The sequence below is a fragment of the Megalops cyprinoides genome, chromosome 1, assembly GCF_013368585.1.
Source record: "Megalops cyprinoides isolate fMegCyp1 chromosome 1, fMegCyp1.pri, whole genome shotgun sequence".
Classification (NCBI taxonomy): Eukaryota; Metazoa; Chordata; class Actinopteri; order Elopiformes; family Megalopidae; genus Megalops; species Megalops cyprinoides.
This window is the reverse complement of record NC_050583.1, coordinates 52325677-52469855: the sequence shown is the minus strand read 5'-3', so window position 1 is coordinate 52469855 and position 144179 is coordinate 52325677. Positions and strand designations below refer to the sequence as shown.

The following is a 144179-nucleotide window of genomic DNA, read 5'->3' as shown; positions in this document are numbered from 1 at the left end:
TTGACAATTCCTGGAAAGGAAATGGCTTTGTTCCCACGTTACCAACTGTGGGCACATCATCCTTTATCCATGGCTTTTGTCATAACATTCAGTGTTGTAGTTTTTTTTATGCTGCAGGAGAGACTGTGCTGAGGAGGATGGATGCGTCTGTGATGCCAGGCTCTGCCGTGGGTTAGGCCAGCTTGCATGTGTGTCACACAAATCGTACTGTCTAATTTTGACCCAGGGGCATGTTCTCCTGGGTTCAAAGGCATTGTAACGGGAAGAAATCTGCAATCAGTTCATTGTGTCTCACTGCAACAAAGTGACTTCTTTATGTTACGATGGCTTGCGGGCGTTGACCGAATCCGGGGGTTGTTTTAGTATGATATGCTGTTGAACTAACCTCAGAAGGTGCTTATTTATTTATGTTGAACAGTGATTTCTTTTAAGGTGACTTGGCAGGTTTATTGAGTCAGTATATTTGTACTGACAGACACAGTGGTGGTGGCAAAAGATCCACAAGGGTCTTTTGTTTACTGGTTTTCAGAGGCCGTCTCAGAATCTCTCATCTTCTCACATAGAAGCAGCAGTGTAGCATAGCTGTAAGGAGCAGGGCTTATAAACAAAAGGTTGCTGGTTTGATTCCTTGCTGGGGCACTGCTGCTGTACCCTTGGGCAAGGTACTCAACCCAGAATTGCCTCAGGAAATATCCAGCTGTATAAATGGATAACGTAAAAAAATGTAACCTATGTGAGCTGCTCCAGATAAGAGCGTCTGCTAAATGACAATAATGTAAGGTAGTGTATATAGATGGTATTACACTACCTCTCAAAAATGCACAGACATGGAAAAAGGCCTGCATTTTGCTGAAGGTTTTTTTTTGAGAGATAAACGTACCCTGTCACTGCACCTCCGAAGACGCATGAGAACAAAGGCGGGATTCTGTGAAACCCACTCCTCTTCATTTCTCTGTGCGCTCTACCAGAACAAGCATCTGAGCAACAAGCACCATCTAATTATCGTCAGCACCGAGTGGATGTGGGAGGCATTTTATGAAAATGACAGCACACGTATGACGTGTTGCTCTACGGCCAGCTGTCTTAATGAAAAAGTGTCCTAAAATGGCCCTCTCATCGGCATAGAAGAGAGAATGGCGAGCTGACCTCACAATGTAGATCACGTTCAAGTTGCTACATATTGTATCTGTTTGTACTTTTTTGATGAAAAATGAATTTAAGTGTTTCACATTTGTACATTAAATGTCAAAGGCAACTGGTGAGTGACAAACAGAAGGGGTAACTAACTGTTTTTGATTGACTGGTTACTTGTTAGTAATATTGTCAATTTAAATTAGGAGAATCCATTAGCATCCAATTCCTTGTTACTCACTTGCATCTGACAGTTGCATCTCAGTTGCATCCTCATTAAATGCACTTTTTGCCCATTACATGAAATCATCTCATTTATAATCAAGAAACAACTCATTTTAAGTTGAGACCAATAACTATGTGAGCCGAATTATTTAATGTGACCCAACAGTATAATTTTGTCATAAGACGATTTCTTTTGCAAATGCAAAAAGGTAGCGCCACAGCATTAAGCACAGTGAAGCGCAAATGGATCAGTCACCCTTACCCATAGTAGTAATTCTGTTCTTGACAAAAACAGTCAGATCAGGTTTGGTATGAATACCAGTTTAAAGGCAACTTCTCTACCTTTTTTGCTTTCAGGAAAGCATTTTTGAAATATCTTGGCCATTGCTATGTTCAGTTTTCTTTCCATTCTGGTCCATTCTTTTCCATGATCAAAGACCTCATCCTTGAGCTGCCCTGAAAGTGACAAAGAGTAGAGGTGCAGCTATCAGCTTAGCTTTAGCATCTACAAAAAACCAATTGGATTTAATAGCGGTAACTATTGCGGAGGATCCCTGAAGTTTGCCAAGACACTGATAAATAACACTCTGCATCAGACACCTGTGAGCTGTCAGTACCCCCAGTCTCACAAACAGGAAGTGATGACAGATGGCAGGGGAAGTGACTGCCGTCCCCCCCAGGGGGAAAAGATTTTGTGCCCTGCTGCAGCTGAAACCAGCATGGACCCTTTGAAGAAAGACGGAAGTTTTGCGGCATTTTTGGTGTCTCTAAGATCCTTTACACAACCACTTAAGTGGCTACTAGTGCTGTTATTCTACCGTGACAGGAAGTCATTTAGCTATGCATCTTGTTTACACTCTGGTATAGAATGTAACTTGCTTTAAATCACTGCTCTCTGTGAGGGCTGTGTAACAAGCAATTTGTTTTAAAACAAAGTGCTTCAGTTTCTTCATATGGGTACTTCACATGTTACTTTTCTATTTAACAGGAAACCAAATTTGTGATTGCACCAGACAGTCAGTTGGCCCAATAAGAAGACAAAAACTAAGAATGAATTGAAAAAAGGCAGAGAGGCTCATCAAGTCTTACGAGGTAATCTAGATGCCCCATCAGTGTTCACTGGTGCACAGTGCACACTCATCATGCACACTCAATCCCCACCTCCCAACACATGCTACTTGATTTATTTGCTGTTTATTTTATATCACAACGCGTTTTGGATCCTGTGATCTAGTGACTAGTATCGTAGTATATTTGGCTTCCTTGTCTAGTCAGATTACACTTGTGGTAGGGCTTGAATGGTGTTGTGCTCACACTCACTGGTTTGGGAGTGTTGTTAGCCTGGTCTGACACTGTTACTCATTCAACTTGAATGGCTGCACTTCTGTTCTTTTGTGCTGGAGGTCACTCTGGATAAGAGTGTCTGCTAATTGAATGTAATGTAATGTAATGTAACGCTCAAGGCAGCTCAGTATGTGCTCAGTAGGAACAGAGGGATGAACTAAAGACAGGGTCAATGCAGGCAGGGGGCTCCACTGTATGAGCAGGACCCCACATGGGCTCAGGGTAAAACTCTGGTTATCTCTACTTTCACCCACTCCGCTGAAGGGCCAGAGGGTCCTCTATGCACACTGAGAGCAATGCCAGTGAATGTGAGGCCTGGGGATGCCACCACACCCCACTCCAGGGCCTTAATGAGGCTGTCTCTCCCCCATTGTGTGGGACGCATACCAGTCGCGAGGGGGGGTCGTGAGGGGGGGGGGGGGCTATGTGGCTCCCCAAACCTGCAGACAGATCGCTGCATCAAACGGGGACCTTCAGAGGGCTGATGGGCTCTGATAGAAATCTCCCGCTCAGCTCCCGCTGTAAGCTGAAGATGATCTACGGCTGAAGGGACTAAATGATACCCTTTCAAAAGGACAGGCATCCCCCTGCAAACCCTCCTATTGTGCTCTCTGCTAATCCTGCCCTGCACTTCAAGGCTCGAGCACAGTTCCAAGGCAGCTGCTACCAATTTAGGTTGGGGGGGGGGGGGTAAAAAAAAGAGACCCTGCTCTCAAGTGACTTACCTTCTTCTTTAAATGCCAAGATGCCTGAGTAATACAACCATACTGTGTGTAGCTGTTCAGCACCCCATAACATCCTGTTCTCCAAGGAGTTCAGACACCGGGCTTAACAATCACTAATGATCAGACACTTTTTGTATTAATTGCAGTAATCAGTGTTATATTCTGGTCTTAAAGTGTTTGCTCCTTCAGTTTCTATTAAAAATCTCCAAAGGACTCTTTCTTGGCCCACATTCCATTCCAAGATCTGTTCGAAGCTAGATAAATTCAGACTTTTTATCACCTTTTGTACATTGATTCAGAAATTAACTATAACAGCATATGTAAACCAATGAAAAATAAAGCAAGCAGCAGATTTAATCCATAACCTATCCGCTAGCTCTCAACAGACATTAAAGTCCCAGAAGAATCAGAAGCCAGTGAACTAATGTGGGTGCACATTGGGGCATGGCAGGGGAAGTCACATTGCCATCTGGCAGGGCTTTAAACTGTAAAACCACAACAGTGTCTCTGTGTCAACCCCAAACAGAGGACATGCACTGAGTCTGGAACAACATGTGTACCCTGTTTTCGGTGGCTGACGCTTCGGACGCCGCATGCTAACATGCTGCCCTGCTGCGCCTGACTCCTGTTTAATTAACTGTCAGGCTAGTGCTGGTGAAAAAAACAAAAAACAGGACTCCACTGTGGTATCACGTTGCTCATCTACAGTAGATCCCCCATGTCAGTCCACCCCTCTGTGCTATCTGACTGCATTCCACTTTCGTTGCATCACGCAGAGCTGGAGGAAGTGCGCTTTACTGACCTGACGATGACACGACACCAGAGCATCGCACACAAAGGTGTGAATTGTGCTGAAAGTTGGACACTTCTCTGGCTGACAGTGGCTGACATGGCTGGCCATAATTACATTACATTACATTATTGCCATTTAGCAGGCACTGTTATCCAGAGCGACTTACACAGGTTAGAATTTTTTACGTTATCCATTTATACAGCTGTGCATTTATTGAGTCAATTTTGGATTAAGTACCTTGCCCAAGGGTACAACAGCAGTGCCCCAGCAGGGAATCGAACAACCTTTTGGTAACAATTCCTGCTCCTTACCACTGCGTTACACTGCCGCTCCTACATAATGCACAAGTTTGTGCAAGGCATTTCATAGAAAATTTAAAAAAAACCCTATGATTCACATAGGTGAGTGTGTGCATGCTATGTGTACGCACAATAGTGAACTCAGTAATGGAACTGAAGCCAAGTGCTTGCAGAGTGACCTTTCGTCGTGAAAGTGTGTGACGGAATCATTCACAAGCACAGGGATAATGTCGATTTTCATGGAGACAGGAGGGATGAATGAACATCCACTCTGATTAGTGGAGGAAGGACCATACCCAGCTGTTTGCAAAGTGGAAGTAATTTCTAGAATGCAGTTAGTGTATCTGAAGACCTATTTTTTTCCCTGTAAAGGACTAAAGAACAGAAAGGTCAAAAGGGCTTGTGGCAGGCAACAGGTTAAATGCCTGGACAGCTAGCCTGCATTCTTGAACAATGCATTTCCACAATAGCCACTTTAATTTCTTTCCTTTTGACATTAAACTATTCGGAGCTATCTTTTGACAGCAGGGTGAACAGACAGGACTTTGTGTGGTCTGTTTACTCACAGTGATATAATACCCTTACTTACCTGTAGGCCTAATGTGTTTGTTTCCCAGCTGTGACGCAGAGACCACACACCACCAGTGAAATCCTTTAAATATGGAGGTGAATTTAACAGATCCACACTGTCTGGGAATGCCCTGTCAGCAAAGGAACCTTGAGATCTTGAATGGGTAGAAAAAAAAAATCAGACAGACATAAACGTGTCACATAGGTTCTCAGGTTCTCAGGTTTGTGTGAAACAACAACAAAAAAAACTAAATCCATACATAGGCTAAGAGTAAAGTTACCTGCTCTGGGCTTCAGAGGTCAGCTGTGTATTTTTCCTCTTTTTTTAAGTGACAACATTTTTTTGTTAATATCGCAGACTAAAGGAAATAAAGAATAAAGGAAAAATGAGTAAGCTCCTTAATTTTGTCATTCTTTCTTACGGATGAAGTGTGCTGTGATTAGATTGAACATTGAACATGTGTTGAGGTCAGACTGAATAGGGGTCCATCCTTAAGCACATTGTCATAAACTAAGGGCAAAGTGTGTCTGAGGTGAGAGAAAAAGATCATGGTTTCAGCGTGCAGCAAGAATGCGAGTGCGCGGCACTCTTTTCCCGCATGCCATCGCTGGCAAAGTTGGCTGGAGGGGGCCTGCGTGAAGAGGCCTTGTCGTTATTCTAACCCCTGCTGCTCCCAGTGCGCCCAGGCTTTTAAAAGATTTGTCAGCAGGATCAGCGACGCTAACCCCGCTTTTCTCCGGGATCTCTGGGACCTCCGGGGGTTATGTCCCCCCACAGAGGGCAGCGGTGCAGCCTTTTGGCTCCTTTACACAGCCTTACTCAATATAAATAAGCATGTAATCCAGTTGAACCTGTACGTGTAAAATTTTATGACCATCAAACTGACCCTCATATGGTTTGAGGCGTGTATAAAGTTATAAACGGGAAATTTACTTCATCCATTGTCATTTGGTAAATTTTTTGAAAACAGAAAAAAAATCAAGCTCTCATAGATGACACCTTGTCTTTAGGGAAAAGTGTTTGAACAAATCTTCACTCAGCTGAATGCAATCTAATCTGAAAAAGCCAGATTCTTGAAAGCTCACATTTTTGTTGCTCATTCAACTCTGTTAAGAAAACAATCAAATTACAATTGATCTACAAAAGGTCTTAACTGACTGCTGATAATGGTAAAGAGCTACTGTTTTGCATAAACATCAAACACCTTACTAATATCTTTAATAAAATATCATTTAATTTACACAGTTTTGACTATGGTCAGCTGGTTTTCCTTGGAGAGAATTGCACTAATATTGACAAATGATGTGGTTATTTGAAGGGGTGTATTGCTGAAGTGTGTTCTTTCAAAAGGCATCAAATCACTGTTCTGTTTCAATGAATTTCTCTAATCGATTCTACCTCCTTTTCAGGTGTGAATAGCCATGATGAAACATCAGTCTATTTAAGAAGGAATCAAACAACATGTTTGGCAACCATTACTGGAGCCCAATGGAAAATATGAATGAAATGAAGAGGAGTCAAGCCTCAGCTAGTGTCAGTTTTGACTGGGCTAGCAAAGACCTTCTAGGTTGCATTTGCAATTGTTAGTGCCCCTCCCTCAATGGATTCTCTAATTATCCCTTTCATTACCTGGCCCTTTCTAGTGTCTTAATAGAATTCAGAGGGAGGTGTCACCGTCTTATCATTATGTAAATGATGCCTGTGCCCAGCAGTTAAAACACAATAGGGAGTAAAACTGAAGCCATCAGGCCAGTCAGCACGTCTGCTGGGGAAAAGCCACTGAGGGACCTGTTTGTCTCCCGGCTAATGGGGCAGAACGTGTCCACAGGCCCCTGGCCCCCAATGACAGAGGAGGGGACTACAGGAGCCAGTGACACTCCTGAGGGCTTGACACAATCTACATACAGGCGGCCCCAGACCCCCAGAACATCCCATTTAAATATGACAAGACATGAATGAGCGAAGTGAAGTTACTGCTGCCCGCTTGCCACAGGGCCAGATTCAATTGAACTGTTATAGTTAAGCACAAGGAATGAATCTGAGTTACATTTTTCCCTATTCATTTTCAGTTACAGTATTAACTGAAATTGAATGGGAAATATTAATGTAAAACTGTAAAAAACAAATGCACAATACAGATGTTTGACTCAAAGGGCCCCACAGTGGTAAGGCTGAATCTAGGCCTTTGAGACATGCTTTTAAGAAACCTAGAAAATCTAAAGACGCAGCTTTTCTGCGCTCACCTGATCACCTGAATCACTACCATCTAAAGCCATGTCCTAAACTCTGAACTATGAAACTATGAAATTTGGTCATTCAAATCAAATCGAATCGAATCAAATCAAATCTAATCAAATCAGCACTTTGGTGATTGTGGCTCCCTGTACGGCTTTTGTTTGTGTTGTACTCTGCCTCACTTGTAAGTTGCTTTGGGTAAAAGCATCTGCCAAATGAATAAATGTCATGTAAATGTAATGTTTCATGTTCTCATTTGGGACTGGTAGGACAGCTTCGCTGCTTCTGGTGGCACGTTCCATGCATCAAATGGAGTTAACAGAGCTGTAATGGTGCATGGCTCGTGGCTATGAGATTCCATCTCAGACCTGTCTCAAGGCAGCTTGAGGGGACGCTAGGACATTTATCACCTCCTTGGTGACAGTTCCAGGTCCCGCTTTTTCTTTCAGAAACGGTGATTTCAGTCGTGGAGGGAAAAACACAGCAGCGTTTGGGCCAGTGATTGTTTTCCATTCTTTTGAAAGGCAAGGCACACTGCCTGCTGTGTACATGTCAACAGTGGCAACTGCGTGTGGTGGCCCTGCTGTGGTTTTCTGCAGTATGGAGGGACCAGGCCAGAGACCTCGGCTCTCCCTATACCATCCGCCAGTGGCCCACAGCAAATGACTGGTCAGAACTGACTCCATGGCACAACACAACTAACTAGTAATGAAATCACATACCACAACTGACTAGCGCTGACTCCGCAACACAGTGGAACAGCACTGACAACACCACACAACTGACCAGCACTGTCTTGCGCAATACAATTTATCAGGACTGATCCATACAAGGCGTATGATCAATACTGACGCTATACAACTTAACTGACCAGTACTGCAAACAACAACACAACTGACTAGTGCTGACTTCACAACAAAACACAGCTGCTTCGTACAGACCCACACAAAGTAACTGATCAGTGCTGAGTGACACAATGTGTCAATGTGTAACCCATACTGAAATCACAAGTCATTGCTTGTCAGCTGTCAAGCAATGACTCTCACAATACAACTAATCAGCACTGACCACACTCAACACATCTTGACTTGTGCTGACATCACAACACTGCACAGTACTGACTCTCCCAGCTGAAACTTACTGTAGCTGAGTCTCACAGACGAACTGACCAATACTGACATCACAATACAGACAACACAACTGAACAATGCTGATATCACAATGCAACACAGGTGTACAAAATGCTGCACAACACAACACAACTGCCAAGTATGTGCATGTGCCAAGTATGTATTAACTACAAAGCATTTTCATTCATACTTGCACATTATTTTTTACATACTGATCCTCCCAAAGGTAGCCCACTTGAGAGGTCAGCATAATGCAGCCAATGACAAAATATGAATGAGATAGTCACTAGTACATTTAATGCTTCTAATGAGCCTAAGCTTTTAATGACTCAGAATGGAGGCTTATGAGTCAGTCACAGGAGTCCTACGAGACACAAAGAGGCACCTGTAAGTTATATGAGACACCATCAATCAATTCCTATATCCAATAAAATATAATGATGATAAATCAGAGCATTCTGTCCATTTAATGGGTCATAATGATATCAGAACTGACAGTGTAATAGCCCAATCTCTTGCGGCTCTCTCATTACAGCATGGAGGTTCTTATGAGCAACGCTGTAGTTAGCTCTGCCAGTGTAATCATGTGGACAACAGATTATTGCCTGCTCTCTGCAAGCTGCAGGGCCACTTAATGAGAAGGGCAGTGGGCCGCTATCTACAGTTAATGGCATGCCCCTCCTCCTCCGACACACAAGGGGGGGCATCTTCTAAGTTTAAGCCATTAATTCACAACCATGAGACTGCTGGGAATTATGTGTAGGTATATTAACTCACTGGACCAAGAGTGAGGATTTAGCAGTAATACAATGAACAGCACTATATCCAAAACAGGTAAAGTCTTGAAAACTTTTTTCGAAAAAACTCACAGTGCATCTTCCCCAAATGCATTTTTCATGTGTTCATAAAAAACGTCTTTGTGAATATGTATTTGAACAGAACAAGTATGTGTCCTTTTATAATGGATAATAAAACAAAGATCAGACACGTGTACACCATTATTCGTCAACTACTGTATACTGAAGAACGATTACAAATTCCCTACACATTTGGTAAAAGGTACAGGGGTGGAGGAACAGTAAGTGGCTTCCAAAATAATGCTGCGATTGTAGTGACATAAATCTGGTTTTGGCGCAAGAGGAGAACGATCAGGTTTTTTTAATGTTGATTCTGAGTGGAAGCCAAACTCATGCCAGACCGGTAAGTCTATATGAAAGCTGCTGTGGCTGTTAGCTTATTGTGTGAGGTAAGAGAACCTGCCAAGGCACACAATGCATCACTTATCAGGACGCCTCTGGCAAAGGCCGTATCATATAACCAGAAATTTTCTTACAAAGACATTGACGCGCTGAATCAAACCGAATGGCCATTTAGCAGTTAGAACAAGAAATTTTTTAAAAGCTGATGAAATATGAACTGGAGAAAAGAAGAACTGCTCTTCCCAACGAGTAATAAATATTTATCCGCACTGACAGCTCTCTGCAGTGGCAGAAAGCTTGTCTTTATCTTGTTTGTGAGGTTGAAAATTATTCAATAAGGAAAGGCTAATGTATAACTGATTTCAGAAGTGTTTCTGGTCCATAGCAGCTAAAGACCATCAGAGAAAATTCAGGTGAGATGTTCTGTCAAGGTAATATACTACTTCGCAGTGATTTTCAGGAAGCATGGCAAGCAATATAGCAAATTAAAAGCACGAGGTGAGACGGGTTTTGTGATTGATACTGGATTTGTAAGCATTTTCATGTGATTGTGTATACGTCAATACACAACACAACAGACCAGCAGTGGGCAGATCAAAACATTCATGTAAATGTTTAGATTAGGCTTCATCTGTCTTTACAGAGGCAGATATTCAGGGGAATAAATATAAGGCATATTTTACATCACATTATTGTCATTTAGGAGACACTTTTATCCCAAGTGACTGACACACATTACAGTTTGTACATGCTATGCACTTACACAGCTGAAAATCTACTGAGGCAATTGTGGGTTAAGTACCTTGCCCAAGGTTACAGCAACAGTGCCCCAGTGGGGAACTGAACCCGCAACCTTTCAGTTACAAGCCCTGCTCTTTACCATTATGTTATACTGCCAACCCTTGCCAAGCTATTAGCAACAAAAGTGCTACACGTGTTAGCTAATTGATTTGCTATGACCTCAACCATTTCAATAGCTGGGGCTTAATGAATCAATTGTGGTTCACGTGTTCCTAAACTGCCTGTCTGTTTGTAAAAGTTGATCTGTGACCGAATGCTGTGTCTCATGGTCTGGCCCTCATTAAAAAAAAAAAAAAACTTGCACAGTTTTGCAGACATAGTCGTTCTCCTATTTTAGATCATTGACTTTTTCCCCCAGAAAATTACAATTCCAATTAGACATGAATGTCGAATGAGAATACAGATAACTTTGAAATTATCGGACAATGGCCGTTAGTGCCACGAAGGTAAAGTAAAGTGTTCTCTATGATATATCCTCAAGATAATTCCCACAGCATGTCGCAGTGTACAAAAGCAAAACACTGCCGCATAGAGATTTGTTTTGCCTGTCCTGCTTTGCACTTTTGAGCTATGAAGGAAAATAGGACCCATTGGTCAGGTGTAAAGCCGTGCGCGGTGTTTACAGTCAACACGGCGCGACGTTCACATGTGGGATATCAGGTGCGTATACTCTCCTGCCTATGTACACAGCGGTTGTCTGCTGCAGGTGCTGCGCGCACAATCCCTGAGACGCAGGCGAAAGAAAGAGGGCATCCACGGCCATCACCGAGTTTATTCATAACTTGGAAGAAGCAACAAGATAGTAAAATTCTGTCGACTGTCAAGACTTTTTTGATATTTCCCCCCTCAATCAATAGGCTACTGTTTATTTTTATTAGTTAAAACTAAATTAGCATTTTTTTGCCCCATTGTATTTAAGATGATGTACAATGATGTTTTTGACAACTTGATGTTGTTTTTAAAATGTTGACGGAGAAGGCTCTCATGTTTTATCATATCTGAGTCTTTGTGGTTTACTTAAAATCACTTACAGTAATTGTATCTCACCTGAAATCTGAGTGTCTTCGAATGACAGTTCAATCTGACAGTAGCGCTGAGGGCCACTTGATCTGAAGTGTAACGTGACAAGCGCCATCGACACAAACACTCCAAGTCTGGACACAACTTATTCCGGGACCTCTGCTAGAAAAGCGCCGGCTTGAACAGTAGGCTACATGATAGCCGACCCTCTGAGGCCGGCCCGGGCACTGAAAGCTTTGAACTCATTATTTTGACGTTGGATGGCAACGAAAGCCTTGCTCTCAGCATGCAGCGTTTAAGCACGGTGAAGGAGCATTCCGAGGCTAAGTGCATGTGTCACACTTAAAGGATTAGAGAGCGTATGAAAAGCGCAAGAAATAATGTTTGGAGTCACCCACTGAAACGTTTTACTCGCGTAACAAACTCAGCAGTGAACCGTAAACTGATTTATGGGCTGAAATTAGTGACTTTATTTTCCAGGCGCTATGCCGGTTCCCGTGTTTTTCGTCGCAAAAATATTTTAGGGAATAGGCCAGCTCATCTCTCTGAAAATGGGAGGGGGGTGTGGGGGTTGGGGACGCAACACGTTTCAAAACCTGCACACCAGTTCAGGCCATTGATGTAGACTGGACCATTCAACCAGCCTGGTCCACTGTTGGATGTGGCCCATTGTTTGCCGTAGCCTTGTGTTATTTGAGTTCAGTCTATTGAGACCTCTTTGTAGGCCAAAGAGGAGAACTTCCACATGTTGGCCATGATGAAATATCTGACCTCTTCGTGGAACAGAAGCCCATATGCATCATTAAATATTTCAGTATGGACTGCACGTAATTATGTGGATATATCATATTATTTGGTTTGTTAATATGCACGATTTTGAACAGTACTGATGAACTGGGGTACAAAATGCAGTTAGATGAAAAAATCAGGGATATCTAAAAATGTTGATCCGGCAACATAAAATATGTTTAAGACGAAATGCTATGTAAATTTTCAAACACACTACCATGCAAACAGTTTCATATCCTTGGACAAACTTCAAATAACCCAGTATTTAAAAGGTAAATCAACAATTCTTTAAAGCTTTTGCTTGGAAGAAAGATGTCCTAGGTAACTAACAGTTCACTTGGTGTCCAGCTGACTACATATATGAGAGAGAAGAAAGACAGAGAGCACCTGTAAGAAAAGGTGGATAAATTATGAAACCACCTCCATCTCTGTGGAATAACTCAATAATTCAGTTTAAATCTTCATCGTTAAGTGCTGGCCTACCCTTCACTTTGAGAGGCAGTGAAGTGTGTTGATATAAATCAGGTCGCGGATTTCAGCACAGACGGTTCCCATACCTCTCCGATTTTACTGTGTTTCTGAACAATGTCTCCCTGTATGACACCAGACCGGCCGGGGAGGTTTTCGGTTTCTGTGGAATGAAAGAGGTAAACGAGGACACCTGCTGGACATTTGTTGCTACATAAGGAGGAGCAAGTTTCCAAACCGAACTTTTCTATCGCTTGCGATGTCCCTGTGAGCGATTCGGACAACGGAATGGCAGATGTCACGGTGACTTTAATAATTAATGTCATTCTGGATCACAGGACCATACGATAAAAAATTAATTATAGCATAATGGGGGACTTGTTTTGCAGCTGTCACTAAATATGGGACAATTACGACAAAACAGGACAACATAAAATTTAATATACACAATCCGTAGGGCTACTTACACGTTATTTAATGGTCGACTACATCGTATACATTTGAACCATGTGGCATATTTTCTTTTAAAAAAGCAGTTGCAGGATAAATTTAAATTTAATTTTAATCTCAATTTTAATTCTTAGCTCTGAATTCCTATTCTGCTCATTGAACCAACAACTACAAATTGTTTATAAATTGCAATAATGCTTAGTTTTATGTTGCCCCGCAAATTCTGAAAACTCCTTATTTGTCATCTTACTAAATGTTTGGCATTATTGTGCATATCCATCTTCTAGAAAACTGAGGCTGGAAATCACACTCGGATTTATTAATTTACACAGCCAATTCATTCCATCATTTTATTTCTTCATGCCATGCTGATCACTGACAACTGCTCAGCTGTGAGTTATGTGTGAAATCAAATATAAAACAAATAAAGACAATGTGGAAGGAAACAGGGACAGGGACAGGGTACACACACACACACACACACACACACACACACACACACACACACACACACACACACACACACACACACACGCACACACACACACAATCCTCAGGCCAGAAATTCCTCCATGACTTAAAGTGTTTCCTCTGCATTTCTGCTAAATATGTTCCACTGCCATCCACAGTGGCCTCTTACGTGTCTCTACTAAAGGTCATTCTGGGTGGCTGGTGGATGGCACACACAGAGGGTAGGCATTCTCAAAACGAAACTGATATAATTATACAGAAATATAAAATTTACAAAGAATGTTTTAATGACCACACTCTCTTTGCATGGTAAACCATCGGAACTGCCATTGTAAATGGTACTCCAGCTTAACAACTGGGAAATAAATTTAACCAATAAAATAATATTACACAATAAATGTCTGAAATGATAAAGCAAGGTGGTTTTGTATCTTAGTGGATGACCATTCTTTTTGTTCTCCGTATGGTGACACATTTTTGGTCTATAAATAAAAATTGCATGCACAGAAATAACAACAAAAAACAAAATACCAATGAATACTGAAATATTAAGACTAGTAATAATAAGATTAATAAGAATTTTTTAATATCTTCTATTCAGAAGCTGTGGTTCATTCAGATTTAGATATAACTGGTCATGTCAGCCAGGACATGTGCAATTCTGTTCATTTTTATTCATGCCTTTATTTGTTTTTTTGGCTTTATTTTTATTTTTTTGTGAAAAGCCTCTTTACTTATCAAAGTGAGCATGTTCACAGAACCACTGAATAGACCCAAAGTGAATAAATGAACTGAGAAAAATATCATCAATAAAAAAGAAAACAGGCTAAAATTCTGAAAAACACAACAACAACAACTACAACAAATGGCAATGAGTAACCTAAATGGAAGTATAAATGTGATCCTCGATCATATTCAGACATAAATCACTATAAGTTTGAATGGCATGTTTTAAATGTTTACATGCGGGCGCTGTTTTGTGGAATGTGGACTGGGGCTCCCGTATTTTTCCACACAGGTTGTGTTACTGTGTTCATATATCATCCTGACACAGGTGCCCTCTCCCTCCTGCCCTGCTTTCCAGGGGACAACATTGCTGGCATTCTGTGCCTGTGAAAGCGTACTGGTTTCCTACAAGTCAGGCTACGTGTGACTTCAGCAGTTTATCTGCGGTAATTGGAGGACTTGAGGCAATATTTTTTTCTTATGAGTGACACAGCACTACAGTTGGGTATGCTTTTTAAGTCATACGTTTGTACTGGTCAATATAATACATGCGCACATACAGTTTGTGTGGTTATGTATGTGGGAAAAAATCATATTTTTATAGTACTTTGAAAGGGTTCATAGGCTCTGTCTTACACACAGAGCACATACATTATGCAAATGCTATATCCCCTTAATGTCCTTGCTATAGTATGTCTCCTGCACCCCCTCCTCATACACCCAGACACACAGACAAACACACTCAGACACAAACACAAACACACACAGACATTCAGACACACACACACACACACACACACACACACATACACACGTAATGTTCCATGGCAGGGCATTGGGTGTATAACCCAGAGCACACACAATGATAAATCCCTGACCCGGGCTCTCTCCCCTTGGCAGAACTGGCTTTTCCCACAGTAATGGAGGGGGAGCAGGAATGTTAAGGAAGTGAGCTTCCTCCAGGCAAATTGCTCCTGCAGAGGCTGAGAGACGAGCAGGTGACAGCCGGGGCCGGGGCAGGGTATCGCCTGGGGAGCTCTGTGCTCACCGACGTGTTGACTTGGGCGGATGGCGGAGTGCATTAGGCCCGGCTCCTCGCTACCGATTTGTTAAAGTGATCACTCCCCGTCCTCTTTACACCCCCCCACCACTGTTGAAATGTAGCCACGCACGGGGCCTTTAGGTGATGAGCTGATGAGGATGGGCTGACACCTGGGAGGTCTCCTTTCCTGCCTCTCTGGCGCCCTCTAATGTCAGTCACAAGACTGACAGGGTCCAAAATGCAAAGAGGAGCAGAATACCAGCATCCAATTGCAGAGGAAAAGGACATATCCATCAGAACAGCTAGCAGGCATCCAGTACATAAACAGCCTCAGTCCTTGACAAATGTGGAGTGTGGTATGATTTGACCAGTACTGGAGTACGTCACTGTTGCCAGCCCTTTAAGACAGGACAACAGTAACAACAAAAAATTAAGCAAACATATTCTTTATTATATAACATCCATTTGCACTATGCTCTCACGTGCTGGTACTCTTTCCCTGACACTGATGTTGACCTCCCACCCCCCATCCCAGAAGTCAAACAGAGAGCTCACAGATGAATAGAGGGGTAGTGTGGGGGACTGCTTCCCTGAGCGCATATGCTGACTTCCAGCAAGTGCAATGAGAACAGACACAACCTGAAGGAGGCTGTTTCATTTTTTTGACTTAATATGCCTTAATGCTTAGCATAGTTTCAATGCTTTGTATGAAATCCAATATGTATGGGAATGGAAAAAAATGTGTGACTTATTGTAAAAAAAAAAACCCAGAAAGTGTATGCTTTAAATACCATGTATAAACTATAAAGATGCAGTAGATACAGGTGATTTTTGTGTGTAAATATGTGAACCGGACCTTTTTCATTTCTGTGGGTCACAGTGTCCTCACAAACCTGTGCAGCTCAACAGAGGAACTTATGTTCTCTGTGACAGCTCAATGGGAATGCCCTGGGAAAATCGTAACTTACACCTTGAGCCGCACCAGACAGTGACTGACAGCTCCATGACAACACAGAACAAATCCTTTAATCCCCCGGTCCTGTTCAATAGCAGGTACTTGATGCCTGTTTGTCCGACACCTCTCCCAGCTGGCATTCAGCGGAGCTTAATAGACACTTATTGCTGTCGGAACCTGCCAAACTTCACAAGTTAAGATGACACCCGCTGCAGACTGATTTTACGGGGAATGAGGTCTGAGTGTATCAATGCGATGTAGTGCACCAATGTTAGATATCCTCCTTCATTCTTCTTTTTCTTCTACTTCCTCATGTATTTTACACTGGTGAATAATTGGTTTGATTATGTAATCTTTATAGAATATCATCGATTTGTGTTTTTCTTTTTCCTGTAAATTGTGGTGAATTGAAATCATTATTTTTTTCCTGGCTCTAACACTTTTTCAAAACTTTCAAAACTAACACACACTCACATGCACTTGTCCACACACACACACACACACACACACACACACACACACACACACACACACACACACACACACACACACACACAGAGACACAGACACCAGAGGAGCTCTTTTCCACCTGGGGGTACATGGTATATGTTTTCCCTCCTTGCCGGTAAACCTCCCCTCTCCAGCACTACTGATATATGCATTAATATAGAATTGCACTTTTCCTATACATTCCCCAGAGGTCACGGATATTCTTTAATTCTGTGTAATATAGAGCCATTTAATGTAAAAAGAATCAAATGCCAATCATTTAGTGTCATTTCTGCTTGTAAATATATTTTAATATCAATATGTTCTTCAGATTCCCCTGAAACATTCTTTCTCTGGGAGTAAATGATGATAGATGTGTTTTTATTGTGAAGACTTTTTGACTCTTTCAGAATCCTTTAATTTCTCTCATCCATGCAGTAAGAAGTCCACATTACTAAATACTGCCACCTATTGGGGAGATAATATTACAACTGACACAGATAAGAGACTATGCAAAGCACAACTTTCCTGTGCCCCAGCATGCAATATGCAAAAAGTATAAAATATATAAAAAATATACCTATAAAAAATAGGTATATATACAATTTCATAGAAAATATGCAGTTAAAGTAAAACAACAAAACCATGTAATTTCCCCATAGAAATTGTGTTTTAATAGTAGTATAAATGCAAATATTCAAAAAAGTTGCTTAAAGTTCTCTGTAAAACAAACAGAACTGGGTGATTTCTTTTCTGACAATTTTTGGATGAGAACCAAATTAAAATATCAGTATAGAACTTTGTTAGCCATTACTCAAGGTCTGCAATTCATCATATTGGAAAGGCAGCTTGCTCTGAAGATTTTCTGATTACAGTGACATGTGACTCAGCAATAGCACTCAAGGCGCCTGCTGTCAATCTGACAACATCATCAATGCAGATTTCAGGTCCCTGTGCATTATGGGAAAATGCACACTCAGCCTATAGGTGACTGTTCTGATAGGGTTCATTATAGACGTGTCTGAGTAATTTTTAGTATCTCACTCTTTTGGCAACACTCGAGATTGTTGGTGTTTCAGCTTGAGAACCTAATCTTAGAAGTGTCCCTCCCTAAAACCTTAGCTTCAAAGATCTTTAAATTTAGAAGAAATCCCCCCAGTGCTTAAACCTGTTTATTTTCCACGCTGAACATAAAAAAAAAATCCTCACATCTTTTTTTCCCCCATCAGGGTCAAAGGAACATGCCATTAATGAGGAACGACGTCGACGAGCTCGTCGTCATTCCTCACCTGTCGAACGCGGGAGGAAGACGGATGGGCCCCCGCCAATCATGTCTGCGTTAATCAAAACGCCTGTCAAACCTGACACTGGTTCAGGGAAAGTTCCCCCCCCTCCCCCCCATCTATTCGTCGCACCAGCTGCCCGTCACATCTAAACATAATCCGCACACACAGCTATTGATTCTTTACTGGAGAGAGGCCTGGCATGGAGTGACATTGTCACAAGTCTCCCCACCCCCCCGGAAATTCTGCCACTGGAGGTCCGGGCCCAGCGTGTGCCCCCCCACCCCCCACCCCCCCAACAATGGAAGCAGGAGAGCAGGGAGTAAAGTGGAGATATGCCTGCAGGTGGTTTGCAGAAGATCTTATCTCATGTTGATGGGGGAGTGACACTATAATGGAGCGGGGGGTGGAAGGGGTGCAATTACTCGTGTGGCCTCCCGCCGCCCCCCCCCCCCCCCCCCCCCCCCCGACAAATTAAGATTAATGGTTGAGATAAGTCAGGGCCCAGCCTGCCTGCCTGCCTCCTCTCTATCAGGTGGGAAGGCGTGAGTCTGAGAAAAGACATGTCACTTCCTTGAGTTGAAATTTACTTGCTGCCTCAGGACCGATTCCCTGCAAAAAATGTCCTGTAAATGGAATTCAGTGCGGCGGATGATGATGAACAAAAACTGAGGGAGGTGAACACAGCCGTTTTAAGCGAAGTTCTTGAAGGAAGATGGGGGAGTCAAAAATGGGTGCTTGAAAATTCAATCCTCCCCTAGTGCAATCGATCTGACTAGGAGAGCTTGTCTGATTGTCTGAAATCCTGAAACTCCCAGCACGGCGTATACCTGTGCCGGCTGAGGATGTGGGAGACATCATTCTTCATCTGTTGGCTCATGTCCAGAACAAACCGAGGTCCTGAAGTGCTTCCTCTGCTGGTAATCTGAGAAGGAGATTACACATGAAATTGTGCACAGTGGATCTGGGGCTTTGATGCTCTGTTAAAATCCAATGTTTGGGATTCAGTTGATCCTTGAGGCAGTTAGTACTGTGAGGGCAACATTTTCCTTTGTTTCATCATTTACAGTATGTGTTCCAGTTTTCACAAAAGGTAACATGAAAAACAATATTGGCTGTAGACAAGTACTGTAGTTGGTATGTTGCACACCATAATAATCATTAACGACTCATCTGAATACACAATCGAAACAGTTGAGGTACGTGTTGCACACCATAAAATACAGCTAATGGTAAAGGAAGCTTCTAGACAGTATGGCTGTGATTTGCAAATGGTTCACTGATTTGTGGTACAGCATTTATTTGCCCATGGATTAGAGTGTTGTTAAAAGTGTTGTATCTCCAAACACTTTTTTATAGCACTGTTTATCAGGTGGGAGGAGGAACTCATGACCATGTCACATGCAAAAAAAATTGAGTAATTGAGGAAGTTGCAGTTGAATCACTTACAGTAAGTTATTGTTTGTTTACACAATTTCCATGAGGAAAATAACTTAGTCATTCCCAAGGTTATCACATTCAAACCCATGTGCCTCTTCCCTCACAAGCTGACCAAGTACAGCAATAAACCTCCCCAAAAACACTTCATCCTCAGTCAAAGCATGGCCATGAAAGACTGATTGATCATATTTTTCCCCATCTCTTATAAGCTCCCACAGGGAGGTCATATTGTTCATTTCTTTGCGCTCTTCCCTTTCTGTTTGCCTTTTACGTGCCACATCTTGATCATTGGACGGTGCCAGTCTGGTGTGACACTTGTCGATGTAAGGATGAAATTTAATAAGGAATATCAACGTGGTCTGATACGAATTTCCTTTTCCTTTCTCATCCTTCTTCTTCTTCTTCTTCTTCTTCTTCTTCTTCTGTTTCCTCCTCCTCTTTATCTTAATAGTAGGTAGTGGTAAGTGCAATTTTTATAGTCATGGATGGGACCGGTTTGTCTAGGTTTGGTGATTGTAAATTCTCCACCCAAATCTGCACTTGGAACTTGAAGACTAATTATTGATGGCATTTATATGACACCTTTCTGTCATTTCAAGGTGCTTTACGGTGAAGCAGGGTGACTCACTTAACCACAACGAATGTGTAGCCATTTTGCATCAGAGCACTCGCCAAACATCAGCTGAGCTGAATCTTAACACAGCAGAGTTTGTGCATCACATATGCCACAAAATTCAAAGAGGGGTGAGTAAACCCCACTCCTTTCAAATCCTAGGTGCGCGACGTGAGTACACCCCTGTGGGGCAGGTTCCGGGCCGCTTCCTCATTCCGTCCAAACAGATGCTGTCTGAGGCAGCACGGCACAGAATTACGCCTGCGAGCCCCCTCCCTAGCTTGTCAGTGTGTAAGGAAGTTGTCACTCAAGAGCCAGGGGTGATCTGTCGTCCTCTCCCAGTGCAGGTTTCAGCGCGGCGAACAGGAGCTGAAATGGGGGGGTAATTGGAGCAGGGTTAAGAAGCTCCTGTGAATGGCCCTCCTCTGACTGACTGCAGGCTCTGACATACTCCCTCACAGTGGGAGGTCTGGGGCGTTGGGCACGCGAAGGCCTCCCCAGCTGCTGAGCGCTGTTTTTGGCACCAGTGGCAGGATAATTCCTTTGTGGTCGCACTGAACAGGTACATTAGAGACATATTTTACCAAATTGCCCTCCGAGGAACTTAGGCCAAAGGGAACTGGCCCCACAAGGTGGAAGAAAAGGCATAGTGAAACAGGAACCTCCAAAGGCCCGAGGACAGTATTTAAAAACAAATCATCAATAACGGTTACAAAAACCGGCTTTCATTCATGGAAGCTGTGCTGAATGAGTGGTAATAGGGAGGAAACAGGCCCTGCCATGGGCCAGCTTGGCTGTAGTCAAGGGCATCACTCCCATCATTCCCAAGGGTCAAAGGCCTTGTCCTAAGGACATGGCAAGCAGAGGAATGCGTCACTCAAGATGTGCTACAGGCCACAGTGGGGTGACAGAGGTGACAGGGTGTGTACACAGATACTCCTGACAAGATTTTTAACAAAGAGTTAAACAAAATAAACCACCTTCCGCCCCCGCAGAGTACAGAGAATCATGGGAACTGGCAAGACAGGAACTGAAGTATGAATCTGTCAATAGACTTGTGACTTCCCATTGAGATGATTCATAAATCAACCTGAACCTGACTTTGTTCCCACAGCAGAATGGATAGCCTTTGTTCAAAAAGGAGTAATATTTTATACAAGACATTGTGAGGGATGACATATCGGAGAATACTTAATTACACCTGTTATAAGCCCACACCTTAGCTTGTCTTGTCTTAGCTTGTCTTAGCTGTTCCGCTAAACTGTGCTTAGATGGGCAGCATCAAAACACATTCACTCGTGAACATGGAATGGTGCGCAAATATTGGTCAAAATGAAAAAGAAAAGCTTGAATAAATGATAACCAAGAGCTGAAGTAAATGGCATATCAAAGAGAACAAAAATTCCCACATGTTCGATTATGACTCATGCTGTTTCAATGCGGGTATATTTCGAGGAATCATCTGTCTATTTCTCTCCATCTCTCTCTTTCTCCTCTTGGTGCGGCTGCCTAAGCTTTAATCTGATCCTGTTCCTGAGAGGTATGTGTGATGATGGTGGAGCTGGGACGTGGGGTGGGGGTGGTAGTTTGGACACTCCCTCACTGGTTTCCCCCCGTCCAGAAGGGCCGTCCTCTTCCCTCCCGCTGTGCCTGTCCCCCTTGCCCTGCAGTCGAAGGTGTCCATTTCACAGGGAAGCCCGTAATACGGGCCCCCGGGTGGATAAGGTGTCACAGGTACAGAGGTCCTGCACAGGGGGGTGCCGGGCGCTCGACCCTGCCTAATCCTGGCCTTCTCTGTGGCGCGGGAGCTGGGGCTGAGAGAGGAAGAGATTAGCAGCACTTTCATTCAGGCTCTGTTGACAAACCAGATGAGAGAGGAAGACTCGGGCTGGGTTTCAGCTGGGCCACGATAGGCTCTCTCCTCTGTACAGGAAGCGGTTTTCATGGTTTAGCCATTGCTCACACGGAGAACAGTGAAATGAACTTGCCCAAGTGAGGGACAATGGAATGCTTTCCCAGCCAGCCAAGTGCCCTGCTTTGACAATCCTTGGCCTCGACCTTTAGGACACTTAAACAAATGGATTTTTGGTTGTAATTTTTTACACCATTACATTACTGGCATTTAGTAGACGTTCTTGTCCAGAGCGACTAACACAGGTTACAATTTTTTTTTACATGTCACCCATTTATACAGCTGGGTATTTACTCAGGTAATTCTGAGTTAAGTACCTTGCCCAGGGGTACAACAGCAGTGCCCCAGCTGGGAATCAAATCGGTAACCTTTCGGTTATGAGTCCTGCTCCTTTACCACTATGCTACACTACCGCCCCACCAGTGTTGGCTATTGAGTTTGTTTGATTTTTGTTTATTTCGCATTTATGGCTGTTTGATATACACATGAAATACAGTAATACCTTTATACAATGCACATTTGAGCATTAAGTACAATCTCTGTTTTATGACTGACGTGTGTGTTTTTTTTTGTCCCTCTCCCCCTAGCATAAGCCTCAATGCCATCTGGGCATTAGGGAGCTCGTGTTGACCTTGCACAAACAGACAACATCAATGGTGAAAGAACCAAAATCTCTTAGAGGTCTTTAAGTAAACGGGCAAATGAGCTTTCCTTTACTCAACCCGGGGAGGCAATTTAAGGCGGCTAATTATCTTCTGCTGAAGGCCTTTGAAGTCGTTGCAGCCGCCCATCCGCGTTCCAGAAGGCGCTGGCATATCCGATGCGTTTTTGCACGGGGGGGGTTCTGGGAGTGAGGGGGGAGCGGTGTGTGAAGTGGCTCGGTCGCAGGGATAAAAGGGTAGCCCCTAGAGGAGCCTTTGGGCTCATTGTGAGCTGGATTAATGAGGGACTTAGAAAGCCGAGCGTTAAACAATACCCTTTCTCAAACGCATTTTGCGATTCCCTCATGCCTTCCTTTTGAATAGATGCAAGGCACACGTATGATTCTTCATAATGGTAGACTTTATAATATTTTGTGGCTTCACACAGCAACAAATCTAGGATTCAGCGGTACATGTAGAGGTAAAGAGTTAATTGTCTACATCTAGTGGCAGAAGAAAATAAGTGCTCAATTCAGGCCCATTCAATCGGGCCTGTCAAGCTGAGGGAGAGCCCTGCCAAAAAAAAATTCAACTAAACTGAGCCCAGCCCAGTCCAGCCCACTTGAGCCCAGACCAGCCCAGCCCAGTTCAGATCAGCCCAGTCCAGACCAGCTCAGCCCAGCCCAGTCTAATTAAGCTCAGTTAGCCTTACTCTCACATCTATGCAGGCGAAAGTGAGTCCTCCTGACTGTGCTGTCAGCATGGTGGAGAACCTCACACTGCTCCTAAAAACATCCACAAAATGAGTGCTGCTTTGCGTCTCGCACTCAGACGGCCCGCAGGAACAGCCTCACAGCATGAAACAAAAACGAGCTCTCAGACGCCGGCAAACAATCCCACCCGCGCTGCAAGGGCCGGCGAAGCAGCACAGCACCGCGCAGGGTAATCTCCCAGCAGGCTGCAGTATCGATCCACTCTCAGCAGCCTTTTCCCAGGAGGCCCCCACACACGAGACAGAGCTTCGCTGGCCGTCAGCACTTCCTGCTGTGGAGACTGGCCGGCCATTACTCCCACAGAGGAAGAGGTGATCAGCCATGACACCCATTACCTCTTTCAAAGTCTGAGTCATGAGAGAGTGACATTAGCAAATTGGACTGAGAGGACCATCTATCCATGTTTTTACATTACATTACATTATTGTCATTCAGCGGGTGCTCTTATCCAAAGAGTCTTACATAGGTTACATTTTCTTCCATTTACACAGCTGGACATTTACTGAGGCAATTGTCTGTGAAGTAATTTGAATCATGCATTCTCAGACACTTGCTCTCTAGAGCACAATGTTTCTTTCCCGGGGGTGGGTGGGTTGGGGGCGGTGTGGGGAGGGAGTAAGGAAGGGTAGCAGATTTGCCCAGTTGTAATCCTACATTTTCCTTCCGCAACCTCACTGTTGAAGAGGTGGACATGTTCACCCACACTCTCTGTCCCCAGTCTTTCTTGATGTGTTTGATGCTGAAAGAAAGAGGGACTCCTTTGATGGGTGCCGAGGGGGCGTTTGGGCAAAAGAGTGCAGGGAATCACATGTAAAACAAACACAACTCCCCCTTTCCCACCTCCCCTTCCCTTCCCTTCTTCCCCCAAGTGATGAAACATAGGGATTTGAAAGAAGACACTTCCTCCTGATCCCGCTTCTCTTTGCTGAGGCCACAATATGAAGGACAGGGCATATGTTTGGGGATCCATTGAAAAAGAGCAACAGAAAATGCTAATATGTCGGGCAGAAGTGTGGCGTAGTGGTAAGAAGCAGAACTCGTAACCAAACGTTGCATGCTCGATTCCCCACTGGGGCACTGCTGCTGTACCCTTGAGCAAGGTACTTAACCCACAATTGCCTCAGTAAACATCTAACTATGAATGGGTAACATGGAAATTTTTAATCTGTGTAAGTCTTTCTGGATAAGAGAATCTGCCTAATGACAATAATGTAATGTAATGTAATGTAGTATGTGGACCTCGGAGCTCTGTGGTGGTGACTACTGGCTGTAACAGTTAAGTATTAATAAATAAATAAGCACTTCTCTTTTATTTTGGGGGGAGGGATTGCTCTCTTGTGAATCTTCTGTGGGTTAGCGCTCTTTTGGTAAAAACCCCACTACCAAATCCCAAGGGAACTTAATATGTTTACGATGAAGTACACTGTAATATGTACATTACAGATTACATAACCTTTTTTTTCATTTAGCAAATGCTCTTATCCAAAGTGACTTACACACATTAGAGCTTTTACATGCTATCCATTTATACAGCTGGATATTTACTGCGGGTTAAGTTCCCCAGAGGGGAATTGAACCAGGTTTATCTACCATAAATTGCTGCACCCTCTCAGATCCGGAGCATCAGTCATGAGAAAAGGCTGGCGTTGCTCACTTCCTGGTCCTGACCCTGGTCTTCAACTTCCTGTAGTGTTCTTTCCCTTCCTGTCAGAATGTTTAATAACCTTTGCACTGAGACATCCCATATGAAAAGGATATATATTGTAATGTATTTAGAAACATGTTGTTCAGCATAATAATAAACTGTATTTTTAAATATATTGCTGCATACCAAAATGGAACTAATTCACATAATTTTCATATTGTAGATGTATTGATTGAATAAAATAATATTATTTTATATATTCTCTGAAAAAATATAATGTATATAATAAATATATAAATATATAATACATTTTATTTATTTTGTATGGGATGCATTCCTAAATGTAAATTAAAATGTGGCATGCAAAAATCAAATGCTTTTGCTGGTATAAATTATCATCATTGATATAAAACTGAAAAAATTAACCATAATAATAATAATAATAATAATAATAATAATAATTTGTTCTTTGCCTGAACCTCTCGTGTTATATATAAATCAGACTAAGATTTGCCAGCAGAGGGCAGGAGAGATTCAGTTAGTTAATAATTCATCATAAACGATCTCTGTATTGCTCTCACCTCAGGGTGTAATTTATCTTTACTCTGAAATAAAAAGGAGATAGAGATTGCCAAACCACAACATAATGTAGCTGAGGTTTATACTTCCTCTGAAAAAATGCTAATCTTCACTGCAAAATAATATCAGTCTTTTCTTGGAAACGTTGCCCACAATTCATAATTGATGGCAGAACGATGAAAAGATATAGACCCATACTTCACAGTTTTGATGGATGTGAAGAGATAGATGCTGTCCAAAGTGCAAATACCAGAAAAAGTGACCTCTGAACTGTACCCTGCAAATGGTCTAAAAATAGAAAGAACACTGAGCAAGACAGTACGGTGTTATTTGTGTTGCCTCGTGTTGTACAGTATGCTTTTTGGACATTTCTCCTTTTAACGTGTGTGTATATTTCATAAAAACACAGACACATTCATATTCAAGGGGCAAACAGTGAAAGGAAATATCAGGCTGTATATTGTGTTTCATTTTTATAAATGCATTTACTATTGATACATCCCATAGCTCCTTTTTGGTCACTCCCACAACATACTGATAACACACTATAAAAAGGACTAATAAAAAGACTAATAATATTACAAGAGATATACATTATTTAAGATAAACTGTGTAGCAACAATGGTAAAGCCACAGAGGGCTTACTGTATTTCTCAAACGGCTGATAACTACTTAACTATTTAACTAATTGTGGCTTCCTTTCCTTTTCATTATCCTTTAGTGTGATAATGAAAATGGAAATATATCAGCGGAACATGATCACTGTTTCATTACATGTGCCCTGCAAACTATATTGGCAAAGGACAATTTTATTCAACAAAAGATGTGAAAATCTCTGAGAAGCCATGTTCAGCTGAGTGCAATAATGAAGGTGGAGCACAAACCTGTTGTAATACAAGGTGTCTGAAACCAAACCAATAACTGAAGTCAATAACAATAATCAACAACAAACAACGGCCATTGAAATCATAATGAAAATCAAATCCACATAGCAGCCGACGGACTGATACTGTTTGGATAGGAAACAGGGGTCTGTCACCATCTAGTGGGAACATCAGGAACTGCACACTGATCAGCACTCACCCCTCGCTCAAGAGTTCACGGGGGAGATGAAGTGCATGATAGTACTTTGGTGTCACGTGCACAGTACCCCTATGAGTGCCCCAATTACCAATCCTCAAGCAAATACAAGTCTGACTATAATTTATGAACTTCAATAAATATGTTCAGATTTAATAAAAGCACAAAACAAATCCTTTGAATATTAGCATCACTCTGACATGTTTTCTTCTGTACATTCTTACTACATAATTTTCATTATGTACAATTTCTGTACATTCTGATCTATTACAGCCACAGAGAATACAATGATACAGAACAATATTGCTTTTTTATACAAACAAGGAGGATTATAGGGAAACCTGTCTAAAACTCCTTGGTGCAAATTCAATTATAGTTTCAAAAGTTTGAGTGACTTGTGTGTATATTTCCTTTTTGCTAAAAGTTACCAGGCACAAAGAATGATGGCTTCTAAAAAATCCATTTACCCTAACATAACCAAGAGGAGAGCAGCACAAAGAAAGGCCAGACTTTGTGCACATTTTTCTTTCTTTCTTGCTGTCTGTATTTTTTAAAAGTATAATAAAACTTATCCATACCCTCCTTCATTTGTTGAAGTGAATAGTTACCTTGAAGTTAACTTTTTAACTGAGATTTTCCAGCATTTCTGCTTTTTAATAGAGAATTCTCCAGCATTTCAACTTTCCTCAGTGTCATGGCTGGGGCTGTGGGGAAAGAAGGGGAGTGCCTCTCCGCGCTGGGGTGTTTTTGAACACGCGGACATAGACGGTTAGTACATCATGATTTCCTTGGGTGCGTCCTCTGTGGGCCGCTGCTGCTCCTTCCTCTGGGTGTAGGCCATGTGCTCGTACAGGTAGACGGACAGTATGGCCAACAGGCTGGTCACCAGGTAGGGGATCAGCATGTAGAAACCCACCTGCATCGTCACGTTCTCGTTCTGCAGCTCCACAGCCACGTTCTCCTGCACCAGTTCCTGAGGCACACCTACCACGAGCATGTTCACCAGGAACAGAATGAGGGCCAAGAAGCTGAGCACTGCTGCAGAAAGAACAAACGAACCTATGGGTCAGTCCATCTGCCCATCAATCTTGTTTCTCTTAAGGGTCCACTCCCAATGAAATGTAACATTACATTACGTTATATTAATAGCGGCAGTGTAGCTTAATGGTAAGGAGCAAGATTTGGTTGTTGGTTTGATTACCTGCTGGGGTGCTGCTGCCGTACCCTTGGCAAAGGTACTTGACCTAGAACTTTCTCAGTAAATATCCAGCTGTATAAATGGGTAACATGTAAAAACTGCAACCCATTTAAGTCGCTCTGGATAAGAGTGTCTGCTAAATGCCAATAATGTAATGCCATTTTAGCAGACTCTGGATATTCAAGGACCTCACGGGTACAAAAGCAATGCCTTGGGGGGGAATCTAACTTGCAATCTTTTGGTTACTAGCCCTGCTCTTTACCACGATGCCACACTGCCATCTTAAGGGCCCACTCTTGATGAAAGAGGTGTAACTGTACATTACACGAGGCAAAATTATGACACCTACAACGTGAAATACTACAGGAAAAAAATAGGAATGACAATGAAAAAGAGAACACATAACATTTATAAAAAGGAAATTCTCTGTAAGTGACCAAAACTCAAATACATGTCTTCCATTCAAATAATTAGTGCCAAAATTAAACCAAGTTACAGTGAGCAATTTTTAAAAAGAGGATTTAGTAGTGTTTAAATCATGGTTACAGCATATATGAATACTCTGAGGCTTTGGTGCAGTGACAAAGCTGTTCCCTGGGTCCCAGTGAATAATGGACACACAATGGGTTACAATACAAACATTACAATACATTATTGTCATTTAGCAGATGCTCTTACCCAGAGTATCTTACACTGGTTACATTAGTATCCATTTAGGCAGCTGGATATCTAATGAGGCAATTGTGGGTAAAGTAATGCCCCAGTGGAGACTGAACTAGCAATCTTTAGGTTACAAGCCCTGCTCCTTACCACTATGCCACACTACTGTCCCAGTAGAGTGGGTAAAGAAATGAATACTGATAAATACTGTTGGCCTGTCAGTATTAAAGCCATAGCAGATTACACACAACAGGTGTTGGTATAAAAAACTATAGTTTTATACCAAATAGCATACCAGCTAGCATTTCTAGCTAGCATGCTGGCTGGAACATAAGCTAACGCCAGCTAGCAGAGCTAGCATGATAGGTGTAGGTACAGCTAACAGATAGAACAACATTGATAGTACAGTTTTCCAGTGTGCTAGTTTGGTTGCCGGACAACCCACGACCCATTTTGAACACCCAAATTCCTGGAAGACGTTCCCCTGTCTGGATTTCCTAAGTAATAAATGTTCGGGATTATGTTAAGGATTATACTTTATGAAGTCAACCTTGTAGTCTTACAAACTCCCCTTAGGGGGCATCCCAAGCAATGCGCTCCTAAAATTGGAAATAATAGAAAATATATTTTATGAAATGTATTTTCTCAGGCAGCTGAGATTATATTGCTATGATAGTAATATTTTTATAATTCTGATTATCAGATAGCAGACAGCCAAGCAAGGTTTAATGCATTACAAAGATTTAAAACCAGTTACATTTTAGTTCAAATAAATGCCAATCTATAGCTTTTATTTATTTATTGATTTATAAAATGACAACTTTTGTTGTCACTGCCGCTCTGATTTTTCTTTTTTTTTTTTTTTTCTCTGAACAGGACATGTCAGTCTGGGTAGCTGCCAGGGCAGATTTCCTGTTGCCTTTCTCATACACTGCCTGGTCTATCATGACACAATATACCCTGATCTGTCCCTGTAAATGGGCTGCTCTCAGGGACACTTGTATTACCAGAAGCCCACAGTCATCAAGGACTTTATACTGCAACCCATTTGTGTGGCTTGCCTTTTAATTGAGCAGCTTTTTCTTAGAAAAACATATATCTATGAAAGTGTTATGCCACCCTGGACTGGTGCCCATGACTTCCCTTTTGTACAAAACATGCTTTAACACATTGTACTAGGGGCTTGCCCATATTAGTTATGTGGCTGTGTTTTTGTGCATGTGTGTTTGTGTGTTTAGAATCAATGCCGCTAGCATCATGGTCCTGAATGATTTTGGGAAGGACACTCACCACTGATGGAGCTGCAGGTGTACACGCCCAGAGGTCCCATGTAAGTTTCGTAGGGGTTACTGACGCTGTTGTACAGGGTGATCAAGATAGTGCACGCAGAGCTGAGCAAACTGAGGGCTAAGAGGCCTATGATGATGCCGTGGAGGATGAGAGGGGCACCCCCTACCACCCCCAGTTTCTTCAAAACTAAAGGAGAAGGAAGATAACTGTTCAGGGCTGAGCTTACATGCTGAAGGACAAGATCAATCTAATCTTACCAAAGCTGATTTACACAAATGCGTGTGTGTGTGCATTTTCCAGCACTGTAGAATATATATCACAAAATGCTTAAAGCAAGTGTGGAGCATACAATACAATCAAAACTCATTTTTTGCTTCCTAACTGTAGGTGTGAACAACTATCATTTACAGCCTGAAATGAAATATCAGGAATCTATTCAGAGAGTTGTGAGAAGAAAAAGAAAGAAAAAGAAAAATTACCATCCAGCTTATCTGTGCTGCCAAAGCTGGGACAGTCACTTTTTATCAGAAAGCCGTTGAAAAGCCCTAATTGCACGGTTGCCGAGCCATTGAAGAAACTGCTGCCTTGCGCTGAGCACTCCATCTTGGAAATGGCCCACTCCGCTGACATCCCATACCCCAGCACGGCGGCCCCTGCCGTGGTGACCAGGGCGCTCACCAGAAAGTGTAACGTCTTCCTGCCAGACGGCATTCTCACAAGCTTCCTGTTTCAGTGCCTGTGTCCAAAAACCGTGTCTTTCTCCCCAGGAACTCCCGAAACTTCCTTCTACTCCTGAAATGGATTTTCCACGCTTCTGAGTTTTCCCAAGGACAAATGAGATGTGAACGTTGAGCTGAGGGCCATAAAGTGATCCGATTGGGTATGTGGACTTTGATCCGAAGAGGGAGGGTTGTCATGGCGTTTATTTATTCTAAAACATCATAAAAAGGTAGGGGTGGGGGGTTGATATCCAGGTATAATTTCACCTGTCAGGAGTTTTCTCAGCCATGTGATGTACAGTAAGTTGTCTGCCAAGGACTGCATCATTTACTGCACTGCTGTGAGAGAAACTCACTCTGTTACATTCCTGTGTTTTCTTTTTCATGTTCTCACTCTAGACACCTGCATGCTTGAGGAGGAATGTGATTTCCATGACTGTTTTCCCATGAATAGTAATATTTAGAGACAAATTGTCTGATATATCACTCACTCTGTCATTATCATTTGTCAATGCGCTGATTGTATCAACCTGCAGTAAACTGTAGCATTAATATTGAGAAATATTTATTTTCATGTGTTAAAAAGCTTTTGTTGTATTTCTGTGTAATGCTGAGCCCCTGGACATTTCAAAAACACTTGGACAGGTGAGATGCCAAATTAACATTGGCTACTCCTTCAATTTCTTCTTTTAGGTCCCATGTTTTATTTCTCATTCAATGCAATGAAAAACTACAAGGTTGACTACAATGGCGATTACAGTCACAGACGCCAGGCCACTGAAACTGCCATAACTGAGGCCAAAGGCACAACTGAAAAAGAAAGAAAGAAAAAATAGATTAAAGTAAAACGACACAGTTTTCTTAATATGGATTCATGGTTCCAGTGCTTCTGTATTGATAAGGGCCCCTTCACCATAACTTACAGGACTGGGTGTGGTTTACAACACGAACACAAAGTCCTGCTACTATATGAGATAGAACCGCCAAGCTGTTGCCATAAAAAACGTAAGTGAGATAAACTACTGACGTATTACACCACTAGCACGTTTCCATAGAAGCAAGTGATGTAGCGGTTAAAGAACTGTTATCGTGGCCAGAGGGTCTAAGGATCATATCTTGGATGGTCAAGTGATAGCGGAGCCTAGAGCCGGGCCCTCCGTTGTACCTGTGAAAATTAAGCTGTCAAATGGGTTACAGTGTATGACCGGTTTGTCGGTAAAATATTATTCATTTGGAGACGCGCGTGTACAGTAGCCGCTGGATCAGTGTTGCTTTGCGATGGAAACATTCACGAACATGGTGGTGCAGAAGCATTAATGGACAACATTTGATTCCAGTAATGTTTCGTTTGACAGCACAATTACGTCTGAAAATGGTCATAATATTTATTTCACTTATCCTACATTTGTCTAATGAACGACAAGGCGACAACAAAATTAAAGTGAAGCCGGGAGGCTTAAAGAAATGATCAATGAGAGACGTGTGTCATTGATTGCTCAACCACGGAGCTGTTTTGAAAACAGTAATATGAGCGAAGGTAAATATCAATCCACGAATTACCATAAAGCACTGTACGGGTGCTACCAGAATCAAAATCACCCCAAAGAATATCTCATTACGGAATCCTCTCCATGTAGCTATATCTACCATTAAAATAATTTTTGAATAATATTCTCTCGAAGAACTTCTCAATTGATACGGCTAGTTCTTGGTTACTTCTACGGATGCTACTACCAGTTTTACAAATAAAACTGCGTTAAATAGTTCTGTTAAACACAATACTACGAGAAACGTATTGCACAGTACTGATAATCTTTTTTTGACATATTAATCATCCATTCTACACACTGGACACCCTAAAGACAATAAATACCTTTGTTTTTGCATGCCTCTACCACCGGTAGATGGCGCTACTTCTCGCTTGATTCTTGCACTGCACCTGCAGTCTAATTCGTAAAACTTGCCATACAAGCCTGTAACTATATCAATGCCAGATTGTACTAATTTAACAGCTGCCGATCTTAATGCGGGGAATTATTGATTTTGTTAAATTGTATTGCCAGATAAAAGTACCTCCTAACCTAAGCAACTGTTTTTAATTAACAGTAACCACCTTTTGCCAATAACTAAATATATTAGCAATAATTTTAAATAAATAACTTTCCAGGAAACTAAATCAAAATACTTAAGTCAAAATTCAACTTTTTTGTTTATGAACACTGATTTTTCGTTCTTTCTTTCTTCTACGTGTATGTTAATGAGTATAACGATAGTCATCGTTTTCGGAAAAGAACGACGTAAGGAAAAGATCAGGTGGACATTAATCAAAAACTAAAGTCACAATTTCTGTATAAGTGAGCAGGATTGTGCAAGCGGCGCGAACTGTGGCGGATACTGTGGATTTTTGCGCCCTGGAGTGCCACAAACGCACATGTCGTTTTAAACAGCAGCGCCAGGCGGCTCTCGCTCTTCAACTGCCAGGGAGAAACACTCGGGGTGGGTTAGTAGCTGACAGCAAGAGTGGAAGTCATTTAAACAAGATTTGCTCTTTTCCGACACCAAGCAAGTCAGAACTACAGAAATCCCTCTACTCCCGATTTTCTGTTCACGGGATTTCTCTCTTTCCCTTGCCGACACTGGACAAGGATCTTTGGGAATTATACCACGGTAAGGTGCGGACTGTCATTTGCTGCTGATTGTGGGCGGTTTATGATGGCACGTATCTTATAATTTCTTTGATGAAGGTCAATATAGTATTGATCAGCACGGTATGTCAATTTTAATTTGCTTTGGTATGGTATAAGACCAGGACTGTCAGTAGTCGCGTTCCATCACATAAGGGTAGCCAGCTAGCCATCGTTCGGTGTGCTTGTAGCTAACGATAGCTTGCCAGTGATGTAAAAAGCTGAATTAATAACTGAAGTAAAACGCACAGGTACTACCACACGAACGTTTCGAACGATTTGCGTTTTATTAATTTTTATTCACCGAAATAGATCATTCGCTTTGCTCCTGCGCTGTCACTTGGTGGCTTTGTGACGGCAGTGAGACTAGTAGCTAAGCTAATATGAAAACAGCGATGTCTGCCCAGGGTCTGACAATCAGAGAGAATACAGTCAATGTACAGTGAATGTGGGTTAGTGGAGCAGGCTTGTAGGTAGTATTCTTCCAGTTTTCCGTCGTTTTCGAAGTCCACAATCCAACATAGCGTCTGAACATAGTTAATCGTGTCCGTCCTTTGTCAAGTTTCCTTTATGATATGCAAAATGATTAACAACAAATCAAGTGACAAATTGTGCTGTGCACCGCAGGATTTTTACCTACTCTGATGTGCAGTTTTGTTTCACGTGAAGACTGCCCAACAGTTAACTGTTAAGGAAAGCATCAGGAAGCCTGAGCGAAACAGGTCAAAGAGTAGGCTATTTATTTAAACTCAATAAGATAGGCACGGTGCCTTCTTTGCCATATCAGTTTTCTTCATATAACGTTGTCTGTGTTAGTACACGTATGTGCGTTCACTGATCTGCGGTACCCGTTAACAGGACAAGCAATGAAGAGTAGAACGTCTTACATTTTCTTAGATTGTCTTTACACTTTCTACCGAGATGAAGTAAGAAGTAACACATTTGCGCCACGAACTATAACATTATCCGATTTTCAGAAGTAAAACGCTGAAAGATTTAATTTAATTTAATTTAAATTTGTGGTCAAGAATATTAATTTACATTAATTTAAGATCTTTGGACAGTAATTTTTAAGATGCAGGTGTAATCTTTATGTATTTTGTTATAATGTGAGGCATATATGCAGAGCCAGTGAAGAGGCACCTTTGCTGTATACAGTATTCATGCTTCACTGGCGATACATTCTTTTCTTTGGCATTTGCCGTTGCCTGGCAATCTTCGGTGAGGGCTTCAAACTGAATGGTTATGTTTTACAGGATTACGTTTAACCATGTAAGTGCAGCCTTGGGCTGCAATTTTCAGTAGCCTACCCGCTGTCTTCAGCTGATGGGTTTTGTGTTTTGTAACATGCTATCATCTTGCACAAATGCATCAAGACCATATCTGATGTTGCTCAAGGAAGCCTAGCTCCCCGTCCGCTTTGAAATGCTCTTCATTTTTAATGAGGGACAATGAAGCGCTTTATTACGATAACAACCTTAGAAAAGTAAATTGATTTATCTTTTTCTCAGCTGAATGAAAGCACGACAAGCCATGAATTAGGCTTGCTTTGGCGCACAACTCTGTAGCCTGTACCTGGGCTGCTCATATTTAACTTAAGTTTACTTCCTGCCGGCGGACAGAGTCAGACGGCGCTGGAAACGTATATATGCTTATGGATTTCTATTGTAAGCCGGCTGTTTAAGAATAATTTTTAGTAGGAGTATTCTCTGTATTGTGTTTTCAGTACAGCAAAGAACCTTGAAAGGGTGTGGATATAAGTTATAAGGGATGTGGACATGACATCCTTTCACACAGCCAGATGGTATGGCATACAGTGTTTGGGATTGTTGACCCTTTCCTCTCTTTCAGAAGACAGAAATAACTTCTGTGGATATTTTACTTCTAGCTCCATTTCACACATGCCCAACTGTTTAATTATTCTATCCCTCAACCAGAGTCATTCCCCTTTTTACAGTTCAGTTCATGAATAAAGTACAGGTTTTCTCCATAGTGAAACCTGGCTACGCTCTTCAACAATTTAATTTCATCTGGGAGAATTTAACAGATGGGAAAGGGGTATGAATGTGTCTGGGAGAGAAATATGCTTTAAAAGCAGGCAAAGAAAGTGTCAGGCTGGTGTAATATAGACAAAGGCATGGTAATAGGTAGAGGCTCTTTCCTCTTGCTTGCATTCACAATAGATAGACAAGAAAACATGGTCACGATTAGTCGTCTTAAGGCTGTCTTTAAGTAACACTTGATGCTGCTACTACTTTTGCCATTTCTCTCTTGCTCATTCATGAATTCCCTTGGCAGCTTACTTGGTTGGTAGTTTTGTTTAACATTCTTAACATTATTGTCATTTAGCAGATGCTCTTATCCAGAGCAACTTACAATTTTGTCCATATATACAGCTGGATATTTACTGTGGCTATTGTGGGTTAGGTTCCTTGCCCATGGGTACAACTGCAGTACCCCAGCGGGGAATAGAACCAGCAGCCTTTTGGTTATTCCTTACCACTGTGCCACACTGCTGCTGTTTAATAAACAGCCGTTTATGTAATTGGAGTTTTGATAGAGCAATGCAGGCTAAAAAAACCCTGCAAATTCTCTCTTCAAACTCTTCAACAGCTGCATCTTACTTGGGATTTGAACCTGCAAGCATCCATTGACAAGGCCAGCTCCCCAAACATTACTCCACAGAGCAACCCAGTTTTGCTCAGAGCCTTGAGTCCAGCTGCAAACCAATGTACAAACTCACATCTAGAATAATAACGCTGAAGGCTTCAGGGAAGGAATCAGAACTCAACGGGAGCAGAGCCTGGAGGAGCACTTTCAGGACAGAATACTGACACTGCCGGCATCAACAGGATTTTCAGTTCATCTGAGCAAGCTAGCTTAGTGGGGTTACACTTGGAAGATAGAGGATGGTTTTTAGAAATAGTAAGCAAATGAGCTGTGAATGCACATGTCATGCTACAAGAACCGTGTTCTGCGGAAATGTAGGAGTCTGCTTAGCCATGTCTCATGAGTTTTATCTTGTCATAGCCATAGAATATTACAGCTACAGGATGTGGCTTTGATTAACTACGGTTATTACCAATATTGCCATTTATTTGCTGATTTGCTCAGACATCTTCTCAGAACATAACTCATATAAATTACTGAGGCCATCTGGCTGTTTCTTTCCACTTCAGGTGTTGATCGTTATGATAGACATGTGCTGATTAATCAGAAACATACTGTCCCTGTACTCTCATTCTGTCAGCTCCACAGTCCCTTCTTTGAGGTCTTTTGTCCTCCGTGGCTTTCGTATTGCATCTTCAGTGTTGTAGTGCTACAGGAAGCACCACACAACAACAAACAGTTTGTGCCATATCTGGATGTCGAATGGTTGTTTTTTGTTTTACTGGCTGATAGTTGTCCCTCTCATAAGCCTGTGAAACCTGACACCGGAGGCGATTCTTGTGAATATTTTCAGACTTGGCAGAAATCAAATGGCAGCCCTTACAGAAGGTCTCCTCAAAGATCATATTAGGTTCAAGAGGCATGCTACAAGATCTTTACTGCTAAATTGATCTGTGATTTCAGCATGCATGTGATATGTTTCAACAATAATCACAGTAAACTCACAGCAAATCTGAAAAGGCTATTATTGGGGCTGAATCAGGGCTAAAATTGTGCTCAGTTGTAGGCTTAAGGCCATGTTTTTAAAAGAGTCAGATCCCCTGCTGAGCTCCTCTGTCTCATAGGTGCTGCGGAGTTTAACATGCTCTTTGAAGTTTATTTTTCTGAGGGGAGGAGAGTGATCTAATTGGTTTAAAAGTACAGCTGTTAGAGGGTGAAGCATTGTGTAACCTGGAATCAGTAGGATGTATGTCAGGAAAACACTGCACTGAGCTAGCTGGGAATATAGGCTGGGTAAACACTTTGAAAGACAAAAAAGTGCAAGCTAATTAACAAGTTCCACACCAGTCAGTTTGCTATCCTGCTGTTTTATGCATTTGTCTGCGGATCATTTCCTAGTGTGTGCTGCAATATCATAATTAGGCAATGCTCAAGGTCTAAGCCCTAACTCTGTATTTTGGTATGTTCTCAAGGTTTACTAGGTCTCTTTTTTCATGAAATGTTGTTACAATGGAATAATATCCATAATAAACAGACAGAATAACATACTTGGGAAAGAGCTGTGTAAATATGCTCACAGTGTTATCAGTTACTGTGCTGACCTTGTTTTTTTTTTCAAGGCTCCCCTTGAACAGCTTCCACAGAATTGTATATTTTTTCTTTTATTCCAGATCATTCACCATGTTGTTTCCTTCCTCGCCTTTAGCATTCTTGGTACATGTTCCATAGTGTTTGAGAGCATTTGAACCGGGTTGTGAGTTGAAAAGAAACACAGATTCCCACAGTATACCCGTGTGCAGTTTTATTTATAGGAAGTATAGGCCAGTGATTGTTATTTGTTTTCTTAGACCCACATGCTGCGGGCAGTTAAGGACAGAGACTGTCAGATCATATTTATTTAGGTGTATCTTGTCTCATGCATGGCAAAAGTGGTTTTTGTTCACAACCAATAATAATCAAAAAATTAGAAAATGGGTGTAGCTATTTTTTCCAAACTGTTTGCTTGGCAGGATTTCCATGTGTTCTCCTTATCAAAGAATTCCAGTAAGTAATTCTTTCTTGCACGGTATTTCACAATCACCCTTGTCTTTTCATCAGTCAGCAAGCCATTACTGCAGTAGTGGAGTGAAGGACGTCAGTAATGGCAATGCTTCCTGTTTGTGGGCGGCCACCAGGAAAACCCCTGAACTTTTTCCATTCATGCCGGAGCAGGAATGCTGGGAAAAAGGGTGTGGCCTCCCCCCCAGAGGACACCCCCGGGGCCAATGACCTCACATTTACTGTGGGGAATGTCCTCAGCTGTGCAAACAGCGCCTCCAGCAGTCTCAGTTCTCCTGGGCAATGGGGCCAGGGGGGCATCGCTGGAACAACATGCTGTCGCTGTATAAATCTGTGCCTCTCAACACATGAACCTTGCTTAGCTTTTCACATTGAAGGTTAAAAAAAAATGCATGGAGTCGTATTAAGAAAATGCTTTGTGATGCTTATTGAGGATGTATGGCAGCTTCCTCTGACGTTGTAAATGTCGGCCACGGTATGATCTTGAATTCAGTGTCACTGTTAGTCATCTTCACTTCCAGGGTCAGCTTGCTTGCGGCAGCAGTAGCAGCAGCTGTACATAGGTGGTTTAGAGACCCTCACAGAGGTTTGTCAGCCATCTGTCAGAACTAGTAGCAGCATCCTTCTGTTTACCTGCGACTTCCTCAATGGTTGCAGTGTAACTCTTTTTTATGGAGCCTGTTCAGCCTAGACGTCAGCACGTGGGTGGTTAGCATATGGAAACCATGTGAAACTGGGGACAGGTTCCCAGTTGAGACCCCTTTTGCTTTGCTGGATTCCCAGTTGAGACCCATTTTAAAGTCCCATCTTTTTCCACAAATGACAGAACAATGCAAAAGAAAGTTAACAGGGCAAGGCTGCACATGCAATACTTGGAAATAAGTATGATGTTTTTCATTAGTTCAGTATGAAATGAAAAAAAAATCTCTAATGCGACATTTGGCTGAATTCACAGAGCATCTATATAACACATAAGATTAAATTTGTCAACGCGAATTGCCAATGTCTTTCTCAGTTTCTCTTATGGCTGCAAATTCAGATATTGCTCCCAAGTTGATCAAAAGCCCCAGTAATATAAAACACAAGCATAAGATTTTGTTCAGGGCGCATTTTTCCCAGAGCTCATAAATTATACAATATATTACTGAGCATGAAAAATTGGTCAGAGCCTTAATTTAAGACAAATGTGTGAGAAAATGTGTTAGTCTAATTTGGAAAACTATTCTAGGATTAGATGCAGGGTGGTGCTGCAATAGAGATTAATTAAATTTCATTGTCCCCTAATCCACAGGCCGTGATGGTAAGCACGCCAACGGCAAAGTTAGGCAAAGTTTCATCGACTCCCAACTGTTTTGCCAATTTAACAGCCGATTTGAGAACATGAGCATATGCTCTGGGTTATGTTCCAGCTGGTTTCACATTTCCATGCTTTTGCCTTTGTTTTGCTGTGGTTTGATAGTATGAATTCTTCTTCACGTGATAGCTGCTTATGCCTGAAAGGAACATGAAACAGAACACTCAGTGGCTCATTTTTGCTTTGCTATTTGTTAAGTTTGTAATGAATGCAGGGTCTCTCTGTATCAGTAATTTTAGGAGAACCTTTGGTTCCAGGAAATGAACTGCAACTCATACGTGGATGTAGAGACGTGTTACTACAACGCAGAAACACCACCAGGAGCTGAGCAACTAAGGACAGCTAGAGGAGGCATTCTCATGACAAATTCATATTTCTTTTGAAAATTGCATGCGTCGCTGAAAGGAAAGAGGCCACCAGGTCAGCCGAACTCTTGAAAGCCTAGAAATGGGTGATAAAAGGGTGTTTACCCAATCCAGTTAGCTACTTAATATTCCGCACCCCACCTCAGGCAATTCCTTAACTGCCTTTGAATTCAGGATTTGTCTGTTACTTCATTAGAGGCAATGCGTTTCTCAGTATAACGCATTTACTGCTGATGGGGTCCTCTGCTGGGCACAGAAAGAGTGTCTGAGTGGCTCAGTGTTTACAGCCTTGGTGAATGGCCGCCAGATTCGCTGTGCTAACAAGGCCGAGGCGGGTTGCCTCGCCCCCATTTCAGGCTTTCGCAATTGCGGACTTAATGTGTACATGTGGCTGCTCTGTTACCAAGGAGCCTAATGAACAAAATCTAACCACAGTTGTTCATTAAACCTTTTTATAGGATTGCCTGGCAAGATGTTGCATCACAGTCCCATCAAACAGCCATTACAAAAACATTATTGAGATTTATAATTATTAATGTTAATTGATGGTTTTGCAATACTGGATGCCACTACTTGACCCTTATAAATGAGCTATGATTTTCAACCATTGAGTAAAAATCTAAGGATGAGTTGACAGTTGACTTGTTTTGCAGTACCTGTCCTGAAGTCATCTGTGAGGGGTGAGTGATGTGTGCTTTGGAATAGCCACTGCAACAGAAGTCATTATTGTTTTAATAATGTATGAAGTCATGGTTAATTAATGAGATCTTAATATAAAGTGGTGATTTAAATTCAATCAACCAGAATAAAAAAAAAAACAACAATGATCAAGACTCCCTGTGTTCCTTTCTGTCCCTCTGTTCGCTGGGATAACTCATTTCTGCTCCCCCAGTCTTGCTGTGTTTTTCTGTGTCCATTTGTTGCACACTGAAGCAAGCTCTTTCATACGTTCTTGTTCGAGTCCTACTCGAAGATCTCCTCTCCTTTCCGGGGATATTAAGCTGTCAGAATGGAAGAAGAGCCCTGTCTGGATGGGAGGTCGCCTTCCGGCAGATAGAGAGCGAGCGAATAACGGCTCGGTTGTGCCATCGCAGACACTGGTGCCATAGAGTGTCTACCTGATGAATTATGTATGCGTTGCCAAAGCGCCCAGATGTTGCGCTTCCGTCTCATTTGCACTCAGGCAAATGGGAAGATTGCCCGAGTGCAAATTTAACAGATATTTTTTAACAGCCAGGCTAGCATTGGAGTCCTTCGCATCCCTTGAGTAAAGGATGCGAAGTATCCTTTACTCAAGGATACTTGAGAAAAGTACATCTTTGTTTTCCAGTAATTCAGTGAGACATGAGCTCATGATTAGATGAAGAGAAGCTGCAAAGTCATTTCAGTTGAAATGTACTCCCTTAAAAACATTGTACAGTGTAACCTGCTTAATAATCCCTTTGCTGTGCATACCAACTACGTGGAGTTATTGCAGAGTCTTAGAGGGGTTATGCAATGTGGAATATTATGCAATGTGGAAGAGCAAAGACCAATATTTTAACCATAGTTATTCACATGATTTACGGTTAAATAAGGAAATAAGTCCAGTGTTTTTTAATGTCATAGTGTGCGTGACCACAAAGTCATCATTTATTATTAACATGTAGGATAACTGCCCACATTAAGAGCATGTTGAGGTAACTGCATAGTATGTAAATGTAATTAAGTGTATGCAGAATCGTGTTTCATGTGCTGCAAAGTAACCTTATTTATTTATCATTTTTAGAGGGATTCTTTCCCCCCGAAAAATCATCTCAATACACAATCTTTTTTCTGACAAAACAGACACAGCTATAAAGGCTAGAATTCCCCCTCCCTCTGCTCCGTGGCCAAGGAGCGTGAATGTTTTCTGAAAAGACTGTCCTCTGGAGGGTCCATTTTGTGATAGCACCACCGAAACAAAGTGTTGTATTCATGTACAAGCTATATATGGCAGCGAAATCCTGGCCCAACGCCCCAGCATTCCCCGTGGCATCAGCTGAAGAAGCGAGAACAGGAAGAGGCATGCCATGTAGGGGGGAAAGCACACCTCAGATCTGTGTGGATGAGGGAAAGATTTGAGAAAGAAAAAAGATTTGTACCAGCTCAGAGAAATGGAGAAATCGTAGGTGTCTTGATTTGTTGGGCCGTTTTGCTGGAATTTCTGCAGTAGTGTACCAGAGGATGTTATAAATGCAACGTTTGACAGCGGACAGCGTTGTGTATTTTCAGACCCATGAATTAGAAAGGATGGAATCTAATGGGTTTCCTTTTAAAACTGGTATCTCGGGACCGAGAACAGTCAGTGAGGTCACAGTGTGGAATCGAAGATGCATCATTATGGCCAAGAGCCATAGTGATGAGAGAGAGTTTTGAACAGCACTGTAGTTCTGAATGCAAGGGAACAGAAAGGTCATCCTGCTCATGAACCTTATGTTCGGAGGGCCACTTGGAAATGAATGCCATCGCATGAGGCCAAGCTTGGCGTGGCTACATTCACACAGAGCTGACACACAAACGAGCCCACACACCTGACACTCTGAAGGCTCAGAGCTGCAGGGCTGCAGGCTGTTTTTATGGCTTGAGGGTAATTACCTCCAGGCAAAGATTTTCTGTAGGTGAATCAAGTCTCTTAAAACAGAGGGGAGCCAGCAAATAGGCCTCTGGGTTACCGAGAAGCAGGTCATGTGACCTGCGTGCCCTCAGGTTGTGGCATGTGGTATTGCAACTGCGTCTGCATTTTTCCTCTCCCAGATCTGTGCACTAGAGCTGCAGGCATTAGTCTAGGGGAGGCTGTTTCCATCTTGATTTATAAACTGCATTTATTAACACACTTAAATGGTGCAGGGTTTTCACCTTTTAATTTTATGTCAGGAGTAATGTAAGCCTTTTATGCAAGACTTGCCTGTATATTCAGAATTATGGCACAGGGAATGTGCAGGTCATGAGTCACGTCTCAGCCATGTTTCCATTTGCCGTAACACTTATATATGTATCATTTGACACTTTCATATTGTCTCATACCGTGATGTCATTATTCTGCAATTTGGACACGGTGTTCCTTGTGGGTCCTTAGTGTAGATTTTACAGTTTAAAATGCACTGTTTGTTTGCAGATCCCAGCATTTCTCCTTGCCGCTACAGAATTGTGTCATTTGCTTCATGTGTTAGTTTCGACCGCAGTATTTTCATAAAGCATGGCAGTAACCTTAAACAGCAGAGCTGGTCATATGATAGTGGTTTAGAGTGGAAAAAAACTGAGACAAAGACACTGGTGTCAGCAGAGCTGTTTGAAACACTTGCTGCAGATGCCTCAGATTAATTGAGCAATAATATTCCACTCCATTTTCTTTCAGGGGGTACGACCTGCATCAGTAATGCTGTTGTTTCTGCAAGCAGAACAGCAGCGGTGCCCTCCGCCAAAAGTACTTATTTACGCATTAACTCGTAAATGGTTTGATTTCAGCGGGTGCGACGTGTGCGTGTAATGGCTACCGATCAGCCATTAGAGGTGTGCGGAATCGTGGGTAATTACAGTTGGGGGGGATGGCAGACTTTGAGGTTGGCGGTTTGCTTTCTCGCTCTTCTCGAAGAGATATTACGGTGACCTGAGGTTAGTCATCGTCCCGGTTTCAGTAAGTTAACCTCTTTCCTCAGCACCATCAGAATGTTAGGACTGTCTGCGGTCAAGAACTGCCAAGAATGCAGGCTGATGAATAAAAGGGAAGCATAACAGCGACAAAAAGTCAGTGAGGGGGTTGCGAGACCAGAACTGATAGTGCTGAATGCTGAAAGCAGTGTGGTGTAGTGGCAAGGAGCAGACTTTGCAACCAAAATGTTGCTGGTTGGATTCCACTACTCTTGTGCCCTTTGGCAAAGGACTTAACCCACAACTGCCTCGGTAAATATCCAGCTGTATACATGGATAAAACTGTAATCTATGTTAACTGCTAAAAATAAAAAAAGTGTCTGCTAAATGACAATAATGTCATGAAATGGTAATAACTAAAACAAATCCATATTTTTTAGTATTTAAGGCAATTATAATATCTTACAGTTTTGCATACTGTTCCCTTATACATCTAGAAATTTGCATATGCGGTGCAGGTTACCTCAATCAAGGGTGCAAGAGAGTGGTCCCACCTGGGATTTGAACCTACTACCTCCTGGTTACCAACTTCAGTCCCACTAACCTCTACTCAACAATGGAAATAAACACATCATGTTGGTTCCTGGCAGGATGCCAGTGCTAGAGAAAAAGGCCACTTTTTTATCAATGGCCCGACTCATCTGCGCCTAATATAAAGGAACAAATGCAGTATTAAATACATGAACATCAGTCAGTTTGCATGAAGATTCAAGTGTGAATATGCCTTAGCGGGCAAATTTTTTTTTTTATTTAACATTTTGTTCCCCTGCCTTCTTGCCTGAGATTAACCCCACCCCACTCCCTCCTCCCCCCATGTACTGCAAGACTGCGTGTGTCAGCTAATGAAAGCATAGGAACACAAACAATGAGTTAAGCCTGGTCAAGCCCAGTCCCCTCTGTCCTGAAGTCTTAAGCAGTGGGAGGAGGATGGTGTGCCAGAAAAAAAGCTGCAACATACTTTCCTCGTAATCATCATAATAAACTGTTTTGGAATGAATCTGCCCATGTCTGTCCCTTGGGCTGAGTGGGTGGAACCGGCTGCTTCTGAGTCTTCTGTTGTGCCTGGTGAACTCCTGCTAGCTAGTGTAGACGTCTCCCCTTTTTCTCTCTCTCCATCTCTCAGAACATCTGGCTCTTGATAAGAAGACAAAACTCAGGGGCGTAGATATTTTTAACAGTGGGAAATGGATGCACTCTGTATTTCCACAGTGTGTGCCATTACAATAGGCTGTGATTTTTTTTCTCGATATTTTGATGGTTGTTTGCTAGCTTCCTCGTTTTAAAAGATGTATTCTGAGATGAAGGAATGTGAGCATTAACACTGTGATTCTACATCCGTCGCCGATGGTGTTAGGTGATGGGCGCCCATTGTGCTGCTTTTGAGATGCCCTGAACAAATACCTTATATAAATAATAATGTGTGCTCCTTCCTCTTGCACTACATGACAGTGCTGCTTTGTTCAACTGTTCTACAGTTTGTGTAACGTATGCACCAAATGTCACTAGAAGCGACAGAGAGAAGCTCTTTCATATCCCTGTGCCCGCCCTGAGCTGGAAGGGTTGTAGTTCGTTACAGAGAATGGCAGTTGAGTTAGCAGGCCGGGGCTATGGTTGGCGGGGGGGCCTGCATGTTGGCAGGGGCTCGGAGGTGGGAGAAGGAAGTGCCATTTCATTTTAATGAGCCACACATCCTCCCGGCACAAAGGGCTGCCTCTCTGATACCCATCTTCCCTGCCTGTTTATCCGTCCCAAAGCTTGGCTCCACACGGCGGATTTCGGGGGGCTTTGATTTGCGTCGGGCGCAACGGGGTGTGACACATGGCTTGCATGTGAGGGGCAGGGGTGTGTTGGGTGGGCTTTCTCATCTGCAGGGTGAGGAGCAGGAAAACTCTCCTTCCCAATAATCAAACATGCCTCGCACCACAACACTGCAGTTACTCTATTCACTGTGTGTTGCAGGAGAAGGGTTGGACAGCACAGTGCTATCTGGTCTTCTAGCCAGAAACAGCACTTTTAGATTTGCACCTCTGAGGTGGAGGTTGCCAGTGCAGTCTGTTCCCTTGTCAGTTTCAAACTGGAAAATTCTTATGCCACATAACAGATTCATTTCTGTGCGGTCACGTCCAGGAGTGGTGAGACAGCGGGATGTGAATTAAGCCTTCAGCCCTGTACAGACACACTCACTGACTCAAGCTCGTTTGCGTGGACTCCTATAATTCCCTTTTTGATTCACTCCTGCACGTTCAATTCTGATGGTGGATCACAAGCGAAAGGAAGTTCAGCAGGGGCTCAACAAGGCATCTGCAGGGCTGAGAGTCCACGCCTCTTGCTGCACTAATTGCTGTTGCGAGACGAGTTGTAAAACCGTAATTGTAAGGATTACTCTGCGAGGCCCGTCTTGGCTTTGGCGTCTCAGTGTTATTTTCTGTGTCCTCAAAAACAAGGGAGGAGCGAATACCGAGGTTGTTTTTGGTTCCCCCGGACCACAATACGCACGGTTATGTAAACGATACGCTTAGTGAAATCCAGAACGCCAAAGAGCCAGATATTTCCCAAGTTGCCAGTCAAAAATTACAAACATTACAGGGCCTTTTTGTTTGTTCATGTATGACACTTTCCATCACGTCGTGGCTTATAATTGGTAAGTTACAACATGTCAATGCTTTATCAAATATTTATTTTGCAAAAGTTACGGATCTGTGAGCTAATTAGTTATTACTGTTGTAAAAAAGCTTTGGTTGATGTACAGAAAGTAACTTTTCCTAATTGCGCTCTACAGAAACATGCACCTGATGGGGAAGTTGCGTCAATGTGATGACTTCAGTGTTCGTGAAGAATAATCACCTATCTACTCCCTTTATAATTTGACGGCATCCCATCGCAGCTCCGTAGCGACTGGTTCTTAACGGCTTCCTCCTCGTTTGCGATGATATAAAGTGACGCACATCACCCCCCTCCCTCACTAACTTCGGGGAGCACGAACTCAGGGGTGGGGGTGGGGACTCCTCATTTCAAAGCTGCACGTCGCCGCCGCTGGAGGTTAGACGCGGGAGCCCGCGAGACCCCGCCGTCAACACACGCACGTCTCGCGCGACGGAGTGGAATATTAAACCGTATTTCATTTGCGTGCTCCCAATTAGTCGGCGCTCAGATCCACTTCCTGTGATTGCGTCTGCTGCGCGGCGGGGCTTGTTCTCCTGTCGAAGCCGATGACGGTTACCAAGGCTGATGTAGACTTCTTTTTCTTCTCGCTTTTTTGTCTAAGCCATTTTTTGTCGCATGTGCGGTTTAGGAGTTCGTTAGCAATTTGGCCTCTTCAGATTGTCGTACTGAATCCAGCAACGGAATGTGCTTAAAGATGATCGTTCTGTTCATTTCGCAGTTAAAGCTGAGGACACCGTATTTTGTGCAGTAGCCTGCACTTCAAGGATAATATTTTGAGACCAGAAAGATCACAAAATGTTATATTGGTAAATGACATTTTGAAGCATAACAAACCCAGACGGTGTAGATACTTCACTGTAGCCTAAAACATAATTACTTAATACATTAAACATAACTAATAACTCATACTTGCCAGGTAATTGCTTCTGTTTTGGGGTTCAGAAACTGTGGGATCCGTACTTCTGACTACCTGCCTACCTACCTTCTGACTTAATAACTTGTTCTTTTTCAGTTTAGTTCCTGACGCCATTATTCAGGCTGATTTACGGAGCATACATAACGTGTCACCCATTAATACATCTGGGTTTTTCCTGAAGCAGTTTCAGTGAACTTGGTCACGAGTACAATCAAAACTGCAATCGTCAAAGTAGCCTTCAAGCTCAGCTCATTTATTACTCTACTGCCACCCATAAACGTATTTGAGCAAAGGCTCCTCTCTGTCCCCACAATGTGATTAATTTGTCTTGTAAGCAATTTTTAATTAATGTAATATATTCACAATGCCTTTTGTCTACAGACCTTTAGAAGGTTTGAAATTGTACAATCCCTTTTAAATGCACTGGCCCTAAAACGTTTTGAAAATCTAGAAAAGAGGGGATTTTAATACCCTATTAAAATGAAAATCTTGCTTGGAATTTTTTATTGCCTGGGGAACATTGTCAAGTCTATAATTCTGTTATCATTTTTTTTATTCTGTGTACACAATACAGAGAGCTACACCAACAGAATGGTCTGTTAGGTTTGCTTTTTGTGCTTTTTGGTTTATTTTGTGTAATATTGTGATGTATTTTGATTCTGTGTTCTAGGGACTGTTGTATTGTAGTATACTTGTCTTCTGTTAGAGTGCACAAGTTAACTTGTGGTACAGCTTGAATAGTGTAAAGTTCACACTCACTGGTCCAGGAGTGTTGTTAGCCTGGTTTGACGCTGTTGCTCGTTTAAATCGAATGGATACACTTATGTTGTATTGTGATGGAAGTCGCTCTGGAGAAGAGTGTCTGCTAAATGCATGTAATGTAACATCCATAAGCACAAGTTGTTGATATTTCACAGGACCCATCTATATACAGTATTTCCTCTCAAATGAAATAATGTACATTTAGTATGGTGAAACATTCTGGTCAGAATGTGTGAAAGAGCACATATGGACCAAATGGCTAATTTTCTAAGTGACTAATAACATCATATATTTACAGAAAAGAGATTTGTATTATTAAATTATTGTTTTCCACTATGGAACCACTTGTCATCTCCTTTTTATGGATGCATCTAACCTGCTTCTGAGCTCTGATTTAATGGATCTCTCCAGACTTAGCAGGGTGTCAGACGTTGCGTCAGAATCTGTGAGGAAGTCTTGAATTAATCATTAGGAGCGCGGAGAGATCAAATGGCTCATCTGAGGGTTTTGAACTGTGTCTGATGCATGTCTGGTTCTTTCCCGCGGGCCTGGAGGTGGAGCTTCGGGGGTCGGTTCCGAGACCCCGCTGTGAGGCGGTCTGTCTCCTTGGCTGGCCGGGATGGAGGGGGACTCGGGCCAGGCTGTGGGCCACTGCTGGCCAGGTTGACATGAAGTGCGGCCCATGACCACGCTGCAAGCCTCGCAGCCCAGTGAAAGCCCCCCCCGCTGTTGAAAACATTACATTATTGTCATTTAACAGATGCTCTGATCCAGGGTGACTTACATAGGTTACAGCTTTTTTTTTTTTTTTTTTTACATGTAATCCATTTATGCAGCTGGATATTTACCGAGGCAATTATGGGTTAAGTACCTTGCCCAGGGGTACATACATACAGTGCCCTGGCGGGGAACTGAACCAGTGACCTTTGGGTTGTGAGCCCTGCTCTTTACCACTATGCTACACTGTTGTCCTGTGACCTCTACGGTCAAGCTGTCCCTGGTGTCCTGCTCGGTCATTCTCTCCATGGCCTCATTGACGTACAGAAAGTTTTGCATTAAACAAGAACTGAGGTGGCACTCTTAAGTGGCTACTTAGATTTCTGGCTCATCAATCATGTGATCAGTCAATACATGCCAGTCACTCCCTGATGAGAGAGGGACTGCTCGAGGCTGAATCCTCCAGCTGTTGCCAAAAAGCTGTTCATGTCTCAGGTGCAGCAAGTAGCCTATAGTGGATGCACGTCCAATGGTTGGAAGTGAATGTAGAATGAAATACTGATGTGCACTCCTACCACGCACATCCCCCTTCACTCAGCTGTAAAGCTGGAGTTTGCTCAGACTGGTGCCTCCAACCACTGCTCTTGTCCCAGGCTGCAGATGCAGTTGCTTTTTTTTGTCCCACTTGCTTTTTTGTTTGTTTTTACTCATTTTTAATATGGAGTTTATTTTGTTCAATACAAAATTCTTTTTTTTCTATAGAAAATAGTTAAAAATATGAAACAGAACCCCCTACCCCAACCCCTCCCTCATCTCCTGGACAGGGCAACCTGCCCCTCACCCCACTCCCTCCATATTGAACCAACAAACTTATGCACACAATAATATATGACATTGAAGGAATTCAGAGGAAAGTTATGATCTTAAGAGTAATTTATAGAAATGATATGACATGTGCAAATTAAGTTATCCTATGGGGAGGAAGCCAATGGTGAACCGAGAGTTTTTTTAGCCTGCATTATGGCCAGCGTGTTGGCTGAAAAATTCCTCATCTCTCGGAGGGTTTGGGCGGAGCGTGCAGAGCGGTGTGATCTGTGGCCTCTGCCTTTTCCCAAGCCTAGGGGACAGATTCCAGTGATTTAAACAGTGACATTTTTGAATCTCCTGCAGTGGCACCTTTCAACCTTTAGGAAAATGGTTCTCCAGCATAGCTCTGTGATGTAAAGAGAGTGCTGCTTAAGCATGAAATAGGTTTCAGCTAGCTGGGTGCCATCCCTGTTTTCAAGCGATGGACCTCAGGAGACCATTCACAATTTTTTTTTCCATGACCAGATACTCCTCAGACACTTGGCCTGGTATTCAGTCTATTTGCAATCTATGCTCAACTTTACTTTGCATCTTTATTCATACCTTTAGTGGTTTCACATGAATTATTTTGTTTCAGCGGCAGCAGAATTCTTATCTTTAAAAGTCTTATATGTTAGCTACAGTTATGACCAAACTACAGAGCAGGGGGCTGAAATCCCAGCTGTCAGTCTTGGTTGTAAGTAGCTTGATAACATTACCATATATAATCTTCACAAGCATGTCTATGCCTACACTGAGCTCCCAAAACACAGCCGAATAATACCTAAGCCAAAGACTCTTTGTATGCCACACCATGTGGGTAAAGGATGTTTCATGTCGGGGTGGAAGAGTATTTGAAGTCAGCGTGTTGCACACGGTCCTCGAGTTGTGTGAAGACGCTCAGATTTGCGTAATTAACGGCTTGCTGTGCCGGGACTGCCGTCTCAGCTTGTAACCGTGCAGGCGATGGAGTAACCTTATCAGCCAGAGACACATTTTGAAAGCCATTACTGGAGTATGTTGCTGTTTAACTGCATGGAAGCGCTGCCCATCTGAATTGATCTGTCATTAAAAAAGCGCTGAAAGGAAGTCTGTTTTTGAGGGATCAGCAAAAACCCAGTGAGGAGCAAGTCTGTCATCGGCGTTTTACAAAACAGCATGCAAATTTCACGGTACTAGAGTGAGCAGCGTAAGTCTGTACTACAGATGGCCTTAAATCCAGTGCGCTGGTGTATGGCCTCTTCTGAGGATATCCTCACTACACAATAGGAAAAATAAATGGATATTATTCTTATACACAAACCCGCTTATATGTATATCACACAACATATCAGGCCACTCTCAGGAGTCCTGGGTTGTCATCAACATAAATGTGCCAGTTAAAAAGCCATGAGGCTCAAGAAGAGACTTCATTTATATTGAAACTTTTGTTCCTTGTTTTATTGTTTAACTCAACTATATTGACTTAAATTGTGAACAAAGGGTTTTTATTACATCAATTTAAAAAAGGACCCTCTTTATAAACAAAACCAAACAAAGAGAAATTGTGTAGTTCAGGCTAAAAATAGTCTCATTTCTTGTGCTGTTCTGAGAATTATTAGATATACAAGAACTTTTAAAGAAGGAATATATAGCCAACATAAGAACAACTCTTCATGTATTACATGCTGTTTTGTGTAAAACTTTCATGCATGGAGCTATGACAAAATAATTAAATTAGATTAACCATGATTTCACAGATTTTCACGCTATGGCAGTCATGTAGAATATTAAATCTGCACACATACTCCTATCACACATGAGCATATGTTCAGAGATTTCCCCTGGAAGCCATGCTGCATGTGATGTAATGTTCACAGGTGAGATTGCCGGTTCGGGTTCTAGCTGAGTCATATCGGGGATCATGCAAAGGGCACTCATTCCCTCTCTACCCGTCACCTTAAGCAATTTTTGAACTCAGAATGCAGTGAAGTAAGAGCATGCTGTGACCCTTATGATGTTCGGGTCATCCTTTGGATACACAGTTAGCGGGTCCTGTAGAAACCTTAGCCGTGTTTAAGACTTGTCTGTTGGGGCACTGGTTGGTCTGTTTTTAATGGTCTTGAGCAGGTAAATGAGCAGGTAACAAGCTGAATACTCTTCCTAGAAGTCCAAGTATCTATTTTAGAACTGAGCACTGATCACGATTCTGGAATGGAGGCTGGTGGATCAGCCAATTGAGCTCAGCTGCTGACCTTTTGAAGTGTCCACGATTTCAAATGATTTTCTGTCGTCTCCTCCAACCTGGACAGAGTAGACATCTTATGTCTAGGAGCCAAGGAAAGACCTCATTTCTCTCATAACTGGACTCATCCATTTAATCTTGTTTGTGCCTTGACACAAGCTGACTCCAAAGCACACATACCAGCATTCCCCTGACCATCACTTGTTAGTGTTATTTGCACTGTCCAGACCAATTAAAGTGACTGTTTATTTATAGTATGCAGCTCAAAGGCATTCTTTTTAGTATGGTTTTGGTCTGTTTATTGGTCTTATTATAGTCAGATATGCTTTTCATGGTACCATGGCTTGGTGTGGTGTGAATAATTTGTGTCTTCCCCTTTTCTGTGAAGAAACAGTCAACTGTGTTTACAAGCTATTTCTTGTCAAGTTGCTCAGTTACATTCAATTTGTTGTGATAAACAATGTCATTTAACAAGGTTACAGTAACACCACATTGTGAATACGGGGATTCATTTGGGTCATGAGTGGTTCAGTCTGCCATGTGCTTGTCTTGAGTACGTGTTGCACCCTGCGATTTGATCCCAGCCACGTCAGTCTACAGCAACAAGACAAATTGGCTGTGTTCTGCTGGGGTAGGGGTGGCTTTGTCAGCACAGTTTGCTCGTCTCTCCACAGTCAGGCACCCTATGACTCATCAGACCCCTCTAAGCTGCTCAGATGATGTTACTGGAGCTGCGGTTATCCTCCATTCGGCACCTACTTCACTGTGGTGCACTGTGCGATTTGTAGCATGAAATACAGCCATTGGCTGAATGCGAGTATATAAGAGAATAGAAGAGGAACTATGACATGTTCTTTTATCTGCTCTAGAAATGAATAAACAGTCCTCATGTTTCTTCATTCATTAGTCCCATAAATAATATGAAACAAACCACATGATCTCACCAGTTCTCGGACCTAGTTCTGAATTTCTGTTGCCTAGATATGAGTCATCTCATCTGATTGACAGATTTCCTGATGTCGTTTGTATTTCTTTTGCATGATGAAGCCAAGGGTCACATCCTTCACACTGTGGGGGCCACTTGGAAGAATAAACAAAACAAATCTGCATTTATTTTAACTGGATGTTTCTCCCAAGGTCATGACAGAAGTGACAGGGAGAGGTGGAATTCAGGGATCAAAGAGGATCAGGTGGAGTTACTCACAGTTTCACCAGTAATGCAGTTCAAAATAGCCTTGCAAGAAAAAGTGAAAAAAAAAAGACTTGTGCACACACATGTACACACACACACACACACATACAAACACATGTTTATATGTCCAATGCAATGTTCTGCTTAATTAGGAATTCAGATATCACAGAAGACGTAGTGGACTTACTCACAGATTGACCAATAAGTCTATATTTATACCTCACTATATACTTATTTGTATTTATACCTATCTATATATCTATTCCTCTCTCTCTCTCTCTTATTACATAAATATATTTCACTGTACATACATGTGTGTACATGTATGTATGGTTATGCATCATATGCATTGTGTGCAGGATGATGAAGATGCTCTTCCAGCATTCATTAACGGCCTGACTGTGAAATTAATTGGTTAAATAATGACAGCTCGTGTTCAGGGAAAAAAAAAACAAAGTTAATGAGGTGTCCCATCTAATGAGCTGTTTGCTCATTTTTAAGCTCATTGCTGGAAGGGAAGCAGAAAGTAAACGATTCCCATGTCTGAATGAAGAGTGCAGGCCCAGAGTAGCAGTCACAAGATAATTACACTGTGCCATCTTTTGGCAACATTGTCTTTTAATGCTTTTAGGCCTTTTTTAACTTTTTTTAAAATCCTGATCAAACAGACAGACATACACGTCCTCAAAACACAGAATACCTCAATTATGCCAAACATTGTTCCACAACTACCGCACAATGAGTTTCTATTGCGTGATTCAGAATAGAGGTGCTTCACAATAGATTTGTCTTTCCTGCAAAGGGCAGAAAATGCCTCAGCCTATTGGTTTAGGTTGAAAAGAAAATGGCCCAATTAAATGGCTGTTTGTTTAAAAAAAAATGAATATAAAAATCTCGTTTGAAACATTTTCAGACAGTGACTAAATTTAGCGTGCTTGTTTTATCACACACATACAGTTGCTACCATCTAGTACCATCAATTGTGTGAAATTTCCCTGTGCACTAATATGACAGTTTGTACAGAGCTAAAGCCAGATCATAACTATCTCTGATGCCTAAATTTGTAGATTGGGTATTCACGCAGAGCTACATTCCTGCGAGTTTTCTAGGTCTCTGTATATGAGCTACAATCTCGCAGCTGGGAATTGTGATTTAATTGGATCAATGAGGGCTGCAGTGTGTTGAATCACGTACTGACTGGCTTGCAGGGAAGGCAATCTGCTGATATGTGGGCCTACAGGATAACTATTAGGCACTCATAGGTTGGAATATAATGTATTTTATGTGATTGACTGAGTTGTACTGCCTGTCTTTATTTAAATGATTTTTCCCAGCTGTGATTGCTACTAGGAACTACAACGTGAAATGACTACGTTCACTGTCCCTAGAGCCTGGGCTCACGATGGAGCAGAAAGAAAGTAAAGTCACTCTTTGCAAGATTTTGTTGCCATCTATCTATTTTATAGATTAATTCTAGAAGACATGACATGAATGTGTTTTCTTTCCGCAGAATGTTATTTTCTGAAGGACTAGCCACAAAACTTTCGTAATCATGCTTGCTGCATGATTATGGTGACTAACCTGCCTGCAGTTATATGGCTATGCTAATGCTCGCTGTGGTTCATTAGCTATAGCTGGAGCTGTGGGCGTGCTGTAAATCGCTGCCAGGCCTGAGAGTTGTGTCTGCTGGCTGAGTTTATAGTGTCTTTTTAAATTTTTTTATACACTGCCTGTACGCACAAGGCTTTGTGGTGTGAGTTTCCAAATGAGGTGACGTCTGTAAATGGGACGGACGTGTGACGCAAGGGTAAACACTGATCCGCAGGTACATATTAGAGAGCACAGACAAGCCCGTACCGTGTGAGATATAATTAAGGTGAGGGCAGAGATGGTGTTGAGCAATCGAGCTATGGCAGCTGAGAATGCGGGGAAGGGTAGACTGCCAGGCAGAGGGAGTGACCGGTGTGTCTGTGACTGCAAACCTGCACAGATTAAGTTAAACACTGGAATGGCTCTAGGAAATTAATTGGGTACAAATTAATGGTTGCTAATTGTCCGGTTAGTATACCCTCGAAAGCTCCATCTGAATTGTGATGAATATCGAAATAAAAGTAGTAATAATTGGGGTCATCATTGCTGTTATCATTATTGCTGTTATTAGTAGTGTTATCACATTGCGGTTATGTTTTGTTTCTCTGGTGCAGCAGTGCGGCAGGTGTGATTTACGCACCACACTGACCTCGGGGGCAGTGAAAGTTAAAGTTAATAGGATCAGGTAAAAACCTGTCAACACCAATGAACATGGCCGAGCCTCTGCTGCGGTGGTGGCTCCGGGGCTCGGCGGACGAGCCTGCCCACGAGGCCGTGAGGCCCATTTGAAATGCATGACACATCCTCACCCCGCGTTTGAACCACTGCGATGCTGAAATCCTCCATTTTTTTTCCCGGGCCGCGTATTAAGCAATCCTGCATTGTCCTGTGAGGGCCCACTCCACGGACCTCTGGAGAGCACTCCTCCTTTCATCTGTAGCGCGGCGCCTTTTACAAGAGGACCAGAGGTGCAACGCTCTTTTCGCTCCCCCCCCACCTCTTCTATATCCACTACAAAACCCAACAGCATTAATAGGCTAATTGGTGCTTGTGATGTCATAATCTCCCAATCCTGTCTGATTCCGCTCGGTTCTCAGGCCTCCCCGCCTCTTGCCTAATCAGCCCTGACCCTATTAGCAATGAGTGCCTCATTGTTAGCCGCGGGAGCTATCATTGCACGGGAACAAACATCTTCATTGTCTTTGCACTTTTCCTCTGGCTGTCACAGCAGTAATCTCGGCCCGCCGAGCCGGCGCAGGATTTCCATAATCCCGATTTCGAATTAACGGCAGACTAATCCCAAAATTTCTGACCCTTTGCAGAGGGGGAACAAGACGTGTTGTGTTCTGTGCTGCGTTGTTCTTGGTATTCTTGTCTCCTCTCCTAAATACATTGGCCACCTCTGTGTGGAAATCGTGCAATGCCCCGTTTACCTTTGGCTCTAAAAAGGCAGGGCTTTGAGTTCTGCAAACAATGCCTTCTCCTCATATTTCATCAACCGCTAAAAGGAAAGCATGGGCATGCTTGTAATATTTGTACATTTCAGAGGTATGACAAGAGCTGAACTTGCACTAAAAAAAAAAACACAAAAAAAGGCCCTGGAGATATTTTTTTTCCTTAAGTCATGAATCAGACTTGCTGCTGAACACGATCGTGCCCTGTTTTCTTTCCGGTAGAAATGCGGGCAAAAACACAACGTGCTCATGGGAGCATGAAATGCATTGTGCATAAATCACATAAATGTAAAGTAGAAAATCACCAGGACTGTGGCAGAGAACACTGTTCTGGGATCAGTACAAAGGGGAGGGATGGAGGACCGAGGCTTTCTGAGAGGCATCATTAGCAAAGCCTTAGGTTTCAGTCCCCTTGCACACACAAATACACACAAATACACACACACACACACACACACACAAGCACACACATTGATACACACACACACACACACAAACACACGCATACACACACACAAATACACACACAAGCCTCCCCTCCTTATCTCTGATATTCAGCCTGGGGCACGTGTGCCTTTGTTTACAATGATTCCTGTTATCCTCGCCAGGGACCTGGCTGACAGCGGCGTGTTCCACCAGCGTGCCCGGCTGAAATCCCCTCTGCCCCTGGTTTGATCTCACGTGGAAATCACATTCTGTGGTTAATCCTCTAATAAAAAGAGAATAGAGAGATTCACATCTGAACGTCTGAATAAATGTACTGTTCGGCAGCAGTAGCATTGAACCGAAGAAGAGAGAAACGGTAATCTTTACTGTCATGCCATGGGATCAAGTAAAACAGTCGACCAAATAACAAACTTCTGGGAAGTGCTTCACAAAATATTTTAATTTAAAAAAAAATCAAAGTAACTACTGTTATTCCCTTTTGCTGCATGGAACCAGAAGCCCCTCTCACATTTCCCAAAATGGAAATTATTAGCCACAAACTATTCGTTACTGTGGGAGTCAGTTTCCATTAACCTTTTAGGTAATGAGCAGTGCTGTGGGTTTTGCAAAGATTGGTATTAGTCCCGTGTGAACATGCCATGTACTAATGCCAGCATGTGTTGCAAAGGATAAGCTATAAGTAAGATTAACTTGCAATTTCATATCATTGTAATACCTTGTTTTTCCCTCTCTACAGTAGTGATTCTGTATCCCACACATTCCCTGTCATCCTCTGTATTCTGACATGCTGCAAGACATTCTTCCACCACTTCTAGAGCTACTGTGTTCCAGACCTATGTTATTATCCCACAATTATTCCACAATGGTTTATGGAGATTCCACAAATCTGAATGTTCAAATGTTTCACTGGTCTCCCTGGGCTGGGAGTGTTGTTGTCCTGGTCTGACACTGTTACTCATTCAACATAAATGGATACACTTCTGTTCTTTTGTGATTCAAGTCGTCCTGGATAAAAGTGTCTGCTAAAAGAATGTAATATAATGATTCATATAACAAGAAGTTAAACTGTTTATGAAACAGTGTCATGAAAAAATAAACCGTTGTGAGTTACGTGAGTTAAGTGACACGTGGGTAAAAAAGGTAGAAGATTTACCTATTACATGCCTTTTGGATATTACCAGTATTTATATGCATATTTTAAATATTGCGTATTGTGGAACATAAGAGAAGTTGGAATAAGAGTACTTTGCTGAAAGGTATGGAATTTGGTCTGGTGGTTTTAACGGTTTACACATAACCCTACGGCTGAGGGCACTTCAGGACCTACATTTATAGAATCCTTTCCATAGACACTGTATTCATTCTGCTCAGTTTGTAACAATAGGAACACCTGCATTACAACAGTATGGCCCAATGTTCATCTCTTTGCTGGGCTTGGTGCTATATTGCTGGAGCACAGTTGTTTGTCTCATTGCAGGGCGGCAGTGTAGCACAGTGGTGAGGAGCCAAGTCTTGTAACCGAAAAGTTGCTGGTTCAATTCCCCACTAGGGAACTGCCGCTGTACCCTTGGTCAACATACTCAACCCACAACTGTCAACTGTAAATATCCAGCTGTATAAATGGATAATGTGTAAAAACGGTAACCAATGTAAGTTGCACTGGATAAGAGCATATGCTAAATGACAATAATGTAATATAAGTATGTCAGTAATCAGGCTTTCTCTTCCATGATCTGCTGATCTGTTATAGTACTATTGAACATCACAGGAAAGCCTCTGTCATGCCCTGATTTACACCCTGGATGCTCAAATTAGATCTGTGGCATGGCTTTATTCATAAAACAAAGGATGTCTGCAAAGCATTGAATAAGCAAATATGCAGGGGGCGTGGCTATGGTGGTAATGATTTAGTGCACTCCATTGTGGTAAATGAGACAATTGTAGCCCACGTTAGACTGTCAAGCAACTTATTTTCCACTAACAAATATAGATTTTTAAAAAAAATATGGTTTAAACATTGATTTGTGGATTCAGCCTCAAACACACCAAAGTCTTTTCCCTCAATCAATGCACATGCATGCAAAGTAATGATCGCAGTGGTTAAGGCTCATTTGTTGTTTATGTGAGCGGTAGCAAACTTGCAAGCTGTTGGAAAACTTGGCCTGTTTTGTTGTTCAGATACACAAGGCAGCCTGAGTGGAAACTAGGGAGGCCCAGTTCTAATCTGTGAATGTCGATGGTGCAATAAGTGAAATCCAGTGGCGGCTCAGGATGGCAGTGAATGGCTGCCTAGTGTTTGGCAGTTTGGAGGAGGCTCGGGGAGGCAACAGATTTGTACAGCTAAAGATATACTGAGGCGACTGTGGCTTAGGTAACTTGCCCAAGGGTACAACAGCAGTGTCCCAGTGAGGAATCGAACCTTTGGGTTATGAGGCCTGCTCCTTACCGCTATGCCACACTGCTGCCCCTTTTCACAGCTGAGACAGCAGCAAAGGCCGCTGGAAACAGGAGCGGCCCCTCCTAATGGCCTGTTTGTGTGCAGACACCGTGAACGTGCGGGGTGTGGGCTCCAGTGAGTGGGAACAGTGGACGAGATGGGCATGAGCAACTGGATTACACTGAAACGCACACCCCTGAGTAACATTTTCAGCTCTCTCATTTTATCCCTGTATTCTTTTCTTAAAATATTGACAATGACAGGGATATAACAGATACATTTTTTGTGTATGTAATTATCATAACATAATTATCCAGACACCAATTCTGAAGATATTCTTGAGTGACTTGCGTACATTTAATCCAGTGATGTGTCAACTGTGATATATACTCACTGTAGTATTTTCATCCATTCCAACCCCTTCCCTCCCCTTCACAAATCACCTCCTTCTAACTAGCAATCTCTGTGATGAAACTTCATTTTTAGGAAGTACAGTGATTCTGTATTACATGGGTCACAACCATCGGGACATTATGGAAGTGCTTTACTACCTTAAAAAAGCTGTCTGCATGAGGCTATGAACTTTTCAATGCCCCTCATATATTACACGTATTTTGACAGAATATCAAAACCATATTTCCATACAGGATTCCTGTTGGTTTTGCTGCTGTTATTCTTTAAGCTGCAGTACAGACATATACATCATTAGTTTTTCCATAAGGATCAGTGTAGTTAAGATAAGTTAATTCCAGTTCTATAGGGTCCGGGGCTGTGTCTGACTGGGGTCTTGTTTCCCGCCCATGTGTTTACAGGGTCACTTCCTGAAGGAGGCCTGAAAGCCTTTGCTTTTCTGGTTTTTGATCTGCAGATAGCGGATGCTATCGATAGAGGAAGGGAGTGATTGGAATCGGGGCCACCGCCCGGGCTCTGATCAGCCCCGCTGATACCTTTTTGAAGTGCGGAGACTGCGGAGGGCTGGGCAGCTCTGTCCGAGGAATGCGCCCTGAGACGCTGAGGTAACTTTTTCCAGCGCTTCATCTGCAGACCCTGGGCTCTTGGCTTCTCGGCCACCCGATTGAGGAGTGTACCTTCGCGGATCTCTCACTTCCTGCCTCCTGCAGGGCTCCTCATGAGCTGTGTGGTCGGTCATGACTTTGAGGCGTGTGTGTGTGTGTGTCTGTGCGTGTGTGTGTTTGTGTGTGTGTGTGTGTGTGTGTGTATGTGTGTGTGTGCCCCTCAGTAAGTGTTCGTTCGTGTGTGGGGTTGAATGAGTGCACGTCAAACACAATTTACAAAGACATTTGCTTTAAACTATAAAGTAGCCACTGTTACTTGGGCAAATCTCTGTTCTCCCTGTTTTATTGAAACTGATGTTTTCAGTGCTCCTATCATAGTGCCGCCGGGCGAAGTTGCTAAGCTACTCAGCGGTGATGACTTTGTGAGCTTGTTTTGGAGGCCTTTTTAGGCAGATGGGACTGCGGCACACCCGACAGTAAATCTTAATAATATCATAGGCCTGCACTGTAGCCAGACCAGCTGCATCTGCATCACATCCATGCATGAGATCCCAAAGGTTTTCCCCCTGCGTTTTGAATTTCATATTTCATACTTTTTCCATGAAGTCAAAAGAGGTGTGCTAATGTCATGTAATATTTTGATATTTGGTCAAAATAAGTATTTTTGTTTTTAGTGTGTGAGAATTTAATATTTTGTGAGAAAGGGCATGTCTGTATTTGTGTGCGATGACGGAATGCTGCTGAATTTCCTCTGAAATCCGGAGATACTTGGGAAGTGGGCAGGGTTTGCTTCTGTGCCTGGGGATGGACGGTTCACTGAGAGCTTGCCGTGCTCCGTCTGACCGCAGCTTTTCACCAAGTTCTCACAGTCCTACTGAGCGTAAACTCCCCTCCCGCTTGGCTACAAAGACCAGCTCACATGTAGGATATGACCTAACTTTGTCTTGCTTCCTGTCTGTGGACGGACTGTCCTCTGAGTCAGCTTCGGACAATGACTAAGACAAAAGGTCCGTTCTGACCAACAGCCAAGTGTCTTATTGATTGTGATACAGGTGGGAGTTGGATTTCCTGAACAGCACACCACAATGCTACAGTGGGTGATATGTAATAATAGTCATAACTTACTGTAGAGCCCAAAATAAGGAGATGATATTATGGGGTGAAATGCAGTAACACTGCAGTGTTAAATTTCAGCTACCTGAACTTTACAACAAATATGTGGACAGGCCGTGGGACGCACCAAAATGAATTCCCAGGATGCTCTGGGAGTGGTCTTGAGGGGATTTTTCCAGATGCAGTGGGAGTCCCGTCCCCGGGCAGCTTCCCGTTCCCCGGGTCACATCTCTGTGTGACAGTGTGAGACGCAGCAGTAATGGAGTCCAGATGGCGTGTGGTTTCGCCTGCCTCGTCCCACACACGGTGGCCTGCAGGCCTCTGTTTACCCTTCTACTCCCGTCTGCATCGCCGCTCCACCCATCTACGAAGAGTTCACGCATAACTGAGTCTGTTCCTTTAACCTGCACCAGTTGCTCAAACATGCTCCAGTGATCGTTCTTTCAAACTTTCACTGGATGCCATGTGGACATTTGAACAACTACAGCTCTACACTTTTTAGTTCAGTCATTATACATGCAGTCATGAGAGGTGATCTACTGTGCAGAGCAGACTTATTGAAAGTACTGTCAAAGTTTGATTGTGTTCACCCTCTTTGTGGGTGTAGAGCAGCAGTGTGGCATAGTGGGAACGGACTCAAACATTCCGGGTTCAATTCCCAGGTGGATCACTGTTTTTGTTTTTGACAACGTACTTAACCCAAATAGCCTATTAGATATCCAGCTGTATAAATGACTAACATGGATGAGATGAGATGAGGCTGGATGAGAGTGTCTGATAAGCAGATGCAGGTGTGGAAACCTCAGCCCTCACTCTGTGAACGTGTGAAGACTCCCTGCCTCTCGAGTTTTCCTGTGCTGCTCTCTGCCCCCACGTTCACATGCACGGCCGAGCGTGCGAGCAGGGCTCCGCGGGTGCGAGCTCAGCTGTTTCTGCGCGGTTCAGGAAGGAAGATGTTCAGATAAGACCCCTACACTGCAGGCCCCCAGCCAACACGTCCATTCAGAGCGCCCCCCCCTCCCAGGATGCGCCCCGCCCCGCCCACCGCTGTAACTCCCTTCGGCATGAGCGCACATCAATACTCACCGTGGCGAGTTTGTGAAGTTCCAGCTTGGGGCTGAAGCCATTACATTACATTACAATACATTATTGCTGTTTAGCAGATGCTCTTATCCAGAGCAACTTACATAGGTTACAAGTTTTACATGTTATCCATTTATACAGCTGGATATTTTACTGAGGTAATTCTAGTATAAGGACCTTACGCAAGGATACAGCGGCAGGGCACCAGTGGGGAAGCAAACAGAGGTGTGTCTTCAGATGTGGGCTGAAGACACACCTCTTCAGACTCTACCTGGACTGACACCCTTGCCATTTTGACCTTGTAAATCTAAGATTCTTGGCTTGTACTTGTAGCTCTATCTCTTACGTTGTATTTGTAGCACGTTTTTGCCTAGGTAGTATAGCGGCACTTTATTGTCCCAGTGACTGTATTTGATATACGTAACCTTAGATCAGATTAGTTTTGTCTCGCTACACCGACCTTGTGCTCAGCTTCAGCACTATCTGCATTGTATGACCTGTGCACATCTTGCCCTTGTGACTGTTTGCTCGCTATATGCACTTTTGTACGTCACTTTGGATAAAAGCATCTGCTAAATGAATAAATGTAAATGTAAATGCAAACCAGCAACCTTTTGGTCACAAGCTCTGCTCCTTACCGCTATGCCACACTGCTGCCCCAGCCCCAGACAGCAGAAACTTTAATTGTAAGCTCTCATTTCGTCTTTGCCTTTCCCAGTCGCAGCTCTGTGGGTGGGAGTGTGTGGAAAGCCTCTGTGGAAGTGTGTGGAGGTGGGCAGCAGTCTCTGGTTTTTGCAGCCCTGTCTCAGGGTTTGTTTGGCTGTATTGATTTAGCGCGGGATTAGGTGCCTCCAGTATTTCATATCCGGGAGCTGTTCGAGCTGTTGTACCTTGAGCCTTGAGGAGGCCTGTGAGGTCTGTGCGCGCCAGCAAGGATCGATAGCGGCTCTGCTGAGTTGTGTCATGCCGGCCAGGTGGAAGGTTGACACAGGGCGGTTCCCTGAGGGCGGGACAGGGACAGAGGGCGTGTGTTTTGCTTGTCTTGTGGAATGTGTCCCCTTACCACCTGCTGTTCTGCTCACTATTTACCTTCAGCAGTCTCTCATAACTGGTCCATGCGTGTTATTGATCGGTGGATCTGGGCAATGTGTTCAAAATTGACATTTGCCCTTTAGCTTTTAGCCTCTGGATAAGAGCATCTGCTAAATGAATGTAATGGAATTTAATGTAATGTAGCCTGCTTGGCCACACATTCGCCTTTTACTTTGTGATAGCTCAACAGCCAGCATAGCTCTCTCTGAATCGTTTGTTTGGACTCGGATTCTGCCCAAGCTGTAACACACTTTGACAGCTGTTTTTTATACATTATTTAGCATATGGTTTCAACAGGTAGTCAGCAGCCAGCGTCTGTTTCAGTATTGGATTCGCTGCACTTAGTGATTTGTATTTCAAATAGTATTTACTGCTCTGTGTTGCCTTGGGATATGTGGCTGCTTGTGTATTATGCTCCCGTATCTACTTGCTTATTTGCTGTTTGTATTCTGCACCGTTCTAACACTAATTTGATTCTGCATTATCCTAATGTTATGTCAGTTCCCCAGGATAAGGGCGTCTTCCACATGAATAACGCACAATACAATAATAATGAAGTGGAAGAAAGAGCTTCAGCTATTATTTTACAAATGCACTTGCACTCTATGAACTTGTAACTTTTCGATAAGGTCTTTCTGTACGGGTGCCAGGTTGGACGCCGGAGTGATTTTATCAGTGTCCTGTTCTGCTTGTTCTGGCCGCAGGCCATTCTCAGACGCTGAACCATCGGCCAACACGGTGTTTGATCGTTAGAGTTCCAGGAAGCTGCCTCGACCAATAGGATTACGCCTGCAGTGGCCTGCAGCGCGGGTGGGCAACCCTGATGCTGAAGTGCTGGAAATGCTTCTGGGTGTCTATCAGTCTGAGCCTTTAATGACTTAATTGGATCAATTAGCGGGCTCAATCAGCATAGGTGACCATCTAAATCAAAGCACTTCAGCAGGAGCATTTTAAGTACTTCAGGAAGAGGACTGGCTGCTGTTGGTGTACAACTTATTCCCACTCATTACATTACATTACATGCATTTAGCAGACTCTTATTCAGAGCGACTTCCAGCACAAGAGAACATAAGTGTATCCATTCAGTTAAACGAGCAACAGTGTCAGACCAGGCTAACAGCACTCCCAGACCAATGAGTGTGAGTGTAACACCATTCAAGCCCTGCCACAAGTTAATTTGTGCAACCTGCTTAGGCAATGGAAGGCAAGTACGCTACGGTACATCAATCACTAGAACACAGAATCCAAAATACATTGCACTACTACATGTGAAATAAACATCAAATCCTGGTGGTAGCTTGTGCACTCCCATCTACAGCATGCACACTCCTTGATTACAGTGTGTTAGTGATGTGTAATTGGATTTCATTTTTGCGTCATGTAATGGAAGCCCAAACGATGATGCATGTATGCACCTGTTTTTCACCTCTACCATCATGTATTTCAGTTCTAGGTTTGCTATTTACAGAAAAGGGTTCAATCCGTCACTCTGCACGTGTCCGGAAAATGCAATTTATCAACATGAGGCGGTGTTCCTTGGCTGCCGGCTTTCCACACCCCCGCCCGGTCCACTGAAACATACGGCAGGGGCAGACACTGCTCCATGCTGCCCGTTCTTCACTTCCTCGCTCGTTAACGTCGTGCTGTAAATGTTTAATGGCTCCTTTACTTGTCTCATTAGGCTTTTATTTGGCTGGGCGGAATGATGGAAGGGGAATTCGACAGAGGGAGTCCTGGTTTGGGGGATTACAGGAGGGGCTGTGTTGTTGGGCGTGGTGTCTCCTGGGGTTATCGGCGCACAGATGCGGTGTCGGGACAGAAGGGGGTACACCGCAGAGAGACGGCTGCCTCATTACCCCCCCTCTTATTCACCCTTTATTCGCGGGACGTAACCTTAAGCAAAGGAGGGTATGCGGGAACGCCGGCGGAGTGCGGATTACGTCCCCCCAGCAGCCGCTAAATGGATGAAACGGGATCCCCTTTTCGCAGCTCTGCGGCGTGTATCTCTTCATTTTGGAGCTGATCTCCTTAAATTGATTTTTTTTTTATTTCGATTAGGCAGGTCTGTGAGGGTTTAATCTGGTGTCCCAGACGTCTGAGGAGAGGGCACTAAATCCTGCAGAGAGACTGCAGATTGGGGCTTCCCAGAAACCACGCGGTGAGGGGCCCGGGGTCTGCAGGGGAGCGCGCGCTGCAGGGCAGACAGGCGTCCATGTGCGCACGCAGGCAGCAGTGGCTGAGGGGGCTGACTGTGTAACCAGAGGATTTCAGGTCAAGTCCTGATTGCAGCAATACTGTTGTACCCTCAAGTAAAATACTTTAGCCTGGATTAATTCAGTTATTACTGTATCCAGCAGACAGTATGCAAATGTAAACTATAGAAACAGCCATGAACGAGAGTGTGTGTGTATGTGTGTGTGTTTCTGTGTGTCTGTGATGTGTGTGTGTCTGGTGCAGTGCATATGATCCCTCTCCTCATAAAATGGTGTGCGCGCGTATGTGTGTGTGTGTGTGTACGCGTGCCTGCGTGTACCTGTATTTGTGTGCGTGTCTGGTGCAACGCATGTGATCCAGCTCAGTAGAGGTGTGTGTGCGTGGCCCCACGTGTTTGTGTGCACGTCGTGCGCAGTGCATGTGATCTCTCTCTGCAGAGACTGGTGTGTGTGTGTGTGTGTGCCTGCATGTCTGTGTGTATCTGTATGTGCATGTGTGTCTGGTGCAGTGCATGTGATCTCTCTCTGTGGAGACTGGTGTGTGTGTGTGTGTGTCCCCACGTGTCTGCGTGTCTCTTCGTGGAACAGTATGTGTGTGCGTGTTGTGCGCCTCTCTGCAGGGTGTCATGGAGACAAGAGAGGTGCGCAGACGCTGATCCTTTTTCCCCACTGCAGCGTGCTGCTCCACACCTCTCTCTCTATAGCTTCAGAGCACCATCCCGCATCTAGGCCATTGCAACTCCTTTGTCCCAGTGACTCACTGTTTGGAGGGGGATCAAAAACCCATTACAATATCTGGTAACCCAGGTGCAGACACCACAATGCCAGCCACTATTCTGCTGGGCCCTGTGGGTTCCCATTGATGTACAGCCTGAATACACTGCCTTCTGAATACCCTCGCTATCTGAAATGTCAAAGCATGGGAAATTGGCCAGAGTTGCCATGCCCCTGTTTACATGACCAGCCATTTCACTCGCGTTGCTTGTTTAACAGTGAATCGATCCTTTTTTTTCCTTGTCAGTACTATGAAATGGAATGGACTTGCTGAAGGCTCAGAGAGCACAAAGGCTTGTAGTATGATCTTAGTCGTGGAAATAGGGGGGTTTTTGTTGAATTCAGAGAGTCTTCTCAGTTTTCTACTAGCGACAGAAAACAAGGCCTTATGACTTATCAAAAAGTCCCATCTACTTTTGCACAGGTGCTACGCCATGCCCGTCTCAAAGCAAACACAAAACATGATAAGAAAAGAACAGCAAATGACTCAGTAAATATTTCAAGCAGTAACTGAAGGAGTGTAGGCGTAGGAACATTGCGGTTGAAAGCCTTTAATATTCGGCAAATTAGGCTGAGTGAAGCTTGCTCGTTTTCGGGGAACGTGTGTTCGTTGGCCTGCAGATTATGAGTAATTCCTTGGGTAATAACATCACACAGAGTCTAACAGAGCAGACTCCCCGCAGGGCCTTTCTGTGTGCCCCCTTTAAGAGGAACACAGCCTTGTTTTCCAGCCACTTCTTTCCCCTAATTCTGACGGACAGATCTTCACGGCTCTGGTCGACACGGGAGACAACCTGTGTTTAGGGGGCCTGGCTGAGCATGTGCTGATCCCAGTTGGTTGGCAGCGGGGGGTATCATTTCGCAGTCGATGCTGATCGCTTCAATCTTTGTTCACTGAGTCATGCTCACTCTCCCGGGCACTAAGAGAGGTGGTTGTGTGACAGCAGAAAACCCTGTGAAAGCATTTGGTGGGACCCACAAAGCATTGACATGTCAGCCTTGCATGGTTCATTGATGTGCGACAGGATTTGTATATCTGTCTAAACACTTTTAGTTGAGGTGTGTTTTCAAATACAGACTTTCCCCCTATATATATACTTAAACTCTGATTAGACACACAAGTAAATAGCGATTAAGGTAATCGCTATTTATGACAGGCCACTGGGCATTATATCTTTGAAAACCAGTTAGAATTGAGAGCATTTCATTAGAGCTGGGTTGGACACTTGAAGGTGTTATGAGGAGTTATGATGGGGGATATTATTGTCTGTTGCCGGTGGCATTGGCTCTAAATTAAAGTTGAGCCCCGGCGTGGTTTTAAAATGAAAACCTAATCCATGCGTTGAAGTTATTCTCATGAGACCTCTAAACCTAAAAACCTTGCTGACATTGAGTGGGCGGGGCTAACTCATTGCCAGAGCCCTCATTGGCCAGGTTTTGCCTGCAAGCTGTGAAATGCCAAGTCATGCATCCATGCATCTGTGATAGGAAGAGAGAGAGAGAGAGAGAGAGAGAGAGAGAGAGACAGAGAGAGAGAGACAGAAAAGGCTTATGTTTCATTGGATAAATGTAATGTCTGTTAAATGATTGAAAACCTTGAACCTGAAAGTTGCAATCCGTCAGCAGAATATGAAGATGCTCTATGTTTTTTTTGAAAAGGCCTTGTATTTATGCATTATTCAGTAGTAGATTTTCTTTTTCTGAGGAATGTCACTCTAGAGTACTGATAATACTTGTTCTACCGTACTTCACTTTAAAGTGCATCAACATTGATTCTATACACCAGACTGCAGTCTGAGTGTTCATAAAGTGACTGGCTATCTAAGTATTTTTCTGGTAATATGACATTTAAAGGAAACAGATGTTCATCAAAGTAAGCTCTGCAAAAACAGGAGCTGAAACAGAAAAGCAATTAAATGGCATGCCCACCATAGTCAGATAAATGGTTATCAGTCGGAAAGTTATCACACCTGAGAGCATTGGACAAAAGAACACATATTTAAAAGATAATACTCATCTGAGATTCCTGCCTCAGCAGTATCAGATGAAAACACACCAGCAGAGTGAAAACATGTGTGAAACATGATCCTGGACCCCTGGATTTGTGTCCTACCGTATCACGGCTGTTAGGTTGGGCTAATTGGATCTGAGGTGGATCGTCTACAAGCAAATTAAACGTGGCCCTCTGTAATCTAGGCTGTCGTGACTTATTTAGGGACATGTTTTTTGGCGGGGAGAATAAGGTCCGCGTCACACTAGCGAAGCGCCGGAGGCACCCGGGCTTTTCATCACAGGGAGAATGTAGGTCTTTGCAAGCTACTTTTGGGCGAGAAAGAACCGCCACTTGATTAGCTCTGATATTTCTGGAGCTATCCTGGGAGCCCCTTCATGCTGGTTCCTGTGTGCACTAGTTTACCGTGTCCCCTTGCCAAAGGACACCTCCCCAGTGGGGATCTAATGAGCAGCACGGATATATATAAAGGTAGGCTTGCTGTGGGGTTTGAACTATAGCCCTTGAGCGCATGACAAGAGATAGCATCCGCTTGAGAGGTACACACCAGGGGGTGAAGTTACCATCTGTAACAGATGTTTGCTACATCGGTGTGCTGTGTGACATTGTCACGTCAGTGTCTTTAATATTGTGTCCATTGGCAGTTGACAGTTTCTTTACACCACTCAATGATCAACAAAGACAAAGCCCACTGTATTACTCACAGTAATTTCCAGTAATTAGGCCAGCTTGTAAGACAGTCTCAATGCAGATCGTATCCCGTCTGGGTAGGTCAAAACATGTTAGATGTCAGAGGGGTCTCTTTGAACCCCCATCTCCCAAGGACGAGAGACGTGCCCTCTGGGACACAGCGCCAGCAGCCAGATATGCCACCGTGGAGACCCATCGCCGTGGTGACGGGGTGCGCTAGGTGACCCTTGTAATTAGATCTGAGTTTGTTTTACATACGTGTGGAGGCATAACCAGATTTCACGGGCGCAAAGCTCACAGTCAGCACTTGGTCCTTTTTTTCATCTGCTGTTTAAAGGTTAGGCTCGCTGCCCGGGTCTGCAATGCATGCTGAGCAGGTCCCATGTTCTCTGGGAAGGGCGGAGAGGGGTGGGGGAAGGAGGAGGGCCAGGCTTTTCTTTAAGGAGTCTCATGCATTCAGATTGCGGCAACACCGAGCGACAAGCGTTTCTGGCTTACGGGGTCAGGGAAGGATGAGTCAGTTGCGATTTTTGTGAAGGAGTGATTTGAGAGGCTGGGATTTCACCTCAGGTTCACCAGGATCCGCGTACGGCAGTGTCAGCCACGGCATGCTGAATGGCTAATGTGGTGAAAGGCTGAGTTTGTTGCCAATTATGTAAATCACACTTGACACGAGTGCTCTTGTAAGTAGGCTGGAAACATGACTGACTCCCTGTCTGGGATATGGGACAAGGTTCATTCCAGGTAAATGAAAGGAACAGCCCCCATTATCATGAGGCAAGGCTAGAATGACAATAATTCTCCCGTAGAGATGTTCCCAATATAGAGATGTTCCAAATATATGCCACCGAAACAGGAGCAGAGGCATTGTACAGATGTCAAATTAGTTCACTGAACATTTCTCCATTGTATCAAATAAGCAAACAAATATGAACATCTTGTGCAGCCAGAAGAGTCTCTGCTGAAGCTCTCTGGAGTGAGAAAGAAGGGGTCTGCTAAGCAGTGGGGTGAGATAGCGCTGTTCTCAGTGATATCAGGAGACAGCAGTGGGACTGTGGGCTGTGTCTGGACACAGCTGGCTGGGGCTGGAGAGTGTGATGAACGCTGTGCTCGGGGGTTGCCGGGGAAGATGCCAGGGAAGATGCGCTGGCTTCTTGTGCTGGAGACTGCACATTATTTTGTGGGCATCTACAGGGCAACTGACTGTCCCCAACTGACGGGGTGGCTCCTCTCAGACATGATCCCTGTCTGTACTGGTCCCTCAGTGATGGAAGATGGATGAACTCCCCACGGAGGATAGGACAGTGGAATCACTGACCAGCTTCCATTGCAGACTGAAGACTTTTCAGGCTGCATCTCTCTTCCACCTCAATCCCTGCCCCCTAGCACCAGCTACCTCTAGGATTTGATGTTTATTTCACATGTAGTATTGCAAAGTATTTTGGATTCTGTGTTCTTGTGACTGATGTACTGTAGTGTACTTGGCTTCCGTAGCCTAGTCAGGTAGTACAAGTTAACTTGTGGCAGGGCTTGACCAGCTTGAATTCACTGGTCTGGGAGTGCTGTTAGCCTGGTCTGACACTGTTGCTCATTTAACTTGGATGGATACACGTATGTTCTACTGTGCTGAAAGTTGCTCTGGATAAGAGCATTTGCTAAATACTTGCAGTATAATATAATGTCGGCATTTAACAGATGCTCTTATCGCAACCAATAGGTTACAATATATACATGTTATCTATTTATACAGCTGGATATTTACTGAAACAATTCTGGGTTAAGTGCCTTGCCCAAGGATATAGCAGCCATGCCCCAGCAGGGAATTGAACCAGCAACCTTTGAGTTACGAGCCCTGCTCCTTACTACTATGCTACACTACCACTGCACTACTCCTGTGCTGTATTGTTATTGATGGTGCATTATAAACTGTGATGGGTCTGCTCTGTTTATTGAATTTAGACTGAGCAGCCAACCTAAGGCCCTGTTGCCCCAAACAGCCCTTCACAGCTTTATGTGAAGTGAATGAGAAGGGAAAAAAAAAATCCTTTTATTAATCCAAAGATAAAAATGTTATGGGTTGCTCCTGTGAAACACTTAAAGTAAAGTGTCATTGCAGCATAGACAAATAAGACATTTGAACAAGGAGTGTTCGTGTTATCCCTGTGGTCTATGTTGTCCGCTGTTATCCTTGTTTTCCCCCAAGCTTAAAACCCTGAAGCACCGTATCCGTGGCAACATGGCCTTCCCATCACCTCCTCCTCATGTCATGGGTGGAATAAAACTGAATGGGAACAACGCAGCTGACAGTTTGAATGACACGAAAGACTGAATCAAGTATTATTCTTTTAAAAATGTTCTGGGTGGCCTGTTGACATGGCTCCTATTTTGCGATAGGTTGGCTTCCCCTGTAATAGACTGTTCAAGAGTTGTTCAGTTTAGCAATGATACATTGTGTCAGGCATTGTACTGTTACTGACTATAGACTGTGCTGAAACTGTGCTGTTTGTGGGCAAAAGCATACGGACTGTAAAGTTAAGCAGTGATCGAATGTGCTGAGCATTGCACTGTGACTGGCTATAGACTGTGCTGAGGCTGTGCTGTGTTTTGACCTTTGACTTTGCTTGTGTAGCACTGTTTATTAACTCCACACTGTGCAGGAATTGCACGGCTTATATTGACTGTACACTTTCCCGGAGTCCTGCTGTGTGATGACCTGGGTTTGAGCTGTGTTGTGGTCTGTGCTCTCTAACCCTGCTTTCCTGTAGTGGCATGTTCTAGCTCTGGCATCGCGGGCCGGCTAGAGGCGCCAGGACAGACGAACCTGGCCATCTGAGACCATCTGGAATGTGCATTACTCTCAGAGGCATGGGTCCACATCACCCCACAGCGTTACCATACTGCATACTGACAAACCAGCGATTGAGAAATCTGTCATGACCATTTACACAGTCAATGAGATTGTCCATTAAAGGGCCTTTCAAACACTGCATCAGAATGTCCTTGATGTGATATTTTTCCATATATAGTGAGAATATAATATTATGACAACATGATAATGTGATAACATATTAAAGGCACACACATACGACTCAGACCTAACAGGTTTTAGCCTTAGCATCGGCAGAGCTGAATCACTGCAGTAAAATGCAGGTAATAAAATGCAAACATAAAATTTCACAAATTTCCCTTGCGATTACTTCATTTTCCTGCCCCATATAATTGATGTGCGCGATATAAGGTGCTGGTGACTGTTTACAGGAGGGGTAAACCCAAGACGGCCGTGTAATCTGCTCCTCGGAGCGAATCCGTGGAACATTTGGGGGGCACGCATCATCTGAGGGCGGCAGATGCGCCCCGCGCCCCTCCCGCCGAGAAGCCTTTAAATCTCTTTTATTTCCGCTGTTATGTGCGCGGCGTGAAAATCCTGCGGCGTGACACCTCAATTTCCCGAGTGTCGTGGTGCGGATGCCGCAAGCCTGTCTTCATTCGGCGCCGGCCGTCTCTTAGATGTTACCGGGGAAGCGCGAAAGCCACCGCAAGCCCCTTTCAGCCGTGCTAGACCGTCACCATGGCAACCGCTTGGAATGCGCAAGGTTTGGATTGTTATGTGGCGCAGTGTTCCCAGGTAGATAAATTGTCCAGTGGCTTTAGTCCCAAGCTTCCCCTGCCACCTCTCTCCCCTTTTCTCTGCACTGTCTCTCTCTCTCTCTCTCACACACACACACACACACACACACACACACAAACACACACACAAACACACACACACACACACACACACACACAAACACACACACACACACACACACACACACACACACACACACAAACACACACACACACACACACACACACACACACACACACACACACACACGCACACACACACTGACATACAAACTCGTACACACACTTGCATAAAAACTCGCACATCCACACACATTGATACACACGAGCTATATTCTCTCTTGCTTTAAAACACCAATTGCCTGTATCAGCCTGCAATGATTTCAGTGCATTTATGATGAGCAATATTTGCACTTGATTTTAAGTGTTTTTTTGTGGTTTTGCTCAATTGTGAAGGTAGTGAATGTAATGGCTCAAAGACTAAGAGGAGAAAAAGGAAAGTTATTTGAGGTAAACCACATTTATTCATATGCATAATTGCAGTAATTCTACTCAGAAATCAAACAGAAATAGTGATATTGTTATAAATGGGGGATTCATGCAGAGCTCGAAAAGTAATCTGGACTGAAAATGGAACTCTAATAGATATATTTTGTTCCAGCAGCGGTTTTGAAAATTAAGAAAAAAATGATAAGTTTTTTGTTATCAAATGGGATCAGTACTCGGCTTATGTTCTTTCAGCTCGACTAATTCATAGCTTAGTGGAAGAATATTTGGTCGAGCTGATTTCATTTAAAGGCGTATAAGTCTCGATTTCAGATCATTGGAATGCGTGGCATTCACACCATTTTAAAATATTTCATTGATATGCACTGACATTTTCTTCAGGAGAGCAGTACACAGCTGATGTCCTCTCTCATCATCTTATATAACCATGTTCACAAGAACACAAGTTTTAAGGACATTGAACTTCAGTTCAAAAAACACTGCCACACTGACACAAACAACTCCATCTTCCTTAAGTTGTTGAGGTAAGAGGTGCGTTTACCAGTTTAGCATTTTAATAGGCTATTTGCCAGAAGCATGAGGACGAGTCAGCCTGGTGTCTAGGCTCTGTTGCTTGATCATTTGAGGGTTTACTGGCCCTGCTCTCTCAGGGCCACGCCCCATCTCCTGCTCTCAGCCAGTGGCATCAGTGGAGAAAGAAAGGAGTACCCTGCCACACGTCCACTCCAATACTGATGAGTGCATCATCCTTCTGCAAGCTAGCCTAATTGTTCTCTAATTGTTCTCTTCTAATTGTTTCCCCCTCTGTTACCAGGTGGTGAGTGTCTCATTAAGGTCTGCCCTGTGATAGAAGAGGAAATGCCCACCCTGCTGACTCTCCTGTGCTGAATCATCTCTAGCTGCCTGCCCCGCCCAGTCACCACCCCACCCCGCTCCCCTGCTGGAGCACAGAAAACAGAGCCCGAAACCTCACCAGGTTACAAAATCGGGACTCCATCCCACCCAGCCACCTAACAGAGAATCCGAACCCTGGGACCGAGCTATGTGAGTACAGCGTTGCCTCAAGGGCCAACCGGACCACGGACGCGCGACCCGCTGGGCCTGGCCGGATAGAACCAGCGCCACGGGTCTGTTATGGACTTGGGAGTTTGCACACAGTGAACTGCAGCTTTTCCGACAAACTGTGAGTACGCCTCCCATGTTAAGAGAGCTGTCATATTCAAAGAGGAACAGGATGAGGAAGTTGAGCAGAGAAAGTGCGGGTGTAGAGTTTGGGGGCACTAGCCTGAAGTTGTTCCTGTCTCTAGATTCCTTCACATAGGTCCCTACTTTCTCTTTGAGCTTTTTTGGCAATGCCTCCTCCCCTTTATGCAACTCTGTTTAGGAATCGCCAGTTGTACATTTGGCTCATTTCGCTGGGACAGCCTCAGAGGGTGAGACCACTGAAATCCTCCAGTACACTTGCAGGTAGCCAACGGCTATTTTTCGCACTGCAAGTCACAGGAGTGGCGTGGGTGCTCGTTGGTGACTAGCCACTGCACTGGCATCATCTGTGCAGCTTGCGGGCACATGATAAATTGCAGGGTGCATAAAATCGGTGATGCCAGGAAACCTGTGAAATGATGGCTGATGGAACGAAGCCAGTTTATTCGCCGTTGTCCGGATAGTTTTCACCAAATGACACGGCTTGTGGCGAACCCGGGCCGTAGGTCTCAGCCTGTGTTTATGGGCAAATGCTCAGTGCTCTTGACTTTTGTTTTTGGCTTATTTTATGTGGTTAAGAGGCCTAAATGGGATATGATATGCATGATTGCTCATTATAGATGGGAATCTGTCATTGCATTGACTTCATGTACAGGTGAGTAAAAAATGAAATGCTTTTACTTTATGTATACATGAGTGGAGAATACATTTTATATATGTAACTGTCAAACAATGCCCATAAGCTGCTAATGACAGCATTATTGACTACATATATTTTTCATTCTGTTGTTACTTTTCACACATGATAGTGTGATTACTGAGCAAGGTCATGCATGCATAACTGTATTTTAAATGACCGCAGTATTACTATACTTGATACCATGTAACTTGTTCATGGACATATTGCGGTTGGTATGGACTGCAACAGGGAACCAAATGGAATAAATATGAATAGATTAAGTGGGAAAGCAAGCGTATTGCATTTAGAATCAGGTAGGCTGGTAGTGGTTTCCAGTCTACGTCTTTGCACTGTTTTAGCAGCTTTGTAGCTGTCCCCTGTTGTGAGCCAGGTTCTTGTTTCACCTTCATTTCAGAATGTGGGGACAGCAGGGGATGCAGGCTACAGGGAAGAAAGCTTGCGTCTGCTGTCTTTATCGGCAGATTAACTTTGGTGTTGATTAGCTACACTGCTCCTTTGGTATAAAAGGTTTTGCAAAACGGGTGGCCAATACACATGAGGTATATTCTGGAGACTCCTCAGTAGTAGCTGTTATAGTCCTTGGGCTTATGTCTCTGTTTGGAAAATTAGGCCATAGGGCATGACATAAATTCCGTTAACTGTAGTTTTTGGTGTGGACTGCAGGGAATGGGTTGAATACACTTCGTGTGTGTGTGTGTGTGTGTGTGTGTGTGTGTGTGTGTGTGTGTGTGTGTGTATGTGTAGGCATACTTGTGTCTTTGTCCGCATGCATGGGTGTGTATGAGCATGCATTCCTGTGTGTTTTTCTTTGTGCATGTTGTTCCTTGTGCAGGTATGTCTGTCTGTGTGTGTGTCCCTGCATTGATGTCTATCCGTGTGTCCGTGTGTGTGTGTGTGTGTGTGGGTGTGTGTGTGTCCTCCGGCGCAGGGCAGGCGTCCCGCAGAAGGATAAGGTCCAGGCCTTGTTTTAGGAGTGTGTTCCGGCCGGTCACGTTTCCCCCCCCTCATAGCGGCTCAGGAAGAGAGCGGGCCTGGCTGCACAGGAAGCAGGCCCTATCACGCAGCAGATGGGGGACAGCATGTGCTTACTCTGCACAAACACAGGCAGAGGAAACCTTGAGAGAACAGTGGACGTCACCCAAATCGGACACCCAGCAAAACAGCGGGCTCTCTCCAGGCACCGCTGACACATCCACAGGGACAATGCTGTCACTGAACCAAGGAGAGACAGAGACACGGCCAGACGTTTACCTTGGAAGGTCTCCCGTGTGTGTGTGTGTGTGTGTTTTTTTCCATGAGAGTGACGACTCTTTGCAAAATACTGTATTAGGGACATTATCTGCATCTCAGTTTAGGGGCTGCTAACTCTGTTGATATCGGTTGACTGTCTTATTGTTAGCGATCTTCTGACCACATTCACTTCATAGATTGTCAAGGGAAATTTAGGTGTATTTACTGTGCAGACATCCACAGTATAATGATTTCTTAGACACTCTTACAGAAGTAGTGTTTTAAGTCAAAGATAGACATTAAAGCATTATGTTTTTAAAATACATCATCAGTACGTATAAATGCATAAGCAGAGGTCTGACTGTCTGACTGTCCCCTGTACTACACCAACAGTGCACAGTAATGTGAGATGCATGTCTGGTCTTTTTAAAACATTGTGAGCTCATGAAAAACAGTCAGGGAAGCACACTTAACAGTCCTGTGGGGACGTCTGTGCGTGCGTTTCCTGTTGTTCACGCAGTAAACAAGTACAGCACTCAGCCTGCCGCAGGATTGCACCAGCAGCAGCCCACAGCCCACAGATCCACCACTTCCCCTTTTAAACACCTTTTGCTATCAGGCTCTTGGAGGATTGTGTAAAACTGCATCAAACATGCACGTTAAACTTGTACATTAGTAAGTCAAGACAAATCAATCTAAATCTCAAACAATCTAAATTTGTCCACATTCGAGCCAAGACGGTTAAAGCTGGGAGAAAGTAAGGGTTCCTGTTTTCCTGGTTTCAAGCTTCCTTGCTGCATTTCTAGCAAGTTCCACAACCTGTTATTTTACTCGGAGCTGAGCTGGATGTCTCTTCAGTTCAACAAAATCCTCAGACCTGTACAGTGAAAAGGCGGAGTCCTGATTGAGTGAGGCTGAGATTACGGATAACCTCAGCGGCATCTGACCCTGTTATTCGGGCACCAGCCTACCCCACCCCTTCCACAAGTGCGTGCCACTGACCCAGGTTATCTGTCTGAGGGTTATCTGCACGGCGCCTTCCAGGCAATCTGTTCTGTATGTTGTTGTGCTGTGCCACTGCCTTGTGAGAGAACGGTTCCCACAAGGGGACAGGGCCCTTGCGAGCCCTGGGCATCGGCTCGGTCACATGTCTGCGGGCGCACCGCCGCAACAGGGCGAGTCATAGTGGGGCTTCCTCCTCCTCCGCTCTGCCCAACAGGCTTGTTTTCAGGGCGGCCTTTGCTGGGCATGCAGGGGACTGGATGCAGGACTTCCTGTTTCCAAAGGGAACCTGCGTGGGGGGCAGGGCAAAACAATAACTGCAGACACGCCACCCCTCACCCCCCACGGACCACTCCGCCGTCCACCCCAGCCGGGTCTCCGGGACAAAACGGCTTTGCTGTGTGAATGACTCACGCTTCAGTTGAATTCATCCGCAGCTGAGGAGGAATGAAAGGAACTGCGATAATACAGCGTGTTTTTTCCCCTGTTAATTAAAATGACAGCGCTCTTCGCTGTTTTCTGCGGAAGGACAAACTCAACAGCTCACGCGCCGAAAATGTATTACGTGTGTTTTACGTATTTTCTCCTTCCCTTTCAAACATACTTTCCGAATACAAATACAATACAAACGTAGAGGCAACAACGTCCCCCCTCCCCATGAAAAGATATTGTTTACATGTTTTAGGCCGCAACATAGAATTGTTAACAATGGTAATCTAATATCTAATACAATTGTTTAATATATTGTTAATATTCATATTATATTGCTAGTGTTAGTGTTGGTTGGTTGCTATCTGCAGCCCTGGAGAACACTTCATATACAGAGTTGAGTGTGATTTTTGATTGGTGGGGCCTTGCAAGTTTACATCAACCTGACCTGAGAATCAGGTGTTTTTCACCTCTATCATATAATAGCATGTTCTTTTTTTTAGATTTTTTAAAAAAAAAACAGTACAAGATTCCTGGCAATAATGCTTTCGAGGTTATGTAAGTATCTGCAGAGCTGCACCTTGCTGTGGTGGTAAATAATGTGGCCCAGAGCATGTGGGTGCCCCGCCCTGTGGAAGTGCACGGGGCAGATGCGGTATTTTTAGGCTGCAGGTGTGAGCGGGCCTGGCGTGGCCCCCTGCAGTGTGACAGAACCGGAGGGGACAGGCTCACCCAGCGCTCAGATCCCGCTGCGTAAGCAAGGCCTAATCCTTCACCGCAGCGATGGAAGCCATGAGCCATGAAAGTTAATGACGGTGATGCTGCTCTGCTGTGGCCGGGGCCTTGCCTCCCGGGTTTGCCATCTCACTGCTGACTCTTAAAATCAGATACTTGTTGTCCATGTGACCTGAGGTCCCACAGTACACACACACACACACACACACAGCAAACCACACAAAACACACACAAAAAAATAGAAGTAAATCCCTTGCTCATCTTGTGTCATGTATTAGCACGTCTTCCATTTTCCGATGCTGGCTTCTCATTAAATCAGGGGCTGAGAAGAGTCCTGCCGAAGCGCGATTAACACTCAAACAGCCACACACCATCACCCTCAGTCACCACCAACTACAATAAGAAAAGGTTGCGCAATACACATCACTTGTACTCCGGTCCAATCACATCCTGGAGGAAGGATGTCGTCTGACAGCATTTCCCTTCCAGTAACTGGCATGGTCAGGCTCAGAGAATGTGTGATAAATGAAAGTCTGTAAGCATTGGGTCTCATCACCCATGCTAATGCTGGGATGCTTACGAGAGTCTGTTAGCATCAGGGCTCATCACCCATGCTAATGCTGGGATGCTTATGAGAGTCTGTTAGCATTGGGTCTCATCATCCATGCTAATGCTGGGATGCTTACGAGAGTCTGTTAGCATCAGGGCTCATCGCCCATACTAATACAAGGATGCTTATGAGAGACTGTTAGCATCAAGACTCAGCTCCCATGCTAAGGGCTGCATACTCAGAGAGTCTCTTAGCATACGGGCTCGGCACTCATGCTAATGGCTAAGTACTCAGAGAGTCTGTTAGCATAAGGGCTCAGCACCCATACTAATGTTGCTATGCTTTTTGTTCAAATTGAAATGTGATCCCCTGTAAATCCTTTCTGACGTTGTTTTTTAAATATTCATTTCTTGTTTTTTTTCCTTTTTTTTAATTCCCTTTTTGGAATTACCAACTGAACGTTAAGCTCATCTCACTGTGACAACTAATTCAGCCGTACGAAAACCCCGAAACGAGACAGTTGCAATCCTCTGAAACCCACACAGTAAGCCAAATCACACATTGGACCACAGTGGGGTGGTGTGACTAATTTGAACAACTTGCAGGTGCCTACCGAATCGCAGGGGTGCCTGACAGTGGTGACATGTGGCAGCCCTCACTGACCTACCTATGCCTATCAGCAGGGGAACAAAGCCAATTTGTCCCACCACTGTGGTAACTGTCAGCTGATGACATGGCAGGGATCAAACCTGGGCCATAGGACTCAACCTGCACTCAAAATGAGTATGTTACTGACTGAGCCAATTAGGGGCCCATTTTCTGGGTATCATGTAGCTGGGTATCCATTATCACTTGTGAGTGGATTGAAGGTGCTGGATCTTTTGATGGACGATGCTGCCTGCCAAGTGTTTATTTTACAAGAGGCAAGCCTCACAAAGAAGCATAATGAGTGGTTTTTGAAGAATTTGCAAAATATAGTGATCATATCTCATATGGCAGAGGATTACTTACATTACAAATCAGTTGCTCTATAAATTGTCATTTAAAGATGTATCTCTAATGTTAATAAAGTGGTATGTTCGTGATGTTTACTGGTTCAGCAGTTATTGCGATGTGGAGAGGATGCACCCTGAAACCAAATTTGACACACTGCTTCTTTCATTGGACGCATTTCAGATGTTTGCTGAGCTGAGTGTGCAGTGTGCCATCCTGCTGTTTCCTAACAGCTTTAGACAAATCGCCCTCAGCGGTAAAATCTCTTAGATGAAGGTATACATTCGAGGGTGGCAGTGTGGTGTAGTGGTAAGGAGCAGGGCTCGTAATCAAAATGTTCCAGGTTCACTTCCCCGCTCGGACAGTGTTCCTGGGTTAAGTACCTTTGGGCACTTAACCTTAGGTACTTAACCCAGAATTGCCTCAGTAAATATCCACCTGGGTAAATGGGTAGCACGTAGTAATGTAATGTAATGAAATCAACTAGCAGCTCATATCACGGTAGCTATCCTGGCTGGTAATAACCAGGCACATCATATCTAATAATGAATAATGTAATGAAACATTCCGAGATTCCAGGAGAAGAAAAATCCTGCATCTGAAGCAGCCCGGTTCTCCCTTGCGGCGGACTATGCCTCACTTGAGCCCAACCTTACGCTCCGGCTTGTGCCGCTCACTCTGCCCTTGCGCTGCCCCTCTGTCATGGCCGCACATACCCCGTAAAGTGCCGGCAATGGCGGCACTCAGAATGATAAGGGCGACTGGTTGGTACGCCGTTTCATTTGCCATCTCTGTGGCTGAATATGCACAATACCGTGCCGCCATCCCATACTCTCTGTACAGTAATTGCCTGGCTCTGAATAACTGAATCCCTGAGAGGGAAATCCCTGATGTTCCTCCTTGGAAACATCATGGATCTCTCCTGCCAGGTGAGTGGGGTGCGGCTGTCCTCTGAGATGGCTGTTTTGCTCATTGGTTAGCTGTGCTGTGTGATCGTGACAGCGAGGTCTACGCTTCGTTGTGTCAGGTCAAATGCTGCTATCTTTAAACGGGAGCTCTGCAACCTGATATTAGTGCGTTTGTTAACTTTGATGAAAGGCCCTACGCTGTACTGAAATGGACTTGATTTTATTCCATGTGTGTTTACTTGTGCAACGTGAATCAGCCAATCAAATTGATTTGTGCACCCCATCCTTCACAAGCATAGACAAGGAGCTGATTTTATGTATCTCCAAAATCTTAAATTTGGAATGTCTGTATCCTAAATATCCTCATCCTGTAACTTTTAGATATTGGCCTTCCAAGAAGCAAAAAGATGATAAAGCAAAGGCCTTGAAATGACATTACATTATTGTCATTTAGCAGACACTCTTATCCAGAATGACTTTCATAACTGACAACTTTTACATGTTATCCATGTGTACAGTTGGATATATACTGAGGCAATTTAGGGTTAAGTGCCTTGCCCAAGGGCGCAGCAGCACTGCTCCAGTGGGGCAACAAACCAGGAAACTTTCAGTTATGAGCCCTGCGCCTTACCAGTATGCTACACTACCACCCCAAGTTACCTTTACAGAAACCATAAACAAGTCACCTGTCAGTTTTTTGGTAGCTTGTCTTCTCCCACTTAAAGTAAACTCTTGTGGAAGAGAATTTCTTGTTCACTTGGTCTTGTGTAAGGTCATGCATTGACTGTAACTCCATATGACTGTGCATGTGGTCAGTCCCTGCAGCAGACAGTGGAAGTGAGAGAGTGTGGTGTCTGAGTAGAGGATTTTTCAGACGTCTGCGTGTGGTTTTGTGGAACTGTGTATCAGAAAAGATTTGGACAAAGGGAAAGGCTTCTTTTCCAAGGGGAAGGACATTGATCAGTATGCTGGGTTAACTCACATTTCGGCCAAGGCTGAGCGTCATGCGACACATTGACCCTGCTGTCAGAAACAGTTACTGCCAGATATCAGCAAATATTTGTATCCAGTTATGAGGAGGTCTCCATGCTTTGTAAGAAGGTTACAGAAGATTGGCAGTTTAATGTCACAGAGATTTCACCTTGGAGAGCCGCTGTGCATGAAGGATGATCCGAAATTTGTAAACATTCTGATGATAAGAAGATTTTTTTCAAGGATTATGCAACTGGAAATCTCCTGTTCCTATTTGCGGCATTTGGATTTATACAGGTTGGCAGTGTGGCATAATGGTAAGGAGCAGGGCTCATAACCAAAAGGTTGCTGGGTCAATACCCTGCTGGAGCACTGCTGCTGTACCCTTGGACAGGGTACTTAACCCAGAATTATCTCTGTATATATCTAACTGTATAAATTGATTAAAATGTACAAAAAATCATAAATTTATGTAAGTCCCTCTGAATAAGAGCGTCTGCTGAATGACAATACTGTACTGTCCTTCATACTGAATCAAAGACCTGGCTTTTCACAGGACACGAACAAAGCCGCACTTGATTACCAGCGTTTAGCAGCCGCATTTTCTGAAACCCCATTTGCCTCCCTCAAGGTGCGAATTTGCCACGGCACAATGCATTGATTGCCATGGTGCGGAGGGAGGGCTGCGGGACTTTGTTACACCTACTTTCCCTTGTACATGGCATTCACAGGAAGACTCATTATGGCTCCAGCTGCAATCGCCTCCCCACACACACACACACACACACACACACCCTATCCCTGCAGCATTCACAGTATCATGTTATTCACTGGATCGTGGCGCTTGGTGACAATCATTAGCATTCTGTGCACCACCTCACCCACAACCACACCCCCCCCCCCCACCCCGTTGCCCTGGGAGATGTAGCGTGTCGTCGCCGATGAGAGCAGATATCAGAGTCTGCGGGAAGACCTGACCCGCCAGGTCCAAAAGTCGCTCCTGCCGGCATTAAAAGCCCTTAGAGGGGAAGTAATGAATTGATTAATGAAAAACCTGTTCTACCCGGCCGCCAAGACGAGAGACGCAGATTGGCATCAGTCTGCTGCGTCGCTTTCATTAATACAATGGCGTGTAGTGCGGGGAAATGAGGCAGATTAATGCAGTAAGCAGTTTGCTGGGGCTGCGTGTCTTTGTTAAGTTAGGAGGCAATTATTCCGCAATCACGTATTATGTGGACCTTCTATTTATAGTAGTGTGGAAGGCATTCATTAGTATGTCGGTTTTGCGTTCATGAGGTGGTGATTCTGCTCAAGCAGGAACTGGTGATTGATTACTACAAAAAATGGCGTCTTAAAAAAGAGAGGCCCATCTCCTGTCCTGTGAGAGCTCTGACTTCCACTTTGATGCATGTGAACTTTGGCATGCTTGAAAAGGCAGTAAACTCGTCCAGTTTAGAATGGTTGTGTGTGTGTGCAGTTCTGTGACACACTCATGTTACATCACTGTCATTTAGCAGATGCTCTTGCCCAGAGCGACTTTACATAGTTTTCAGCTTTACATATTAGCCATTAATACTGCTAGATATTTACAGAAGCAATTGTGGGTTAAGTATCTTGCCTAAGGGTACAACAGCAGTGCCCCAGCGGTGAATCGAACCAGCAACCTCTCAGTTACAAGACCTGCTCCTTACCACTATGTTACGCTGATGCCCCACCATACAAAGAAATGATCACAGCAATTTTCTTACTCACTCTTCTGGATGATATAATAGTAGAATTAAATATAATGAAAAAAAGCCCAGTGCCATCATCAGGAGAGAATTCCAGCAGATGACAAACCTGACTTTATTTGTTTAACTGACATCCTTATGCAGGGCAGCTGCCCATGTGGAAACAGGACTTGCGGTCAGCTCTGTAACATTGAATCTCAGTGCTCCCACAATGCTACTCATTATCAATATGCTGCTCTGTTAGGACCCCTCTGCGCCTCCCTCCTCTCTGTCAGCTTTCTGCAGCATGCATCAGTGAACACGGGCTCTGCTGATGTGGGGGAGATGCTGTATAGCTGCTCTGGGTATCGGCCAGCTCCAGGCGGCTGCTCGCGGGGCGTCTTACACGATCAACCCTGTGCTTTATCCCGGGGCCTCGGCTGGCGTTCGCTGAAACGTTACTCAGCTGCCATTAAGGATTATTCAGAAAGTGCTGTGTTTATCTCTTCGTGGGGTTGTTTTTCAAAAACGAGCAGGTAATATCGCAGAGTGTTTTTGTGCGTATTTATAGCACGGGCTTCCTGAATAAAGAGACGTTCACGTAATAATAAACAACGGAACTTTCCGCTCGGGCCCTTGTTATGACAGGCGTTCATTAATTTTCCACCCCCCCAACCCCTCCCCCCACCCCCCAACCTCACCCATCATCTGCTCCCCCTGCTTTTGCAGCCCTCCAGAGATAATCCCGATAAAATGTGATTTAAAATTAAAAACATTCCTCCCAGCGCTTATTTGAAATGTGACTCTCTCTCTCTCTCTCTCTCTCTTTCTCTCTACCTCTCTCGATAACTCTGAAATGGAAGAGACTGCCAGCGTGGATCTCTTTCCAAAAAACACGAACCCGACTAAGCAAGAGGTGGTGAGGTCAGTCTGCCTGCGCTTTTGTGATAATCCGTTGTAACAGAACTGCCACAGAGGGAAGTGTCGCGAAACCGAAACGTGTAGGCTTCCTGGCCATTGGGCCTTTATCTGTACGGAAGTTGCGCAATCATGGATGCCGACTGATGGATGTGCTGTCAGTAAAGGAAAAGAAGGAGAAGTCTGTTCTCTGAAATGAAATGTATTTTCTTGGTGGATTTTCTGGGTGTTCAGAATGAAAGGAAAAAGAACTTTTGTTTTAACATGGTTGAGTGTGATCATCTTTAATTAGGCTGATGAGTGGCCTGAAACATTCCCTTGTCTGAATAAAAATCACAAGGAAAATATATCTTTCCTTGTAAGGTCGGTCTGCTTTTCCTTTCTTTTGTTAAATTATTTTTGAAGTCAAAAAGTCTTCTTTTGAAGACAATGTATATAGCTTTTCCTAATGGTATCAACCCTTTTAGCATTTACTTGGCTGCCCTCTGTTTAAGAAAAAAATCACAATCTTTGAGTAAGAATCTTGTTCTCAGTTTTTAAAGTAAAACCCAGTAGTTTTCCTGAAGGATTAGTAATGAGAGAGAGCAACCAGAAAACAAGGTTGTACTAGGAAAAAAAAGAAAGAAAGAGAAGTCCATCTGTCATCTTGTCTCGTTTTAATGAGTTTTCTTTCTCTGCTTCCTCTTTGCTTGTTAGTTTGGGGTTGGATGAGCTGGAGGGGCACGGAGTCCTCTGATGGCTGCCAGCAGGCAGGTTTTGCCATATGATGCCCGTCATAGGTTCAGTCCAGGTTCAATCTAACCCCAGTGCGTTTAGTCGTTAAATTTGAGCAAGTGCTATTTATTTTCAGTATCTTGTCAACATTGTGAGTTCTGCAACTGATTTGGAGGAGAACTCGGCTTGCCCCTGTTTTGATGCAGTGAACCAGGGGACCAGTTGGCTCAGACCTGCGTCATTGTCCTCTTGACCCCAGCTAACCCCGGGTCTTCCCTGACATGTCATATCTCACGGGGCATTTTACGTTTGTGCGGTCTGTCTCAATGGGAGCCACGCTTTGAGCTGACTCACTGTTGGCGTGCTGCAGACAGGCCTCACTTCCGATTCCAGTGAAACCACGTGGCCTCATAGCTAAGACATTTTACTATGGTCTAAAAACCCCATGTGTGCAATGATGAGCGCTACCATTGCTTCCATCCAGGGATAAAAACACAGGATAGATGGTGTCTATCTACCCGCCAGAGTAAGCAGGAAGTGTTTTGCAGGAAGTATTTGCTAGGGGGGGGGCATTCTTGCCAGTCATTCGAGAGAAAGCGCACATGAAATTTTGTTTGAAAACTGTGTTTCATCACGAGGTGGGACAAGGAGTCTCCAAAGGGCTGTAGGTAGAAGCCTAATATTGTCTGTGCAAAAGCACAATTGTATATTATAATTTTCTCAGACATAAGATGTCCTGAATGGGGGAGAATGAGAATAAACTAAACTGAAGACATGCTGGACGTCCATGCTCTTGAATGCAGGTGTATAAGGTGAATTCGTTTTTAAGAGCCAGTGAATTAAAATAATTTTGAAACTTCTGCCTTATTTCTAAAGTCAGAGAGTCAGAGCTCAGATATGAATGGTAACATACAGCATTCCAAAAGGGTTTTTTTTAGGTCTTGTAGGGGTGTCCTACACACTTTAGTTGTGGTTGGCTTGTCGTGTGTGCAGGACCTGCTTGTGTGTGTTGTGTGTTTGTGTAGCAGGTGTGCTCATAGCTTCTGCAGCAGTGTATGTGTGGGTAAATTTCACTGTAGCTTTGCCACAGCATTTTACTCACAAGTGCTAGCTGGTAGCTGCATTTATCACTCTGTGATAGTTGCAGGATTGGGTTCTGAATTCTCTATCGCATTCCCTGTCATGAGATTTTGGAAATGAAATCACCCGCTTGAGGTTAACGTCTTCATTCAGACAGATCCATTTACTGAGCTGTACAGCTTGTATTAAACTGTATCACTGCCATCAACCACATGCACTTGTCAACCGCAAACTTTTTTAAACACCAGTCAGCCGTTTCCCTTCTCTGTAAATTTGTAAGCAAAACAGCGAAGCAGTTCACATCAAGAACTGTTTGTCAGAACTGTTAGTATGGAGTTGCTTTTAGTTTCACTATGTGTCTGCAGGGCATGTCTGTGGCTGTGGTCAGAGGCCAAACAGACACAGCGCTGCATTTCTTAAACTGCAGAAGTGACTTATGTGGTCTGTGGAGTGATGGGAGTCCCGCTGGCTTCTGCAGAAGAGTGTCAGAGGCTAAGCATGATTTTCCCATAATGCTCTTCCTCTCCCGCTACAGCTCAAGCGTCACGGCTACTACAAGACACGGTGCCTGTACTACTGCTTTGACTGTGATGTTTACAGGACGCTTGTGGGAAGGGAGACAGGTGCTCAGCCATGGCTCATCTTGGAGAGAGCTCTTTCTGTCTGTCCCCAGGCTGCTGGGTGGAGAGTTGGGGGGGGGGGGGATTTTAGTGAGCATGCTGAGTACTGGCCCTCCTGTGGGTGCATCTTGTGACCCACTTTGAGAGAGGACAATGTGCGGCAAGCGCCGCGTCGTTGCCGCCGGGCGATAAAGGGATGGTGGGACTCTGGTGGCTGCCTGCTGATGACAGGAGCAGATTAACACACCCGGGGGCGGGGCACTGGGCCATCCGGTCGCTCTTACACGTGTGGTCCGTCGGACATGTGGAGGGCACTATCTACAGATGGGTTCTCCCCCTGCTCAGCCACAAATCTGGGCCGGCTAGCAGGGAAACTGGTGGTATCTCTGGTCACTAGCTGTCATGTTGTGTAACATCCCTGGATGCCGTTCACGTGTTCCTGTGTATGCTGTCAGATATGTGGGGACAGTGGATTAGACTGTGAGAGAACAGAAGCATTTCCTGTTCCCTTGTCTTAGGCCTGGGGGGTTCTGGGAGTGAGTGGTGGGGATGAAAGGGTGAATCCTCCTGAAAAGCAGGGCCTGCTTTTGAGCATAGGGGTCTCATCAAGAGACAGCCTTTAGCAATGAGATCATGATTATGAGGTCATAATTCTTTCTCATGGAGAGACTGTCTGTAGAGATTAAGTGGTGAATGAGTCTTTAGCAATGAAAGGGTGAAGCCTTATGAGTCGGACAGACTGTGATGATGAAAGAATGAGTGATTGCTTAACAGCTGGCACACGCAGAGCAGTGTTTTTGGTGTGTGTGTGTGTGTGTGTGTGTGTGTGTGTGTGTGCCGGAGGGAGTTGTGCTGTAGTGACACAGGCAGACACTGAGACTGAGCAGATGCACACACACACACACACACACACACACACACACACACACACACACACATACCCCGCGGCGCATAGAGGCACAAAGTCAGAGTCAGTTACGCCTGGGGGATGCAGTGTCCTGGGAGGGTGTCACAGCGCTGCACCCTGACACAGTCTCCGGGGCTTAGTGATGCCACAAACACAGCATCTTTCCAGCGTGGCAGCTCCTCTCTAATCTGATGCTCTGTGCGTTCCACTCACTTCAGCCTCTGCTAAGTGGCACCGGCTCGTTTGTCCAACTAGGTCGATACTCCTTCATCCGAGCTCCAGCCCGATGACATTTCTGCCGGAGAGACTCTCCCCGCATTAGAATTCTGCCATTGCTCTAGTTGTCGAAAAGGGGCTGACAAGCCGGATTTTATTAATCGCCCGGGGGAAATATTATTGACCCGGGGCTCGATGTGGGAGTGAGGAGCAGAGTCGTTGCCGTGCATCGCACTCCCTGGCCCCTTTTCTCTCGTAATTACACAACACCGCGCGAACTCAGCGTGTTGTCACAACAGCCGCGTGGAGCCGGAACACTCGACCTCTGCTGTCTGTGTCACCTCGTGGTCGCGTCCCTTGGAGAATTTGGGCGAGCGCGCCGCATGGACTGTAGTTAACTGCAGTGAGTTAACACATTACGGGCTGTTATGTCATAAAACAAAGACCTGTTCCGTTCTCCTGCTCAGGCACTTTGACTGTTGCGTGCTGCCGTTTAAAATGTGTCTGTTACACCAGCAGCGGTTCAACAGCATTCAACGTGTGGGTTTTAGATAGTCACAGACCGGAGGAATTCAGCGTGTTACGTATGGAGGAGAGAATTTAAGCATTGACTAATTTCACTTAAGCCTGAAAATAAATCATTACCGTTGATTATATGTGCAAATATTTTGCCGCTACTTGATGTATGGAAAAATCATTAGCGACAGAAGGTCAAAGGCTGACTGAAGAACCAGCCCCAGTTGGAGGGCTGCTGGGAATGGATTGGCTTCCAGTGTCCAGACGGCCTGCATCCTGTACTCCTGCACGCCCACAGGGCGACACCAAGGAGAACAGCCCTTGAGATTGGGTCAGGTTCCAGGTCCCACAATACCCTGCAGCATGGAGTGGAGAGGGCCTCACTCTTTCTATTCTGGTGCATGTCTGTGTGGTCTGCCTCTTTTGCCGTCCAAAGGCTCTTTGAAGTTGAGTACAGGCCCCGTATGGAGATGAAAGACAGGGATTTGCTGTACGTGGCCGTGGAAGTTGACAGATATGGTTCAGGGTGCTTTGTGAATGTGGCCAATCCCTTGTGTCATGTGGGCAGTGCCTGCCATTGGGTGTCAGTTAAGTGTAGCAGTTAGTGAACTACCCTGCCATAGGGTGTCAGTTTAGTGTAGTGGTTAAGAAACTGCCCTTCCACAGGGTGACTATGAAGTGTAGTGGTTAGCAAACTACCCTGCCGTTGGGTGACTGTGAAGTGTAACAGTAAATAATCTGGCTACACAGTCAGAAGGGTGCACATTTGAACACAGAGGAGAGAACTGCTGTTGTACCCTTGAGTATGGCACTTACCCTGAAATGCTCCAGCACATATTCAGTAACTTTCGACATGGATACTAAGTGAAATCTAAGTTGTATAGGTCATTGGATAAGGATGTCCACTACAGAAAGAAGATGAAGTAAAATTGTTTTATATGTGGGGAACAGAAGGAAGGATCCCTCATTACTGGCAGCATTGCTTAGACCTGGCTGTAAATTGTACTCACTGTGCTATGCTAAGTCAATGTTGTCTCTCACTTCTATTCAGCTGCTTGTGCTTGCTTTAAGGCTGGATGATGCAATGACATTAGAAACTCCCATCAATACTCCACATGTACTGTAAGACTAGCCAATGTTACACCAAGACTGATGTCAAGACATTCCAGAACAAGCGTATAAACCCATTATTATCTTTCTCATTACACTCAGACAGTATAGCGATCAACTCAAAATGCCTATTTTAGTGCAGAAAGAAACACTGCTGATGTGCAAGGATATTTGATATGATATTTATTTTATTTTACATATACTACATCCTGTGCACATGATTAATATGAGTAACGTATGTGTCATACAATACTACTCTTTTATATAGTAACTGTTGTAAAAGTGACTTTTCATCCAGCATATATTTTTACAGCACCCTGTGAAAATTCTGCTGCCTAATTCTGTCTCTGTGATAAGTGTGCCCTCTTGTGGATTTGTAAGGTATTGGAATATGTTATATTTTGCTCCATGGAATTGTATTACGGGAAGTTTCGTCCGGCTCTCACCGTTTAACGAGAAATAATGTCAAACAAACAGCGCAGGGGACGCGGGTGTTGGGGTGGGCTTTTATTATTCACATGGAAAAGTTCCAGTGTGGAATGAATGACTGTGTTGTAATGAATGGGAGATGACTTAATGTGTGCTGCCTTAAATAGAATTAGTATGTAATACTTTTTTTTTTTTTTTGCTCTTCAGTGTTTTTTGTGTTGCTGTTTTTCATTTAGTAAACCTGTAAGGGGAGCGTAAGATTATTTATGTAATTTAAATGTCTGTGTCCTGTCATTCCCGAACCATCACGCAGCACACGTTACAATACTGAATATTGTATTTCTTGTGTAAGTAGACTCATGGATTAACAGGTGTTTATCACTGGGTTTCTAGGAAACCATAGTAATCGGAAGAGCAGACACTACAGTACACACAGAAGATGTGCTTCAGTTTTTGTTATGTTTGTTTGAGTTTATTTAACACTTACTTTATTGCCAGTATCAGATAAACGATACAGCATTCATTTATACTTAGCCAGGTGTGGTTTAAGAGTCACACAGTACGTTTTTAAATATCAATGTAAATGGTTTTTGTGGTATTTTTTGGGGAAGTTGTAACAGAAAGGGGTTTAACATAGTGTTATTTAATGCCTTGATCATTTTGAATGTGAGTATTTTTGAATATCTGTGAATTCTGTTGTTGATGCAGAACAATATTTGTTGTGTAACAGTTTCATTGGTGATTGTAATATCACTTTCTCCTGTGTTCATTTTTCCCTCTACAGTCATGATGGTTCCAGTTCTGTTTTTAGTTGCGGCGACAATAACATCCAATAATTCATCCAGTGAAAATCACACAACAGGTAAGCACTGAGAGCACAGTTCACACAACGCTTTGGAAAAATTTGGACAGTTTGGATTACTGTATTGACAAATAGAAATATTACAATAATGTTTGTTAAAAATGATTCACTGGAGAAATACAGTCAGCTTTGAATTCTCACGTATGCATTTAATTCACTTTAAACATCTCTTTAGTATGAATTTCATTTGTGCTGGCTGTGGTGAAAAATCCAAACATGTCTTCCAATCAGTAACACTGAAAATGTATTATTATATGAGTAGCCAAGACTGCAATGCAAGTGTAATTACTGTTTTTGAGAACATTGTAATGAGCTTGCCTGGTGACGGTCTTTTTTAATGATGTAGTACTGCCTCCTAGATAAATCAGCGTGGATTAGGTCAGACTATAATTTCACCTTGCATGTTGTCATTGTGAAGAGAAAAAATGCCAACAGCATGTTTTTCTTCACTTTTCACCTCAAAACATGAGCTTTGTTGTAGACGTGTGTCACGTTGTACATAGCCATGATAGTTAACAGACAGCAAGATAAGCAGAAGACTGAATGAAATGAGATATTTGGAGTAGTGAAATATGAGTTTGCCTAGTGAGTAGTTTGAGTAGTGATATATGTTACCTACCTTTGCTTTGTGAGTGAAAAAATATTACTTAAGTGATACCACTTCTGTTCAGTTCTGTAAGTTGGTCAGGATAAGAAAGCTAGCAAGTCTGTCACATGAGTAAATGTAAGGTAAACGAAGAAAGCGATTGAGCCAGATTAGAGGTCAAGCCGGTAATAACTTTCCCAGTTGCGTTGCCGGCCATAATTTACCCCGCAGCGCACACCGCTGATGGCCGCTAGCCTGTTCCCACAGCGTGCGCTTTCATTAGCGCTTCCTGTTCTTTTGTTTCTCCTCCTCTCCTCCTCAGAGAACCCGGAGCCCCCGAGCCCTCACATCCTCCCGACCGTGCTGGTCGTGTCCCTTCTGCTCGTCATCGTCGCCCTCCTGGCGTGGTACTTCCTCAGGTAAGAGTCACGGGGGGGCGGGGCCGGCGGCAGAGAGGAAGCGGTGATGTTGCTCACCCGGGGCGGGGCCGGGCTAAAACTGAAAGCAGTCGGCGAGGGAGGAGAGAGGGGGCCGCAGAAAGTACTCGCGGCTCCGTACTGCGCTGCGTTTAAACATTACCTATGCTCTCTGCAGACACCCAGGCCTCCCATGAGAAAAAACACGCTCTCAAGTTTTAGATGGTGGGTTCTGGTGGGCTGTTTTCTTCAGGCTGCGGGACTGAGAGAAGTCAGAAGTTGCTGGGCCCGTTATCTCTCTCATTCTCTCTCTGTCTCTCTCTCTCTCTATCTGTTAGGATAAGAAACCAGAGGAAGGCAGTGGTCACGACAGTGGACAAGAAGATGCCAAATGGCATTTTGGAAGAACAAGGTAGGTTGTTTTGTATTTGTTCTGTTTGTTTGTGTGATGGGAGGGGGTAATGAAACGGCTTCGTTTTTTTAATGTCACCTTGAACATACTCTCAGTTTAGCGGGAGCCAAACTTCTCCGCGGTGTTGAAAGTGTAAAAATACGACTTCCTGTGGGTTCTGTTGCTGTTTGCAGAGCACACACTTGCATGACAATTCATTTTTATGAATTGTGTGAGTTCTGTGATTTCTGTTGAAATATATTTTCATTTTACAACTCACAAATCTTTATCTAAATTAAAATAAAATATTTATTTTTAAATATTTATCTAAATTAAAAACACAAAGTCTGACTGTGGTTGACAAAGTGATAGTTCTTGACGTAGGTGGATTCAGTGACACCTACTAGCCTTAGTGTGATTGCTGTTGCTCCACTAGCAGCACAGAGCAACCACACATTTTGCAAAATGGGTCTGTTAAAAATCCTTGTAGTGTGTTTTACTTCAGGCTTGTTGAGTTTAGTTCGACTGATGTCAACATTCCTAACCTAAATGCATCACAGATTTATGGGCACCTTTTCCTTGGTTTCCTAGTTCCTACACAGAAATTACACCCGCTGTTTGGAGATTGGTATCTTTCTTGAGACTAGTGACTCCAGCATTCACTCAGGCTCACACAAAAGTCTGAGTGCATTGCCAGTGTTGCTTCTATAACCTGTGCAAGGTTGGGCTTTCACATTCCCTTGTCATGTGATCAGTGATTGGACATACGGGCTTTGTACTTATTCATTTCAAATGGCTGTGAGAGAACGTGTTCACTTATAGAGTGAACTGCATAAATCCTTCCTCCAGCACGGATTCTTCATACATCTGCACACTCCAGTAACCAGTTACTAAACATCATGGCCATGCATGTCAAAACTTGTCTCATTGCCTGAAACCTGCTAAACCTCATGTGTTTATACTTTGAAGAGTAAGCTAACACGTTCTGATATGTGCCCCGACTGCATGGAGACAGAAGTGAATGTTTCAGTTGTACTTCTCATAACTATTTTGGTGTTGTGTAATTTTTCCATTTTTCATTATTCATAGGGTACAGTAATAAGGATGACACTGGTCTTGTGATGAGTGGTGTGCGTGGTAAAGATATATCCACCAGCTAACATTTGTCATCGTATGTCTTGGAATTTGTGTGTGTGTGTGTGTGTGTGTGTGTGTGTTGTGTTGTAGACCACAGTAAGGTGCCTGGAGGCAGTTGTGGAGAGGTAAACACATCTCCCCCACAAGGTCAGATATACAGAAACTGCATCTATGCCACTAACCTGCCACTCTGAAATGCCTGCCTTGTGTAACCCCAGTCTGTCATATCAAGCTTTTGCTAACAAAGACCCATACGCTGCTGAGTGTTAAACCTCTGAGGCTGGGATTGGGTTAGCACAGGGCAGCCTGTGGCTCCTAGCCCTTCTCAAATTTAGCAGCTGACGGAAGCCTACTCATTCTGTTGTGTGAAATCACTGTGCCAGTCCTCCAATGTAAATGCAAAGCAGGTAGCGTTCTTTTTTGGAAAGCCCTGTCTTCAGCTCGCCCTAACAATGTTGTGGTTTCTCTCGCTGTTCCTGGGGCGACCCTCTGAGTTTCGGCAGCTGCAACAAGCACCAACAGACCAATAAAAACCCAAAGCCAATTCTGTTATCGCTGCTTTTCCGGCAAAGAACTTTGCTTTTGGTCTGCATTTCTTCAGACTATGAAGTACAAGCATACAGGACTTTGGGCTTATGTCACACAAACAGAAAAGATAACTTTACTCAGTCAGGTTTTCAAGGACAAGATTAGGTCTTTTTTTTAAGATGGGATTTATTAAAATATGTCCTTATTTTTTGACTGTGAAATCGTATGGAAAAAACATCCACCTGTCCATGAATACATCCTGGCCTGGTCTGCCTGTAGTTGCCTATCGCTGCTTGCACTTGCTTCTCAGTTTTAAAAATAGATGGGTAAATGTCAAATTTATCTAGCTTGTCTAACTTAAAAGACTGTATGTCTCTGCCTCTGAGTCCATGTTGTAAGATCCAATCTCACATCACCTTCTCATTGATTATGTGATAATAAGCAAACGGATGAAGTGTCCTGAAGGTGAAGCCTAATTGGTTGTACTGAACTAAAACCAGACTGTGCTGTCGGCCGCAGCTTCGGCATAGTGCTCCTGTGTGGCGCTGTGCTTGGACAGTGTCATCCTCGAACACGGCTGTTTGAACCTGTCCTGTGACATCTTGCAGAGCAACAGACGGTGGTGCTGCTCCCGAGATCGCCCTCCGCCTCCAAGACGTACCTCCCCATCCCCGTGGAGTCCCTGGAGGAAGAGTACAGGGTGCGCTCGGCTGACGAGGGCAAGCTCTTCCGCGAGGAGTTTAATGTACGTGTCCCGTCTCACACGACGCTCGTGGCCTGCTCCCTCCACTCCCTGAGTGGGCCGGGCCGATTCATCGGAGAGCGTCTCGTCTGTCCAGAGCCCAGGGGAATTCTGGGAGTGCAACTTCCTGACAGCTCTATGCATATAACCTGGCAATAAACACATCAGAGCTTTGCTCTTTAAAGACACTTCTGACATTTTACGGACATTCAACAAACATGACTTAATATTTTAATGGAAAAAAGGGGTATCTGATTCAGAGTTTAGTTTTAATTGTGAAAAAAAAACCTTTGCTAGCTTTTCTTTTAGGTGGATGGAAGCAGGGGAAATAAAATCAACCAATGTTTTTTGCTGGCTTGGTGTTTATAGTTTCACAGCTTAACTCTAGGGTTGGCCAATGTTTGATTGTGTACAGCTGTTAGGCTGTTATGATCAGTCTTGTATGACTGAAGGGAGGAAACCCTTTTATATTCCTAGCACTGGATGAAAAAGAAAACATATATATATATATATATATATATATATATATATATATATATGTTTTCTTTTTCATCCAGTCATGAAAAAAAAACCTCAATTATGAACTCACTCTTCGAACTCCCCTTAATTCTTGTTTCAGTTCATGTTTCACACCATTGCCTGTCCTGAAAAACAATATGGTACTTTAGTATGTGGTGGGCAGGATGTTTATGTTAGCCACACTTACGTATATGGGCATGTAAGGGATTATTCTCCTTTGTTTCTATTCAAGTCTGAGAGGAAACCAGGGCAGACTGTGCAAAAAAGCACTGTGCAAACCAGAGCACAAATCTCGAATCAGTGTATCAGCATTGTAGGGTTCTCACTGGATTTTTAATCTTGCTTGTAATTGAAGATGTGTTACAGAGATTTCTTCTTTTTTTGCATGCCAGTCTTTGCCTGGGGGCTACACACAAGGAACATTTGAAGAGGCCAACAAAGAGGACAACCGGGACAAGAACCGATATCCCAACATCCTTCCATGTGAGCGATCAACCTCACTCTCCACGCACTGTGAAAAGTACAGTTCTAGTAGGATTGTGATTGTGCACATAGTGTAGTATGATTGTGCAATTAACCGAATGAAGGTTAAACCAGGAAATGGAAACTGGTACAAATTTGAGACTGCTCATGCTTTGTAGTTCATACTTTCCGTTGTGACTTGTGGTTAACAGCAGTCCCTGTGTCTGAACTGTTCTGTTAGTCAGAGGCGTGTGGTAGAACAGCTCACAGGGAGCACGTGTTGCACATGTGTATCTGGTGTGGATGTCCGTATCTTCCAATCCAGACAATTAGAGCTGTCAAACAGGTCTTTCTCTTTATTTTTTCTCACTATCGCATCCTGTTTTCCCTTCTGCTGTGAACCTGGCTTGCATTGAACTGCTTCTTAATAATAATAATAAAAAAAAATCATAATCCCCCTTGATTGCTCTGTTGCATTCAATTCCAGGAAACACTCAGTGCTTCTTTTTATTACTGTTGTTTGGTAATGGGTCCACTTCTGCTTTCTCCGCACACCTACTCTCAGGGTCCTGTTCTCTGCTTCCTATTGCTTCTCTTATCACTGCTTCACACAGTTACTTCTCTCTGCTTCCCCTTCTGTCTCTCACGTTCCTTTTGGATTCAAGCCTGTCAGCACTAGAACATGATTTCAGATATTGGTAATAATGACTGCTAACCATAGATATTGATTGCCAAGAAGTGTCTAAAATGGGTTTCTATAACACATTGTCATCTGTCTGTCTATTTTTCCAACAGATGATCATTCCAGGGTGGTTTTATCACAAATCGATGGCATCCCATGCTCAGACTATGTGAATGCCTCATACATTGATGTGAGTTGTGCCTCCTTTATGATTCATACTACAGTTCATTCAGACCCTATTACCTTTCTAGTCTTGGCATGCTGCTGCACAATCTGTTGTAATTTTGTTGTGTTTTTTCCCATTCCAGGGTTACAAAGAAAAGAACAAATTCATTGCAGCACAAGGTGATTAAAAATTATGTTTTCTCTGTGGCCTTTAACCCTAAGTTTAAACGAAGCTGTCATAAAACTGGACTTAGTCGTTGTTTCTTAGTAATTTGTCCTTGTTTTGCCAACAATGTGAAACCGTTTGCTCGGTTTGTCTCGAAATCTTAAAACTCTAAATGTCTGTATGTAACAGGACCAAAGCAGGATACAGTAGCTGACTTCTGGAGGATGGTATGGGAGCAAAAATCTGCAACTATCGTGATGCTGACAAATCTGAAAGAAAGAAAAGAAGTGAGTGTTTATGGGTAATTATATGCACGCTGCCTTCAAGTATGTATCAGCAAGGTCTAAACATGGATGACTTTAGAACATTCCTGAAAACAGAATAATATTCTACCCAGGTACAGCATCCTGATATGAATTTTCACCCCAAATTAAGTCTCTCAGCATGTTATTGAACATTGGAGAAATCAATAAAAATAGAATGGAGAGGAGATTAAAATCTGCTCTCGTGCTATTCGAAATCAATGCTTAAATAATGGTTAATAAAGCCTTCCAAGGTTTTATCATAATTAGTCAGCAGCTCTCATTAAGAGGTTTGATCCCCCCACACTCAGGTGGTGTAATTCAGATTGACAGACTTTTCAATAGCTTCATGGAGGCTGAATACAGATTCACTGATGTGCTCACTTGCATAGATGGAGAATATCTGAATCCATCTCACATAGTATTAATGTGCAAAATAAATGTAAATATATGTGGAATTCTTTATAATTGCACACACACACATATAATGTATATAAAGTTTGCCAGTTAAATTCCCTGCTGGGGCACTGCTGCTGTAGCCTGGGGCAAGGTGCTTAACCTAGAATTGCCCCAGCTGTATACATGGATAATGTGTGAAAATTGTAACCTATGCAAGTCAATCTGGACAAGAGTGTCTGCAAAATGCCAGTATGTAGTGTAATGTAACTTTACTATCCATAATGCAGATCTGAAATATAAATGGACTCAGTCCTCCTGCCATAGCAGGTTGTCCTTATAATCTGAATTCAAACCAAGCATCTGATATTGTGATATTATACCAAAATAACACCTTTATCTGTTCATGTTTTGAGTTTGCCCCTGTGCCAGCTGAAATGCAAAATAACCACCAAAAGGATATTGGCTTTGCCATTTTAAAATGGTCACCTGCCTGAGTGTTCACTGGTACTTATTATTGACAATTGCTTCTATGTCTCTCCAGGACAAGTGTTATCAGTATTGGCCTGACCAAGGTTGCTGGACATACGGGAATGTGCGGGTTGCCGTGGAGGACTTCACCGTGCTGGTGGACTACACCATTCGAAAGTTTTGTGTGCAATATGTAAGTAGAATGGGGGCCAACAGCTATCGATGCCAGCTTTTAATGAACCAAAGGTGTTAGCCGCTTCTGTCGCTTTGCTAGCTGACTCCCCTCTGAGGAAAATGCGCACTGCGTTCTCTTCTCAAATAACAAAGCGGCACAACAGGGGGGCAGCATGCAGACAGTAACTCCTACAGGTCCAAATTGTGCGACTTCTCTTCTTGAAACACTGTGTACCAGTACCTGCGTTTCTGCTGTCGGGTGGAATCACTTAGGGCTCTGGCGCACAAACGGCATTGTTTTTTTGTGTGACGTTCCTGGTTTTCTGGGTTCCTCCTTTTCAGAGTCATATCCTTATTTACAACCATCACTGGCTGCACTGTGTAGTCTGTGGTTGCAATATCCCACACATCTGTGAGATTGGATAGCTTCTGTCTTTTTTCTTACTCAGTACGTGCACTTCCCAAGCTGTAACAGCCCATTTTATACTGTAGCTGTTTGATATTTTGCATTGTAGTGGCAGTTCAGCCTTGATATTGTCCTGTAATACATTGTTTTGCTATTGTACTTCAGCATTGACTAGGTGGATGAAATGAGGTAGAAATGATAACCGACAGGTTTGAGTGTGTTTAATGCTAAAATGTTTTCCCTTTGTAACTATGAATACTGTGCTTGGGAAAATATAGGTATCTGGTTGCTTTAATCTTGATTGTTTCATCCGTGCTCATAACTGGACTACAATCAATTTCTGGAGTACATCATTTGGTTTTTATTTATATTTTTAATAACAGATGGTGTACCTCCAGAACTAGTTCCCTATACTCTCTTCCTAATTTGTAAAACATTGCCAGTATAACTAAACACTGGCAGTATAGACAGGTTTGAGTTTATATAATGGTCTCTTGATTCACACTGATAAAAATACAGCAGCTGGTTGAGACCATTTCTAAATATTTTTAGGCGTTGATTGTGTTGAGATTATGACATGCATGACATGATCTTTCCGACATTACCAAAGGTTTACTGAAAGGTTTAGGAGTGATTTCTAAAGTCCTGAGTTACGTGTTGTACTATTCAGATAACTATTTTGGTAACCACAGAAATGTAATTTTATGATGTCCTCTGGGAGCCGTCAATATCGCCTGCAGGGACTGACACTCTTGATACTACACGTGTCTGTTTATGTGCTACAGTTGTGTCATTCACCAGTGTGTGTGTGCTGTGTTCTGCAGGCCAGCGATGGCTCCAAGACCACCCGACTGGTCACCCAGCTGCACTTCACCAGCTGGCCAGACTTCGGTGTCCCCTTTTCCCCCATCGGCATGCTCAAATTCCTCAAGAAGGTGAAGACGGTCAACCCGTCCTTTGCTGGGCCCATTGTGGTGCATTGCAGGTGTGGGACTTATTCTGTCTATGTGAAGTGCATTCATTGTGAAATCAGGAGATTGCTTGCATTACATTATATTATTTATGAGCTTAGCGGATGCCCTTATCTACTTCCATAGTCTCATTTTTATACTCTAACCATGTTCACAGCTGAATATCTTTTGAAGGTATAACCTACTCTCTTTGGTTTTTATCTATTGATGTTAGTTTTAGATGTAAGTGTTCCTGCTTTAGGAAAATAAGACAAACATATTACAGTAACATACAGTAACAGTAAAAACAACATGATTTGATAGCAGACAGTCCTGTTTGGGGCTGTAGTGATGCTCTTAAGTTAGGAGTAAACACTTGGAATTCCAGAGAGGGGCCCCAGACACACATTGAAAGGTTTGAGCTGGCTGGCTTTTGAGCCAGTGATATTTGGCTGAGAGCCATGTAGTGTGACTACACTTGCTGACACCAGAGAGCATGCCCAATCGGATGGGAGAGGAAGGCCAAACAGGGGACATAAGGGGACTACATCAAGCAATCTGGAGAGATAATTACATGTACTTGTATTCATCCTTTCCTGTGATAAGGTGATTACAATACAACATTTATATTCTATTGTAGTAGTCTATTGTAGTAGTATGTGTCTTTGTACATACACATTATGATTAGTGTCATATTAAGTGCAAGAGCAGTTGTTGTAGGTACTGTTACAGTACTGCAGAAACAGGCATGAACATGGAACCCAGAGCTTACCCAGACACCTCTGCAAAATTTCAGAGGTCACAGGTGGTCATAGTTGACCGCGGAATCTATCTGTTTTTCCACAGTGCGGGTGTGGGCAGGACAGGGACCTTCATTGTCATCGACGCCATGATCGACATGATGCACGCGGAGCAGAAGGTCGACGTCTTCGGCTTTGTGTCCAGGATACGAGAGCAGCGCTCGCAGCTTATCCAGACGGACGTGAGTACGCTCTGAAAAAAAGGCAGAGGCAGAGAACCGAACATGTGAAATCTGATGCTTAGTGATTCCACCGCTCCTTGGGACTGAGTCTGTGGTATACCCTCCTATCATTGCGGATATGTTCTTCTTTGTACACTCAGTTTGGTGTATGAGCAAGGACTGTCATGAATTTTAGAGCCTTAGGAATTTTTTAGAGTGTGTGCAGTATTCTCTGGGGGATTTCCCGGTTCATGTTTTGGCTCTCTCCCTGACATACAGATGCAGTACTCCTTCATCTACCAAGCGCTGCTGGAATACTACCTCTATGGAGACACGGAGCTGGACGTCTCCTCTCTGGAGGGCCATCTGCAGAAGCTGCACAACACCTCAGCGCCGTTTGACAGAATTGGACTGGAGGAGGAATTCAAGGCAAGAGACGACCTTTTCACTCTTTAACCCTTGTGTTGTCTTAGGGGGTTAAAAATGACCCGTTTCTGAGTTCAACCGCAGAGGAAACCCCCTAAATTAATTTTTTTTTCAGCATGAAATTCAAAGACTTTTACCTTTTGTGTATTTTTATAAAAGCTGTACACTATCAGGGTCTTTGGGGCTTTTTTCAGTGCACAGGGAGTAATAATAATAATAATAATAATAATAAGAAGAAGAAGAAGCGTGTCAATTTAAACAAAAAAATCTTATTATGCGTTTTTTGTAGTAAAAACAAGTAGTGTACCCTGAATAAATACAGTCTGTCTGCACTGTGAAGTAGGAAAACAGTTATTCACCAAGTTGTTGATGAGTGACAGGTTGTTTCTTCTTGCATAATAGATTTTGGGTTTAAAATTCAATTAAGAGGCTTTATCATAGGGGTGTGGCAAGGGTGGGACATTTTTGACCCTGAGGACAAGGGGAGTGTACATAATATGAAGATTACACAAGGGTTAATTCAAGGGTGTATAGTAACATAATGTTGCAGCACAATGGCCACTGTGCTGTCTAGGGCACCTGCATTTTACTCCTCCGGCCTAAAGGTGGCAACCAAGTGCCAGCCTAATTAGGCCCATATATAGGAATAACAAGAATAAGTATGAGGCAAAGATTCAGTACCTTTATGTCTTATATCAGAAATTCTCTCTGGCAGCTAGCCCTCAATTATCTGAACTCTGTAACACTAGAACTCCTTCATTCTTAAACAATTCTAAAAGTGACAAGACGTCCCTAGTCAGACCAGTGTGTAGTCCCCTGAATGATTACAATCTTTGGATATAAAAATATTTTATATAATGTGTAATAATAATATAATAATAATAATATATATATTTATAATAATATAATATATATATATTTTTTTATTTTTAATTATTTTTGTTTACTATAGCCAGTTTGTGTTTATTCCCTTAGGAAATATCACTTGAGTGACACAGGATGTTGTATCATAATTACAGTAGGACATGTTTCAAACAGTGAGCTGGACTGAATGTTTTCCTTCCAGAAACTTACAAACATGCGCATAATGAAGGAGAACATGAGAACGGGGAACCTTCCCGCCAACATGAAGAAGAACCGCGTCCTCCAGATTATCCCGTGTAAGGACATTTCTCCAGTGCTCTTCAGCTCTTCAGCTCAGAATCATTGTAACTGGGACGCACATGACTGATTTGCACTAAATAATAATGTTGCATGCATGAATGCTCCTCGTTAGGACAAAATAATAAACTGAGCTGTAATTTGTCATTACAGGGTTGGGGGTAAACTGTACATCAGGGTCTAGATCAAATTAGTTCTTTGACACATATGCTAATGTAAAATTGAAATTTCTGTGTGTTGATGCTGGTTCTATCAGGTGTCAAAAAGAAGTCTATCTGACACCTCTCACTTAACACTCCCAACTGTTCCATGGGTTTCAGTCTGCAAATAATGCACATGTTAATGGATTTATAAGTTATTTTTAGTATTTTTTTCATAAGGACAGTGTTTTATGTGTATATTAAATAGGCACAAACTGAGATAATGAGAAATGAGATAACAGCCAGGAGACCCACAGAGTCTTTTGAAAATTCATGATTTTATCCCTTGGGCACGGTGAAAATGAGTAAAGTTCTTTAAATCCTTGAATTTCCATGCCCACGTTAAGTGTTCGGTGCCATTAATATTTATATACTCAAATGGGTAAAACGGCAAAGCCTATATATCCACTGTGTCATATTTTCTATTCATGCACTGAGGGGAAGCCTTGATATATTGACAGTGAAATATCACTCATCCAATCTGCCCAGTCCTCTTATTTAATAGTCTTTCATTGATTTGCCGTCCTTCTGCTCAGCGATACATTTTCATTACTCAAGTCTCCCCAACCTCACAAATTACGTTTAACAGATTGGATTTCGATGAACATTTCAGCGGGTTCGTTTTGGAAGATCCGTCTGTGAATCACAAATGCCATAACAGGAGCGGATTAGATAGTCATCATTAAGTCTCTGACAAACTGAAAACTGTGACCTTTGAATGACAGGTTTGTCATTTGCAGACAGGTCAAATCTTGCCATGGCCTGACCCTTGTGTTCATATGCACGTCTGATAATTTCCCCCCCAATTCTGTGTTCACAGATGACTTCAACAGAGTAATTTTGTCTATGAAAAGAGGCCAAGAATTCACGGACTATATAAACGCATCTTTTATAGATGTAAGTATGCATTTTTTTCTTTCTCTCACGCTGCTGTCTGCAAACTGCACACACCCAGGACCTCTTTTATTTGTTTAAATGATTGCCAAAGCACATTTTCTGTGCACACATATTTGGTGCGTTGCCAATGGTTTTATCAGAGCCGGAGCTCCACTGACAGGCAGGTGTAGACTTGCTCCACGCAGGTTGGAAAGCACCCCCCTCTGCTCGTCTCCTTCACCCTGAATGACAATCCAGCCTCTCCTGTTTAGCTCAGACGGTGTCACCTCAGCGCGGCTCATGCACGGCTAAAGAGGAAGTGTTCTCCCCCGCCCCCCTCCTGAATGACACCGCATCTCAAACATGGGAACTGGGATTGTTTGTCAGAGTCCCCTGTGCATAATAGCAGCACCGTGTTGTCAAACTTCAATATTTCCTGGAACTGAACAGTGAAATTCTGTTGCTTCCTGTGCTTTACCAGCGAAGCCATTACCTCACCGCTTTTTCCTGGTGTTTGAATTCATTGTTTGAGCTTATTTTGGCAGAGAAACACAGTAACAAACAGCACATTTCTGTGGTTCTTGCTTAGACGGTCCCCAGAGCCCTGGTATTAATTTAACTCCTTTCTGTTCCAATGCCCCCATTTGAAAACATAGGAAGGACAAGAGTTCGCATGTCTCGTCCTGATTTATGTGGAGGGCATCAGTGCGTTCCTGGGTGGAGATCACTGATACCTCAGTCTGCCACTTCAGAGAGTGTGCTGGAAAAGAAAAAATGTAACAGATGAAGAGTTGATGCCACTTTAGAAAACAGAAATGCTCCTCTGGGTTTATTTTTTACCAACACGTCATGAGTGTTGATATGCTGCATTGATTGTGTATAATATCTGTATTTTTAGTATGGCACTCATTGTTGTAGCACTGTGTGACACATTCACATGTTTTTCCAAACATGGTCTGATGTTTTCTGTATGCGCTGTTCTTCATGTGGACTTACCACATGCACTTATTTCTAAGTCTGTATGTACTGTTCTTGATATGGACTTATTACATGCAGTTATTTGTTAGTTGCTGAGGATAAGTCTTGTGCCCAAGGAATACGTGGAAGTGTGTAGTGCCCCCACCCAGCGTGAAGGTGTGGCTCTGAGTTTGTGTGCTATGGTCTTCCTGCCCAGGGCTACAGGCAGAAGGATTACTTCATCGCCACCCAGGGACCCCTGGCCCACACGGTGGACGACTTCTGGAGGATGGTGTGGGAGTGGAAGTGTCACTCCATCGTCATGCTGACAGAGCTGCAGGAGCGGGAGCAGGTACTCTGAGCTTGGCCCTGTGGCCTTACTGGCCTGCTCCACATGGGCCCATCTTTTCTAAGTCAGCAGAGTCAGACTCTTTTTTTTGTACTTTGAGCTGGAAGGACAGAGAATCCCTGAAGTATTTGGGCTTAAATAAAGTTGAAGAACCTGAGTAGTGCTACAGCTAGAAAAACACTGATGTCCCCAGTTTGTCAAGGGTACACATACACTCCATCAGTCCCTATGGCAAATGCATAGTGAAGGTAAAAAAAGTAGAAAAGCAAAATGAAGGTTATAAGGTAAATAAATAACTACTAAATATTTTACAATGCTTTAAACAGACACTGTCTCAGTCACAAAATAGTACATCACACTATACAGTAACCCTCTGTGGACTATGGCAATGCATGCATTTTAACCTCTTTCTTCTCTTTCCCACGCACAGGATAAATGTTTCCAGTACTGGCCAACAGAGGACAGTGTAACGTATGGAGATTACACTGTAGAAATCAAGAGTGACACTTTGTGTGACACCTTTAGCCTGCGGGACCTTGTGCTAACGTATGGCCCGGTGAGTTCTCTGCATTGCAGCACTGCACTGCACCAGACTGGGATGCAGCAGCAATGTCCACCACACGGTGCATCTCATCACAGCAGTGAAGCTGCGACAATGTTCTGTATTATTTTTAAATTCCAGACCTTTAGTAAATAACTTCCTTCTCCCAGGTTTTTGTAAGCCTTTCTCCAGTTTCTCCATGCAGTTTAGGTGGATTCTGTTAATGTAGAAATTAACCATTTTTAAGTTGCTGTAGTCACAGTTTAAGCTTAAGAGAGACTGTTATACAGAACACGCCTTACCAGTCAAAAGTTTGGATACACTTTTCTTTCTTTATTTTTACTAGTTTCCACATTTTAGAATAATAGTAAAGACGTCAAAGCTATGAAATAACACAAATGGAATTACACAGTGGCCAAAAAGTGTTATAAATCAAAACCATTTTATATTTTTGATTCTTAGAAATAGCCAAAAATTGGCTATTTCTAAGAATAGAAAGAAAGAAATTATGCATAGCCATCAAGTCTTCTGCTCAAAATATGTTGAATTGTGGGTTTGAATGCATGTTCCCCATTATCTTAATCAGGTATGTGCCCAAACTTTTGACTGGTACTGTATGTGATCAGGCATTGCACTGAAGTCTGAGCTTGAAGCTTGTGAGTGAGTGAGAGTGAATGCGTGCCTCTGAAATGCCTTGCTGTGAGTGACACCTGTCTGCGTCTGTCACCAGGAAAAGCAGACGCGGCTGGTTCGGCACTTCCACTTCCATGGCTGGCCAGAGATCGGCATCCCAGCAGAGGGAAAAGGGATGATCGACATCATCGCCGCGGTGCAGAAGCAGCAGCAGCAGTCCGGGAACCACCCCATTATCGTGCACTGCAGGTCCTGATCTCACTCAATCACACAAAGCATGTTATCAGGAAGTGCACGTTCCTTATTAGATCACCATCACACGATTGCACAGAGCACCTCTGCCACTATAGACCGTAATCTCACATAGCACTTCTTCTAATGTAGGTTGTGAGCACACAGAGCCCTTCTCACACTGCAGGTTATGAGCACACAGAGCCCTTCTCACACTGCAGGTTATGAGCACACAGAGCCCTTCTCACACTGCAGGTTATGAGCACACAGAGCCCTTCTCACACTGCAGGTTATGAGCACATAGAGCCCTTCACACTCTGCAGGTTATGAGCACACAGAGCCCTTCTCACACTGCAGGTTGTGAGCACACAGAGCCCTTCTCACACTGCAGATTATGAGCACAAAGAGCATCTCTGCCGCTGTATACCCTGATTTCACTTTTTACACTGCAGGTCACGATCATTTCCTGCTGCAGAACATGATCACACATCACTGATCCCATCGCTCACTGTTACAACCACTGCAATGCTTACACAGCAGCATAAACGAATCACTCTGATAAGCATGAGATCACACTGTACTGCTCGCTATTCACAATGCAGTACTTACATATGAAGGTATGAGTGGTCCAATTTGTTATGACCTGGTTTTGTAGCAGTATTTAAAGTATTATTTCAAATGCTGTAAATCAGTGATTACTTATGACTGGTTTCAAAGGTTATGTCCACCTGTGACACATTTAGAGTATAAGTACTTTTCATTTTCTTACTCTGTTTAGTTATGTAGCAGCTGAAGGAGTCACTTTTTAGGATGGTTGCAAAGCGATGCGTACTGTTCCTGAGGTGACACTCATGTTTGCTTTGTGGTTTGCAGTGCTGGCGCCGGGCGGACAGGTACGTTCATCGCTCTGAGCAACATCCTGGAGCGGGTCAAGGCCGAGGGCCTGCTGGATGTGTTCCAGACCGTCAAGAGTTTACGAATGCAGAGACCGCATATGGTGCAGACCGTGGTACGTATCATAACACAGATGATCCTGTCCCCTCATGTGCATAACCCACGAGTAAGCCTGTTGGGAAACCCATAATCATCCAATATCCAATCTATACTCTGCAGATCAGTATTACGGCTGGCTTGTCATTAAAGCAATAATTATCTGAAGGTTGCCTGGTACACCTAACACCTTATTTAATCAATGAAATTAACTAGTTTGATTAGATGATAAAACCTTGTATTAGGAAAATAAAGCACCTCTGTACTTGCTTTCAAATACAGTATGTGTTGAGCCTGCTGTGATCCACTGATGGACTGTGTTTCTCATGGTGAATAGTTGATTAGCTCCTGGAATTCAAAAGCAAAAAGATAGAAAGTGCACAGGTGAATTTGGTATGATTCTATTTTTAAGCATTTTCTTGGATTGACCATTCAGCCCTTTAGCAGACAAAGGCATACCTTCATAAAAACAGCTAACGACCTTGAAACACTGATGCTTACTGTTACTAAAAGTGAGGGAGGCCCACAAGCAAATTGAAAGACCACGCTGAGATTACATTGAATGGGGTTAAATACACATTTCAGAGAAGATACAGAAGAAAAAAACAATTTGTTCTATTAATGTTATCATATGTACTTATAAAATAATGTCTCTGTTTTCTTCAGTTCTGATTAAAAAGGCTAATTTTTCTTCTTTCCGCAGGAACAATATGACTTCTGCTACAGAGTGGTACAGGACTTTGTTGATATTTTCTCCGACTATGCCAATTTCAAATGAAGAAATCTGCCTTAATCATGTATGTTCAAGCGTTTGTTTAAAAAATGCCAGATGTTGAGGATGTAGTTTTTTCTTAACTGGATAAAATAATCTTCTATTTCGCTATGCACTTGTCCTTAATGTAACTAAAAATGCATAATAGTTGTACCATATTGTCATATACTTATTTTAACTCAGTTGATGAAAATTGTAAATGCCAAAATGACTTTGATGACAACTGTAAATTTGACATGATGTAAATGAATTTTGTCATGGATTTGACAGTATTATTTGCATTTGGGTGCACCATCACAGTAGATATTTTGCTGTATAATACTTAATTAGAATGTACTTTTTTACCCATTCAATTTGTGTTACAGCAGTTGAGTTATATTTAAGTAAATTTACTGTACATGTAATATTTATAATGCTGTAGCTATTGTAAATGTATTTATGTATTGTTGCAGATCCCCCATCCCTGCATTTCCTGTGTTACTGTCCAGTTTTTTTTTTTTATTTATATTGATTTAGGTTCTTACATTCTATGAAGACTACTATCACTGATGTGAAAATAAGTTATGCTTCTCCTTTTTTCACCCAGCGATAGTCCTCACATTGTTGCTAACACAGAGGTAAACTGCTAAGTAACTGCGGAGAGTAAATACATAGCTGCCAAAGTGTGGCTGCCAATCACGTTTCCATTAGATGACTTGAGGTGACTGACATTTGAAGAGTGGAGTATGTAGTGAAAAAGCAACAGGAAGGGAACACTGACCATAGGCTTAGCACATGATCTGTGTACATGGGTACTTCTGCTCAGCAAAACAATTCGCAACCACAGAATTCCAGAGTACTAGAATTACATACAGAACTTTTGTCTGACGACTTTGGCGACCGTCTGGTGAAGCGGCTGCACGTGATCTGAAGCACACTAATTGATGCACATTGTCATGTCTTGATGGATCTGTTCTTCACGGCAGAGGCAGAAGTATTGTTACAACCGAAAATAATGTGTGAATATGTACATATTTTTATTGTAATGCGAGAGTGGCAGAATCGCTGCAAATATATATTTTTGAACAGTTTCATTATTGTACTCATTTTGACATTCATGTGTTTGCATGATGCTGTGCCATATATCGATTAGAAAGTAATATATATGTATATATATTTCTGATCAGGAACCAATAGTCACCAGGTGACTTCAGCAAATGGACATATGTCCATCATAAAATAGGCAAAAAAAAAAACATTAGTGATTTTTCAAATGACCAAACAGATGCAGAAAAGAAGCACAAGAATGGGTGAAAGGCGAAACAAACACATCATCAATGCATCGGAGGATTCAGAAAATGTTGCTTTTGACTCCATAAGCAGTGCATCCTCCCCTTTTTAACACCACCTTGATTTAACAAAGGATTTCTCCGAAATGTCTGCCATGAAAATGCCAGTCATTATAGGCACCCTCATTATGATGCCAGTCATTATTTTATAGCCAGTTTGGACTCTGTTTCAACCAGACATAAAAAAGATCAGCTTTACATGGATGTTATTAAAAATGCTGACTGCAGTCTTTTTGAAGAAATCATGAAATGTCTTTGTAAGGATATTTCTGACCAAATATATCTTACAGGATGAAACAACCACAGCATTGTGTGAAGGCTGACCCTAAAAGAACATTGATTCTGATGAGGCCACCATCTGTTTATTATTTTGTCTCAAGATTTTTGCATTATTGTACTGCCTCTGTGGCTGAAAGCTTGTCGTCTGCCGGTTACATCACTTGCTTCTGTTGTTTTTAATCTCATCATGATGTGTCTTTATGAGGTTTACAATGTCTTTGTAAATACAGTTTGCAATATTAAATATATTGAAACTTAGATTCATAAAAGGTATTACATTTATTTATCACATTTTAGATTTTGCACTTTTCCCACATGCATATATTCAAGATTTCATGCATTTTTTAAAGTTTTTTATAACTTAATTCACTAAAACCACCAATACTATAATACTGTAAGGTGTTTCACCACAGTATTAAACCACAGTATTAAACATGATTCTTCCTCCCTTCAAAGAGACGTGCAGGTCAAAATCATTAAGAAGTGTAGAAAGGTCTACCAGGACACTGTAATGTCAAATCTACTGAATTAATTTTGACCAGGCCTTCATCATTTAAAAACATGAACACTGATTTTATTATCTGTTGACAGAAAATTGTGCAATATCTTCAAGAAATCGACTCAGCTTAAACTGTGTTAACACTGATTCAAAATGACTGTAGCTGAGAGGGTAAAGCCAATGAGGTCCAGCTCAATGATCAGGAGTTAGATCATTAAAGAGTTACATATCAAAAAACCTAATATCAAAATAAAATCAGAAGCTGACTACTTTATATATATATATATATATATATATATTCAATTCATTTTTATTTGTATAGTGCTTTTTGCAACACAAGTTGTCACAAAGCAGCTTTACATTGTTCCCAGGCCTGAGACCCCCTGAGAGCAAGCCTAAGGCAACAGTGGCAAGGAAAAACTCCCTATCAGGAAGAAACCTTGAGCAGAACCCAACTCAGAGGGGGAGCCCATCTGCTTCTGGTCAGGACTGGGCAGATAGAGTTAAAGACAAGTTATACAGTGTACTTTAAGACATTTAAGATTGATAGACAATAGTAATTAACAGCAGAGTGATTATAAGAATGTCTCCTAGGATGTCCGGTTCTTGGGACGCAGTTGACTTTGATGGGCAGGGCAGCGAGGTAGCAGGACTGGAAATTGGGATGAGACGCTTGGGCTACAGCTTTGGACAGGAGCCCGGAGCAGGGATAGGAAGCAAACAGAAAACAGTGATTAGTGGATGATAAGAATGGCAGGGATGTAGAACAGAGGCAGGAGAGGAGGGGCAGTGAAAAAGGTGCCAGTGTGCAACAAGGAAAAAAACCCCAGCAGGCTAACATTATGGCAGCATACCTAGGGGACGGAAGGCAAGGGACCGGCATAGTCATGAGGGCGACCCTAAGACAGTCAACACCAGATCACGGCACAGAGTCCATGATAAAGTGAAAGCAATGACCACTTAGTCCACCACCTTGATCCACGCTAGCACCAGGCCATGTCCCTCAGCTGAAGGATTTACTATATAGATATGTTTTGAGCCTAGACTTAAAGGTGGAGAGAGAGTCTGTTCCCCGAATCTCGATGGGTAAGCTGTTCCACAGGAGAGGGGCTTGATAGGAAAAGGCTCTACCGCCTATAGTAGTTTTGCCCACTCTTGGAACGATGAGAAGCCCGGCATTTTGGGAACAAAGGGTTCTCTGCGGAAGATATGTGTGAAGAAGGTCCTTAAGATAGGGAGGGGCAAGCCCATTTAAAGCCTTAAATGTGAGTAAGAGTATTTTAAAAACGATCCAGTATTTAATAGGCAGCCAATGGAGAGAAGCCAGAACTGGGGTAATGTGCTCAAAGCGTTTAGTTTATATATATATATATATATATATATATGTGGTAAATAATACAGGACAATTAACTGTATTGACAAGATAAAAGATCTTAAACACTTTCTATAAGTTCCAATTGCATTTTGTAATTTCCATTGTCCCCATCAATTGTTGAAGGAATGTCAGCCTGCAATGGTTAGTATGATCAAACATCTGATTACTTATGATTTCTGGAAATCAAGCAACATCAAACAAAACATGCTTTGTTTGATGTTTGAACAAGTTAAGTTTTAAATGAAACTAGAGACAACAAAGCCATTGGCTTATAAAATATTCCAGTCAGATTTTTCAAACTTGGTATTGTCATTATATTAAATTGTCTAATTGATTTATAGTAACTTTTTATTTAACAACTGTGGTGTTATTCAGGGTTCCATACTTAGACATCTTGTTTCTGATGAACACTGCCCTGAAAATTTCTTTTGCACAATGATGAACCAGCATGTGCTTGTTTCAGCCCACCTAGCACAAAACATTTTAGGACCATTTGGTCACGGTTCCTATTTAATCATCCCTTCAAGTTTAAACTTTGCCACAATGTTACAGACATGTTGCAGCCTTTTTGTGATTCAGGTCATTCAGACACAAAATAACGTTGTCAGAATAACCTTTACACAACATTCCTTTTAAGTTTCCCATTTTGTTATCTGCTTCTCCACAACTGACAACGTAAAAGGTTTTGACAAAAACTTTAGAAATACCTTAATGCAACACTACCAGAACAATCCTGCAACTTCAACGAAACATGAACTTATACGTGGCAGCCAGCATTCGTTCGTCAGATCTTGCATTGACGCAGTAGGCTACATTGAGACTAAACGGTAAAATGACAAAACACAGGTTACAGAAAATCTCATACTCATAAGTGACAACAGCAAATACCTAACAAACAGTCTAACATCCCTTCATTTTATATTTATAATGTTAATGACAGTAATTTTTCACGCGTTTCTGGTGCTTGAATATGTACATTCTTTGTACACAGCAGCAACGTGGTGGAAGTACAAACGTCACTCGGCAGTGCGATGACAAACATAAGACTGCAGTACTTCTTTCAATGAAACAAAATTGCTTCGTGATAAAGCGAGCCACGACAGGAAACCCCTCTCGTCATCAACTATTGGTCGCTCGAGTTGTCCGTTACAATCTTTTCAAATCCAAACCACTTCCTCCTTGCAGTAGTTCACGCATATATTAGCGTCACAGCCAATGAGCGCCATTCGCGCGGAATTTCAAACATTTTCAAACGGTGATCCGTGCTTCGCCGTGGTATCAGTCCGAAAAAGTAGTCCTCAACGTTAATTTCCGAGGCTTTAATTTGTTTATGTAATTTTTTTTTTTATCATTGCATACAATTTATACAGCTAGATTTATAATAAATAGCATTCTTATAACTTTAGGTTTATTCCGAGATTTCGGGTTGGTAAAGTGTGGCGCAGGGATATCTGTTGCCCAACAACACCGAGCACGCTTACTCCAGCGTCGGTCTGTTTGAAGCTTGTAGACTAAATGCAGGAACTCGTTAGCAAAGAAGAGGACGACATACTGTCAGATGGTTGTGTGTTTTTATTTTCTTTTAACTTAGGGTAAAGTAGGGTCATTCCATTAATGGAAGTTGCATTACCTTAAAGATTATTCGACTATCGATCCAGGTGAGTCGAGTGTCTGACTTCTGTTCGGTTACTGAATGTGTCATATAATGCCTGATAACTACTGGGATACATATGCATTTAAAGTAGATGGCTAGATAGCTTACGTTATTTAGGCTAACTTGCAAGATTGCCCGCGTTTTTTTTTTTTTTTACTGTTCCTTGCTTGGTACTTATCTGTCAAGTCACAGTTATAACTGCTCTGTTATAGTAGCAAACGTGAGACACCTAGCTAGCTAGGTACTTAATTTATCGACTAACATTACCGCTAACTTGGTTGCTAACAATAAGCGATATAAGAAGTGAACGACTAACGTGAGGAGTTGGAGAGGTTAGCACGCTAACAAGCTAAGCTGTCTAGACAACGTGTTGTCAAATGGTACCCGAGGTGGTTTATTTTATGTTGTTCTTAGCTTGGTAGGTGTCCAGTTTTGATAAGCTGACTATTTTCTACCCAAGCTAGTTAACTGCTTGAACGTGAACTCATTTTTGTAGTTTTGTCTAATGTTAAACGAGCTAATTTGTTTATCTGGCGTGTTAAGACTAGCCACCGTTCTCGAAAACAGGCTAGCTAGCTAGCTATTGATGGGTAGGAAGGCGCCTAACATTAGCTAACGCAAGATAACTAGTTACCAGGCATGTTTAAACTTAGCAAGTTCTCAACAAAAAGAAATCCTTTCTGTAAGCTTTAGGACGACCTCTCGTGGTTATACATTTGCTAACAGTAGGTCTCAAATGTTAACCCACTTTACAAAGTTGACCTTGGGTAGTTAACTTTTATTTAAATAGGGGTGTTAAAGCTACTGGAATTATGTTAGCGTGTGCTACTGTTATTTTCTGGCGAAGCGTGTGCTACTGTGTTGTTTTCTGGCGAAACCTTGCTTAAAAACGTTTATGTAGTTGTCTGGCTACCTTTAACGTGCTCGTTTTAGAAGTTACCTAACGTTACATACCATGTTAACTCGCAAAGTTTTTAGGGATAGCTAGACTGAGTAGTTAAGTGGGCAGAAACCGCTGCGTGATTAAGTTTACTTAGTACTTCTAAAGTGAAAGTTAGCCAGTCCATTGCTGTGTGGCAGTAGTTGTCGCATTGCTTGTTTATTTATGTATTTATTTATTGTAACTTTAGGTAAGAAGTAAAGATGCCTTTGCACGGAAAGATAGTTGTTATCAAGAGGAGTGGAGGAGATGGGACCGAATTTCCCCTTACCGCATCATGCTTGTTTGGGAGGTAGGTTTGGTTTTGTTTAAATACAAGTTTTACACTTTTTTGAGAGGAAACAACGTATTTCTATAGGTTTAATAGTGAAGATGGTAACTGAAAATTTTCTTTCTTTATGCAGACATTATATACAGCATGACTTAAGGATGTTAATTAACTGTCAACTGCAGGGCAGAAATACGTATGTGGGTGTATTGCCACGGGTGTTAATGGTGCAGTTATCTCAAGTAAATGCATATTGCCCTGCAAAAAGTGAATGGAAGTAGCTTTACGAATGTAACTGATCCGAGACCACCTCAAGTGAAGGCCTTTGGTTTATGCAAAACGTAATGGGAGCAGAATTTTCCTGGATGATCATGAGGATTTGAAGGAACCATATTCACTTAAGTAAAATTGAGTATAATAAACCAAATGTGTGAATACTATAATGTGTCTCTAAAGACTAACATAAATATATTCATGTATCGTAGGAAACCTGATTGTGATATTCGGATCCAACTGCCTCAAGTGTCCAAGGAGCACTGTAGAATTGATCTGAATGAAAATAAAGAGGTAACTTGTTTGTCTTTACTGTACAATCAGGACAATGAGTGGGTGTGTTATGTATAATAAATGTGCATATTCTTTAATTTCAGGTCATTTTAACAAATCTGAGTTCAGTTAATCCAACTCGTATAAATGGAGAGATTATGCAGCAGACTGAGCGTTTGAAGCATGGAGATCTAATCACAATTATTGATCGTTCCTTTAGGTAAGTTGTATCATGTAATTCATGACATGTCGTTCAAGTGTCCTGTCAACAAAAAAGAATTACTTATAACTCTCACATTTGTTTATGATGGTGCAGTGTTTAACCAAAAATGTTTCCAACTTGAAAGTATTTACTCTGTAATTAAAGTGTTTTGTGAGAGTCAGGGCATAATGTACATTCCAGGAAGTTTATTCTTCTCTCATTTTTCAGGTTTGAGTATCCTCCAGAACCAACGCCCAAGAAAAGGAGACCATCTGTTGGAAAAAGTGAAACACTGCAGGTATTTTCATGTTAATGACTTGGAGATTGAACGTAGTCGTCCTCAAGAGTATTGCTAAGGTCATGTATATCTCTTGAATAATTTCAACACACTGAATTTTGTTCAGGTGTTCTGCTTTTCACCATTTTGTCAGAGTGGAATTGTTGAATTTGGGTGTTTCTGTCTGGGTGTATCTGCAGTAAAATTCTTGCTGCTTGTTAGTATTAGCCTTGTTAGCAATTAACATAATTTGTAGTGGTCAGATCCAATACTGAGTACTTTATGCTTGATTTGTTTATAATGTCCCTAGTATATTCTAGACACATGCAGATAAACCATTAATAATAGCTCTCAGGGGACTTTATGAGGACAGAAATATTCTTTGAGAGAAGGCTAACATGAATGCCTAAATTTGCTTTCAGCCATCATAAACATAGTTGTACATAATAAGGTGGCTCTGACTATTTAGTCTACTTTACTGGAAAGTTATTTTGTAATTCAACTAAAGTGGACTGTGATCCCTTCAGCATTGCTACTTTGCCTTCAGTCACCAGAAGGCATAGTGAGGTACTTTGAGTATTCTGTCTCTTTGTATGTAAAATGAATTTGGCCATTCATGCAAGACTATGATTACCATAGTGTTACTCATAAAAACATGAAAATTTCAAATGAGTTCATTTAATTGGGGGAGGAAAGTGCTTTTGGTTTGAATTCCTGCTGTTGTAAATGTGAAAAATACTTACGAAATTGTGGTTGAATTATGCTTAGTTATTATTGTAACAGTTACAGTTACAATAATAACTAAGCATAACAGTCTTCCTCTCCATGTATTTGTAGGTCCTGCATGATCAACAGGCACGGGATCAGGGAACCTTAGCTTGTGGAGAAAGAAGAAAGTCCTCTGAATTAACGTCAGGTTTGTACAGTATGTTTATTTGTATGGGAACCTGAAGGGGTTATTTCAGTGGTCAGTGAATATATAATTAGCCTACATTAAAAAAATTACTTTGTAATCATTGTTAACTGCAGACATTAATACATTGAATTTAACTTTTTAATGCAGACTCGTCTTGTCTGAAAGATGGAACAAATGCTGGCAATGTGCAGTCCTGTACAGTGCAAGATGAAGATAAAGCAAAGGAAGTGCATAATAGCAGCTTGGAACAAAACAAAACCAGTGACAAGGAGAGTCTGTCTCCCTTCTGTGAGCTGTATGAAATGATCAAGCAAAATCTTAACGCAAAGTCTCCATGGAAGCCCTCTGAGCCCAAAACTCCACTCTCCAGGCATGAGACACCGAAAACCATTCAGGCCAAAAAGATGGCCGAAGAAAAGGATCGGGATGAGTCGCTCCTGCCTGAAGTTGCTGAGAGCTCTCGGCCTCAAAAGACACCGGAAAGAAAGAGGAGGTCGTCGGCTGGTAGTGGAAAGCACGTGGATAGCAAACTAACCGAAGGAGGATTTAGTGGTGAAGCAACTCCAAAATCTGGCCAAAAGAGCAGCAAACTGGGCTCTGTGAAAACACCTGCTGTTGAAAGCGTCCCTGCACTCCCAGCAGAGGGCCAGGCAGCAGGCGCTTCCCAGCCAGTCTTAACTCCAAGTAAAGAAACTCCTGGAAAAAACAGACGTCCTTCAAAATCCCCTGCAAAGCAGTCTGAAATTCCTGTCGTGGAAGAGAAGAGAACACCCGGCTCTCAGAGGAAAGCTCGACAGGGCACTCCCCAAAAGTTCAGTGCTGGAGAAGTGGCAAAACAAATAGTGTTTGACAGTAGTGTTACAGAAGAAGCTTGTCAGAGCACCAAAAAGTCAAAAACTCCAAAAGGAAGGAGGAGCAAAGAATGTGGATCTGAAACCCCTGTATCTGCAACCCCATCAGCCAGCCCCGGTGTCCTGAAATTAAACAAGGCGGTCACTGACGTGTCTAATACCCAAACGGACACGACTCCAAAGAGCAAAGAGGTTGCGAGTCCTCAGAGAGTCTCTCCCAGAAAATCTGCTGGAAAAAAGATGGAAGCTCCTAATGTGCTGGTTGAACTTGGATTGACAGTACCATCTAGTGGGGGAAAAGGTAGGTGCATGTGCTTGGTAATATAGTACCACATTTTGCCTTGAAGCACATTCCACATAGCCTTAATGTACTGAAGTACAGATTTAGTTTCATTCAACAAGGGTTGTGTAAAATTATGTATAAATATATTATCCAGTTTAGTTTGCAAGGTTCATTTATTCAGTATATTACTGAAATGCATTTCCATGTAGTTGCAACACTTCTGGTTGACGTTTTCAGGTTGTTGTTTTCAGGTAGATTCATTTGGTTAAGGGTTAGAACTTAATCATGTGCTGTCCCCCCCGCCCCTTTCTCTGCTGCTGTTTGTGTACGTGTCATGTAGGTAATCAACCATCATCCAGGAAGAAACGCAAAAGTATGGAACTGGAAAGTGGATTGCCCACGCCTCAACTTAAAAGAAAAAGGGTGTCCTTTGGTGGTCAGCTGAGCCCAGAGCTGTTTGACAAGCGGCTCCCTCCTAACTCTCCGCTCCGCCGAGGTGCCACACCAGGGAGGCGCAGCCTCTCCCTTTTCAAACATCGATCGGTCCTCAGGAGAGCATCCACAATTGGTTTGATACAGGTAGGTTGTATTACAGTTCTACATATAGCAACCCATTTTACTCCTTTTTTTCCCATAGTGACTTTTGGGTAAATTGTTTACTTTTTAAAGATTCTTCAGCGGGATTTTTTTTGTTCTACTTACAGGAGTTGCATGCTGACATGGTGAGTCCACAAAGTCAAAAGGCTAAGGGGAGTCCAGGAAAGAAAGCATCCCCCAGACGTGTTTCTTCTGTAAACAGTACTCCTTCACCTACAAAGAAGTCAACTAAATCAAAAGCAAAAACCCCATCTCCTCAAAAACCCAAAGCCACAAGCTCTCCAGGTCCAAAGTCTCCTGCTTTGGTCAAGACTCCATCCCCAGCCAGACAACGGTCATCTTCCAGAGAGGAGCTCATGACTCCAGAAGGCAAGAAATCTGTCACTCCCCGGGCTAAGACTCCTTCTGTCCCATCCATGAGACAAACTCCAGCCAAAGATCAGACCAGTAGTACACCACGTGCTAAGAAGTCTCCCTTGGCATCATCGAAGACCCCTTCCCCTGCAAAAGATCCCGTATCGGTTGATAACGGTCCTTCTACTCCTGCAACAACCAGACGTGGAAGGACATCCATCTCTGATGCATCCAAAACGCCCTCTCCTGCTCGGTCTGCAGTTGAAGCGTCAGAGACGGCACTCCCTGCTGAGGCTGCCTCGGGTTCCATTGAAAAAACGCCTTCTCCCAGAGGGAGGTCTTTTAACGATTCCTCATCCAACCAAACGCCTACTGTCCGTGGCAGGTTTTCAGTCTCTCGTATTGATACACCCTCACCTGTTGCTGATCAGAATGTAAGTGCTCCAGAAGGCACAACTTCAGAAGTGTCTGCAAGTGTAACTCCAACTGTTCCACTGAAGAGAACAAGCATGAAGTCAACGTCAAAGAAAACCCCTAAAAGTGCACGGAAGAGTGTTCTTGAAGTCATTCGCTCCAGGCGAAGTGGAGCTTCACGGGCAAATTTGAAAGGTAAACATTTGTTAGCTCTGTTGTAGAGTTGTCACAGCACCAGAAGTTTGAAACACCTGAACAAAGATAATTGTGCTTTAAGAAAGGTAAGCTGTATTGTGTATAGTTCAATCAGGGCATGTGCAGTAAATTTGGCTCGAAAATTCAATCAGACAAATTCTATTTGACATACCTTGCGGAACAAAATTGACCAGTTTAGGTTGGAATTGGGGCTGGGAAGTCTCATCCAAGATCAGAAAGTTATTTCTGTGTATGGTGTCCCTGGGTGGATGGAAAGGGGCGTTTTTGTTGGTAATTGAATGTCTTCTACATGAATGCTATTATGCAATTTTCATCATATATGTACAGACAGCTGCAATACTATCATTGTTCCAGTGCTACTGAGTGTGTATCTCAAAACCACTTGAAGTGTGTCTCTGTAGTATTGGAATTGACAGCCTCATATTTTTGAAGGGTTAAAGATGTCATATTATAAAGATATGAACTTGATTATCCTTGAATTTTTGAAATGTGCTTTTGACGGTATGAAATCTTGTGCTTTTTCCTGCTCTAGTTGTGAGTTCATGGGCTGATATTGTTAAATTTGGAGTAACCAAACCTCAGGTTGGTGTCCCTACCAAGAAATGTACCACAAAAGGGAGAGCTATCAAGAAAGCAGTAGCACAGAGGCCTAAGGTAAGACGTCACCTCTGGAATTCAGGTATTTTAGAATTTGATCCTCATTTAAAGGATCAACTAGCGATCAGTTATTAATATGGCAGGCATAAAAAGACGTTTTCTCAAGGTTTTTATTTGAATTCATTTTGAGGAGATGCTTTATTTATGCAAAAGCCCCCCCCCCCCCTCTAACTGTCTCATGCATGAATTTACTTAGAATATCTAGTCACAGCTCACAGGAGACACATAGTGGGTCTTGTGGCAGCACTTCATTTCCACGTACATAGATTCCTTTAGGTTGCGTCTGAGCTAACTTTAAGGGCTGCATTTCAGACCCCTGCCCGGAAAGTCAAAGAGCATGTCAGCACAGGCCACGCAGCTTCGCCAGCTACAATCCTTGTGGGGAAAGCCCATACAAAGGTGGCGCCAACAGCAGGGTGTGCTCCAAAGCTTGTCCACAACATTGCTCTGCTGAGGAAGAACATGGAAATCAATGAGGACTTAACAGGTACTTTATTTGCAAACATAAGTATAAGTTTTTATTCACAAATTCAATATGTAAATTAAAAAAATACTTTCTGGTGTTGTATTTGAAAGGAGCACTTATCAGTCTATGTTGGCTGTGTTTCTTGGTTGGAGTACTAATTTTGTTCACGGTTACAGGAATCAAAGAAATATTCAGTACGCCTGTGAATGTGAGGGAGAAGAGACCTCGGGCCAGCACCAGCTATTGCCCTGAGACCTCACAGACCCCTGCTAAATCTTTAGCTGAGGTATCTGTCATGGACACACCTGAGGGAACAGGTAAATGATTTTAATTGAGTTATAATATTTGTGTTTGAGGTTTAGGTGGCTCTCGCCATTTGAAAATTCATTGTCTATATTGTTTGTTACTGTCTATGCCAAAAGCTTAGGCATAGACAGTAACATTTTCATCAGACTGCATATCTTGTTTAAATTTAATTTAATCAGTACATAGTAGAGAAAGAAACCCATTTCAGAGGACTTCTGATGGCTGTGGCAGGAGGTTAAATTAGGTCAGTCATTATAGGTATCAAGGTACCTAGAATATCAACACACTAATTATGTAGCAACCTATAAGGAAGTCATAGCAAAGCTTATAGTACTGCCATTGCTACCTTTGCACTGCCCTGTGAGTGATAACATACTTCAGATATTTTTTCATGTTTGTTCCTGTCATGGACTGTGTTCCTTTTGTCTTGTGTGTCTAGACTACCTCCCACCCACACAAACAAAGTGAAAGCACTTGCAATGAGCTTGCAATGAGCTGACTGTATATTGAAAGAAACTGATTAATCTGTAAAGGTCAGGTACTGATGATTGAGGATCAAGAGGCTCCTCTTACACTATAGTGTACAAGAAAGACTGCAAGCTAGTGACCAGCTGTGGCAGTAAGACCATTGCTTAATGTTGCATAATAGTGACTCCATCCTTCCACCCTTTCATCTTTGAAATTTAATCTGGCTACACTATGTAGAGCACATTACTTGATTGTAGGTCCTCAGGTTGGGTGTGAAATAGGTAACAGTACACCACAATGGGACTCTTGATGGGGAAAGGCATAGAAGAAACTTGACCAGCAATGGAGCAGAATAAAAAAACGAATCACTTAAGAGAATGAACAATGAATGAACAGTGAATTGGACAATTTGACCTCTTTGTTTCCTTCCTTGTTGAACTGCTTCTGAAAGATTTTGTAAAGTCACATTTCTGTTTTAAATATATTCATTTTCAAGGTGAAATGATGGTGTCTCCATTAAGTACTGTGGAGCAAGGAAGGTACAACAGTGATGCAGTTACACGTCTCCTCCAAGAAGATGGGAATTCTAGCTTCATTAGTGATGCTCCTCAAGCAAATGATGCATTAAAAACCCCGGAAACCCCCCAGACTGAACCTACAGAACCGGGCGCAGTCTCGAAGAGGACACCAAAACAAAAGCCTGAAGCTTTGACATGTCTAACAGGAGTCAAGAGGCTCATGAGGACACCAAAACAGAAGCCCCAACAAGTAGAAGACCTCAGAGGAATCAAGAGACTCCTAAAAACACCCAGAGAACCAAAGGTGCCTCAAGAAGTTAGTCTGGTTGGAGTGAAGGAAATGCTAAAGACTCCTAAGCATAAGGGTCAACCAGTAGAAGACATGGCTGGAGTTCAGAGAGTAATGAAGACTCCCAAGGTGAAGAAGACGCCCCTGGTATGTACGACTGGTTTGAAGCGATTGATGCAGACACCCAAGCAAAAGGTGCAGCCTGTCGAAGACATGGTTGGAGTCAAGCGATTGATGCAGACACCCAAGCAAAAGGTGCAGCCTGTCGAGGACATGGCTGGAGTCAAGCGATTGATGCAGACACCCAAGCAAAAAGTAGAGCCTGTTGAAGACATGGTTGGAGTCAAGCGATTGATGCAGACACCCAAGCAAAAAGTAGAGCCTGTTGAAGACATGGTTGGAGTCAAGCGATTGATGCAGACACCTAAGCAAAAGGGACAGCCTGTTGAAAATAAATTTGGAATCCGCAAACTGATGAAATCGCCCAGAGCGCGAGGAGTTGAAGCAGTAGAAGATTTCACAGGGTTACCAGAGCTTTTGAAAGAGCCTGAGGAAGTTATCAGTAAACAGAGTGAAACCACTGAGGAAAAGGTACAAATTCACCCCTTATATAAGCAATTATATTTTTTCACTACGATGTAAGATAAATGCACTCTTAATTTTTTTTGTCCTTTTGCCCTGAAGGTTTCAGAAAATCCAGAGAGTGGAAAAAGTCTACCAGCTCTTAATGGTAAATTGAAATTATGTAAATACATACCTAAGAGGTTCATGTTAGAGTTCTGGCATTGTCATAATTTACAATGAAGACCATATCATTTTCATCATAGTAAATCTCTTGCAAGCTCTAAGATTGTGCCACATCTATATTAATGATTAGAGATGTAAGGAAAGTGAGTTCACTTTTGAATTAAATGGTTTCATTTATTCTTTTGCAGAAGTGGAGAAGGCTCCTGAAGAGGATTCCACTAACTCCGTGCATGAGGAAAACCAAAGCAACTCTTCTAAAAAATCTGGCAGGGGAAGACCGCCAAAACAAGTGAAAAGTGTCACTGATATTCCAGCCAAAGATGGCAAATTGGCAGGTTCTCAGTGTGAAGCAGAAAATGACAATGTGGGTGATGACCACAGTCTGGCTGACACGAAACCCAAACGGGGGAGACGGCCGCGTAAGGATCCTGTCTCTCCTGTGAAGAAGATCCATCAACAGATCACAGAAATTAAGGAAGAGGATATCAAACCTGTTGCTGCAGTTCCAACAAAATCTACCCGAGGGAGAAGGGCAAAAGTGATGGAATCTGAACAGAATGTCATTGAAGAAATTCTTTGTGAAAGTGTGAAATTACCAGATTTGACAAAGGAATGTGATGAAGTAAAAACCATGGATGTGGAAATCGCAGAGCCCACTGCTCCTGCTCATGTCGCTGTGAAAGGTAGAAGGGGTAAGACAACCGTTGAAACACCTCAAAAGGTTCCTTCTCCAGCCCCTATCAGAAAAACCGGAAGGGGAAGGACGGTGAAAGGAAAAGACGCAGTCAGTGATAGTGATACCATTAAGGCTGAATGCGTTGAAATGCCTCCAACACCTGCAAAAGATGTAGATACTCAGCAGCAAATATGCATTACCCCAGCATCTATCGTGAAACCGAGGAGAGGAAGAAAGCCTAAGCAAACTGATGAACTTCAGGTCACCTCAGCAGAAAGTGTGGGAAACGTCTCCACAGATAAGCCAGTCATTGGAGACATGCCGGAGCCCGAAGAACAGACTCCTGTTGTGAAGTCTGGACGTGGGAGAAAGGCCAAGGCTGTCGTGAAGGAGGAAGACCAGACATCAGTTGAAATTCCTCGGAAAAGAATGTGCCGTGGTACTGTTGCTGATGGTTTGACTGTTCAGGCAGTTGCCTCTCCTATCTCCAGGTCCGTACGAGGAAGAAAACCTGCGAAGAATCTGGACAGCGCACAGGTGGTGACTGTGGTCCAAGATGACACTTCAGCTACAAAATGTTCTACAGAACCCAACAGGAAGACCAGAGGAACAAGGAAACTGAAGAGTCCTGATGCTGCCGTTTCCCTTTCTGATCCCGTTCCTTCAGAAGGCGGAGACTCGGCGCCTGAAACATCAGTGTCAGATGACCAGGTGAAGAATGTACAGGGGAAAACATCCAGGAGAGGAAGAGCTGCTGCTCAAAAAACCATCGCTGATGAAGCTAGTGAAAAGACAGAAATTAAAAAAGAAAATGTTGACAAGAAGGGTGAGGTGAAAAAGGCTCCTGCAAAGAAAGCTGTGAAATGGAGTTCTGATTTGGTGTCGTCTTGTTCCTCGGAAGTTGAGGCATTGCCTACTTTTGAGGAAAAATCCCAGCAAGGCAATTTGGACAACAGTGATGAATCCACTGAACATGCAGGCAGCTCAGTTGTAGAAACAGAAGCAGCATCTGGGCAGCAAACCAAATCCCGCAGAGGAAGAGGAGCTGGGAAGCAACAGAGCGCACCGCTGCCAGAGCCCTCGCTTGTTGCAGAACATGGCGCACCTGAGCCGTGTGTTGAAAAGGCTACAAGAAAAGGGCGAACAAAGGTGACCAGACCTGCTAAATCTGACCCTGCAAAGGATGATCCCCCAGTTGCAAAGAGAGCGGTTAAAAGGAAAGCGCAGGAAGAGGTGGCTGAAACAACTGGAGGTGATGAGCAGGCCAGTGAGTCTGCCAACATCAATGCCCTGCCTAAGAGGTCAAGAGGCAGGATGGCAAAAGTGGAGGAAACCATAGTTGAGGCTAATACATCAGAGAAGAGGAAAAGGGGTACTGCAAGAGTGACTGAGAAAGCACTTGAAAATGAGGTTGAAAACGCTGACCCAAAGCCAAAACCCGAAACCACAAAACCTCTCGGAAGGGGTAGGAGAAAGGTAGCCCAGCAAGCAGAAGAGGAAACTAAGCTGACCCAAGACACAACCTCTGACAAGGGAAGAACGGAAGCAACAAAAGGTAAGTTTAATTTTTTCCACCTTTTGTCTGTTCTGAGTTACTTGTCATTTGAACTGCAGATGTACAAATACAAAGCATGACATTCTTTGTTGGTCAATATCAGACTTGTATTGGGTAATGGAGATTTTCATTCAACAGTTAACTTTTGAGATTTATTCTGATAAGGACTGTGGAATAAAATTGTATAGTGATTTAAACCAGCAGTAATTAATTATCTTTTGAATATCTCCGTTTTTCAGTTTGTGAAAAGGAAAATATAGTATGTGTGCTTTTTTTTTCTGCCTTTACAGATACAGCCACTGTTGCTCGAGGAAGAGGCAAGACTCAAAAGAAGGCTGACAGTACAATTTCAACTGAGCCCATGCCAGTGAGACGAACACGGCGGAAATGAGCACTGATGCAGCTTTACCATTGTATATATTCAGCAGGCTTAAATGGTTTTAACTTACTTGTAGTCGTGCATATTGACTGCACAGCTTTGATATTTCTGGTGCTGACTGACCTTTTTAAACGTTGCTTTTAATTTTTTGATAAATATATTTTTTCAGTTGAGGAAAGGTGTACTTGTATATGTGGGTTTACCGTCAGTCCTCATTAATGTTTTTGAAGTCGCAAAATGGACCTACAAATAGGTTGGATTTTGATTTGTGGGAGGTATATGGCAAAAGGCTGGCTGGCTTTTCTGTAAATGAAAATAAATCCAACTTTTGCTTTCTTTATGCTCATGGTCTAGTAATATTTCCAGTCTTAATAGTGCATTGTCTTGTGCCACACCAGTCTGATTTCAGTGCAGTTGAATGACACCCTTGCTTCTTTGTTAGAAAGTGTATTCTTGACCATCTTTGTCTTGAGATTGATTTGTTTTCCCTCTAATTGTCTAATTAGATGATGTGTAAACTTTGGCATTCACTCTTCTCCAAGTGGCTTTCTCAGATGATGATTCTAAAAATTGTAATTTTATATTAGGCGGTAAAAATTGAAAACTGCAGGAGGCTAACATAAAAAATGAGATTTCATTTCAGGCAAACCCCTGTAGATAGAATTCACCCTAATAGAATTGTGCATTGGGGGCTGTGAATCATGATCTGTATTCACACAGGGGAAGACTTGTCAAAACCAGTATTGTTAATCTGTAGTTGTATGCTCACTACTAAACTAATCAGTGAAGTCACTTGGGGGGGAAATGTGAGCACTATCAAAGAATGGTAAATTAACACAAATGAAAGCATATACTTTTGCATTTTTGAAAACAAGAGTTCATTTAAAAATATGAATCCTCAGGTTTAATATTCATATTTGAAATTTGCATAGGTAAATTATTTTAACTTTTGCAGCTTTTGCCTTTAGTAGCTTTGTTAATTTTGCCAGAAGACATCTTTTTCCTGGTTCATTTTTATCATACCTCTAATTCACTCATTTTTTCACTGGGTTAATTTCTTATATTATCTATACTCAATTGAAATATACTGCATTGTTTACACATTTACTAGTTGAGGGTACTATATCCGTATTTTTGCTGTGTTTTGGATTAAAAATGGAGAATAAGTTGTAAGGGCATTTGCTGTTTTTGAAACTTGAATATCATACTGTATCAGGCATATTTGTATTTTTTTAGCTAAACGCCTTATTAAAAAAAATGTAAAAGACTTCTGCCTATACTGAAATATTTTCACATCTCTGGTTGTGTGTGATGTATTTAGTATGGGCATTACATAGATTGATTTATTTCAACAGAAGCAACACATTTTCATTGAGGAATGTGGCATCTAATTTGTGAAGTCCTGCATATAGCCAAATTATATTAGAGTGAGCACAAAGATTGTGACCTCCTGCCTAGCGCAATCCTAGGAGTCCTAGCCTGGATCTTAACCTCACATGTGAATTTCACAGCTGCTGACGGCTAGCAATATCCCTCCTTTTGTACAGGAGTGGTTCCCAGGAACACTGCCTCGCAACCAGCCTTTTCATCATTAAGGACTTGGGTTAATTGCATGGTTTAAACACAAAACGTCTTGTATCTGTGTTTCCAAATTTAATTTAACCTTAGTTTCTCCTTTAGAGACCCCTGGTGTATCTTCACTTTGTTTACCACAAATTAAACTTCAGCTGATTGTTTACCCGCCACAGAGTCCCAGTGCATTTCTATAGTGCTATTTATTTATTTCAATAATTGCAGAGCAGGGATTCATGTACATGTGGCCCTCATCTGCATGAAAATTATACAATTAACTTTTGATTAACCAGCTTGTTCAGGTTTTCTCCCCCCTCTTGCACAGAAGTGTATTGGGTAGCCTGAATTTTAATAAATACCTTTAAATTGGGAGCAGACCTTTCATTAGAAACCTTCGACTTGGGCTAAAAACAATGCTGCCAAATAATCACGGTCAAGACAATGGGAGAGGCTGCCAGGCTGGAATGTCATCTTTAAATATAGCTGCAGAGATGAAAGCATCCAGATTGTGCCTTTGCACAAATAAATAAATAATAATGCCGGTGGCAAAATGCCAACTTGCAGCTGCCATAGGTCCCTGTTGAAGAGTGCGTTTGTAGAGAAAGGAACCAGGGTCCTCACTAGAATGTTACATCACGTAGTGCACTTATCTCGAAGTCTGACAGTAATTATCACGAACAATGTCCTTCGAATGACTGTTGTGTTTATGCATCCTAGACACCAGGAAAGCGAGATAATGGCATTAGGAAAAAAGGAAAAGGTCTCAGAAGACCTCTTTTCGGGGCTACAGCCTTCAATTAAATTGCCTTTAGTACTCTGAAGCACCCAACAAGCAAAAAAGAATGGCTGTACTTCCATTATTTAGTGTTAAAAGGATCTATGCATGTTTTCTTCAACTAAGATAAAAAAATTCTGGGAAAAAATAGCAACCATGTCAGAAACTACAAACGAAAAGCTATACATTTAATAAAATTGCTGCTACTTAGAAGCTTTCATATAATCATTCTTAAATGTAAGGTCATAGCAGAAATAAAACAACAGATTAGTTGTGCACTGAGCATATTGAGCTCATATTAAATGCTACAGCTTGTTCACTTTTACACAAGCATTAATGACTTTTGTGCGCATCATGATTCAAGGGATTGGTTGGTCTATTTTAAAACACAGATCGGTGACCTTTTGGGGAAGGTGTTCCAGCTATTACCAGTGCAAGTAGGTTTTTTGATGTATACAGCTAAAACTTGTATAAATCCCATTAAGTTGGATATTCTTGAGATAATGATACTTTTTAAATATTTTGACATTTAAATGATCTTAGGCAGTTTTAAGACCAGGGTTTATATTGATTGAGAAAGATTTAGATTTATTGACTGATTTAGCACACAAGCTAAAATAATGAAATAAACCTTACACTTGCCCTCATGGGTTCACTTACTTAAAAAATAAGAGAAAACCATAAAGGCCTACTGAAGTACTTCTGATACTGATGTCAGTCAAATACTTCACTAGATTGGATCAGACCATGATGAGTTACCACCTACAATTTCACATTCAGGGCTGAGATTTTATTAGGTTAATTTTATCTCTCTCACTGAAATGTAATGAGAAATCAAGGCATTGATTTATGGAAATCAATTATTTTATTTGCACATTTTCCATAATATATGTTTCCTAGCAGCTAGACAAAGACTAACTTACTCTGTAATGTCAAACAATGCTGGTTTGTTACAGTGTACAGTGATACACACTTAAATTCTTATTAATGAAAAAATGTTTTGTTTCATTGAAACAAGAAAGAACACACACACACACACGCATATATATATATATATATATATATATATATATATATATATAATATATATATATATATATATATATATATATATATATAAAAACCAGAATAAAAGAGCGAGAATTGTCAGTTCTGAAGACATTGTATGTTCCACTGGGTAAAGCAGAGAAAGCAATTGGCAAGCGATCTTTAGAAAAAAAAAAAAAAGAAAACAGGACAGGCAGCGGCAGAATGAAGATAAAAAGGGCTGCATGCTTTTTTCTCGCTGATGGCTGGCAACAAGAAATGAGCCGCCGAAGAAGAGGAATATCTGATAGGTCATCTGTTGTATAATGAAAGAAGCAGAGACAGGAGACAAGTTGGAAGGCAAGGTGATTTAAATCCTCAAGGGGGAGACTCTACGAGGTTCTCCGAAAAGGGAAAAAAAATACAGACACAAGGTTGATCTATAGTTTATAAACTGACCAAAATAATTAGCATTCAAATTAGATTTGAGGACTCAGCTTGACAGAGGAAGAGAACCCAGTTATACTTTAGAGATAGTCTTAACGATCAAGGGAATAGAACTCTTGTCTATGGCAGGATTGAAGTGTTTTTTTTTTTCCTGTAAAAGTTTGGTGTTTATTATTAAAATTAGGAATGCGGTTGTGCTGACAGAGTGCGACCCGAGTCAAGCAGTGGTACATTAAAATTCCATCCAAATGGTACTTAATGAGCTTTTAGTCATACATTTAATTGAATGTGTAATCTCGTTGCCCAGAATAATGGCGGGTTTTTTTATTTTCTGTTACATTTGATTTTTCGCATTCTCACCATCGGATCCTCGCTTTTCATTTTCCCTGAACGTTCCACACAATGCCGCTATGAAATCGTAAATGCTCGGGAAAAGCGTATTAGAGCCGTCAATAGGCGTATGAATAATATCAATCGCGAAAATGATAGACTTTATGTGAGTGTCTGTAATGTGGGGGTTAGTCCTCTCCTAGCAGCAGAGAGTGAGACTAGTAGTTGCGGGCTGACATCCAAGGGCTGGTGAGAGGGGGATTGTCTGAACACAAGAGGTAGAGGCCTGGGAGGGAGATATGGAGGGATTTAGCGACACGAGTTGAAGGCTGCTACCAGAGGAGAGAATTGGGGAGGACAAGATTAGCGGTGTCGTTCTGGAAGGCCTCGCAGAAACCCTCATCAAGTTTATCTCAATCCGCATGGCAGGCTGCAACAAAGAGTACAACATTAATGCTCGGGGCCATGAAGTAGAACCTGTAGAGCTCTCGGCTGAGCGTCGTCATCTCCGCTGACTGCTCTCCCTTTCTCCCGACGTGCCCACTGTCACATACAAGGGGTACGGGGCCTGTCAGCGCGGGAGAGGCCCACGGGGAGCAGGCAGGCCACGGGATGCAGTTTAAAAAGAACTTTGATGTAAGCCTGTAATCGCAGCACTGCAGGCTCAATTGCAGAGTCGACAAACACCAAACAAAGCCTGTCAGTCAAAGGCGAAACAAACAAAATAAAATGTCTTATAGTGATGAATGGGAACTTCAAAAGGAATGTATTAAAAAGTTAAGGCCGGCACTACAAGAGCACAGTAATTGTCCCTTTGTTCGGTGGATTTGTGACTTGTCTTGGTGGACCAAACTACGCACTTTAAGCAATGGGAAAGGCTTGTCAAAGCAGGACAATTGTTAGTGTTTTTAGCAGGCTACATTTATATATTGTGAAGTGCTCCTAAATGCATGTTGAAAACACTTTAGCGCTGGCATTCAGTTGTATTTGAGTGAACTTTATACTGCAGTCCATTTACATGTAATGCTTTTATTGACTGATTTGTTTGATGGAAACATTATTTTATCTGTTATAGGGAGTTTAGCAATAATCTCTTTGTGAAGCCAACCCCACTGTTATTTCCTTCCCGTGTATCTTTGCAATTGCAATATGATAGCAGTTATCTCTGTAACTTCAACCTCTGTGACTGATGTCCCCGCAAGCTTTCATCAGAGGCGCAGAACTTGTTTATAACAGCAACACGCAACCTCAAACTTTACCATTTTACCATTGGGGAGAAATGTTTCAGATTGCAATCACAGCTGACATCAAACCTCTGCGAATAAAAAAAGCGGTTGCATGGGGTGTGCCGTAATACAATTCCTACATTTATCTCCCGGCGAATATTGCACTCCTAAAAATATTGCTAAATTTTCGGAGATCAAACACTCCTCAACACAGCTGGACAATCAGGCATTTTCCGGGCCCAAATCTGTTATTTCAACAAGTTGCTCACATCAATCATTTTAATGGTTCACACAGTGCGATGTGATATGAGTTTCTGAGGCAGGCGAGCACCCGTGGGACACAGCGGCTTCCACGGCCCAACAAATAAACCCAATATTGTTTCAAAATTGACAGGAAGGGGAGATGATCAGAGCTAGACAGCACGTGGGGAGTCATTGTTTTTCAAATGATCTTCATTTCATTATTAATTAATATTTATCGTCACCTGAGCGTGAAAACCTTCAGCATATTTGAATATCATGTAAAAAAAAAAAATAAATAAAAGTGTTTTTTTTTGGGGAACATCCTGCAATGATTATTCATTTAACAAAATAATTATGGTGTACAAAATAAATTAAGGTGTGCAAACTGTGCCAGATATCTTTTAAAACCGTTTCCTATTTTTCCTCACCAATTAGGCTGTGTGCTAATTAGATGATCATAAGCATTGATAGGAAATTCTTCTTAACCTCTGAGATCAAATTCATTTTAAGAGTGATTGGCTTGCTTAACACAGACTGTACAGAGAAACAGGAGTGCTGTCTGTGTCAGTCAAATGCCCCTCCTCGACAGCATGCTTTCATCTTTAATTAGGGCTGAACTTTTGAAGTCGTGCAGTCACTCCAAAGTTTGTCAAATCTTGATTATTTCCAAGCCTGACAAGTCATCACAGCCAGAGAAGTTTTGGCCCCCAGTGTCCAGTGCATTAAATATGTAAAAAGATAATGAAACGCTATGGCACAATTTCACTTTTTATTTGCTAATGGGATGGCAGTGTGGTGACGGAGTTTGGTGAGGGCGATAGACGTGTTAGCACCTGGAGGTTGGAGGCTCGAATCCATTTTGGGGCATTGCCGTTGTATCTGTCAGAGAGGTAAGTGACCTTGAGCAGCTTCAGTAAAAGTCCAACTCTGTCAGTGGACAGCTTGTGAAACAGAACTAATGCTATTCGCCTAGGACAAGGGCATATGCTAAACATATAAATCACAGGGTTTTATGTACAGTGATTTTCAGAGCAGTGCCACAGCAACGCAACGCACAAGATCAACTGCTCCTGTTAATACACATATGAAAGTCACAATGTGTTCTGAATGTTGCAAGTCACACACAGGCTTCCAGACCCATTACCTGATAATGAAAGTTTCTGCAGTATACACAATTCACATACATTGTCATTAGTGCCAATCCCAGGGGTAAAAAATAAGTTTGTGGTCAATACTGCATATTATAGCTGTATGTTAATCCATAATTTAACCTGCATTTTCTATGTGTCATTTTGATTATTTGTTATCAGTGCTGCACATTTCAGTTATTCCAGAGAAAGTGTCAGTTTTTAATAATTAATTTTTAATACAGGTCACACCAATCAGTACAATTAGAATTTAGAATTTCAATTAAAAATTAATGGCCAATACCCAGTGAGGACAGAACAGGGGGACAGTAAGAAATATGCCAGTAAAATATCTGACACCTGCAAAAAAAATGAGCCTGTGATAAACATTGTTTATAAATTTTTCATAATAGCAACAGAGTAAGTTAATAAGATGCGTTTTCGTATCATCTTTTTTTTTTTTTGAAAACTGCACAAAAGAAAATCTGAGAGCAGTGATGCGTTCACCGCTTCCCTAGGAAAGAAATCAAATGAAACAAACAGAAAAAACACAATTATTTCTTATCACAACCTCAGCAAGGTAAGCAAATCAGCGCTAAAACAAGGAATTCCAATTCCGGGAGACTCCGACCTGTCTTTCCTATGAAGCCGCAAACGTTCACAGGGAAGTTCTTGTAAAAAAAAAAAAAAAAGAAAAAAAGTCAATAGATCACCAAAGAATACCTAATGCAATCCTGCCGCGTCTGAGCTGGCCTGAAATCGGCCGCCCTTTCAACAGCAGACAGATTTGCGTAAAAGGGCGCCTCCGGGGAGAGGGGACACCCGGGGCGGAGGTTTAGGTGATGAAGATACATTGTTCAGGGTGTCATTTGCATCGCGCATTAGCCTAGGCAAATCCCTCGCAAAAGCGGCCCAGGAAAAAACCATCAGAAAAAATTGCATTACCTCAGTATGACTGATGGCGAAATGCGGCGCACTGGCTGGGTCTGTGTCAGGGCCCTAAATGGCTTGCTGCTTCGACCTTCTTAAGTAGCCAAATCTTTATTGAGTGTTGGGCCACTGGGACGTTTTAGCCTTTGAGAAGGTTGTTCTAGTTACTATTGCTTTAGTGGATAAAACCCGCAAGGACGTTCTTGTAACTTGTTTGGACTCCGACTGTTGTGTTTTATTTGATTTGGGCCCACCAGGGGGAAAGGCTAATTTAAACACGTCTGGAGTGGCTCTCGTTCTGGACTTTTTAACTTGACGAATACAGGCAGGTGATCTTTAAGCTATCCCCTCACCCTTGTAAATAGACATTTTACATTTGACCTGAAGCGCTTTTTTTTTCTCCCTCAGTAAATGTGACTACGTGCACTTTTATGGACAGACAATATCTTCCTCGGATGTGATTCTAGAATTTGTACGATGGAACATGTATGCTGGACGGCAATGCTACGTCAATATAAATACATGAATATGCACTCTCATATTCATTTTTTAATTTGCTTTCTTAACCCTGTCGAATGATGACAAGATAATTCATGACAGTATGTGGAGTGCATGAATTGCTTTATTATAGGCAGTTGCATCATTGTCTCCCTAATAGCCATGAAGCAATACTTGGGCGGGTAAGTATTAATGAAGGACATACTGAAGAACAATCCTTGAAATTATCCCAGTCGGAGTACTATGCTTCTTACATCCATCTGTTCAGAGGACAACATGAAATGTTTGCGGAGGGAGACAGGACTAAGCTTCAAACCAGCAGTCTGAAGATTGGGAGTCACTGGAAGCCAGAGCATGTGCTCATCCTCCGCTGTCATTATTAGAGAAATTAAGAAACTAAGATCACTGAGCATCATTACAAATTTCGCCGTCAACGCTTCTACAATTTGTTTTTTCTCTGAAGGAGTTTTGAACAGGACCACTTTTGCAAATGTCTCATGCCATACACACATGCAATATGTCATTGCATATTCACATCAGATAAGTGGCCAGTGTAAAGTATAGATACTCAGTATTTGGCTTTTTCAAGAAAATAGCATGAACAACTAACACTAATGAAAACTATTTTGTTGAGTTTGTCAAAGGCATTTAGGTAAATCTGTGAACCAAAACAACCTCTCTTTAACACTCTGTGTTAATTGCTGAAGTGCATCATCCATGATAATTCGTCATTCTGACTATGTCTGCAACTCTGCATATGACATGAAATAATACATTCAAGCTTGATGAATAAATTGCCCATAAATGTAAGGGTATTACAGTTTATGGACCATCTTAAGGGGAAAATGCAACAAAAATCTGCCATTTAGTATGTTGTTCCTTACCCTACAGTTTAGTGTAACTACACATACAACACCAAGGCAAAACATCAATAGCTACCCACAAGCTTTTTTCATGTTCTGATTTCAGCTAGTGATGGCCCCTTTATAACTTCTTGCAACAAGTAATTTTTTTCTGATGTAATCTGTATGTGCTTTCAAATGCTGCACAAGTAACTGTCCATCTATTTTTTTCTATTCAAATTTTGATTATTAGTAAACTTAAAATTTAATGTGAAACTAAAAAAAACACAATATACTGTGAATCTGGTGATTGCACTATACATGCACAGATACATACACTTGTACTGCTCAGATGAATGTGTGTTTATATGTGTCCTTTATGTGAGCAAGAATAAAGAACATTTGAGTAATAACACAAATTTGAATGAAGTTACCCCTTTGAGTTGTGACTACTTTTCAAAAAATGAAAAAAACATATTTGTTACATAGCATGAATTAGAAAAGTACACACAGTTAATAAGCATACCAGAACACCATCTACTACAGTGCAATCTACATGAGAAAGTAGATTTTAAAAAGGACAGTGTCATGTGCAAAAACAGTAAAAAGTTCACTTCTCAACTTTTATTTGGTTCGCTGAAATGCAATAATCCCATTTTTCCACAGGGTGGCACTCTTAAGCTTTGGAAGACAAACCATTTCCTACAGCAGAGCAACGCTCTTTCAGGGTATTATAAACTCACGATGTGGTTTTGTTCTACAATGTAACAATAATGATTATTAAGAAAAACATGTTGTTTAAAAAATGATAAACACTTACGCCAGTATGATAAATGCTGTTAAGAATAATTACTTGAAATATATATCTTAACATATGAAATTCGGCCAGCCAAGAAATTAAGAATAAGAATGGCAAAAAGAATTACAGCAGCACAACAGTATTGTCCAATATCAGTGGCACTTTGTTTAGCATTAATTGCCATGTGTGATGGCAGAGTGTCCAGAACATGTTTCTCTCTGTAGGAACACATTGCATTAAGTGTGGTTAACAGAGATGACTGAGAGCAAGCATTGTGAGTGAATTCTTGTCTCACATATATTGTGGCCTCACACATCAATACATATGGGGAATGCAACCACTTTCTCAAACGTACACAAATATAGCATTTACGTTGTGGTGTCAGTAATAGTTGTGGCATATTTCACATTACAAGAAGCATTGTGTGATATTAGATATATGCACATGAGTAACAAAGAGGGAGATATGCTTTATTATGTTTTTTCCTCTGTGCTGGAACAGTATGTAACCACACCTTGGGCTTGTGCACACAAAAAACATCTTGACCCCACAATCAACTTGACCCAGCACAGTTTGAGAGGCCATAATTGAGCCTGGCTTTCAGAATGCATCGGCAAGGGCAATGTGAGGCAAAAAACATGTTCCAGACCCTTCTTAATGGGCCGCAGGTCAAGTATGCTCAAGCCCTCCTCTCTGTCAACACCGGCTCCACCGAAACACAAACCATGAGCAAACAGTCCGGAGAAACTCCTCCACAAGCTGGCTTTAATGAAGCGCACACACAGGCTCGCACACTGTGTGTGTGTGTGTGTGTGTGTGTAGCTGTCTGTGTGTGTGTGTTAAAAAAGGTGTTTTGTGAGCTGCAAGCTCTTTCCAAATTTCCTCTCTACATTTTCAATCCAATGTATGATGTTTATTTCACTCATCAAGTTCAGAGCTTTTGTAGGAAGCAGGGGAAGTATATCCTGAGCTTTGGAGGCAGTTTTGGAGACATTACAAAAAAATTAATTATGGTAATTAGCTGCAAAGTAGTAGAACTGTCTACAGAGGACTAATTCACTGCCTCTCCTGACAATCGGCCGGGAAGATTTGCTGTCTGTACTGGTACAACGGAAGATCTCCCTCATACAGGTTAATGTGTGTTGGGCGGAAAAAGCATTTCACATTCATAAGTGATGATGTTTGCATGCTGCACTCCTGTAAAGGCTATGCAATTCAAATGGAGAGCAATCAGAACGTGGGCCTGATAAGACGCGCAGATCTAATTTCTTTAGCGACGTTCGACTGCATGGCCCACCACTTCCATTACTCTGGGCTGCCTGTGAGTCTTCTCACAGAGACGCGAACACTTTTTATATTCTCTGATCAAAGAAGGGCAGAAAAATGCTGAAAGAACAAGCAAACATGAATTATAAATGAACATGGTGCTGTCCTGATGAAGATTTCTGTAAGTATTTGAGTCAGAAAACGGTTAGGGGCAGTGAAATCTGTTTTGTTAAAGGAGTGGCGTTTTCATTGGCTGTCGGGAGCGGAGCTGCTTCCCCTCTGGCTTCACCTCCGCCCCCCCCCCCCCCTTTCGTTTTCTGATTGGCCGCATATGCATATCTAAATTAATATAAGTTATGTAAAAAAAAGTTACAGAGTAGCGTTACATAATCGCATACAGTGTTCACATGTTTAGTGAAGGCCAGCTTGGCTGCGGAAGCTTTCGCGTCCCTTCGTCCCCTGTCCCTCCCCGGTGATATTCGCAGCACAGAAGCGCGGTCCCCTCTGCTCCCTGTCACCCGACGGAAAGCAATACGGCTTAAGCCCTGGTAAAACTCATTACCGCGGCGTTGTTAAACATGGGGATGTGTCTCTGAGCCCCGCCGAGGCCACCTTGGGGCCCCCGGCGCTCAATCTCTCAGGGCTCTTCCTCTCTCTTCCTCTTTCCCCTCTGATCTGACTGGAGGGATCTGACTGGGGCCGCAAGACTCCCTGAGCCCCAGACACGGGGCCAGAACTGCAGAGCACCTGAGAGCCCCAGCTGCATCTGCTGAGGGATGGCTGTGAACACCAGACTGGCCCCATCGTACACTGATAAATCACTGTTATGACGCTGCTTTTATTATAACGTGTTATTGGGAAGTTTCTGGTATACAAGGACTGGCACAGATCCAAGATACAAATAAAAAAAGTGTTGAATTTCATTCACAGATCTATAAAATGGTCCATGGGAGATACAGTAACAAATAGTACAATGTTTGGCTTGATTTTGCTGATTTCCACATGGTATCTGCAGCCCCATGCTAAAAAAATCATCTTATGTGATCAGGTAAATGGTGTATATTTAAGTCTATTCCATATTTACATATTAATAGTTTTCAAACTATGTATCAAGATCTGGATTGCCATTCTGTATTTGCCTGTTCTTGCTCAAACTAAACAGCGAATTGCACTGCAATTTAAATGGATTGTCTTCACAATTTTTCTGTGCAAGGCACAGTTATTTATATATGATCTATGACGATACATGTTGTGTAACATGAGTGGAAAAATATTATAGTTTAGACAATTTGTGTCAACAATAAAATGTTTCTACAAATGGTTTACAGTAATACAATAAATGGCACTGAGGTAACTGGCAGTAGCCAGTAGACTATCCCACTACAGGCAGGATGAAGCCTCCTTACTGAAACACCTCGGCTAGTTTCAAACCATCCTTATTCATTTGTCACTTGCAAAATCCGTCTGCTCAAAGCCAGCCACCAACCCAGCCAGACACAAACACACACACACACAGACACGCACACAGACGTACACACACGCGCGAGACAGATTAGAGTGCGTGAAAACAAACACACACCTTGTCTCTTCTGGGGCAAGTCTGTGGCCCAGCCAGAGGGAGCGTGGGGGCCGCCTGGCTGATTTTCCCCGGCCCCCGAACCCGGGCGGCGGGAGGGCCGCTGTCTCTTTCCGCCAAGTTAATTAGAGGGACGGTGTTAGCGGGGGCCCGGCTTAGCGGGGCCACCTTCCGCTTTGAGGGAGGCCTCAGAAAAAATCAGCCGGGCCCGGGCCGGGGCCAGCGCTGGCCACCATCATCAGAGCAGGGCGGCCAGCGGGGGGACGGGGCTCCCTGCGTCCGGGATGTGAGCGGGGCCCACGCCTCGCCCGTTCTCCCGCCCCGGCCTCCGCCGCCACCCTCCTCCCTGCCCTCCACCCCCCGGCCCACGCCGGCTACTTTTGATCAAGGCCGGATCCGGGGCTAGTTAAAGCGAGCAGCAGGCCCAGGAGGAGAGGGCTGTCAGCGGCAGGGTGGCGGAGGGGAGAGGCAGGCAGACAGGCAGGCAGTCCGCGCACATTTTCAATCCCCACCCCTGATCTTCAGCCCGGCTTCAAGGCAGGGCGTGCTACCGGCTACCACTTTAATTAGAAGCAAGAATGATAATGCTCTGCTTAAGAACTGAAATTCTCTGTAGAGGGGAGAACAGCGGGTGGAAGCGGGGGTGTGTGTGCGTGCTAACGTTCATCGCGTGCGTGTATGTGTGTGTGTGTGGTGGAGCAGTGGGGTGGAAATATGCAACGCATATGAACCTAAATAAATAGGGTTATTAAAAGTGTTCGTGATGAAATGTTACATTTTGGAACTAATTACCAAAGCGATTTATCTCCTGACCAGCTGGGCGTTTTTATGCATGCAAGACCTGCCATCCCAGAGATCAGAGGATGTCACTCCGACGTCCACATCATTTATTTCGAGAATGGAGCGCTCTGGAATTGGTACTGCGGCTAGAAAAAGACAGGGCGAGTTGGTTGAACTTTTTCCAAACTGATTTGGTGCTCCTAATGAATGTCTTTGATCTGAGAATGATGAGGTTTTTCATTGCTCGTTAGAAACTCACAAAGTGAACAACTGACATTTAATTTTAATTATCATTTTGTTAAGGCAAAAATCCGACTGCTTACAGAATTTTTAAGGGCCCCATGTCAAGATTATTTGTTTTAGGCCTATTAATTGAGATTTTTCTTTTCCTCTTCCATTTGCTGTTTAAAGAAAGCTCAGTTGCCTAAAAAAACACTTCCACAGCAGGTATCATGGAGATTCCAGCTGCAGTCATATTTGAATGAGATGACATAACGTGTGTATGTTATTAAGAGTAGGTTATCTTTTACCATATAAAGTAGGTTCCAAGGTGAGATTATGAATAATGAATGTAATGATGATTCCTGGAAGAATGCATTAATATTACAATGAACACATACTCACTTCCTGTCCAGCAGGCATATAGTGTGATATATGGTAATGGTGTGTTCCTAAACCATTTGTCAGTGCTTAACAGAGGCACAATACTAGTCTACAGCTTCTTCTTCTCATTCTGGTTACTTGGTGGATCAAGCACAGCCTTCATGTAGCTGGAAATGGTTATGTGCTATAAGGTCAAACTCAAACCGCAGGTCTGATGTTACTCCCAAACAGAGCAGCATAGGTGTAATCCGACTGCAGTTACACACACTGAGTGTAATATCTTTATTTACTAATATGTGTCAGACACTTTTCTTCTGTTGTGTATTTGTAGTTTACATTTATAGCTTCTTGTTATTCTTATCGTGAGGGGTTCCAAAATGGCGATATGAATGACTGCTTATTGGACTTACTTGTTGCAAAGTATTTAATGGGTGCTAATTAAAGATATTTAATTGCTGGTGTCTGTATCAGATAAATTGTGCAGCTATGTGGGCCATTTATCTTTTTCTGTTTTTCGTGTCTGTGCTGCGAGAATAATTACATCTCAGCCATACCTGCCTGTCTCGCAGTGTGTCATAGGTATCATCCAGTCCCTGCAGTTATACTTCGCTGCCTCATCCGGATCGTATATACTTGAATGGGGAGGATTCTTTCACTTCCACTGTCAGCAGTCTTACTTGGAGATGGAGCTGCTGGCTGTATGTACGAGGCTGTGAAGTACGGATCGTCAGCAAGTCTGCTGACACGCGTCAGGGTCCTGGCGACGGCACGCGTGCACTGCGCGGCGGAAGTTCTCCTTCCATCAAAGAACCGCCGCGAGGAGGATTTATGGGAGAGAGCTGCTTTTTAATCTGTGGATTAAAGCAATATGATCTGAAAGGTGTGAAATGCTCTTAAATATTGTCTCATAATGTGGGTTTATCCCCATTCCTGAGTACAAGAGATTAAAAACAATTATCTGCCTAATCCTGTTAGTTCTGGCCCGACACAGAGGTAGCAGAGGAAGTGAGTGATAAAAAAAGCTGAGCTCTTGAGAAAAAAAAAATAAAAAAGAGCCCAGGTAACTGAACTAAGCCTAGTCGAGGGAGCCTCATTGGACCAAACTCCAAAAAAAACATCTTAACTTGACCCTTCCATCACAGAGCCATCTGACCCACGTCTTACAAGGGGCGGCACCTTCTCGCATGAAAACAAGATTGTAATGGCTGATATTCGGGATAAGCTCAGGTCGGCGAGCGCACTCCTGATAGCATTTCAGATAAAGTACAAGCACATTTTAAACCCCCTCCCCCAGGGACCGGCACACTGTTCTCTCTGATGGGTACTTGGTGGGACACAGCATCGCACTCACTCAGAGACCCGGGAACGAGCGGTCCCCTCACTAATCTCATCAGAACTGCAGGACTTAAAGCGGATTGACATTTTAAAGGATCGCATGTGTTTATCATTTATGAATTATAAAAAAAAACCTTCCCTGGCCCTGGCCCGGACAGCGCCCTTTAGAGTGTGCAGGTGACTGAGGAGAGAGCATCAGAACTGACATACTACTGAAGATTGAAATCGCCATTCTTTAGTTTTATTTCTTTAGTTAAGTTAAGCCTGTTACTATACACCATCCTCCTGCCTGTTTTTAAATCAAGACTTTTTATTTGCAGAGTTATTTCAATTCAGTTGGCTGTTAGTCAAATGAAAAAACAATCTTAGAAATACAAATGCACACAAATTTGTTCAGCTGAATGCAGTGTCAGAATTGCGGTAAATTTCCAGACAGTTGTGTATCCGGATAATGATGTATTTTATATGTACATTTTTATGTGTGTTACTGCATGTGCTTAAATGATCTTTTATAACTTGCATAGTTACACACCAACCCTGTTACTATCCCCAATGCATGGGCTGGGACTTTAACAGGGTTTCCTTGGCAAAGAAACATGACACATTGCTGTGAAAAATGTAATCTGAAGTGAAGACATAAAGTGACATTAACAGGGTTTCACTTGTAATTCATATGCACTCATATGAATATTGCTGTGTAAAATACAGCTTATTATTAGTAATAGTGACAATAGTTGTGGGCCCACCTCTGTTAACCGGTCTGAATGCGATGTGTGTCAATATTGTTTTTGCAGACAGAGTCTGACAAGTGCCAGTGTGGTCAGAACTCAGGCTGTAATCTGCTGAAGGGTACCTCTAAGATGCACCGACAGGCCGAAGCCTGACTACACAGGCCGAATGCGCTCAGCTTCTCCGACAGTTAAGTTTATGAAGGATATTGTGCAGCCTGTTGTGCAAAACAGCATTTTTTCTGCTCCAGCCCCCAACACCCCCCACCACCCCCCTCGAGTGGGAGCAACTTTCGTCTCTCTACAGTAGCTGTAATATTCCGTTTATTCTTTGTACATTTTTATTTTACTCTAAAGCAAACCCCCCAGAGGTGTATTATCTGATTCTGGAACAGGTGCACACTAATTTACTCCTATTGCTAAGAGAGCCCAGAGGCTCCAGCTGCGAAGAAAAGAGGCAACGTCTACACAACCAGAAGAGAACATTTAATCCTAATCGGGCCGAGCTGCAATATTGTTTAAAGCCCTATCGTACTGAACAGCGCTCACTTCAGAGGCCGGTCTGCCTTTCCACGAGCTCTCATCAAGCCTCCCTTCTCTCTCCTTTTCATTGAAAGACCACTCGCTGTATCTAAATTGTAATTCTACAAGCTCAGTGTTTTTAATGAAACTCAGTCCCTGAACTCTCTAGCAAATAGTAGAATATATCTTTCCTTCATCTCTGCAGAAATAAATGGTTCTTTATGTAAGACTACACATGACAAGATTTTTTCTGTCTTTATATTTTGAGGGTGCAGGTTTTTGAGGGTATTTTATTTTTTTATGATTTTTTTTCACACATTTTTTGAACAAATTCTTAATTCTTAATTCATTCTTATACTTCATACTGTCTATAACAAGAAATTACATACACACACACACACACACACACACACACACGTATGTACAGTATATGTATTTGCTCTGTTTCATATATTAATGAAGGTCTTCATAAATATCCATGGCATGTTAATATGCACATTACATGTTAATGCTATTTTATATTTGGAATAGTCTCATTTTATCATACAATATTACAATACAGGTGAACAAAGTTCACATAAAGAGTAATAGCCCCACATTGTTAAAAAAAATGTACACTAAATCTGAGTTTCTCAATCCTACTCCTGAAGGCCCACTATCCTGCATATCTTCTATCTATCCTTGCTCCAAACACACCTGATTAGTGTGATTAACATGCTCTTGATTAAATCAGGTGTGCTCAGCTAATCAAAGGTGCCACTGATGAGTTCAGTCAGGTAGGTAGAGCAGGGAAAGATGGAAAACGTGTGGAGCAGGGGGCCCCCAGGAACAGGACTGAAAATCAGTTCACTAAAGCATTCAAACTTTCAGTGCTGTACTGCTTGACTTTATTCACAGTAATGTACATGCATTATGAATACAAATGACAATGATACACATATTTCAAACAATTTTGCTCTGTCCATAGGCAAGTTACACATTTTGAAACATTTTTTGACCCAAAAAGGAAAAGTAGGGCATTACTTTCCGTGCGACCTCTGGACTCAGGGCTTTAATGTACTGCTGGACTTTCCACCATTTGCCATAACATGACCGGCTGTCATTCAACGGATTCACATTTTTTCTAAAAAGGTAAATCCGAACTCTGATATATGTCTCCCTGACATAGCTGGTGCCGTCAGCTTCTCCGCTGCGACTGAATTTGGCCTAAGAGTCCTGGTCAATCAAGTGCTTTATTCTCCTGAGGGAGAGAAAATGACTTGAAAATGACTGGAAAAAATCTTGGCTCCGTGAGGACGTTTTTCGAAAAAGGTGGACTGAAGGTCAGCAAAGTGCTAAATGCTGTTTCTGACTCTCGTCAATCCCAAAGGTGGCTCTGTTCATGCTAGCCTCTTGATTAGAGCGAATAGAGTTGACTACTTTTAAGATAACTCGCAGCAGGCCCCTCTGCAGCCGCCCGTTAGCCTCATAAAAATATACACGTATGGCTGAGTGAAAGCCCATTTCTCTCCTCTGCTTCTTCAAGAAGAAAGATGTCCGATATTTGATCAGGACGTCTGGCCTGTGCCAGCCATGCTCAAATGCTAACCATTGTAAAATGAGGCTGAGCGGAAAATCCCTCTCCCAGAGGCCCATGCTGCACAGTGTAACATCTTAGTGCAAACCAAATCAGGGTACAGTAAAATGTCTGAGCATACCTACATTTAAGTGATGTATTGCTACTTTTTTCCATTTAAGGATTTTACTCTAAATCACCTAGAGAATACTCCCTTTTTCCCCCTTCCCTTTCTTCCCCTCCATCCCTCTCCTTTTCTCTACAATTTGACAAAGCACAAAGCGTATTGGAGAAAATCGCCTACCCCCTCCTCTCCTTCTCTCCGTGAGGTTAAAATCCTTTCATATTCCAACCAGCACTGTAGATGTGACAAATGGTAATTCTAGATTATATACGATGGTTCTTTTTTGTCTCCGAGTGTTTTTTTTTTTTTATTATTTCAGTATGCACTGACAGATGAATTGCTGCAAAGAATAACCTTGAATTTTTTATGTTAAGATATGTGTTGTAGTAGTTTTTTTTTCTTCCTCCCAGATTTTCATGTCATTTACACTTTTAAAAGCTGACAAAGGTTTTGTAACATATGAATCCTACACACCAGAAGTGATTGTGCTGTTCATTGGATCATTTTCTATTTGATGTGTGATATTTCTTTTATTATTCTGCATGAGCCCTTATGTGCTTTTGTCCTTGGTTGTTTGTAATCTGATTCACTTTACTATTTCACAACTTATCAGTCAGAAAAAAATGCTGCATTTCAAAGAAAAGAATGGAGAATAAATTTTGTGTGTCTGTCTGTCCTGGCAGTTGAGCAGGGTGACATGAAAATGACATTAAAATATACAGCGCACAAACATACAGGATATTTACTTTGCCAATTAGATGGCATATGTACATTTAGAATATATTTTAGGAAATCTTGAAGCATACAAATGAACAAAAGAGAGATGTTCTCTTTATGCACTTTGTACAGGTGATCAAACCAGGTGGGAGGCTTTGCCCCACCCACTCTTGGGGAAAGCTTTGATTAGAATGTCCCTTTACTCCATATGAAAATGAAACAAAAGTGTTGTTCAGTTCCGATAATATATTGCCAATACATTTAAAATATATTAATGCAAAGCATTATTATGTATTATTATGTATTTTCAAGATTTCCTAAAATATATTCTAAATGCATTATTTTTCTGCATGGGAGCTGAATATTCAGCTTCCACATACCCAAATACTCAACACACATCCCAAACAGAAAATTAGGTTTCTTTCTAATTAAGTATAACAAAGGTGAACCAGATTTCAACCGCCCAAATAATTCACTTAATGCATTTTATGTGAGCCGAATTCCTTGTGGGAATTGCGTAATCAAAAAATGCTTCAAACTGAAAAGATCTAAGAAAATGTTTGCACACAGCCCTCCTATACAAAGCTGCATACTTGTCATTCACCTGCTTTACCCCATACAGAAAGGCTTTGTCCACCTGTAGGCCTACCGCATCCACTCATGACCACATGGTTTCCTTCTCCTCCCGTCTCTGGCTTAGTGACTCATTAGGGTATTGTTATACACAGACAAGTATTACATTTGCTCTCAGAGTCACTGCAGCTGTATGAATATATGAACTACATGACTATGAACACTCAAGGGTCCCTATTCAGTGCACACACGCTTACATACATACACACAACTAATACGTATATATGTGTGTGTGTATGTGAGTGCTTTTTAGTAGTTTTC

The 144179-nt window shown here is 42.7% G+C and overlaps 3 protein-coding genes across 7 annotated transcripts; 2 read left to right on the top strand and 1 right to left on the bottom strand.

The window, feature by feature from the left end:
* Positions 1–27538: 27538 nt before the first annotated feature.
* Positions 27539–30688, bottom strand: LOC118772478 (clarin-3). The gene is made up of 3 exons (XM_036520848.1): positions 30457–30688; positions 29978–30163; positions 27539–27867 (listed from the first exon to the last, which is right to left on the bottom strand). Exons 1-3 carry the CDS (start codon positions 30686–30688, stop codon positions 27599–27601), a joined length of 687 nt encoding a protein of 228 aa, XP_036376741.1. The 3' UTR covers positions 27539–27598.
* A 2447-nt stretch (positions 30689–33135) lies between these two features.
* On the top strand, positions 33136–107255 carry ptprea (protein tyrosine phosphatase receptor type Ea). 5 transcript variants are annotated; one of them, XM_036528848.1, is made up of 22 exons: positions 33136–33363; positions 73626–73994; positions 90537–90614; positions 91523–91619; positions 91955–92028; positions 93235–93291; positions 94281–94417; positions 95326–95416; positions 96191–96267; positions 96386–96422; positions 96598–96695; positions 97651–97770; positions 98982–99142; positions 99954–100089; positions 100348–100497; positions 101561–101654; positions 102676–102752; positions 103906–104040; positions 104468–104593; positions 105309–105460; positions 106316–106451; positions 107136–107255. In XM_036528848.1, the coding sequence occupies exons 3-22, from the start codon at positions 90539–90541 to the stop codon at positions 107208–107210; spliced, it is 2106 nt and encodes a 701-aa protein (XP_036384741.1). In that variant the 5' UTR covers positions 33136–33363; positions 73626–73994; positions 90537–90538; the 3' UTR covers positions 107211–107255. The 5 variants fall into 5 exon arrangements, with proteins under 5 accessions (XP_036384741.1, XP_036384758.1, XP_036384750.1 ...); XM_036528857.1 differs by lacking the exon at positions 33136–33363 and adding an exon at positions 59580–59701; XM_036528865.1 differs by lacking the exon at positions 93235–93291.
* Positions 107256–112215: 4960 nt separating this feature from the next.
* On the top strand, positions 112216–125075 carry mki67 (marker of proliferation Ki-67). The gene is made up of 16 exons (XM_036520968.1): positions 112216–112343; positions 113470–113571; positions 114033–114114; positions 114198–114313; positions 114524–114593; positions 115410–115488; positions 115636–116640; positions 116963–117201; positions 117327–118182; positions 118736–118857; positions 119173–119347; positions 119503–119643; positions 120597–121498; positions 121592–121637; positions 121843–123885; positions 124176–125075. The coding sequence occupies exons 2-16, from the start codon at positions 113483–113485 to the stop codon at positions 124274–124276; spliced, it is 6066 nt and encodes a 2021-aa protein (XP_036376861.1). The 5' UTR covers positions 112216–112343; positions 113470–113482; the 3' UTR covers positions 124277–125075.
* The last annotated feature ends 19104 nt before the right edge of the window (positions 125076–144179 follow it).

What these genes read in the sequence shown, in the direction of transcription:
- LOC118772478 (XM_036520848.1), bottom strand. Translation starts at nt 30,688, where the DNA reads ATGCCGTCTGGCAGGAAGACGTTACACTTTCTGGTGAGCGCCCTGGTC. An exon ending in CAGCACAGATAAGCTGGATG is followed by an intron (nt 30,164 to 30,456) that starts GTAATTTTTCTT and finishes CTTCTCCTTTAG; the next exon opens with TTTTGAAGAAACTGGGGGTG. An exon ending in CACCTGCAGCTCCATCAGTG is followed by an intron (nt 27,868 to 29,977) that starts GTGAGTGTCCTT and finishes TTCTTTCTGCAG; the next exon opens with CAGTGCTCAGCTTCTTGGCC.
- ptprea (XM_036528848.1), top strand. Translation starts at nt 90,539, where the DNA reads ATGATGGTTCCAGTTCTGTTTTTAGTTGCGGCGACAATAACATCCAAT. An exon ending in CGTCCTCCAGATTATCCCGT is followed by an intron (nt 101,655 to 102,675) that starts GTAAGGACATTT and finishes CTGTGTTCACAG; the next exon opens with ATGACTTCAACAGAGTAATT. An exon ending in AGCTGCAGGAGCGGGAGCAG is followed by an intron (nt 104,041 to 104,467) that starts GTACTCTGAGCT and finishes TCCCACGCACAG; the next exon opens with GATAAATGTTTCCAGTACTG.
- mki67 (XM_036520968.1), top strand. Translation starts at nt 113,483, where the DNA reads ATGCCTTTGCACGGAAAGATAGTTGTTATCAAGAGGAGTGGAGGAGAT. An exon ending in TTCACGGGCAAATTTGAAAG is followed by an intron (nt 118,183 to 118,735) that starts GTAAACATTTGT and finishes TTCCTGCTCTAG; the next exon opens with TTGTGAGTTCATGGGCTGAT. An exon ending in AAGAACGGAAGCAACAAAAG is followed by an intron (nt 123,886 to 124,175) that starts GTAAGTTTAATT and finishes CTGCCTTTACAG; the next exon opens with ATACAGCCACTGTTGCTCGA.